This window comes from Salvia hispanica, chromosome 1 (assembly GCF_023119035.1).
Source record: "Salvia hispanica cultivar TCC Black 2014 chromosome 1, UniMelb_Shisp_WGS_1.0, whole genome shotgun sequence".
NCBI classification, from domain to species: Eukaryota; Viridiplantae; Streptophyta; class Magnoliopsida; order Lamiales; family Lamiaceae; genus Salvia; species Salvia hispanica.
The window spans coordinates 39,901,480-40,045,658 of record NC_062965.1 but is presented as its reverse complement, the minus strand read 5'-3'; the positions used below and the strand labels follow the sequence as shown (position 1 = coordinate 40,045,658).

The 144,179-nt window shown below is 36.3% G+C and overlaps 9 protein-coding genes and 1 long non-coding RNA gene across 11 annotated transcripts; 3 read left to right on the top strand and 7 right to left on the bottom strand.

Annotated features, from left to right (window-relative positions):
• The first annotated feature begins 46,500 nt into the window (after window positions 1-46,500).
• On the top strand, window positions 46,501-49,369 carry LOC125196494 (benzyl alcohol O-benzoyltransferase-like). The gene is made up of 3 exons (XM_048095030.1): window positions 46,501-46,944; window positions 48,040-48,453; window positions 48,839-49,369. The coding sequence occupies exons 1-3, from the start codon at window positions 46,501-46,503 to the stop codon at window positions 49,367-49,369; spliced, it is 1,389 nt and encodes a 462-aa protein (XP_047950987.1).
• A 21,771-nt stretch (window positions 49,370-71,140) lies between these two features.
• Window positions 71,141-77,549, bottom strand: LOC125196484 (protein FAR1-RELATED SEQUENCE 5-like). The gene is made up of 6 exons (XM_048095019.1): window positions 77,327-77,549; window positions 77,065-77,186; window positions 74,751-74,949; window positions 73,355-74,087; window positions 71,235-72,733; window positions 71,141-71,148 (listed from the first exon to the last, which is right to left on the bottom strand). The coding sequence occupies exons 1-6, from the start codon at window positions 77,547-77,549 to the stop codon at window positions 71,141-71,143; spliced, it is 2,784 nt and encodes a 927-aa protein (XP_047950976.1).
• Window positions 77,550-83,108: 5,559 nt separating this feature from the next.
• LOC125202070 lies at window positions 83,109-91,583 on the bottom strand. The gene is made up of 3 exons (XM_048100390.1): window positions 91,575-91,583; window positions 83,719-83,786; window positions 83,109-83,622 (listed from the first exon to the last, which is right to left on the bottom strand). The coding sequence occupies exon 3, from the start codon at window positions 83,543-83,545 to the stop codon at window positions 83,234-83,236; it is 312 nt and encodes a 103-aa protein (XP_047956347.1). The 5' UTR covers window positions 83,546-83,622; window positions 83,719-83,786; window positions 91,575-91,583; the 3' UTR covers window positions 83,109-83,233.
• A 7,730-nt stretch (window positions 91,584-99,313) lies between these two features.
• On the bottom strand, window positions 99,314-101,382 carry LOC125220182 (benzyl alcohol O-benzoyltransferase-like). Its single transcript, XM_048122334.1, has 2 exons — window positions 100,912-101,382; window positions 99,314-100,362 (listed from the first exon to the last, which is right to left on the bottom strand). Exons 1-2 carry the CDS (start codon window positions 101,353-101,355, stop codon window positions 99,460-99,462), a joined length of 1,347 nt encoding a protein of 448 aa, XP_047978291.1. The 5' UTR covers window positions 101,356-101,382; the 3' UTR covers window positions 99,314-99,459.
• Window positions 101,383-111,378: 9,996 nt separating this feature from the next.
• Window positions 111,379-114,278, top strand: LOC125215479 (universal stress protein PHOS34). Its single transcript, XM_048116905.1, has 4 exons — window positions 111,379-111,676; window positions 111,788-111,897; window positions 113,184-113,302; window positions 113,978-114,278. The coding sequence occupies exons 1-4, from the start codon at window positions 111,502-111,504 to the stop codon at window positions 114,069-114,071; spliced, it is 498 nt and encodes a 165-aa protein (XP_047972862.1). The 5' UTR covers window positions 111,379-111,501; the 3' UTR covers window positions 114,072-114,278.
• A 1,702-nt stretch (window positions 114,279-115,980) lies between these two features.
• Window positions 115,981-116,927, top strand: LOC125196467. Its single transcript, XM_048094997.1, has 2 exons — window positions 115,981-116,032; window positions 116,278-116,927. Exons 1-2 carry the CDS (start codon window positions 115,981-115,983, stop codon window positions 116,925-116,927), a joined length of 702 nt encoding a protein of 233 aa, XP_047950954.1.
• Window positions 116,928-117,570: 643 nt separating this feature from the next.
• LOC125217632 lies at window positions 117,571-118,448 on the bottom strand. Its single transcript, XR_007175773.1, has 2 exons — window positions 118,189-118,448; window positions 117,571-118,099 (listed from the first exon to the last, which is right to left on the bottom strand). It is a non-coding gene; the product is annotated as an uncharacterized LOC125217632 (long non-coding RNA).
• A 1,804-nt stretch (window positions 118,449-120,252) lies between these two features.
• Window positions 120,253-126,095, bottom strand: LOC125200932 (UTP--glucose-1-phosphate uridylyltransferase). 2 transcript variants are annotated; one of them, XM_048098769.1, is made up of 21 exons: window positions 125,898-126,095; window positions 125,749-125,796; window positions 125,341-125,432; window positions 125,122-125,212; window positions 124,736-124,796; window positions 124,583-124,660; window positions 124,451-124,501; window positions 124,277-124,350; window positions 123,873-123,945; window positions 123,719-123,776; window positions 123,543-123,589; window positions 123,403-123,468; window positions 122,834-122,866; window positions 121,734-121,786; window positions 121,517-121,592; window positions 121,362-121,418; window positions 121,129-121,212; window positions 120,942-121,040; window positions 120,763-120,867; window positions 120,590-120,661; window positions 120,253-120,511 (listed from the first exon to the last, which is right to left on the bottom strand). In XM_048098769.1, the coding sequence occupies exons 1-21, from the start codon at window positions 125,978-125,980 to the stop codon at window positions 120,485-120,487; spliced, it is 1,428 nt and encodes a 475-aa protein (XP_047954726.1). In that variant the 5' UTR covers window positions 125,981-126,095; the 3' UTR covers window positions 120,253-120,484. The 2 variants fall into 2 exon arrangements, with proteins under 2 accessions (XP_047954726.1, XP_047954727.1); XM_048098770.1 differs by lacking the exon at window positions 124,736-124,796 and having other exon boundaries at window positions 124,583-124,670.
• Window positions 126,096-126,677: 582 nt separating this feature from the next.
• On the bottom strand, window positions 126,678-128,241 carry LOC125196460 (zinc finger MYM-type protein 1-like). Its single transcript, XM_048094985.1, has 2 exons — window positions 127,876-128,241; window positions 126,678-127,790 (listed from the first exon to the last, which is right to left on the bottom strand). The coding sequence occupies exons 1-2, from the start codon at window positions 128,239-128,241 to the stop codon at window positions 126,678-126,680; spliced, it is 1,479 nt and encodes a 492-aa protein (XP_047950942.1).
• An 11,489-nt stretch (window positions 128,242-139,730) lies between these two features.
• Window positions 139,731-141,017, bottom strand: LOC125196452 (protein FAR1-RELATED SEQUENCE 5-like). The gene has a single exon (XM_048094974.1). It carries the CDS (start codon window positions 141,015-141,017, stop codon window positions 139,731-139,733), a length of 1,287 nt encoding a protein of 428 aa, XP_047950931.1.
• Between the last annotated feature and the right edge of the window lie 3,162 nt (window positions 141,018-144,179).

Below are 144,179 nucleotides of genomic sequence, written 5' to 3'. Positions count from 1 at the left end.
TACATCACGGTATCGTCTTTAATATTAGAATCTCTTTTAATTTTTAATAATATGAACTTGAATTTTAATATTAAACCAATAGATACATAGGTCACATAAGAATTCTTAAAAAACGTTCTTACTTTTCCTTCTTAATTTTTGGAAAATGTATGCTTTTTTTTTTTTGAGTTAGTTACAAGGATAGCACAAAAATGTCCGACTTTGTATTAAGTTTAAGGAAAATATCTGTATTTTCCTAATAAGGATCTGGATAAACCAAATATTAGAGTAACCTTGAAGTCTATGGATTTCGCCGAAATCAAAATTTTCGAATTAGTCATAACCAAAGGGAGAATATTGATTGATAATCAAGTTAATTATTTAGTTTGCTGTAAATTAACAGTGTTCACCAATTATATTTTCTTCTCTCATGATAAAAAAATAAACAAATAAATAATTCTATGCCCATCTTTTAAAAACATATACTTCTAAAATGATACCGGTTTTAATATATACTCCCTCTGTCCGCGAATAAGAGTCTCGTTTTTCCATTTTAATCCGTCTGCAAATAGGGTCCCACCTTCCACTAACTCATCCCAATCACATTTCCTTTAGAGCATTCACAACAGTTTCCCTAAAATCTCCCTTATTTCTCCCACCATAATTTATCCCCAGTTTTTAGTCAACTTTTAGCCAACTGCTCCAATGGTTTCTCCCTTATTTCTCCCTTATTTTTCCCTAACTCAACATTTCATTTTTACACATCACTAATTTAATTGTTTTATTTTTGTATATAATAAAGCTAGCTAATTTAATTTATAAGAAAAAACAAATAATAGTAATAAAGTTCGTTGTATTAAACACGGGTAATGTGACGCCCCGGAATTTCGTTCCCTTCTTTCGAGATAAATCGGATTTATTAGCTTAATTAATTTCGTTTAGAAGATGTGTAATCGTACTTTCCTCGTTGTATTCGACTTTGGAGTAATTTAAGTATCTTCGTGGAGGAAATAAAATGCAAGGAGAATTTAAGTTTCAAGAATAAAAGTGGAGAAAATACTTTTATTAGAGAAATGTGGATACACCTTGAGGAATAAAATACACGGATGATGGAAATAGTACATGCCTACAAGTGTGATAAAATCAACATGTACCTATTCTACGCTATCTATCATACTTCTTTAATTCTCAAGTTTGGAAGCAAACTAAATTGGGAATAGAACCAAATGAGCTCAAGAGGAGCATCTTCTTTCTTTCCCTTTCTTTCTTAATCTCGATTTTGCTTCCCTCCACAAGCTCCAAGAATGCCTCCATGTACCTCCAAAGTTTACACCAAATTGGGGTTAGAAAGTGACACACAAGTAAAGAGAGAGGGAAGCACAAGCTAAATAAAGAGATGGAGCATTTAGTGGGTAATATAGCTAAGTAAGCTACAAAGTAGAGCATGAGGTAAGAAAATCTTGGTCACCATCTCTTCTAACATCAAAAGGGAGTCGAGACAAAGGGGCATTGGAGAGCGAGCTCCTACACAAGCCCAAAAGTAGAAGATGAGACAAACTCTCATCTCCCCGTCGATCGAGGCCGAGAAATCAGCCAAGAAGATCAGCCACAATCACCAAAACGGCAAGAATCTCACAATCATCAAGCTCGAAAGTGAGAGAGCTAGCAAGCCCAAAATAGGAGGCTTTGGCTCCAAGTCTCAAACCTAGCTTTCAATAGATTAGCACCATATAAGCAGCCTCTCCTCACCTCCTCCACCATCACTTTCATCATCACAATTTCCACACAACACCATAAGGAGAGCAGCGAAGGAGGAGGGAGAGGGGCAGCGAGTGGTGACGGCAAGGACAACCACCACCGAGGAGGATTCAACTACGTTAAGGTAATCCCAACAACCTCAACACCAACACTCTTCGCATCATGTAGAACAACGAATAGTTAGCACAAGAACTTAGAATTTTCATAGGATCCTCACAGCAAGGATGAAAACAATAGCAATCATGTAACACTAACTTGAAGCTCAAGAGCTTAGAGCTATACAAATTAGAGATAGCCGCATGATACCCCCTCCCTAAGAATTCAGTGGCATAGTATCATAAGCAAGAACTTAGCAAGATTTCAATTTGAGCAATATATCACCATAAGCCACACAAAACTCCAATGGAGAATTTCTTTTCCAAAAATAAGCTACTGCCAAAACTCGAAAAAAAGAGTAAGGGGTAGGGGGAGAGGACTTAGCTTTTGTTGGGCGGAGCTGCCCGGCGACGGATGGGCAGCGACGAGCTCCGAGAGGCCCGGCTGAGCGGAGACGCTGCCGGGGCAGCAGAGTAAGGCGGCGGCTGGTGTCGGCGCCGCCAAGTGAAGATGGAGAGAGGGGCGATGGCGTCGCTTCCTTCTGGAGAGAACTCGGCGGAGAGAGAGCCCGACGGAGGGAGTGAGCTTGGAGCCGACGGGCTGCCGTCGGCGAATTCGCCCGGCGACGCAGGCGAGGCGCGATCCCGCCGAGAGGAAAGGAGACGAGGTGCAAACTCGAGAGAGAAGGCGGAGCCAGTGTAGTTCCGGCGACGCAGAGAGGCGGTGATTCGCCGGAGAGACGACGATTTCGCCGGAGAAAGGAGTAGGAGGCGCAGCCTCTGGTTCATTGAATTAGGGATTTTGAGAAATGAAGTGAAATTGGAATTGTGAAGAAGAGAGAGAGAGATGTGTCGATGGGAGAGGGAGCATAGCAATGGGCTGATTTTAATTAAGAATTGGGCCAAGGAATTTATGTTGATTTGGGCCTTAGTAAATAAAAGGAGAAAGGTGGGCCACTGTTTGTTTAATTGTTGGGCTAGAAATATTAAAAGAAAGTGGAGCTTGGACCAATTTTAATTGGCAGTTGGGCCGAGATTAAATATTGGGCCGAGAATTATTATTTAGGTGGAATTAATTTAAGGACTGGAGTTGGAGCTCAATTAATTAATTCCTGAATAATTGCTAAGTTCCCGAAAATGGAAAATATCGAGTTGGAGCCCGAAAGTTGATAAGTTAATTTCCGAATAATTTATTTGGATTCCGAGAAGAAGGAAAGTAGTAAAGTGGGAGACGCGAGAGCCGACCGGCGTCGCCCCGCGACGCCATGGGCGGCCTTAAGAAAAATCCGAAGAAAAAGGATTTAAGAGGAGACTTTCCAAGAATTCTTATTCTATTAAATAAATGCCCGAATATTTAAGTTAGAGAAAATAGAATTTCTCCAAAGTTAGTAAAGAGAATAAATAAACTCTGCAGAGTAGTGAAGCCGAGGTAGGATTAAGAAAAATCCTATAAGCCGAGACTGAGATATAGGTGCTATCCAATAGGATGCATGCATTCTTTCTAAAGAGAAATAATTCAAGTATTAATTAGCGTGCTACGCTATTCATTTTCAAGGGATAAATTGCTCGAGGGCGAGTGAGGCCAAAGCGAGTAATTGAGTTGAGACATAAGCATATCAGGTGGGCTTTCTTTTAATATCCAGCACTATAGTGTGGATATAAAGCAAATACTTTTGAAGTTATAAAAAAAATAATTTTCTCAAAAATGAAGCAGTGATTATTTTAAAGTTGTTGTCATGCCATAAAATGTTTGTTTTGAGGCCTATCTGTTGGGGTAATAGCCCGTGGGTTTTTGGCGATGCCAGCCCGAGTTTAACGAATTCGGTTCCCAATAGGACCGCAAATCCTGTTCGGAATAATGTGCAAGAGAGCCGTGAGCCATCAGCTGTTGGCCGACGATGTGTCCGCTGAAGGTGGTCACCTTCACGGTACACGATTCTCAGATAAGGCGAGGATCCAAAAAAACTTAGACTGCAGTCGGACTTTTAAGATCACAGAGAATTTAGTATGCTCGGGCCTTTTAAGAAAACCCCCCGTGCGATACTGTGGATGGATGACAACTATATATTGTATGTTTTTTTTCGGCATGTGTCCACTGAGTACTCCTGTACTCAGCCCTGCATGTATTTATAAATGTGCAGGTTGAACGTCAAGAGGATGGAGATATGATCGGAGTCGATGCTACTAAATAACTAGTGGATCTTTACACGATTCGTGTCTTCATTCACGAAGTCGTCTAGTATGGACTTATTCCGCTGCTCTTTTGTGAAGTGAGACATCTTAGAATCTCACCATCGAACTCTGATTTATTGATGTAATGTTTATTCTAGTTCTAAAACCATGTAATGGTACATTTGGCTTCTATTCAATGAAATGATCGACTTGGCCTTTGGGCATTTTCATGAGTTCTTTCCCCTTTTCTTTCCCCGTTTCTTTAATCCCTCCCATTAGTCGCGATTTACCCGCTTTCGCTATCCTTAGCAAAGTGCGGTCGTGACAGGTAAACATTACAACGACGAAAATAAATGAAGAGAGAAAAGGGATGAGGATGAGGAGAGAATGAAGAGAGAAAAGGGATAAGGATGGGGAGAGAATGAAGAGAATGTGTGTATTTATAGGGGGGAAATTAAAAAAAAAAAACAAAAAATATATTTATCGCCGAATTATCGCCCACAGTGGTCGGCAATAATTCGGCGATAATCCGGCGATTTTTCGCCGGTTGGCGATAAAACGGGAGGAAAAATCGCCGAATTATCGCCGACCTCTCCCATTGGTCGGTGATAACTCGGCGATAGACGGCGAAAAAACGCCGACTTTTAGCTGGCACCATTGGGAGTGCTCTTAAAACTAATATATACAAGTGCGACGCCTATTCCATTAACTTTATTTCACCCACTTTTTTTAATATTTCTTAAAACTCGTATCGTCCATAAATGGGACTCCTGATGGTGAATGGAGGGAGTAATTAGTAAGTAAGAGATAGATAGATTCATAGAGAGAAAGAAGGAAAAAGACTGAAGTAAGAAAAGCATTTCTTAAAATAAAAATGTATTATTTGAAAGAATTGGACAAATATGAAATTAGTTGCCATTTATAAAGAAGGAAGTTAATACTATCAATTAGGATATATTATCATCCCTACTAACAATTTGATTAAAATTTATATATAGTCAAAAAAGTAAGAGTTTTATAAACATTTTCGTATAACAGGACGAAATTTATGGGCCCACCACTATTAATTATATATTTTAACTTATTTGGAAAACATCTTATATCATTAAATATAATTAACATATCAAAGTCAAAAAATGTTTCACTTAGGCCATGCAGATGAGACGAGGGTGGAATGGAAATATGGAATAAAGGTGGAAATGAAATTGAAGTTGGAATGCAAAATTTCTTTGGATTTTTATTTATTTACTCATTTATTCAATTATACCAAACAAATGAATAGAAAAGAAATAGAAACTAGGACATTCTATTCTATCATTCTATTTCATCATACCAAGCATGACCTTAACATGCGTAATGGAGGTGAGGAGGGGAAGCCGCGACGTGAGCTCCGTATTGCCGAACGTCTCCATCCGTTGTGGACAGACGAGGATGGGCTTTGGTACATAGTAGGGTCGTCGCGACAGGCACCAAGAGAGGCACAGTTGCTCTTGGCGCACGTTGCGTAGGCCAAAGACGTGACAACGAAGTGGGGTGGGAGGGGGGGTGTGAAGAAGAAGAAGAACCGTGCCATTTCAATTATTTATACTCCTTCCGTCCCTGATTAATTGTCACTCTTTTCCATTTCGTTTCGTCCCTCAATAATTGTCACACTTCATTTTTACCATAAATGATAAGTAGGTCTCACATTCCACTAACTCACTTCACGCACATTTTATTATAAACCAATATAAAAAAGTGGATCCCATATTCCACTAACTTTTTCAACCAACCTTTTTTTACATTTCTTAAAACCCGTGCCCGTTCAAAGAGTGACAATTAATCGGGGACAGAGGGAGGAGTATATTTTTAGAAACAATTTATTTAATTAAATCTTTAATTTTGTAATTACTAAAAATTAGTTTCTTAATTAATCCGTTTCTTTAATTAATTCCTTGATTAATGAAGTTTCTAATTTTAAAATCGGTGTCTTTTCATAAATTTTTATTTTTAATTTGGAGGCGTAAAGTTTGGAGCATTTTCCTTTAATAGTCTAAAAATCGGAGGCGTAATTTGAAATTGAAAGTCCTAGACATTTTATATTCGCTTGTCTTTGGTTTTTCTCTTTATTTTTTTCTTTGTCTAGTAACTTACCAATCATAATAAATAATTTAATTTATCGATTTTGATAAGTTAAAATCAATATTGAAAAGAATACAAAAATCGATTCTAGCTAGTCCACCATGTATCTTGTGCCGGAAGATATAATCCTAATCCTAATCCTAACCCTAATCTTAATCATAAATTCATAATCATAATCATAATCATAATCATATCAGATATATCTATAAGGCATAATAACTAATCTAAATAAATCTTATGAATTCTTGTGATTTAAGTATATCTTCCAACTCCAATTTCTCTCTATTTATCACCAAATATCTTCAAAGCCGTCTCTCATCCGTGGCTGTCTTCCCCATCTTTCTCTAATTGTGGAGTTATTTTCGACTAAGTTAATCCCTTTCAAAATCAACAAAATGCATCGCATGATCAAGTTTGTTTTCGTCCTTACTATCATTTGTCTCCTCCTCACGTGCGATGTTGCTCGTGCGAGGGGAGGAGGAGGCAGAGGTGGTGGAGACAGAGGAGGAGGAGGTGGAAGTAGAGGAGGCGGTGGAGGTAGAGAAGGAGGCGGTGAAGAGAGCGGAAGTAGTGGAAGAGGCGGGTGGGGAATGCCGTGGTTGGGACATGGGATGCACCGAAGCAGCGGGCCATCTATTGAATTGGGAGTGTGGCACTACTTCACCCTTGTCTATTTTACTTACGCTGCTTTACGTTTATAGATTAATTTCATTTTTATTTTTTTTTGGTTATGCTTAGTTAATACTCCCTCCGTCCCGCTTTAGCAGTCCCATTAATTTTTCTGTCCCTTTTTTGTAAAAATGATAAAAAATAGTTAAAGAAGAGAAATGGTAAATTAAGAGAGAGAATAATACAGAGAAGAATAATATAGAAACTTTTATGCTTTTTTTGTAAAAATGATAAAAAATAGTTAAAGAAGAGAAATGGTAAATTAAGAGAGAATAATATAGAGAAGAATAATATAGAGAAGAGTTTTATCTACATTATTGTCTCTCTTACTTTACCATTTCTCCACTTTAACTATTTTTTATCATTTTTACAAAAAAATAGACAGAAAAGTCAATAGAACCACTAAAGTGGGACAGAGGGAGTATTAAAGTAGCACACTGATTTTGTTTTCCCACTATATATGTTTATAGATTAATTTCTTAATTTGTTATTTTCGTTATGCCAAGTGGTAAAGTTTACGGTTTCTTGCAGGATTGTAGCAAACTATTTTTGCTATCCCAAGAATATAATTACAGATTTATGACTGATATTATTATGCTATATTTTATACGCCAACATAGTACTAATTCATAGTTTCATATCTATCAAGGGACTTAATATTTTAAATTAATTCATATCATTTATTTACATCGTTAATGTTACGAAAATTTTTCATTAACTTGTATTGGATTCCTCTTTTACTTCTTCCTTATTGTGATTTGTCTCTTCCTCACCTCCGTTGTTGCTACTCTGACTGCCACGAAAGCAGCTCTCCTTCTATTGAATTTGGGATTGTGACACTATTTCACCTTTGCCAATTACTACTACATTAACTTAAGGGGACAATATTTTATTTTCAATTTATAAAATATCTAATTAGTACTCCCTGTGATTTTCCATTAGAAGTTTCTTTTTGCAATTTTTTTCGGCTCATTTCACTTTTATTATTTTTGTCAAGTTGATGTCACATTCCGCGAATTATTTTCTTCCACTTTCATTTATAAAGTTAAACAATTTATTAAAATCCGTGCCAGTTAAAAATGAGACTTCTAATAGTTCCGTAGAGAGTATATTTATACAAAGTGTTCATCCTCCATTTTATGATTTTTCACAATATATAGAAGAAGAATGATTAGTTTAGAGTTACATTATCGATGAATTGTATAATGATGATCATTAGTGTTCAAGAAATTGAGAATTTTATTCCACTCTAACTCAAAAAGGAAAGTAGGATTGAGAATTTTACTACACTCTTAACTAAAAACGGAAAGTAGGAATACCAAATTGGAATTCCAAATGGCATGGTTAGTAGTATAAGTTTTGTTCCTGAAGACAACGTTAATTACGGAACAAAAATTGAAGTAGCTAGTATAACAAAATGTTTCAGAAATTATTGGATGGTAAATTTAGTAAAATTTGAAGCAATTAGTATAAAAAATGTTTCAGAAATTATTGGAAAGTTAATTTAGTGATAAAATCCAAACTCTATATATTGTAGTATAAATTTTAATCCAAGGATCTAAGGGTTGTGATCTGTTTGATGTTTAACACTAAGGAGACAGTAGGACCTTAATTGGGATGAGGATGTTAATAATATGTAACGTAAATATGTCCAAGATTTGCTCTTAGAAATCCAAAATAATATCTAGTACAGATCAACCAAGAAATGAAACAACAAAACATGGTGACAATGAAAAGAAGATGAAATTGTTATGATTTAGATTAATAAATAATGGAGATAACCCCCTAATTGCTACATCCACCAAAAATAATAATCTAATGGCTCCACAAAACAAGCAACACAAGAACTACTAAACAATATCGCAATATTTATTGTTAGCCCGACAAAAGATGATGCAACCACAGATGATTTAGGTAAACTTCAAAGATGAAGATGAGTGATCAAAATAGAGTCCTTGTTCCATTTGGAATGAGTCAAAGTTGTCATAGAATAAACTCTACTAGAAAAGAGTTAAAAAACAAGCTGAAAATTTAAAAGTCGTGCAAAACCGGAGAGTCGGCGGTTTCGTTATGGAACGAATCCGTCCGGTCGCCTAAAATGCGTTTCAAAAAACCGATAAAAATCGATGTCACGTCCGCCCTTTCTAAAGATAGATAGAACGGTTGATTGCAACTGGGGGAAGATATAAGAAGCTGGGAAGAAAGGGGAATTGAAGCAATAATATCATACTTGGGCATTCTCAAATGAAGGAAATGACATATTGTTATCAGAGTGTCACGTGAACATGCAGAGCTCGAGTAATCAGAGTATCAATGAAACATAAATTCAAATGAAACATTTGTCTTATCGGAAGCATTCAAGAGAAAAGAATGACGTCATGTATGAAGACATGATACGGCGGACGTTCTATCTATCTTTAGAAAGGGCGGACGTTACACCTAATGTCAATCACCGTATCAAAATGGTTAGTTAATGCATGGCACTTCAAATACAGATCGACACCACGTTTCGGGAAGGGACATGCAACACCTATATATATGTGTGAGTGCTCTCATTCATTGAAAGATACACAATCCACAATTACACTTATATGCATAGAATAGTGAACTTATGGCGAGTATATATTTAGATATATATAGTAAAGTTCTTGATTCTTTATCCATTAAAAGAATCATTAAAGATTGAGGTCAAAGAGGGGATAACATCAATTAGAGAATCCAGTCGAAAGACAGAACAAACATCAAATGGTGGATTTCAACCTCTACATCAAAATGTTGAAAGCATGGATGGAGGTTGGTGATTTTATCTCCACTTTATAGTATAAATGTCACGGTTGAATTAATTCAAACCTAGAACCAGATTTCATTATCGAAATCATTAAAGCATTGAGAAATGGCTTACAGTTGGTATCAGAGCCATTCTATATTTGGTTAATTCACCATTTATGTGATTTCAAAATCGAAATTTGAATGGTCTTGGATTTTTTGATTATGGTTAATATGCTTCCGCTTGTGTGTTGGCTAATTGTTTTATGAAATGTTAAAACAACATTAGGATATTTTACCCATTAAAAATTTCAATTTATAAATAATATATAACTTGTTTATCACCAAAGAGGTCTTGTTATATTGCATTTATTTATTGATAATGATAAATGTTAATTAATTGATCATGATTATAGAGACGCTATAAATGACATAAGAGTTTGATTGATCAATTATTTTATTATCTATATACTGGGAGATCACCCAAAGGTGGATCATTGCATATAGTTAATAAATACGAAGTGGATTAATCATTTATTCACGTGTCATTTAGTATGTACACCCAAAGGCAACATGCTTATTTGATACTACCTCTGTCCCTGAAAATTTGATACAGTTTACTATTTCGGTCCGTCCCTAAAAATTTGATACACTTCACTTTTACCATTTTTGGTAGTGGACCTCATATTCCACTAACTCATTCCTACTCACATTTTATTATAAAACTAATACTTTAAAAGTAGGACCCACATCCCATCAACTTTTTCAACTCACTTTCCATTACATTTCTTAAAACCCGTGTCGGGTCAAAGTGTAGCAAATTTTAGGGGACGGGGGTAGTATATGTTTAGTTTGATTAATTGTTAAAGTATATATTTAGCATCTCTGAAAGTACATGTGCTTAAGTATTACCCAAAGGTTACTTGAATGCATGTTAGTTAAAAGTTTTAGACTTGTACAAAACAAATAAATCAGATACGGATCTATTTGACCGATTATGCGATTAATCAATTCACATGTTAAACAGATAATTGCATGCTAGAACGCAAATAATTCATGCTCATAGAAAGTAAATCCTAAAACATGAATTCTACGGTTTAGAGTTACCGATTTGATTCTCCAAAGAATCGTCGATTGCTCGCGCCTTCTCCACGTGATGATCTTCAATACTAGACCACGGATCTTCTCTCTGGTTCCCGAACTGTATCTCGATATCAGGGTGGGCTGATCTTATCAAAATACTAGGACTTAAATAAAGAAGACAGAAGAAATCCTTTTGGGAAAAGGAGTGGAATTCGAAAATTCCTACAGCTGGGGAAGCTGAAATTTTCGAAAATTACAAATAATGAAATTGTGATTATTCTGTCTCCTTTATTCTCCTATTTATATTAAGTTCCTTTTGGGCCCAGACAGGGATCTATGGAAGGTTTTGGATATGGGCTCGCCCAATTAGCTTTTTACTAATTAAATTGAACCCACAATTTAATACAAGCTTATATTGGAATATTACGAGCAGCCACTACAGAAGTAATATTGCACTCCCCATCCAAATCCGAAATTACAAGTAATCCGGGTTTCCATTATTTATATTATTTATTTCCCGCGCTTAAGATATAAATGTCCATTAATTAATTAATGTCTGCTATGGACTTAATTAATTAACATCTTATTAATTCCAAGAGTGGACTTAGCAAGAAACACTTATTTATTATTCATAGAGTAATAAAACTCCAACTGGCCAGTTTTCCGAATAATAAAACCTTGTTCAAGCTCCTCTTGAGGACATTATCAAACGAGACTCACCTCGCGCACGATTCAACATAATAGCAATCCTAGCACCGCTAGATATTAATCACCACTACCCAATATATCAGGATTATTGGGTTGCGAAAAACCCGCACCATTTGATAAGTCAAAGTAGTGCATAATCAATACCGTATGCTCAATGCTAACGTATGTAGATTAAGAAATAGTATTTTATCAAGACCTAGTCTTTCAGTAGATAGCATAAAGACACGTCTTGCTGTTAGATCCATTCAGTGCTATACCACACCAACGTCATCTTATTTCAGTAAGGCTTAGAAATAATCGGACTGACATTGCAACCTTTCACGATAGGTAGTCTAAGCCTATCTGGGTTGTGAAATTCTTCTTTTTCTTTTGCAAAGCATTGCATAGAACCGACTGTGTTACCTTAAAGTGGACGACGCCCACAACCAGTCTACTAAGCAAAAGACTTAGACTTTGTTTGCTTCTTATACATTTAAATGTTTATAAAACATCTTATAAATGCACAAGCAAACACAATGTAATAATATACTGATTCTATTCGTGCGAAACTGCTCGAATAATACTGAATCGGGTTAAAAGTGGATTATAGAGTTTTACGTATACAAGCAAGATTCTATTCGAGCGAAACTTGCTCGAAACATGCTTTTCAGTATACCAAACCTAACAATCTCCCACTTATACTCAAAACATGCTTTCGAGTATACCCACTGCCAAAAACTCTCCCACTTATACACAAAGCAGGTATTGGTACTAGATATATCGAACCACCATTCATTTCACATCATGTTTGAACATGTTGCCACAAAGGCATTTTATGTGAAAAATCTGCTTGGTTGTTCTCTGATCATATCTTTTCCACCATAATGTCTTTGCTGCGTACTTGATCTTTAATTAATTTCATCTCTCTATGTGATTGCTTAGCTTTATTAGCTCGTGTGTCCCTTGAGTTAGCCTTCACTAGAGTCATACTCCAAATGTAATACTCATAGGCATACTCAAACTTACGATTAAAGCTATTAGGAAGATACTCCTAAGGTAAACACATATTCAGAGGATGACTTACTCGATCACTGATTAGTCATAAAACTAAGTCAGTGTAACCCCAAGGACATTACATGAATGACTGGTAAACTAGAATATAGCAATTAGTCTTTCTCAAGCACTATGGTATACTCTTTACCTCAATCAAAGTCCTTTGCCATGGTTAATATGATATATACTTGTCATGCATAAGCACAACTAATATCAAACTTAGTACACATTATAGCATACATGAGACAACTATCTCCGAAACTAGTCTCATAATTCTTGATCTCACTAAGCGTCAAACGACACTTGACTAGAGACAAGACAATTCCATCTTGAAAGGTATAAACCTTTTCATGGAATTTCTAATGCTAAAATGTTCCAAGCAATGTGTAGATATAGGATTCCTAAGAGAATCTCAACATTCTTTCTAGCAATCTTAAAAGGACTTAGATGCTAAGAATGTAATTAGTTTCTCTTAAATCCTTTATCTTAAACTGGGCAGACAACCAGTTTCCTACGCCAGATGCCAATCTTAGTTGTTTGCAACTTTTGTAGATTTCATCATCGTAGAGTACCAATAATACCATATGTAATGCACTTTCAACTTCCTTGTGCTTATAGCACTGATAAGGACACAAGTCAAATTCCAAATATTTGACAATTTGATTAAACACATATACTCTGATTTAGATGCTTGCCTAAGACCATGAAGGTCTATATAAGCTTCCAATCATGCGTTTCTTGCCCTTAATTACATATCCATTAGAATGTTCTAGTAGATGATTTCCTCAAGACTTCTATTTATAGAAGGCTGTCTTGACAATCATAATACATACATTCTAATTTATGTAAGTTCTAATAGACAATATGATCGATTAAATCCTGGCACAACGATAGCGAGAAGATAATTCTCTTTGGGCATAACCCATTGTCATTGTCTAGCCATTTGAGATCCACATTTACACTTGCAAAGATACTTGCTCCCACTGACTGACACAGCCTGTAGGTAGTATTGCAAGTCTTGTAAAATATGTTGTCTATCATAGATTGTAATATGGAATCTATCACCTTTTCAAAGATGATTATCCAAATTAACCAATACTACATTGTAGTTAAAGGGATTATGTTCAAGTTAATCTAAGACTGAGTCTTACGACACTCTTAGACCCATGAACTTGTTGTGTTCCAGTGGAACGCTCCCACTACGACATGGTTCTTACAATCTTAGGTACTGAAGTTGATTTTATTAGTGCAAAAGTTTCTAATGGTATGACTTCTTGGTAATGTGGAAAATCTGATATCTCTCTCTTTATTTTGAGAGTTATCACGCTGTTAGGCTTGTAGTTCATCTCTTGATCTTCATACAAGAATTATATCTTTGAAGATTACAGAACTTATAACCTTACATCATTTGGGACAAACCTTAAAACATGCCTCAGTACACAACTCCAATTTCTTGGACACTTTTCCAACACGTGTTGGAACAACATTACACCTTGAGATGTGCTAGACTAGAGACGCTCTAGTCCACAACTCGTGTTTTGTAGAAGGTACTGATGTTGGTAGTTTCTTTAATGTTTATCCCATCAATGATAAGATTTTAATGAGTACAACTCATCACTTAATCAAACTTGTCTTAGAAAGACTTCGATTCCTTCTTACATAACTATCCCATTCATTAGATGAATGCTTGGATTCGTTAATGGAGATTAGACTCCCACTACTGATCATAACCCTTTGCTCGTCTCCTTATGGTGTAAACCATTGAGACTTGCTAGTCTTTCTATGTTGCACTTCTATAAGTATTCTGAATCTCTTGAAAAATCAAATGATTCTAACTCATAGTGCATCAAATAGACTTTCTCAACTCTCAAGCTATTTAACGAAATGTTAAAATCTTGATAGTCTAGATCAGTTCGAACAATTGCTAAGTATTTTCTTGGCCTTAAGACTAAGAGCCATAAATACCTTATCATTCAATGATTAAGAAGTTGATGTGTTGTTGAATACTCAACCTTGTCGCACTTATATTATTTTAATACTATGATGCCTTAAGCATCAACCATAAAACAATAGTTGAGCATTAATAGCTCCCACTGCAACAAAAACCTAACTGGATCAAGATCTCTTACTTAGAAGTTGCATTGTCATGTAAGTCATTGTCCTTCTATAAAATAGGTCAATCCAACTCACAAAGCATCTTTTCTCGCTTTAAACAAACTTTGACGACAATTCAGGCTCTCCCATTTCCATATCTAGTCTTTTGTTCAAATGAACTAGGACTTAAGAAAATGCAGCCTTTATGAATTCGTCATCTATCATGTTACTTTCCTCTAACAGTAATATAACGACTATTATTCTGAAGATTTTCTACTTTTCAGTTAAACCTTCTTGTAGTCATTTCTTATTACTTTAGGCGATGACTTGTGTGTCAGAAACTATTTGAGTGATCAAAAGATCCTCAAAACATTCTGTCACTCTAGGATATTCCAATCGAATCATCTTGACAGATTCTATTTATATCCATCTTTCATCGTCATTAACCAAGACTTGTCGAGCTACTTAAAAGGAAAATAGCTTGACCTTATTCCTCAAAGAGCTTGTCAAGTACATGCATAATGCATTCTCGAACATTCTTCGTGGAATTATGTCGAGGAAATGGAGGACATGAATCATTGAGTATAAACTCCAAGCTTTCAGCGATGAGAATCTTATCCATTTTCGTTTCCGGTCTACATAATTTAGGCATTCGAGTTTACTTTCTTTAAGGATCGCAGACAAATATTAAATGACATAATGAAGATTTGGCAAATAAACTTATTATCACATACTCATGCTCAATACATAATCGCAAATAACCACAAAACAATTATGTATCTTGCAACTGTAAAATTAAAATTTTGTACCCTCAAGCAGAGGTCAATACGCATTAAAATTTTAGCAATTTTACTGGTCACAACACCGACGAATAGTCCAGAGACCGCAGCACGGCATGGCCGCCAAATGTTGCCTAAGCACGACCATCAGATTTAGCATTACAGAATCTTGTTTCTACAACACACTCCCATAACAATGCTCATGTGCTGATAACAAAACCAAGCTATCTCATAAATTCTGTTTGAACTTCTGAAACTTGTAATTTCTTAGGATTATTGTCCCCACAGCATGGGTGGCGATAATATTAGAAACTACTTTCTAGTTCATACTATTTATATTTGAGAAGTCTGCCCTTATGAACTTGCTATTTCTTAGGATTATTGTCCCCACAGCATGGGTGGCGATAATATTAGAAACTAGCTTCATAAATTTGCAAACCAACCGATGGAGACCGTATACAACGCACTTGTTGTAATCATCACTTAGATATTTTTATATGGTTTTTGCATAATTATCACATAAGCAGATAAAGCAGATAATCCACTTAAAATAGATAAACACCAAATAAACAGATAAATCCATTTAATGCATGGCATTTAAACACACATGATAATTATCGAAAATTATTTAATCTAGTCAAGGGAGAATCAATTAAATAATTAAGTTTTATCTTGGATAATAATTATCCAAATTCATTTAGGATTTATCAAGATAGAGTCAACTATCTAAATCCACTTAGGATTATTCTAGATTTTATTTCGATAAAATCAAATCCTACAATTCAAGATAACGTTGATCTAGGATTATCATTATTTAAATCGTACTAGGATATTACTAGATAGAAACAATTCCATCATAATCCATAAGATAAAAATAAAATCCTATCAACCAAGATTTATACAAATCTTAATTCTATTTAGAATAGACATCTAGAATATATCAAACATTACTTAGGATTTCTTAGATAAATAAATTTATCTAAATCCAATTAAATAAGGATTTTCTTATATATCATTAACATCCTAATCTATCTAGGATATAAATCCAAAAGATAAGGATAACTTGGATTAATACTTATTTTAATCCATCTAGGATTTGTCTTAATAGAATTAAATCTATTCAAATCCATAGGATAAAATAAATTAATATTAATATTATTCCTAATCCATCTAGGATTTAATCTTGGAGTAAATCCATATAAATCCATAGAATTAGATAATATTATATTATCATTATTCAAATCTATCCAAGATTTATCTATGAACAAATCCATATAAATCTATAAGATAAGAATAAAATTCTATATTATTACTCTCCAAATCCATCTAGAATTTATCTATGAATAAATTCATATAAATTCATAGGATAAGAATAAAATAATATTTTCATTATCTAAATCCAACTAAGATTCATCTAGGAATAAATCCACATAAATCTATAGGATATAGATAAAAACTTAGATTATTATTTTCCAAATATAACTAGGATTCATCTAGGAATAAAATCCATATAAATCCATTTAAATAAGGAAAGAATCTAATTAATCCATGATTTAATTCATAATTAAATCTCATATAATATATAAAATCCACAAAAGATATATTCAAATCTTATTTCCAAATTAATCTTGATTTCTTTCCAAAACCGCTGCTGCACTGCAGTCGCCTCACGAGTCCAGGAAGCCACCGACGACAGGCTCCCACTCTAACGGCAACCGCTGCTGCAGCGTCACCGCAGCCGCCTGTGCTAATTTCCGAATCGTTGACCACGTGATTCAATTCACCAACAAACATTACGAATTGTAAAAACAAATCACGTAATGGTTACTTGTTTTGTGTGTACAAAATCACGACTCCCAATTATGCCAAATACCATAATTCACGTGTGATCAAAAGGAACAGAATCATGAAATCATGTAATGATTACAAGTTATTAAACCATATTTGGAGTTCTTCCCGACATTGAGCCTGCGCATTCAGAGACGTGCGGTCCTGGTGCAAAACCGACTGCACGTCCTCGCCGTGCGTGCCCTCATTGTCGTTGACCGTTCTTCGTTCTTACATTATGTTAAACTTAATTCGAAAAAATAACAACCACGCAACGAAGAAAAGCAAGCATTCAAGCAATTCACATAACATGAAATTAATCCACATAATCAGAGCCAAAAATTGGCTCTGATACCAATTGTTGGGGTTTGGAGCCCCTTGCACAGCAGAAGACTTGTACAAAACAAATCAATCAGACGAGGATCTATTTGACTGATTATGCGATTAATCTATTCACATGTTAAACAGATAATTGCATGTTAGAACGCAAATAATTCATGCTCATAGAAAGTAAATCCTAAACATGAATATTACGGTTTAGAGTTACCGATTTGATTCTCCAAAGAATCAATGATTGCTTGCGCCTTCTCCACGATGATCTTCAATACTAGACTACGGATCTTCTTTGCGGTTCCCGAACTGTATTCCGATATCAGTGTGGGCTGATCTCACCAGAATACTAGGACTCGAATAAAGAAGACAGAAGAAATCCTTTTGGGAATAGGAGTGGAATTCGAAATTCTCTTCAGCTGGAGGAACTGAAATTTTCGAAAATTTCAAATAATGAAATTGTGTTGTTTCTGTCTCCTTTATTCTCCTATTTATATTAAGTTCCTTTTGGGCCCAGACAGGGATCTATGGAAGGTTTTGGATATGGGCTCATCCAATTTACTTTTTACTAATTAAATTGAACCCACAATTTAATATAAGTTATTATTGGAATATTACGAGCAGCCACTACAGAAGTAATATTGCACTCCTCATCCAAATCTGAAATTACAAGTAATCCGGGTTTCCATTATTTATATTATTTATTTCCCGCGCTTAAGATATAAATGTCCATTAATTAATTAATGTCTGCTATGGACTTAATTAATTAACATCTTATTAATTCCAAGAGTGGACTCAGCAAGAAACACTTATTTATTATTCATAGAGTAATAAAACTCCAACTAGTCAGTTTTCCGAATAATAAAACCTTGTTCAAGCTCCTATTTAGGACATTATCAAACGAGACTCACCTCGTGCACGATTCAACATAATAGCAATCCTAGCACCGCTAGATATTAATCACCACTACCCAATATATCGGGATTATTGGGTTGCGAAAAACCCGCACCATTTGATAAGTCAAAGTAGTGCATAATCAATACCGTATGCTCAATGCTAACGTATGTAGATTAAGAAATAGTATTTTATCAAGAGTTAGTCTTTCAGTGGATAGCATAAAGGCACGTCTTACTGTTAGATCTATTCAGTGCTATACCACACCAACGTCATCTTATTTCAGAAAGGCTTAGAAATAAGCGGACTGACATTGCAACCTTTCACGATAGGTAGTCTAAGCCTATCTGGGTTGTGAAATTCTTCTTTTCTTTTGCAAAGCATTGCATAGAACCGATTGTGTTACCTTAAAGTGGACGACGCCCACAACCAGTCTACTAAGCAAAAGACTTAGACTTTGTTTGCTTCTTATACATTTAAATGTTTATAAAACATCTTATAAATGCACAAGCAAACACAATGTAATAATATATTGATTCTATTCGTGCGAAACTGCTCGAATAATACTGAATCGGGTTACAAGTGGATTATAGAGTTTTACGTATACAAGCAAGATTCTATTCGAACGAAACTTGCTCGAAACATGCTTTTCAGTATACCAAACCTAACAGGTTCATGATTGGGTTTGGCTGATAAGTCAAATGTAGAAGCATAATGAATGGGATTGCTACAAAGTAATTTGACTGGTCTCAGCTGATTCATGATCATGTTACAAACATGTCAAACTTGATAGACAGTAAAGTTAACGACCTTGAGAATGGAGGTTCATGAGCAATTGTCGGCTAAAATTTATCATAAACTCGCTACATGTTGAATTTAGCCAGTTCCAGGTGAATTATAACACCATTAAAGATAAATGAGACATTTAAAGATTAAAAGGCTATGTTTGTTTAAAAGGAAGGGAGATTAAAGAAGATAAATTATCTAGTTGCGAATCTCATAGTCTTGGAGGTGTAGGCACCAGTAAAGGAAAACTAAGTTAGTAGGACAAAAATGAAGGATAAATCTATTCTGAAAGGTCCGGAAAAACATATCCATAAGGTAAAGAAGTGTTTCATTTGCAAGAAAATAGAACACTTAAGAAAAGATTGTCCTAAAAGGAAGGCTTGGTTCGATAAGAAAGTTGAACATAACGGTTTTGTTTACTTTACATTAAATCTTATCGAAGAGCCTAATAATACTTAGTGGTTAGTTTTGGTGCTACTACTCATATGTCTCATATTAAACATGGATTCAGTTCGATTCAATCAAAAGGAGTTGAACATTATTTGTTCATGGAAAACATGATGAAAGGATTGAACGAAGGCATTGAGAATTACGGATTAATCTTAGACATCGGATTTCATGTAGATCTTGAAGAATATCTGTATGTGCCTGAATGTGCTATAATTCTTGTTTCCGTAAATGGATTGGATAACTTAAGTTTTCAATATCAAGATTGGATATGGTGTATCCACATCGTACCGAAATGATTACTATTATGGTAATTGTACATTATTTGATTAAATTAATAGATACAATCTTGACGCAAAGTTTCCTGAATCCTTATTTAATATTGAAAGACGAGGCGTTAAGCGTTGTTCGTCAAGTAAAGGTTTGGCATTCTTGTGGCATTAAAAAGTAGGTCATATTTCTAAAGAAATTATTATGAGGTTGGTAAAGTATGAAAGTCTTCCTCAAAATTGGAAATTAGTGTCCTAAATATGTGTGTAGATTGCATTAAAGGGAAGCAAACTAAACACGTTATATTGAAATCAGCCACGAGACGCAGTCAGCTTATTAAGTTAATACATACTGATATTATATGGTCATTTTTTGATACTCCTTGGATTAATAAGAATTACTTTATCATCTTTAATGACGATTACTCACATTGTGGAATAAGTATCTATTGCATAAAATATCCAAGCCAGTGAAAGCCATAAAGGTATTCATTGACGTGGTGGATGCTGGGGTTTGGAGCCCCTTGCACAACGGAAGACTTGTACAAAACAAATAAATCAGATAAGGATCTATTTGACCGATTAGCGATTAATCAATTCACATGTTAAACAGATAATTGCATGCTAGAACGCAAATAATTTATGCTTAGAAAATATAAATCCTAAACATGATTTCTACGGTTTAGAGTTACCGATTTGATTCTCCAAAGAATCGTCGATTGCTCGCGCCTTCTCCACGTGATGATCTTCAATACTAGACCACGGATCTTCTAACTGGTTCCCGAACTGTATCTCAATATCAGGGTGGGCTGATCTTATCAAAATACTAGGACTCGAATAAAGAAGACAGAAAAATCTCACGGAGGAGAGCTGAGAGAATTTTCGAGCTCCTCTAAAATTAGAGGGGAACGAAAATTTCTACTAATAAAATTGTAATTCTGTCTCTCCTTTATTCTCCTATTTATATTAAATTCATATTGGGCCCAATCAGGAATCTATGGAAGGTTTTGGATATGGGCTCCTCCAATTAGCTTTTTACTAATAAAATTGAAGCCCAATTTAATATAAGCTTTTAATTGGAATATTACGAGCATTAATTACACTACAGAAGTAATATTGCACTACCCATCCAAATCCGAAATTACAAGTAATCTGGGTTTTCGTTATTTATATTATTTATTTCCCGCGCTTAAGATATAAATATCCATTAATTAATTAATGCCTGCTATGGACTTAATTAATTAATATCTTTTTAATTCCAAGAGTGGACTTAGCAAGAAACCCTTATTTATTATTCATAGAGTAGTAAAACTCCAACTGGCCAGTTTTCCCGAATAATAAAACCTTGTTCGAGCTCCTCTTGAGGACATTATCAAACGAGACTCACCTCGTGCACGATTCAACATAATAGCAATCCTAGCACCGCTAGATATTAATCGCCACTACCCAATATATCAGGATTATTGGGTTGCGAAAAACCCGCACCATTTGATAAGTCAAAGTAGTGCATAATCAATACCGTATGCTCAATGCTAACGTATGTAGATTAAGAAATAGTATTTTATCAAGACCTAGTCTTTCAGTGGATAGCATAAAGACACGTCTTGCTGTTAGATCCATTCAGTGCTATACCACACCAACGTCATCTTATTTCAGAAAGGCTTAGAAATAATCGGACCGACATTGCAACCTTTCACGATAGGTAGTCTAAGCCTATCTGGGTTGTGAAATTCTTCTTTTTCTTTTGCAAAGCATTGCATAGAACCGACTGTGTTACCTTAAAGTGGACGACACCCACAACCAGTCTACTAAGCAAAAGACTTAGACTTTGTTTGCTTCTTATATTTTTAAATGTTTATAAAACATCTTATAAATGCACAAGCAAACATCTTACATCTTATAAATGCACAAGCAAACATCTTATAAATGCACAAGCAAACACAATGTAATAATATATTGATTCTATTCGTGCGAAACTGCTCGAATAATACTGAATCGGGTTAAAAGTGGATTATAGAGTTTTACGTATACAAGCAAGATTCTTTTCGAGCGAAACTTGCTCGAAACATGCTTTTCAGTATACCAAACCTAACAGTGGATGACAGTTAGATAAAAAAGTTACAGCTGTGAGATCGGATAGAGTTGTTGAGTTTTTTTATTATAGATATTATCCATGTCCATTTGTAAAGTTTCTCAAAGTAGAGGCATTTGTTCACGGTATACAATGCTTAATATTCTGCTAGAATGGTGTAATGGAAATGTGGAATCGTACATTAATGGAATTGGTTAGAAGTATATCATGTTGTTATACGTTACCCTATTTTTTGTGGATTTATGCTTTAAAGACTACAATGTATATGCTTAATGAGGTTCCTAATAAAACAGTTCCTAAAACTCTTTTAGAACTGTGGACGGTGAGGAAATCTAGCTTAAGACATATTCGTATTTTGGGGCTATCGAGCATAAGTAATGTTATACCACATAAAAAGATTTTGATTTAAGGATTGTCAGTAAATTTTTATTGGCTATCTAGAAAAATCGAAGGGGTACATTTTATAATTCTAACCATAGTACGAAAATAGTTTAAAACGGGAAATGCTAGGTTCATTGAAAATGGTGAAAACTAGTGGGAGTGGTGAAAGGTGGATGTTCAAGATGTCCACGATAAGGTTCATCCACATGTTGTTTGCACCTAAGACTGTTGTTCCTATTGTAACACAATCAAAAGACACAATAGAACAACATGATAATGTGTAAAACCCACTAGCCGAAAATGAAGTAGATGAGTGTGTCACAATTCTAGAAGAGAATAGTGAACCACAATAAATATTGAAACGATCAGTAAGAAAAAGAAAATATGTCGTTTCAAATTACTGTGTTTTACACTATTAAAAGTGAATGTGACATAACCCGTGACAAATATTTACTCATTCCAACGAGCCATGAAAAGTGACTATTCTTTAAGAATTACTTTGGCTTTAGTGGCTCATTATGATCATGAGCTTCACCAAATGGATGTAAAAACCACCTTTCTGAATGGAGAAATGGTAGTGAAAGTGTATATGGACCAACCTGAAGGATTCTTGACCACATAACAAGAAAAATTAGTATGTAAGCTGAGTAAGTCAATATATGGACTCAACCAAGCTTCCTGGGAATGGTATTTTAAAATTTTAATGATATTATTGTGCCATATGATTTTGTAGAGATCATTATTGATCGATGTATCTATGTAAAAATTAGTGGGAGCAAGTTTATAAAGTAAGTCTTATATGTTGATGATATTTTGTTTGTTGCAAATGACATGGGTATGTTACATGATCTTAACAAATAGTATCTCTCTTTAAGAATTGCTCCAATTCAGAAGGGAGACAAGTTCAGTAAAATGAATGTCCTAAAAGTGAATTGGAGCATAAGGATTTTGAAATGAAGATATAAGTGAGACATCTTACGTGATCGAAATAGAAATATTTTGAGTTTATCACAAGGATTATTGAATTTCTCTCATAAAGGATATATCAATAAAATTTTGGAGAGATATGGAAAATTGCTCTTTAAAGATAGCTCCAATTTAGAAAGGGGACAATATCCTAAAAGTGAATTGGAGCGTAGGGAAATGGAAAGAATTCCATATGCATCAGTGTTTGGGAGATTGAACTATGTTCAAACATGTAGGCGACCAAATATTACATTATTGTTGGTATATTGTGTCGGTATTAAAGTAATCCCAAAATGGATCACTGGAAAGCTGGAATGAAAGTCCTCAGGTATTTGCAAGGCACCAAAGAGAACATGCTTATGTAATGGGGATCCGATGACTTAGAAGTCAATGGATATTCAGATTCAGACTATGTCGGATGTGTCAATAGTAGAAAATTGACGTTTGGCTATTTATTCCTTAAAGTCGTGGGAGCAATATTATGGAATAGTGGAAAATAGTTTGTCATTGCAATTTCCACTATGAAAGTTGAATTTTGACATGCTTCGAGGCCAAAGTTCATGAAAAGTGATTGCGAAATTTAATCTCGGGATTGGAACTGTTAACATTATAGCCAAGCCACTGAGATTTTATTGTGATAATTTCGCATAAATCTTCTTCTAAAGGAAAGATAAGTACTTGAAAGGTAATATGCATGACACTGAAGTATTTGTAGGTAAATGAATGATGCAGTTTTTATTGGTACTAAATAAACCTGCAAGTATACAGAGTATATATAGTATAGCCAATGGTCAGTACCGGATATCGAACATGGGGAAGGAAAACACAAAGTGTCTATCCTCTATTAAGACTCAATTACTATCTGGAAAAACGAAAAGGTTTTGGATAACTTTTGAAAACTGAAAACAATAAAAAGCATATAACATCTAGTTGCAAATAAAACACGGAGATAAGCGATAGAGATAAGGGAATCCCAGGGATGTGCGTTCACAGTTATGGTTACACAAAATTCCAACTACAATACCCTAGCACAGTTTATACTTTGAAAGGACGAGTCACCTTGCTTATGCTCATGCGATACAAACGTTGATTACAAAGTTAGGGTTGTCAATCCTAACACGTAACTCTAAAAAGCTTCTAAGACCCTTGAAAAGTCCTCACTCTCAATTAACAGTGCCGTTTTAAGGGAAGCTAACTGTAGTGTCTACTAAGTGAATCTAACTCGCTAGAACTCTGTCACGGTTATGAAGCAAGTTATATTAAATCATACAAGATTGTGTCACTCAATCATGCAGCATCAGAACTACTTAGGGAAGAAACAAAGTAAAAACAAAACGGATATTAAATAGAAAAAGGAATTTGTATAACCAAAGTCGTTACTAACACATCCCTAGAATGCTATGAGTTTAGTTACACATAATTGAATAAGCTAAAAACATAGATTGAAGGGCAGAAAATTTGAACTTAAAACTAAAGCAAATAAAACCCGTAGGTTGAATCCTTGTCGTTCTTGATGTTCTTGAAATCCTTCTCCAACTCCTTGCACAAGTGAAGTACTCTAGCTCTTGATCTCTATAAAGTAGTATTTTGCAAGTAGAAGCTCTCTCTTTTGATGAAGCTTGAGGTCTTATTTATAGGGGAAAGCCAATCCTTGTTGTAGAAGGAAAAGATCTCCAAAATATGGTAAATCTGGGTGCAAATCTAGGGCTTCCCGGATTCGCCGCCTTTCTCCGGCGGGCCGCCGCACCTTGGTCGGCGGTCGTCGCGTTGGATTCCAGAGAGTTTGTTCCCTCGGCGGCGTACCGCCGCACGACTTCCGGCGGTCACCGGATGAGATTTCTCTTCCAAGCGTATTTTCCGAGGCGGACCGCTGCATTGATCTGCCCGCCGGGCGCCGGCGGTCGCCGCACACGTCCGCAGCGGTCGTCGGTCGCCGTCTGACTCCAGATATCCAGACTTTGCGCTTTGGCTCCCTTTTTTGGCTCAGTTATGCACGTTTCTCACAAAACACGTCAAAATACCAAAATTAGACAAAATATGCAAATAATGGACGTGTAGAGTGACTTTGACATAAAAAACGGACCAAATAATGGCCTTAAAATAGTGCAAAATCCGAGCGTATCAATGAAGAAGTACAAAAACATAAAGTGTCCATTGAGCATATTAGGAGAAATATAATTAGAGCAGATCCGTTAAATAAAGGATTATCACCCAAATGTTTATTGGCCATGAAAAACATATAGGTATTATAGAGAAAGTCTTGCTATGCAATTATATTGTGCTCATAAGGTGTAAGACACTTGGAATTCAATTAAAGTTGTGTTTCTGTTTTATTAAATATGTTATCATTATAGTATTTGTACATTATGGTTTTGGATAACATATGATATATTGTGAATAAAGGATCATTTCAATGAAAAGACAATATAAAATTAGAATTGATTTTTGATACATGGAAATGATCATGTCGCTTAATGATATGTGACCTCCATGATTCGATTAATTTTAATTTTATATGATATTTAAAGGATTTAGGAACTTGATATAAAAGTGCGCATAATATAATATATTGTGTATATATAATGCATATATGAAAGTCATCATTACAATTTAAAATATAGTAATGATCATATGTATACATATATATAAATATATTGTGCATATAAATTACGTGTGGAATTATATCAGCATGTATGATGCGGTGGAATTATGAGTAAGTGTTAATTGGATTATTAGTAATCTGATTCATAATTCCCAACCGATGCATCTGTTTGTGGAATCAGTTGACGGGCATGTAATTGTGCCATACAGCAAGTTAGACATTATGGCGGTTAATTATGGTTATGGATTATATAAATTAATTATTTATTATTCCAAGTAGTTACACCTAATGTATGGCACTTCAAATGCAAATCTGACACCACATTTCGGGAAGGGACATGCAACACCTAAGTTTTATGTCTTACATATGTGACATGTGATAGAATTTTAAATAGAATTGGATTTTAGTATAATAAATATATTTGGTATAAGACACATTTTATCCTAATTAATTGACTATCAATTAATTATTGTCACATCAATTAATTAAATAATCATATTATATTTCTCCAAAGAGAATATATGTTCATATATATATATATATGACGATTGATTGCCAATAAATGGAAAAGATTGATTGCAAAATCTTTTTATGGAATGCATTTTCATTCTCTTGGCCTATCAAGTAAAAGAAACGTGCATATATATTATTAAAGATTTGATTAGAATTGATTGTGATCAATTAGTAATATTAATAGACGGAACATTATATTCTTGGTCAATAAGAAATGTACTTACTAATTATTTTGGCTCTTTGATGGAAATGGCTTTTAGGGTTTGATACTTAGGGTTTGTCCTCTTTCTGCCTATAAATACAAGTGTGGTGATCCCATCAAATCACACACATTAAGAGAACACATAAACGAGGGAAAGAGAGAGAAACAAATCCTTGGAGTTGCGCCACTACGCCGGAAAAGGTTCAAGGAAATCGTCTCCTCCTTCCTCAATCGCTTCCGCTATGGATCGCCAAGGTATGTTTCGATCCTATTATGTTTATGGTTGTACGTGAAATACATGTTGTTCGAAGATCTTGCTTTATTTATATTCAATTATGTATTCTTGAATATATGATGATAAATAATGTCCAACATTTGGTATCAGAGCATGGTTGAGAACTCATGTATTTTCATACGATTGAAAACCATACTTTTTGAATTTATTTTTGATATATTACAGTGAATGAATAGACTGTTGTTAAAACATGTTTCAAGCAATTTATGACTTCAAATTTGATGAATCGTGAACACGTGAAGTTGGGATGATTAGTGGATTGAATTAATTCACGTTGGTTTTGAATATGGTGAATTCACGTGAATTCGTATATAATACAACCGTCGTTCTTTTGCTTAAGGAATTGATGAATTGATTGTGTATGAATATGAAATATTTAATTCTATTATCATTGTATCTGTATAGAACGAAATTAATTGATACGTATTTTATTGAGATTTGGTTTTGATTATGCTATATTTCCATAAACCGTAATCATGTTTCCATAGTTTTGATTATGGATATATTTAATTAATGAATTGTCAATTCATATCTGTACGTTCTCTACCGAGAATTAATGATTTCCATGTTTGAAATATATTATTTCCATATTGATTTGATTTATTATATGGAATAGATTTGGGTATATTAACTGTGTATACATTGTATATAAATTGCGTTTGAATATATGCATCAGTGAATTGAGATCTCAATTAAATGTTTCATGATTATGAATCTACTGAGACGGTGGAATGAATGATTACATAATTCAATTCTCGTTTTAACATGTATTTTGATTATATTATGTTTATTTTGCAATCACCAAAGTGAGACAAAATAAGGAGAGTCTATAATCAAACTCATATTAAAATTTGTTTAAGCAATTAATCTCTATATGTTCTTGATTATATTATGTTTATTTTACAATCACCAAAGTGAGGTAAAATACTAGTTTATAATCAAATTAAGTGAAAATATGCTTAAGCAATTAATCACTATACATTCTTGATTATATTATGTTTATTTTGCAATCACCAAAGTGAAGTAAAATAAGAAGAGTTTATAATCAAGTTGATATGAAAATCCATTTATGCAATTAATCATCATGCTTGTTGTGGCTATTCATTATCTAAATAGTTTGTTTGTCATAAAAGGTCTAGATTCCCAAAGGAAATAGTCTTTGCGACATAATAAACACTAATGGAGTTAATAATATAAATTGGTGTCGATTACCCAAAGGTAACGCCAATTTATTATTACTCAATTATTGAACTAAGATATGGATAGTAAAAGCATGATTTTTATTATTGTATGAAGACTACCCAAAGGAGTTTTCATAATTGCCTCATGATATGGGTTTTCAAATTAATGTTCGTGTTATTGTTCAAAGCTTCTATATGTGAGCATTCATTTCTTAATTACTCCTATAATGTAAAAACATATATTTTTTGCTACTAGTATGTTTACCTCAAACGTTCCCCAACTTAATGGAACCAACTTCTTTGCATGGAAAGAGAAACTTAAGTTCACTCTGGAAATAATGGACTTAGACCTAACACTGTTGAATGATAAGTCAATTATTTTATGATCAAAGTAGTTGGCTGATTACCATAATGCTAGGGAAAAATCTAACAGAACTAAGTTTACAGTTCATTAGAATGTTCGTTGCACATAAAACCTCTCAACGACTGCAAAAGAATGTTTGTAGAATGTTGAGGATCGCTTCACAACTGCATATAACTCTCTTGCAGAAAAACTTATGAAGGATCTCATAAGAATGCAATACGATGACTATGTACGAGCATGTGATGAACATAAATAAAATCTCTTCTAAGCTGGAAAAGTTAGGATTATAGGTGGATGAAGATTTCTTTGTCCAATTCATCCTAACTTCCTTACCTCCTTAATATAAACCATTCCAAATTGATTCACTGTACAAGATTAGTGGACTCTTAAAGAATTGGGAAACGTATTGGTCTAGGAGAAGCATAAGATGAAGAAGTATGGAATGGGTGTATCCCATGCTCACATTGCAACCGAAGGAGCGTCTAAATGATAATATTCATTCGAATTTATCATTCTATGGCATAAAGGAACTGGATCATACTTCTAGTGAAAGAATTAAGAGGCTTACAAAGGATAATATTCATTCGAATTTAGACTTTACAAAGCATTACCGTTTGTGTGGATTGTATTAAGTGTAAACAAACCAAACACAATAGTAAAAATGCCACAAGAAGCAATGAGCTCCATAAAATTATACATACAAATATTTGCGGACCTTTTGATGTCTTGAATTTTGGTGGAGAAAAATATTTTATCACCTTTATTGATTATTTTTTTCGCGTTATGAATTTATTTATTGCAAGAAAAATCTCAGGCACAGTTGAACATTTTATGACTGAGGTTGAAAGGCAATTAAATAGAAAGGTGAAAATTATTCGATCTAGATGTGGTGAATTTTATGGTCGTACCACTAAAATAAGTCAATTACATGGACCTTTTGCCAAATACTTAGAAAAGCATGGCATTTATGCTTAATATATTATGCCAAGTACGCCTCAGCAGAATGATGTTGCTGAGAGACGAAACCGAATTCTCATGGAAATGGTTAGAAGAATGTTAATTCTACCTTACCTATATCGTTGTGAATTTATGCTCTTAGAACCGCTATTTATGTATTAAACCGGGTTTCTAGTAAGGTTGTACCAAAGACTCTCTTATGAACTTTGGACAGGTAGAAAACTTAGTTTGCAGCACCTTCATGTTTGGGGCTGTCCAACGGAAACTAGAGTATACTCTTCGCAAGAAATGAAATTGGATTTTAGGCAGTTAGTGGTTACTTTATGGGTTACCAGAAAAATCCAAAGGGTATAGGTTTTATTGTCCTAATGATAGCATGAGAATTGTGGAAACTGGAAATATATGATTCCTTGAGAATGGTGAGATCAGTAGGAGTTTTAACACTCATAATGCGGTCATTAATGAAATAAGGGTATAACCTTTTTCCCTCATTTCCTCAAGAATTAAGTGTGCCAAATATTGTTGAACAGCCTAACAATATTTGAATGACCAACCACTTAATGATGATGCCAAAGTCATTGAACATGGGTGTGGAAGAAGCATCTACAGAAGTGCCATTTCTGATGACTATGTGGCATATCTCCAAGAATCCGAATGTGATATAGGAATACGTAATGATCCAGTTTCATATTCACTAGTCATTAAGTGTAATAATTCTAATAAATGGATTGATGCATGATAGATGAGTTAAAATCTATGGATTAAAGTCTGGGACCTTGTCGAATTACCCGATAAACAAAAGTGTATTGGGTGTAATTGGGTCTTCAAGACCAAATTCGACATAAATGGTTTAATCAAACGATTTAAAGTCAGACTTGTTGCCAAAGGTTATACTCAGAAAAGATAGCATTGATTGTAAATAGACTTTCTCTCAAGTATCAAAGAAGGGCTCACTTAGAATCATTTTGGCACTTGTAGCCCATTTTGACTTGGAACTACATTAAATGGATGTGAAAATTACTTTTCTAAATGATGATTTGGAAGAAGAAGTCTACATGAAACAACTTGAAGACTTCATTAAGAAAGAAAATTTAGTCTGCAAACTTAAGACATCAATTTATGGATTGAAACAGGCTTCTCGACAATGGTATTTTAAATACCATGACTCTATTACTGCTTTTGGTTTTAAAGAGAACACCGTTGATCGGTGCATATACCTCAAGGTTAGTGGGAGCAAGTTCATATTTTTGGTTTTGTATGTTGATGATATATTGCTTGCTAGTAGTGACATTGGATTACTACATGACACTAAAATTATCTCTCTAAAAATTTCAACATAAAAGATATGTATGAGACATCCTATGTCATATGATAGAAATATCTTGTGATCAATCACGTGGACTCTTGGATTGTCTCATAAAAGCTACATAGATCGAATCTTTTAAAGAGATATGGCATGAGTGCATGTTCTCTAAGTGTTGTTCCAATTCATAAAGGTGACAAATTGAGTTTGAATCAATGTCCAAAAACTGAATTAGAACATAACGAGATGAAAAATATTTTTTATGCATCTATCGTGGGAAGTTTGATGCATGCTCAAGTCTGTAAGCTTTGCACTCCAAATTGTTAGGTCGTTACCAAAGTAACCCTGACATTGAACATTGGAGAGCTGCAAAGATAATAATGAGATACTTAAAGGGAACAAAAGATTTTATGCTCACATTAAGGAAATCTGATCAACTAGAAATGATTGGATTTCCATTAAAGCTAAATTTATGGCTTGCTTTGAAGCATTAATGATTGCAAAATTTTATTTCAGGCCTTGGTATTGTCTCCTTAATATCCAAGCCCTTGAAATGTATTGTGATAATAGTGCAATCGTATCTTTCTCTAAGAATGACAAGTATTCAAAGGAGCTAAACACATGGAATTAAAGTTTCTTGTCATGAAAGATGAAGTTCAGGAACAAATAATATCTATAGAATGTATAAGCACACAGCTTATAGTTGCTGACCCGTTGACTAAGGCGTTACCGCCTAAGACATTTATGGAATAAGTTAACAAGATGGGTCTTGGGTATGGAAACGTCTAATCTTTATGTTTCCATGTTGGTTCAGACACCTAAGTTATGGATATTTTGAATTCAATAAAGTTGTTTCTATTTTTCCTGCATATACTTATTATTTCATATGCATATGTACGTTTTTAGTATTAATGCAGGAAGTCTTGAAATAAGACAATTATGGACATTGTGTCACTTATAGATTATATTAGTGGGGTTATTGGTGATGTGGTACATGGAAGGAACTATGTCGATTGAATGATATACGCCCGCCATGACCCGCATTAGTAGTCTCTCTAATATAATACTTATGTTTACCAATGATGAAAGTATTTATAAAGTCCAATATTATGCGCGCCTTATGTTTATTATGTCTATTTTACTGTGGCTCTGTCAAGTGTGACAAGTGGGAGAATCGAAAGCTTTGTGTCCCACATGTTCGCCAAGTGGGAGAATGTAAGTTTTATGTCTCACATATGTGACATGTGATAGAATCTTAAATAGAATTGGATTTTAGTATAATAAATATATTTGGTATAAGACGCATTTTACCCTAATTAATTGACTATCAATTAATTATTGTCACATCAATTAATTAAATAATCATATTATATTTCTCCAAAGAGAATATATGTTCATATATATATATATATGGCGATTGATTGCCAATAAATGGAAAAGATTGATTGCATAATCTTTTTATGGAATGAATATTCATTCTCTTGGCCATCAAGTAAAAGAAACGTGCATATATATTATTAAAGATTTGATTAGAATTGATTGTGATCAATTAGTAATATTAATAGACGAAAGATTATATTCTTGGTCAATAAGAAATGTATTTACTAATCATTTTGGGCCTCTTTGATGGAAAGGGCTTTTAGGGTTTGATACTTAGGGTTTGTCCTCTCTCTGCCTATAAATACAAGTGTGGTGATCCCATCAAATCACACACATTAAGAGAACACATAAACGAGGGAAAGAGAGAGAAACAAATCCTTGGAGTTGCGCCACTACGCCGGAAAAGGTTCAAGGAAATCGTCTCCTCCTTCCTCAATCGCTGAAATCGTCTCCTCCTTCCTCAATCTCTTCCGCTATGGATCGCCAAGGTATGTTTCGATCCTATTATGTTTATGGTTGTACGTGAAATACATGTTGTTCGAAGATCTTGCTTTATTTATATTCAATTATGTATTCTTGAATATATGATGATAAATAATGTCCAACACTATATATATGTGTGCTCTCATTAATTGAAAGATACACAGTGCACAATTACGGTTATATGCATAGAATAGTGAACTTATGGCGAGTATATATTTAGATATATACATTAAAGTTCTTGATTCTTTATCCATTAAAAGAATCATTAAAGATTGAGGTCAAAGAGGGGATAACATCAATTAGAGACTCCAGTCAAAAGACATAATAGACATCAAATGGTGGATTTGAACCTCTACATCAAAATGAAGAAAGCATGGATGGAGGTTGGTGATTTTATCTCCACTTTATAGCATAGATGTCATGGTTGAATTAATTCAAATCTAGAATCAGATTTCATTATCTCCACGTTTTTTATTTTTATCTTTTCGAGTTGCGATAAAAAGCAAATTAAAATAACAAGATCGAAATCGAAGTAATTTAGATTGGTCGGACTCAAAATAATCTTGTTGAGAAAAGAATCATACGCATATATTGATAGATAAAGAAAAACGTTGTAGATTTGCATGACCAACTTGATGGATATGAACAATGTTTAGGTTTGCTGATATATATTGATAGATAAAGAAAAACCTGCGTAACAGTGTACTCCAAACCGCACACGTCGGCCAACAAGATTCGATGTTTGTGTTTGAAGATTAATTCCATAATTTTGATGATAGTATTTATTTTGTCGTTTTATTTATATGTAAAATTGTAAGGCCATGCTTGGTAAGGTGGAATGGAATGGAGGTTGGAATGAAATGTCAATTTCTATGGATTTCCTTTGTATTTTCATCCATTCACTCATTCATTCCATCACACCAAGCAAATGAATATAATAGAAGTAGGAATCACATTCCATTCCATCATACCAAGATGCCACTAAAGAGTATATTATGAGCTCATTTTCAAATTTCGGGTTTTCTACCACATTTTTGCACTTCTTATAGAAATACTTGAACAGCAGGGTCTCTTGTATTATACATGGAGTTAAGTGTTCACGGTACATAAACCGCCGGTTCCGAACCGGTATTATACATGGAGTTATAAGTGTTCACGGTTCATAAACCGCCGGTTCCAAACTCGGTTCTGAACTGGCGGATCATGGTTCACAAAAACATTGAACCTGAATAAGCCTTGTATGGTGTTCGGCGGTTCCGGTTCACGGTACAAAACCACCGGTTTAGGTGGCGGATCGGAACCACCGGTTTTTGGGCTGAAACCGACAGTTCCGGGCCAGTTCGGCGGTTCTTTTTTTTTCCTTTTTAATCTTTATTTATCTATAAAAGGTGCATAAATTAAATTCAAACAATAATGATGAAAATTGCAATATTATTTATATAGATTTCAAAAAGACTACAAGTTACAACTTGTAACGATTACAATATACAAATAACTTGAAGTCCTAAAAAATAAATAAAGGAAAAAAAAGACTTGAGCTCTACTTAAATTTAAAATTTAAATTGAGATGCTTATGTCCTCAATGTTCAATTGCATTGGGAATCGAAGCCCACGTAATTCTATTATCTGACTTACCTAGTAGTTGGCGGTAGGGGCATGCCCATAATCAATTGGATGAATTGTCTTCATATGACGGATAAGAGTACGATATCCTCCACCATCATTAAAATTGTAAATATTGTTGCAGTAGTTACTACATGCATTAAACTTTGATGTCATCTCTTGAGATAGCGGATCCGCGCTGTTAAACACTATTGAGACCTTCTTGTAATGCTTAAGAAATACTCCCTCCGTCCACGATTAAAAGTCCCATTTCTAAATGGCACGGGTTTTAAGAAATGTTAAGAAAAGTGGGTGGAAGAAAGTTAGTGGAATAGGGGTCCCACTTGTATATATTAATTTTAAATGATATGTGAGTGGAATGAGTTAGTGGAATGTGGGGTCTCTTTACCATTTATGGTAATTATGAACCGGGACTCCTATTCGTGGACGGACAAAAATGGAAAAACGGGACTCTTATTCGTGGACGGAGGGCGTATGGAAATAGTTGATGATAACTTAGAATTTTTCCTACATTGTGGTCCGAGTGGAGGGGGATGCATGTCCTCATCACAAGAAGAACACATATTGAAATTAATGTATGAGAAATAGAGTAGAAAATAGAGATTCAGAAGGGAAATCTTAGTTAACACAAGAGTGAGGCAGGGACGAAAATAGAAATACAAATTAGCCAGTGTTGTTTAATAAAATAATAATAATAATATTATTATTAAAATTTAGTATATGTGTATGTATATTAAATTTATTTAACTCTATTTGTTATTCCGATAGATTTATAATAAAACCAAACAAAAAATTAATAATATACAATCAAATTTGAGAAATAAAAAATTATGTTCAATATTAGATCGAAATACATTTATGAAAAGAAGTATTAAAAAAACTTATTTAGTTGTAATTTTGTTATTTGGACTTTAGTTTGATGTTATTCATCGAATAACTGTTTTAAATTTGATGTCATGTATATTCTAGCAGTAGCATAATTTAGGTGAAGACTAAAGGCCAAAATTGGTCCTAAATATATGACCATTTTATCTTTTTGATCCTAAATTTTATCTTGTGGATTTTTTGATCCTGCACATGTGAAAATTTGATCATTTTGGTTCTCCGCCAAAAATTCCATTAAAAACTTAACGGTCAACGGATTTAATCCGATTTTGACCAAATTAGTCTTTTAATCCTGATTTTTAATTCACTAATTATTTTCTAATTATTTCAACAAATATTCTTTTATAATTAGAATTAAATAAATAATTTAAATATTCTACGGTTTAGTTCATCTAGCGCGATTCCACTTGCATTTCATCTTCTTTCTTCTTCTTCTTCCTTCCTCTAATATGTCATCTTCTTCCTTCCGCTTCAATCTCTCAAAATCACAAACTCTTTGGCTATTTGTTTGCGAAATTTGATTCAATTAGATTTGGCGAACTTTTACCCTTAAGCATTCGCCCTAAATCTGCAATCGTTTTCCCTCAACCCTAATTCCAGCTAATATGGCCGGCGATTCGATTGAAGCGACGCGCCGCAAGCACCACCGATCCTTCGCCGACGACGCGGAGGAGCTATAAAAGCGCCGCAAACATCGCCACCACCATCGGCATCGCCATCACCACCGCCACCGGAGCAGTAAGGAGAAGGAAGAAACGACCGAGCTGGAATCATTGGAAGGTGATAGAATCGATGAGATGCTGAGGTTGAAGAAATCAAATTAGAAAGTACTGCGGAGGACGGTGGAGCTTCTTTGGTGAAGCATGAATCTGATCTCGTCAGATTGGATTATGAGATGGAGGAGGGAGAGATAGTGGAGGATGATGGTTTAGCAGATTTGGTTAACAAGGATTCTGATAAATTGGAGAAGAATTTGCTATTGGGCTGAAATTGGGGGAATTAAGAAGAATTCTCAATCGGATGTTGAATTTGAGGGGAATAAGAAGAATTCGCAATCGGATGTTGAATTTGGGGAAATTAAGACGAACGGATGTCATCTTTTATAATTCTAATTATAAAAGAATATTTGTTAAAATAATTAAGAAATAATTAGTGAATTAAAAATAAGAATTAAAAGACTAATTTGGTCAAAATCAGATTAAATCTGTTGACCGTTAAGTTTTTAACGGAACTTTTGACGGAGGACCAAAATGATATTTTCATATGTGCAGGACCAAAAAATCCATAAGATAAAGTTTAGGACAAAAAGATAAAATGGCCATATGTTCAGAACCAGGCCTTTACTCTTTAGGTGAATCCAATTAAATATAAATAAAGTTATTTAATTATTTTAATAAAAAAGTAATTAGTCTTAAAACCAAACTCGTTAATCAACTTTTCAAATCATTTAATCCATTTAAATTACGGACATTTAACCAAATAATCCAAAGTCAAAACCCATTTAAGAAAGGCCCAATTGATCAAAACCTAAAATTGTGCGCCATATCCTTTCTTCCTCCACATCTGCATTTCAGCCTTTGTTTTCTTTCTTCGCCGATGCAGTTTTGTTCTTTCTCTAACTCTAAAATTGTGCGCCCTATCCTCTTCTTCCTCCGCTGGAGCGGCAGCTTGGCCAAGGCTGTCTCCGTCTCTAGAGTGAGGTGAGTACAAATCATGGGGAAGGGGGTATTTATACTAGAATCCGGATATTTATAGGAAAAATATTTGGAGAAATTAAATTTAAAAAAATAAATTGAACCGTAATAATACGCCGTTTTTTGGCTGAATTGGCGGTTCAGTCCACGATTTCTGAGCACTTTTCTGCAAACGAATAGTCAAAATCAATAAGACTGTTTCCAATTCTTGTGAAGATTGGTTCCGTGGCTTATCGCCCTCAACTTCCGGAAGGTTTCTGGATTCACAATGTCTTTCATGCTAGTCTTTACTTGACATTTGTTGAAGGCAATGCTAACATGGCTCATGCTACATTGATGCACTATTTTTTAGCACTACAACTACTTGCAAGTATACAAGGCAGAAATAGTATAGCTAAAGGTCAGTATCACAATATCGAACACAGAAAATATATGTGCAATTGACTATCATGTACTAAGCGTCAATTACTATTTAGAGAAACAAGAGTTTTGGGATTAGGAATTCGGTTATAGGGTATATATAGGCTTGAAAAAGATTTAAACTTGGTAAAAAAGTGTCCTCCAAGTTGGAAATTTCGTGCTCCATAGGTTAAGGAGAAGTTTTGGCTTCACAAAGTAATACTTTCTTTCCTTCTTCGAATTTCCGCCCTAAATTAAGCACTTTGACAGCATTGCGCGACGTTCGTAGAATGGCCATAACTTTGTCCATAGGACACCGATTGAGATTTTCAAGGTACCATCGCAAAGAAGAGAATGATATACATCACGCCTTGATCGGACATCAGAATAGCCGGCAAAATGAGTTTGAACTCGGACTGCCGCGCGCGAACAGGCCCAGCGGCTGCTAGAGAGAGTCAGAACGCTCTAGACTGGTTTTTAGCGACCGCTTGCGTGCGCCAGCGGCCCGCTAGGTTGCCTTCTTCTCCAGCTTTTGAATTTTGACCTTTTTATGCCTTTTTTTAGCTCTATTTCACACATTTCTCACAAAACAGTGTAATGGAACTATAATGCAACTTTGAGACTCAAAATGGACCTAATAATGACCTTAAAACAGTGCAAAATTTGAACGTATCATACACTGCCACCAGACTTCTCCATGGTCACCCGATTATGACACCAATTTTCGTGCTAGACCAAAGAATAACTATGCAAAATGGTCTACCTATTAAACAAGGACTAGTTAAATGGTCTGATGTGGATGAGTCACCCGCAACTTGGGAGCCACTCGAGGGAATAATATCACGTTTTTCAATCTATTCTCATTGAGGACAAAGAGCTTCCTAATAGGAGGGAACTTATTACGGGCATACCTTCACCCGAGCATGATGAGACTCAGCAACAACTAGGGATGTCAATCCAACTCGTAACCCATGGGTTGGCCCAAATAGCCTGATAAATTTAGTGGGTTAGGACCATAATTTTGTATCCAGAATACACAACGGGCAAAACTGGTTAGCTCGAACTGGTTGGCGAGTTAAATGGGTTGGCCCGAACAGGTTGCTGGTCGGCCCGACGGGTTGCAAATTTTAACTAAAAATTGTGATGTTTTAGGGGTTTTTTGTATTTTTAAATTTCATGTGGCACAATCAATAGTGTTATTCTATCATTCTACACTTTTTCACTTGATCTCACACAATCAACTTTCAAATTTCATCTCGACTCATTATTTCATTGTCCCATCATCTGTCACTACTGTCTTACCACCACCAAAGCTAATCAAGAAAAAATAAGAACCAACCCATCCAAAAACTCAATATATTTATCATTTTAATATGATACATGTAAAAGATATTATTTTATTTTTCATAAAGAATTAATTTTGAACAATTGCAAAATAATGACATGAACACAAGCTTTAATTCAAACTGATTGATTTAATTTTGATTTATCTTTGTTTATGTTGTATCGAGATGAGAAAGACTTCTCTCCAACTATTATTTAAGAATACTATGAAAATTTGAAGGTTTTATATGATTCTAAAACTAAGAAGAAAAAATTAACTAAAAGTTAAAATCATTTTATTGGGGAAAATTTTGATACAAGAGATTATTTTCGAAAGTTTTCGGCCCGAATAGCCCGATGGGTTAGCCTGAAATTCGGCGGGTTGGGGCTAGGGCTGAAAATTTAAAACCCGAAATATTCAAAACCCGAATAGCCAGCATCCAAATAGCCCAACAACCCGAGGAGGTTGGCTCGAACCAGAATGGATTAGCCCGATTGACAACCCTAGCGGCAATAGCCTGACGTATGAGGATGAAACGGCACTGCAGCGCCGTTTCAAGAAGAACTGTTGGTGCTCAGCGTGACTGGCGTACACCGGAGAGATTGGAGGACTACGTCTTTGGATAGTCAAGTTACTTAATAGTGTCTATTTTTTATTTTATTTATGCTTTAGCTAGTTTATTTTCCTGTTATTTTAATGTTGAGAGTTTAGCGATTCGTAAGCTCTGTTAAGATTTTCTGTCGGTATTAGGATTTGGTTTTTTGTATTGTAAATAGTATACTAGTCATTAAGAATTACTACCTATGTCCACCGACAGGAGCCCAGTTTTCCATTTTGGTTCGTACGCGAATAGGAGTCCCGGTTCATTATCACCATAAATGGTAAATATGCATCATATTCCATTCACTCAATACACTCACATATCATTTAAAATTAATATACAAAAGTGAGATCATATTCCACTAATTTTCTTTCACCCAATTTTTTTAATATTTCTTAAAACTCGTGCAGAAAATAAATGGGACTTCTAATCTCGGACGGAAGGAGCATTCAATCAAGAAATACATTAATATTTTTCATGCAAAATTTTTCTCCATGCTTCTCAATAACACTATGGTTTGGTCAAGAACCCTAATTTTCATCACACATTTCACCTTACTTATTCTCTCGCCAAGAATCGGCTTTGCCCGCGCCCGCCCCTGACGAGCCTCCACTAACCTATAGGACTTGATTCCTGTTAGGTTTGGTATACTGAAAAGCATATTTCGAGCAAGTTTCGCGCGAATAGAATCTTGCTTGTATACGTAAAACTCTATAATCCACTTTTAACCCGATTCAGTATTATTCGAGCAATTTTGCATGAATAGAATCAGTATATTATTTCATTGTGTTTGTTTGTGCATTTATAAGATGTTTTATAAACATTTAAATGTATAAGAAGCAAACAAAGTCTAAGTCTTTTGCTTAGTAGAGCGGTTGTGGGCGGCGTCCACTTTAAGGTAACACGGTCAGATCTATGCAATGCTTAGCAAAAGAAAAAGAAGAATTTCACAACCTAGATAGGATTTGACTACCTATCGTGAAAGGTTGCAATGTCAGTCCGCATATTTCTAAGCCTTACTGAAATAAGATGACATTGGTGTGGTATAGCACTGAACGGATCTAACAGCAAGACGTGTCTTTATGCTATCTACCGAAAGACTAGGTCTTGATAAAATACTATTTCTTAATCTACATATGTTAGTATTGAGCATACGGTATTGATTATGCACTACTATCAAATGGTGTGGGTTTTTCGCAACCCAATAATCTTGATATATTGGGTAGTGGTGGTTAATATCTAGCGGTGCTAGGATTGCTATTATGTTGAACTCGAACAAGATTTTATTATTCGGAAAACTGGCCAGTTGGAGTTTTATTACTCTATGAATAATAAATAAATGTTTCTTGCTAAGTCCACTCTTGGAATTAATAAGATGTTAATTAATTAAGTCCATAGCAGACATTAATTAATTAATGGACATTTATATCTTAAGCGCGGGAAATAAATAATAAACAAAGTGGAAACCCGGATTACTTGTAATTTCGGATTTGGATGGGGAGAGTTCAATATTACTTCTGTAGTGGCTGCTCGTAATATTCCAATATAAGCTTGTATTAAATTGTGGGTTCAATTTAATTAGTAAAAAGCTAATTGGGGGAGCCCATATCCAAAACCTTCTATAGATCCCTGTCTGGGCCCAAAAGGAACTTAATATAAATATGAGAATAAAGGAGACAAAAATCATTCATTATTATTACTCATAATTTTCGTCCTCTCTACCTAGAGGAGTTCGAATTTCTTTCCTAATTGGAGAAGGATTTCTTCTGTCTTCTTTATTCGAGTCCTAGTATTTTGATAAGATCAGCCCACCCTGATATCGAAATACAGTTCGGGAACCAGAGAGAAGATCCGTGGTCTAGTATCGAAGATCATCAAGTGGAGAAGGCGCGAGCAATCATCGATTCTTTGGAGAATCTGTAACACCCGTCTTTTTAGTACCTTTCACGATTAGTTTTGTTTTGAGAACGAGCGAGTGATAGACCTTGATTAAAATACCGTCTTCGTTTTGTTTAGTTGCGAATGGAATTTTCGAATGCTTGTTTTGTTGTTGATTAATTGTGTGGTGAAAATAGTCGACGAGATTATTGTGAGAATCGTCGATGGAAAAGTTGGGTGTTCGTCTAAGTACTTTGAATAACACCAAAGTACTAAAATAATAAAACACCACAATTAAATCTAAGCACTAAATTTCATATATTTTTGGGCCTATCACTTTTGTCTACTATTATTATTCTCTCCTACGCCATACATCCTAATTCAATTGGGATACTTTAATATAGCCATTTATTCATAATCCCTATATAATTCCTGCAGTCAAATCTTAGTCAAATAAATCTCTTCCAATCCCATAACCATACGGTTTCTTCCATATACCTATCTCCCTTAAAAATCTCCAACCAAAATCCATTCCCTTTCATATATATATTTCTCCCCAACGCAACTTCATCATCTTTTTATGAAGCTGCCGTTATCTTATTCCTTTCAGCAAAGAGGTATTTTCTTTTCTCCTCACGTTCATGTATATGAAAATCTCCCTATTTGTTGATTTCAAATTTTCGATATCACAGTTTGAAAGAGAAATCAAGAATTGTGATCTTTTGTTTCAATACCTTCTCTTCTGCAAGTTTGGTTTCTTCCTGAAGGTACGCCCCCAAATTCTGAAAGTCTCTGCATTCAATTCCATGACATAGTTCACATGTTCACGGTAGCTATTTCGATTAAAAACTCCTGAAAGATTAGTGATTCATAGTTCTTGATAAAGCCTCGATCTTTACTGCAAATAGATATTGCCATTTTGTTTTCTCTATACTTTGGTCTGCCCATTAATATTTGAAACAGAATAATTAGAGAAGTTAATAAAAGTTTAGATTTGGAAAAAGGGGAGACGGGGACAGCAGCAGCGTAGCTTTGACGGCGGCTGTGGGTATAGCAGCGAACGAAAGGAAGAGATTTGAATGTTGAGGGAGAAAGAATCTGTTTTGAGGATTTTGTGTTAACATGGAAATAGAGGCGAGAATTTGAGGGAAAGTATAGTGCTGGGTGTTCTTTCTGTCATTTTTGAATTAAGCAGTAGGGAGAGAAAGAGTTTGCTAATTGAAATTTGAGGAAGACGAATTGGGCTGGGAGTATTTATGTAGTACAATTCCTTTTAATTGTTATATTAATTCTTACTACCTCTGTCCCCAAAATTTGCTACACTTTGATCCGACACGGGTTTTAAGAAATTTAATGGAAGTGAGTTGAAAAAATTGGTGGGATGTGGGTCCTACTTTTAAAGTATTAGTTTTATAATAAAATGTGAGTAGGAATGAGTTAGTGTAATATGGGGTCCACTACCAAAAATGGTAAAAGTGAAGTGTATCAAATTTTCAGGGACGAACCAAAATGGTAATATGTATCAAATTTTCAGGGACAGAGATATTATTATTCATTCTGTGATGAATGGGAATATATATTCTTTTTCTTATTATTTACAGCACACATAGACGTGCGTTGTGTGGGAGTATATATGTGTACTGATTTGGGAATAGGCTACTGTTTATTTTGATTTCTTTATTTATTTTGTTGGGTACTTAAATACTTTTATGGACCACTACTATCCAATTAATTTAATAGGGTGATATATATAATTAGTTGTGAGTTTCGGTAGATATATATAATGTGTACGTGAGTTTGGCGTGAGTTTGGCTGGGAGTAATATATTAAATGACCATGCTATTCTTTTCCTTAGTTCTTGTTTAATAGAGTTGACCGATTAGTGTTGGGTTAATTATTTTATTAAGTAATTGAAATTTATGTAATTTAGAATTTAGTCGCTTGGTCTATTTTTTTTAGTAATAACCGAGAGTTCAAGTATGTTGGCCACCATAGGGTTTTGTGTTTGATTGATGAGTCTGTTTTATTATTTGTGAACGAGGAATAAATTTTTCACACACACATAGGATGCATGCATTGTCTCTAATTAAATTATTTAGCAAAGGCTGAATCTTTTTGCATATCATGTTTTTAAAAAAAGGGTGAACTTGTGCACGTTGTTTGCGGTGGAAACGGAAAGTGAATTGAGGAGCTAAGCGTGTGAGGTGGACTTTCGTTTTAAATAAGGACTATGTCCTAAATACTATTTTTATGTGAAAGGAGGTGAAAATTGTTTGTCTTGCCATGTTTTGTGTTTGAATGAACCTATCTGAAGTGGCTATGCCATGTATGTTTAATCGAATTCGGGTCCCAGTAGGGCCGCAAACCCTGCTCGGACTAGTGTACACCCAGTAGATCGTGCGCTATCTCTTTGGAGTTGGCCGGTCTATTGACTTGGTTCGTGGCCACGTTCCTTGTCATGTATGTTCAGATATGGTTAAGGGTGAGCAAAATAACCGAAAACCGAATGTCCGAACCGAACCAAACCGAAATTTTGAAATTCGGTTCGGTTTTTTCGGTTTTTCTGTTCGGTTCGGTTTTAAAAATACAAAAATTTCGGTTTTTTGGTTCGGTTCGGTTTGGGCGAAAAAAAAATCGAAAAACCGAATTATGTTTTAAATATATTATTATATATTTTTATCTTATTAATTTAGTATATTATATCACATATATAATATATATTCTTCTAATATATTTTTATATAATAAATATTATATATATTATATTAATTTTATATTATATATATTTATATTCTATTAGTATATAAAATAAAATAAATTAGACATATTAAAATATACTATTTTTTTCGATTTTTCGGTTTTGTTTTGAAATTTCGGTTTTTTCGGTTTGGTTCAGTTTTTTAAGTTCGGTTTTCGATTTTTCGATTTTCAGTTTTTCGATTTTTCGGTTCGGTTCGGTTTTAATTTTAGCCTAAATTCGGTTTTTCGGGTTCGGTTCGGTTTGGGCGAAAAACCGAACCGAAACCCGAATGCACACCCCTAGATATGGTGATGGTGCTGTGGATGGAAAATGGTTGCAACCGAAATTTATGTGAAAATGCTTTTAGTGACTTGGGTTCTTTTCTTTTAAAACCCCCGAGATCACTCGGTATGGCTTGACAAACTGATTTGGCATGTGTCCACTGAGTGCATCAAGTACTCAGCCCTGCATATTTGTTTTTCTTAATGTGCAGATTGAGCGACGACGGGCGTGGAGGATGTTGAGCAGAATTCATGGATTATTTATGTTTGGCTTAGTATTGTTGGATATGTCGTGTCTTCATACTTGGCATTTTCCATGTCTTGAACGCTTCCGCTAGGTGTCTTTTCTTTAAAATTGTTTTAGTATTGAGAACCTAACTCTTTTCAAAATTGTTACTTTCTAGTCTTTATTTCTTTAGAAGTTGATACTTTGTTGAAATGATACTATGTTGTTTTCTAAGTTATTTTAATTATTTAAATATTTTGGTTAAAGATGTGTGTTTCCCCCTTTCTTCCCCGCTTCTTTAATCATCCCCTAGTCGCGATCAACCGTGTTTTCTATCTTAGAAAATACGGGCGTGACAGAATCAAATCGGTAACCCTAAACCATAGAATTCATGTTTTAGGATTTACTTTCTTTGAGCATGAATTATTTGCGTTCTAGTATGCAATTATCTGTTTAACATGTTAATTGATTAATCACATAATCGGTTAAATAGATCCTTATCTGATTTATTTATTTTGTACAAGTCTTTCGCTATGCAAGGGGCACCAAACTTCAACAATTCCTATCACATACCCGATAGACTAGAGAAGCGAAAGAATGAAACTCGGTCGATTACCATATCAAGAGACTAGTAAAGTGTAAGATAAGGACTTGGTTGTTTGTATAGCATGTTAAAAAGTTTAGAAATCACATAAAAGTACAGTAAAAGAAGATAAAAATGCTTTATTATCTCAAACCAACTTAAAACAAAAAGTCAAAAACTAAAAAAGAAAGTAATTTATTATCTCTAGCTCGTTTTTTCCTTTGATTATTTTTGGCAAATGTTAGAAAGTTATTTTGGGAAATGATAGTAGAGTATAAGAACATAAAAAAGCTCACTATATATGTTTATAGTTTCATCTTATAACAACTCAAAACAGAAACTTTTATAAAAATAATTTTTATCTCCCGTTCTTTTCTTTTAGTAGTAGTAGTATTATTTTGGCAAATACTAATCCTTCCGACCCTAATTAATTGTCACTCTTTTCCATTTTGGTCAGTTTCTCAATAATTGTCACACTTCATTTTTATCATAAACGATAAGTAGGACTCACATTTCAACTCACTTCCCACATCATTTTATTATAAAACTAATATAAAAAGTGGGTTCCACATTCCACTAATTTTTTCAACCAACTTTTTTTTACATTTCTTAAATCCCGTGTCCGGTCAAAGAGTAACAATTAATCAAGGACGGATGGAGTATTATTTTCTTCTTCGATAAACTCAATGACCAAGATAATGCAACTGTACATAATTTTTGCATTGAATTCAATGCCTTTTTGGCTTTTTGCAATGTATGCTCGAACAAACGTTTGGTCACTTGAAGTCTCTTTATGCTTGTAGTAATCTAGTTCTCGTACTTTACTTTTTTGGATTGGATCATAAACAATATAATTTGTTTGACTTCATTATGATGACAAAATACTAACGCAGTGTAAATTAAATTTTGAGATCCAGTTCAAACAACAGTCAAATAGATGATAATATCAACAACATGACAAATTATGATGACTGATTAAATATATATGTAAATAGGAATTCTGATATTGGAACATACCCACGCGACCAGTAGTGAAAATGTAAAAGAAAAGGATTAATTTCTTGTATCCATTAAATTAAATAAATAAATATATATAGTTAGTTTTCATTTAATATTTTACCAGTTTCATTTACATTTTATTTTATAGGGAAATTCTATTCAAAATTGCCAATTTCTTCTTAAAACAGGTGACATCTATAAATGAGACTATTTTTTTGGACAAATGAGTATTTCTTTATGCACGATTCACAATAAATATATTTTTTTTACTATTTTTAATATGTAGATTTAACGTTCCAATAACACGTTCAACTCATAATTAAAAACTAATAATATAACTCACAATCAACTATTTTTCTACCTACTTTTATTTTACAAAAGTCACACAGTTTTCTTGACACCAAAAGAGTACTCCCTCCTCCCATTAAATATGCAACATTTGCTTTTCGGCACGAGAATTTTTGTAGTGTTGTTTTGTAAGTTAATAAAGAGAGAAGAAAAAGTAGAGATAATATTATTTCCATTTTTGGAAACATTTCATTTTTAATGAGACAAACAAAAACATAAAACGTTTCATTTCTAATGGGACAGATGGACTATATTTTATAAAATGGAAATGTGTTTATACCATTACTAATTCTCATCCCAAAAGAAAAGTTCCCGTTTTAAACAGGATAAGAATACAATATTCTATAAATAGCCACACATTACAAAATTATCACTCACAAAACATAGAGAGAATGCAGTCCACGAAGAGTTTAACCTTCAAGGTGTCGAGAAAAAACCCCGAGCTGATCGCGCCGGCAAAGGCGACGCCTCACGAATTCAAGCTCCTCTCCGACATCGACGATCAAGATGGCCTCCGCTTCCAAATTCCGGTGATTCAGTTCTACCGCTCCCAGGAAGGCAAGGGCATCATGGATCCCGTGAAGGCGATCCGTGACGCCGTTGCCAAGGCTTTGGTTTCGTACTACCCTTTCGCCGGGCGACTGAGGGAACGCGCGGCCCGGAAGCTGGTGGTGGAGTGCACCGGAGAGGGCGTCATGTTCATCGAGGCCGACGCGGACGTGACGCTCAAGCAGTTTGGAGAGGCTCTTCATCCGCCGTTCCCATGTTTGAAAGAGCTGCTTTATGATGTTCCTGGATCAACCCAACTCCTCAATTGCCCCCTCTTGCTGATTCAGGTCACCATCCCTATTTAATTACTGCAAAACTTTCAATCTACGTATACACATCTTTTTTCCAGACATTACCTTTTGGATAACCAAGTATATGGCTCTCGCACTGTACTATTTACACTTAATACACAAAATAAAATTGTATAAAATCTCGTTAGCACAAAAGAAATCTTAATAATATCAATTGTTTTTGTTTCAGTGTACAATAGAAGACAAATAAGCACTCTCAAAAAAATCGACTTCAATTTTTTTTTTAACCAATTAAACATGTTAATTTGTATTTCTAAATGCATCACACTCATTTTTACAAATATATCCGTTGTTGGTGTTCTAACTGAAATCAAGAGACGTATATAAAAAAATTGTTTCAGGAAAGCAAAAAATTAAGAGTGTAGCAGATAATTGTGTCTTTATCTTAAGGACGCTTTACTTTATCCTTATAAGATGAATTTATTGTAGTAAAAGGCTTAAGTTCCTTATCATGTTAAAAATATATATATTTTTTTCATATAGTATTGTTAAATTTTGTATTATTTGCGTAAATCATTGTCCTAAATTTATGAATTTTAAATTAAAATATATAGCCCTTGTTGAAACATTTAAAGAAGCATATTGTCGATTCTACTTGAAACTCATGGGTTGATCCCAATAACTCGACAATTTGATTGTATTAGAGTAAGGATATTTTGTAATCCAAAAAAAATTCCAATCTAATTACACCCCTAAATCATAACCAAAGTCTCATAGGGTTGCCCCGAATTGAGCGAGATCTCATGATATAATTTTCTAATTTCATTAACCCTTTTCCAACTTTTACTGGTAAAATAAATTATTTTTTCATAACCTTATACTCGTTACTTCATTTTAAAACTCTTCCCGATATTGGGATAAGAAGATAAAAAAATTTCTCCCTCAGTCTCATAATAGATGGCACGCTTGGGGAATGACACGGAACTAAAGGAGATGTTATTTTGTGTGTTAGGTGAGAGAAAAAATAGTATATTTATATTAATGTAAGAGTAAAGTGTAACATCTAATATGGAGTGAAGGATTACACAATTATTAACTTCATGATTTTGATATTTTCGTTATCTTTTATAGGTTACTCGACTGAAATGCGGAGGATTCATCTTCGCAATCCGCCTGAATCACACAATGAGCGACGCGTTCGGACTCGTCCAATTTATGTCAGCGGTCGGCGTACTCGCCTGCGGCGCCGAGGCCCCTTCCATCCCACCGGTCTGGGAGCGACACCTCCTCACCGCACGCGACCCGCCGACTGTGACGCACATGCACCGCGAGTACGACGACGTCATTCCAGACGCCAAAAAAGGAGCTCCCACCCCACCCCAAGACATGGCGCACCGCTCCTTCTTTTTCGGCCCAGCCGAGCTCTCTGCTCTTCGCAGCCTCCTGCCTCCCCACACGCGCCGCAACAGCTCTACCTTCGAGCTCCTCGCAGCCTCCCTCTGGCGCTGTCGCACAATCGCCATCTCGCCAGACCCCAAGGATGAGGTCAGGGAGGACACATGTGGAGAGTGAAGAGGGCTTTAGCCCCTAACTATAGAGATATGATCAGTTGGAAAACTATCTTAAATTGGTAACTGACAACTATGTCAACAACGTATGCTGTAGATGTCTATACAAAGATATTTGTATGTCAACTAAATGCATTTGACATTCATGTGTCTTCTAGTTGACATGTAAATAATGATGTCAATTACGTAGTTCACATACAAATGTCTTCTTGTTGACATCTGTAACGTAGATCGTTGACATAGTTGTCAAATATCAATTTAAGATAGTTGTCAACCTAACATGACGTATAATTATATAAAATCCCCAATCACAATATTTTGAAAATTAAGTCCTTACTAAACTCGTTTCTGCGTCCATCCAGGTCAGATTCATGTGCATCGTGAACACTCGGCGCCGATTCAGTCAGCCACTCCCAGCCGGCTACTACGGCAACGCCTTCGCTTTCTCAGTCGCGATAGCAACTGCAGGAGACTTATCGACGAGACCGCTGGATTTCGTGGTGGGGCTGGTGAAGAAGGCCAAGGACGAGGTGACGGAGGAGTACATGAGGTCGCTGGCGGATGTGATGGTGATTAGGAACCGCCCGCATTTCTCTGTGGCGCGGACCTACCTGGTGTCGGATGTGAGGCACGCGGGCTTCAGAAAGGTGGATTTCGGGTGGGGAAAACCGGTTTACGGTGGACCGGCGGAGGGCGGGGTCGATGAGATTCCTGGAGTGGTGAACTTTTACATTCCTTTTATGAATAACAAGGGCGAGGACGGAGTGTTGGTTCCAATGTGCTTGGCGGCGAATGCCATGGAAGTGTTCGTCAAAGAGCTCGAGGGGATGTTACAAGGTGTCGATGCGGTGGCTGGCCGGAAAAAGGGGGTGTTCATAGGGTCGGCTATGTGAATTAGTCAAAACTAAGTTCCAGCTTTCTTCTCAAATAAAAACCGAATAAGACTTCTTCCAGTATTAGGACTTAATTTTATTTAATAAGAGTGATTGATTAATGCATACATATGAACTGGTTATTTTATTTAAATTGAAACAAGTAAATTGGGCACATACCAATTAACTCTATTGTTTATGCAGCTAAGTCGGGAGAAGAAGGTAATCAATTGCTAACTAATTAACAATTCCACATTAAGACCAAATATTAGTCATTCAAATTAAGACTAAATATTAGCCATTAGATTATGAGATCTAGTGGTTGAAATTATGCCAAATAGATTATATTTTAAACTAAAAAATAATTAAATAAACTTAAAGGATATATAATGTCAATTCCTATATATGGTGGTTGAAACTAATCACTTTCTCTCTCCTCAAAATCATCTTAAAACTCTAAATTTATGTAACTTTCTCGATTTAAAATATTTTTCTGTAAAAAATAGTACTACCTCCATGTGATTAAAGAGGATCCGTGACAGTCTTGCACTGGATCTGAAAATTTAGAGGGACCTATGAGTCCAATATTACAGAGGGACCTTCGAGTCAAATACAGAGGGACCTATGAGTCCAATATTACAGAGGGACCTATGAGTCCAATATAGAGAGACCTATGAGTCCAATATTACAGAGGGACCTTCGGGTCAAATACAGAGGAACCTATGAGTCCAATATTAAAGAGGGACCTATGAGTCCAATTAAAGAGGGACCTTCGGGTCATAGAGGAATCTTAGACAGATACTAGGCTTGAACTGTCAGAATAATAAACTGAACAGAGAGGCATATGCATATAAATATGAAATTGCTATGATATTATTTTTTATTATATGTGTTGGTTAAAGAATATGTTTGATATTTGTGTAATGGAGAATTAAAGGGACTATCTGTTTATTAGCAATATATACGTCAAAAAAGGTTGGGATGTGACATTTAGATGGTATCTGTAACAGCCCGCCCTCCTATGGTACAATAAATGCAGCGATTGCTATCAAAACTGACTTAAAAGAGTTTAACATAGGCTAGGGTTCCATTTAAAGAGGCTTGACCTAAGTATAAAACGGACTATCAGAGTCGCAAGTCAAAGGTTTAATCAAGAGAAATAAATGAAGGATAAGTACTATAAAGTATGATCAAAACTGAAGGGTTCAATAAATCCCAATGATATCACAAGATGTCTCAAGATTCTAAAACGAAAGGAACAAGTGCAAAATATCCAAATAATACTAAAGTGTTTCAAAGAAGATTCAGCGGAAACGACCAAGAGAAAGTGCAACTATGTATGGAGACACAACAACGCTTGAAGTTCAAAACACCCATCTTAATTAGTTAATATGCTCAACACCCGCCACCGCTCGTCGTCGTTCAACCTGCACATAAGGAAAACACATGCAGGGCTGAGTATTTTGAAATACTCAGTGAACTCGTTGCCAAAACATTTTATAAGTTATGCCACCCTTACCATAGTGGACTCGAGGTTTTACACTTTTCAAGATAAATATTCAACGAGTATCACAAAAATATTTTCATAGATTGGCCAATCAAACAACTCCCCAATTTCCTCACCACTTTCCACAATCTCATCATTTCCATAGTGCGGCGAAAGTGTGGCCACACTTTTCGCCCACGAGACCGGCCGACTAGCAAGGACGGCTCCCGATCCCACCGTGTACACAGCCTGGTAGGATTTGCGGCCCGTACTCAGACCCGAATTCGTTTAAATATATCCATAGCCATTGTAGCCTAATGGAGCGTACTCACAAACTAGGCATCAGGCACACAATATCATCACAAAACAAACATAGGCATGGCATAACAGTTAAACCACCCTTATCTCTCCACTTTCATAAATTTGCAACATAAAAGAGTTTAGGAATAAAGCCCACCTCGACTACTTAGATTTCAAGTATGTTCTTTCCTTTGTTATCCTGCTTCGCAACCGAGGTTTCACCTTTTAATCACATAGGCATATATATCACAAATCAGATTCAACACAAACTCCCAACTCATGCATGTCTCAACGCTTTTCCCTTTTCCCATCGATTTATCTTAACGTCATCAATCAAGGCCATGTTCATCACATAAGTTCCATTCGCATCTCAACTCTAGATCTAACATCAACATATGTCACACAAGAATATTTTGCCAACATACACACAACACACACACGCACACACACTCGCCACACCCACACGCACACACGCCACACACATGCATACATCTTTCCAAATCCCCTTTATCCCACTTTCACTCAACAAGATGCACGAGGGTTCAAGAATACCGATTAATCAGTTAGAAAGAAGAGGAGTCGAGTAGAAAGAAGAAGATTTATATGAGAATACCTTTTTGAGAATAACGAACGGTAGAAATGAAGTAAGACTTCGTTCTTCAAAAATTTTGAGGCTCAAACACTAATTCTTCTCAAAGGATGAAGGATTATTGGAGTAAAGTGGAAGAAAATTGAGAGAGAAGGAAAAGAGGGAGGGGGCAAAAATTGTGATGGCTAGGGTTAGGGGTTTCTCTTATTTATAGTGCTCAATAAGTTCTTTAGGTAAATAATATAGAATATTTGGTAAGATTTGATTTTCCATAATTAATTAAAAACAAATATTGTGGAGTAGGGAGGAAGAAAAAGATCTAGGGTTCAAGCATGGGGATTTTCGAAATATATGGCTTTTAATTAGCCAAGATTTTGTTTTGTATATTTTACGGAGTAGAATAAAATATCACGGAGCAAAATAAAAATAAAAATCCTCCCCATTGGGAAAAGAAATTGGAGTGTATTTGCTCCTTTAAATAAGGAATGGATCTTTAATATTAACTAAAATAAGATATGGCAAGATCTCCTTGAGGTATGGAAAGATTTGGTAGAATATTTAAATTCTAGGTATGGAAGGAAATCAATAAGGGATCAATTAAAAATAAAATAATTCTTCCTTCCCAAATATAGGTGATTTTCGAAAATCACCTTAAAACAATAGGGTTCGATTTTTCTTATTAGGAAATAGAGAATAATTGGGTTTTGGATTTAATTTGAATAAATATCCCAATAATTAAATTAAATCCGGAAAAAATGGGATTTTCTCCACTAAGGCTATGATTTTCGAAAATTCCAAGGAAAAGGTTATGGAATAGTATCCTAAAAATCTTACTCACCCTTAAACAATTAAATCATCACAAAATTTCACCTTTAATTCAAATATTCGCATGCCACGTCATTGACAAGACGAGGTTTTTATTAGGGCGGCGACTCTTGTGTGTGCGTGTGCGTGTCAACTAGCCAGGAGGGTGCCTAGACCTAGATGTGTCGTTGGGTCTGTGCCTAAAACCTCTTGTCAACAAAAATACCTCAACCCACTTCTACTGGCTAGTATAGTGGAGTAAGGGTCGATCCCACAGAGATGGATGTAGGCGAAGTGCAATTGCAAAGACATTTTGGAAGGGTTGGTTAGCTACCACGCTTTTGGGGTTGAGTTCTACCTAGGCATAAAATTAAAATGAGACTCTACCTATACTGACCAGTAGATAACTAAATGCTTAATGCTATTGGATGTGTACGTGAATGTGAATGTTGGACACCTAGTTATGCATATGACAAGCTACTAGACGAAACTTACTAAAAATGGCTAAACAAAAGGTAAAGGGAATCAAAGGACATGCTGGCAGACTGGCTGCTGGGTTTGCAGAAAAGCTGAAAAAAGTGCAAGTACAAAAGCAAAAAGTAACAAAAGCAACATATCTTTGATTGTGACATTTTCTTCTTCACCAAGCTAAACTAACCAGATCTAACAAACTCCATTGATGAATGCTCAAGCTCAAAAATTCGTAAATGCAATATTTAACTTGAAATCAAGAACGAAAGCAAGAAAAACTGAAATTTACGCATACTGGTCAACAGGACAGGGTGACAGACACAAGCAGAAACGAATTCCATGCATTTTTGTGAAACTTAAACCGATTAAAACTTGTAAACACTTGAGGAAAGACTAGATCTAACTAAGCTAGGCAGATTCAAGCACTTAAACAACATAAATCAACATAAAACTATCAGATCTATCTAACTAGAGAAATTTAAAGCAATAACAAAGTTGAAACTCAAATAAAACCATAAAAACTTAACTTCATTCAAACATTCAAACCAAAAGATGCTTCAAACAAATTAACTACTGAAATCCGAGACAAATGCAAGTAAAACAAGTTCTTAAACTAAGAAAGCATTAAAAGAAAGCATGTAAATGGCTGATGGCTTCTTCTGAAACTGGAACTGGACTATGGCGGCTGGAATGAATCAGGCATGATGACTCCCCGCCGGCTGGTGGCCGGAATCTTCATGGCAGGCTGCTGGATTTAGAGAGTGGAACTTAGAGCTAATGGAGCTATTCTCCCAAAAAGTGTTCTCAAAGTGATAAGTGATAAGTCAAAAGTGATTCCTCCTTATGTTCAGCTCCTATTTATAGGGTGGCTTGCCCTAATTTCTAGGGCTGCCTCTTCATGCGAAATGACAATTTTGCCCCTCTTTAGTAGGTGATTGTTCCAAGAAAGTCCTTCCTTCTCGTGTCCAGTTCCGTAGCATCCATCCTGGCCAGTTTGCACCTTTTCTGCTCATACTGACCAGTTGCACACTCTTTTACTACTTTTTCGCGCCAATTCTTCTGATCCTTTCCTCCTGATTTAGTACCTCAACTTGCACACTTTAGCAACTATATTGCAGATATTATCCAATGAAGCACGTTATACTGACCAATAACCAAAGCTTAGAACGAGACTCATCAAACTGCTCACACTTAACACACTACAAAAAACTGCCGGTTTACTAGCGGAAAATTTTGTTGCTAATTCGCATAATTCCGCTAGTAAAATGGATTAGCAGCGGATTAGCAACAGATCAACACTGCTAGTAAATTCCTTGCTGCTAAAATTTAGCAACTACCAAAATTGTGCTACTAATGGTTTAGTAACAAATTAGTAGCAGAATGTGTCTGTTGATAATTGTTGGCATCAAAAGGGAATCGAAAAATTTAGCAACAAACTTAGTATGTTGCAAATTGTTAGCAACGAATTAGCAATGCACCAAATTTGCTCCTAAATTGTTGGAATCAAAAAGGGATCGAAAATATTAGCAACAAACTTAGTCCGTTACAAATTATTAGCAACGAATTAGCAGTGCACCAAATTTGCTCCTAAATTGTCAGAATCAAAAAGGGATCGAAAATATTAGCAACAAACTTAGTCCGTTATAAATTATTAGCAACGAATTAGCAGTGCACCAAATTTGCTCCTAAATTGTCGGAATCAAAAAGGGATCGAAAATATTAGCAACAAACTTAGTCCGTTACAAATTGTTAGCAACGAAATTAGCAGCGCACCAAATTTGCACCTAAATTATCGGCATCAAAAAGGGATCGAAAAAATTAGCAAAACTTAGTCCGTTACAAACTGTTAGCAACACACTTAATTCATCCTAAAATTATCAACGAATTAGCAACAAGCTCAATTGGGCCCAAATTTAATATTTAAAAAAAATCATTGGTTGGTATTTTGCTACTAAGTTTAAGTTACACATTATTGTTTCAATTATTTGTTTGCTTATCCAATTACAACAAATTGTTTATAGCAAACCAACAAAATATCAAACAAACAACATCAATTTGTAGACAAGTAATATAGATTGATAAAGTAATAGTAATGTACTTTTCAAAAAAAAAAAAAAAACATGAAATCTGGTACCGTTATAAGTTTAAACTATAATAGTTTATAAATACAAAAACAAATGTCAATCTACTAATTCCGCAGATCATCACGACTAGACTGACAGTAGAGTGACTACAGTGCTGGGACTGCTGGGGCATGTACTGGTTGATACTCTCTTTTATAGTCTTCACTTCTTCTATCATACCATGAACGGTTCATACACATAGTCATTGATTTGAACAACTTTTTCCGCCGTCTATTTATCAAAATAAAATAAGACTAACATTACTACAAATAATAAATCTACTATAAGAATTTTTATATATTACACACTTACCAAACCCAGTATGTGTATCCCTTTGAAATTGCTTCCTTCCATCCAGAAGTATGTGCCCATCATCACCCATGAGATTGACATCCACAAGTGCTGCATTCATATCTCGTTCTAATAATAAAAGAAATTTGACATTGAAAATGTACTCCCTTTGTTCCATAGTAATGGAGGCGTTTCTTTTCGGCACAGAGATTAAGAAAAATTGTGTTAGTTGAGTTAAATAAAGGGAGAATAAAGTGGAAAATGAAAAAAGGTGGAGAGATGAAAAGAGAAAAAAGTAATAGAGAGTAAAAGTAGGTGTGGAAAAATGCATTGACTTTTTACTTAAAAGGGAAATGACTCTATTAATATGGAACGTACCAAAATGATAAAATGACTCTATTACTATGGAACGGAGGGAGTACTTAATAAACATGATATGAAGCATCTATTAACAATTAATATATAAAAAATAAATAAAGAAACAACTAGAATTAAAATAAAGACAGAAAAATGAAAGTTATTAACTAACATTAACAAGCAAAAATGATCAATTAAGAGCAATTTGCAGATGGAACTATATTATATCTGCAATTGCGAATTCACAAATACATGTGCACGAAATTCATATAAAGCAATCAAAATTCACAAGAACATTTGTATATATAATGCTTTAGTAAAATCAGAAGCAACATTGGAGAGAGAACCGTGAGAGGAAGGTTCAGGATGGTGCAAGCCGGTGAGAGAGGCGGCGGTAGCAGCGGCGGCGGAGAGGAAATGTCGGCGGCAGGATTGATTAGAATTTCTGTATAATGAAGAATTGTGTGCTATTAAACTTAACCTATTGTGGGATTTTGACCTAATTTAATAGTAAGATTTTAGTTAATGCCTAAGGGTTTGTTTCAATAAATAATTACTATTAGGCTTTGTTTCGTAGGTTTCAAGAAATTTCCTAAAGACAAAGTTAATTATTTCTCCTTTTAATTATGGTTTTAATTAAATATTTTAGTTTATTATGTTATTATGTTATATTTAATTTTTATTTACTCGATGACTTTATGAAATAGTTTGAAGAAATGTTATATATTGAATGATTTAAGTATTGCTATATATACTGAACAATAATCAATATAATTTAATTTACATTAACATAGATAATTGAGCTGGAGTAAGACTTTTACATTTAGCAAAAATATTTATAATATAAATTGGACACTATGAATTAAGATAATATGTACAAATTTTACCTTACTAGTTTTATTCAAGAATATTCAATAATGAGAAAGAATGAAAAAATTATATTGAATCAAATGATAGAGAATAAAGTATGAGAGATTAAGAGAGACTAAAACAATTAATAGACTGTAATGTACTCCCTCCGTCCAAAAAAAAAATAGACAAATTTGTATACAGCATGGGTTTTAGTGTGCAATTCGTAAAGTAAGAGAGAGATGGTAAAAAGTAAGAAAAAGAGAGTGAAAACATAGTGTAATTGGTAAAAAAAACTTCCATATTTAGACTTGGTCTAATGTTAGAGGACGACAAAAAATGGTAAAATAGTCTATCTTTTGAGGCGGAGAGAGCATTATTTTTTTGCTTAAAAATGAAAATTACTCACTTGCAGTGGGACGAACTTAAAAGAGAAATCAATCACTTGTATAAAAAAATTATAATTGAAAATGTTTTCTTATTATTAATATTTTGTAATATATATTAAAATTAACAAACATAATACTAATTAAAGTCAAATTATTATAAATAAATATTTTTCAACTATTTTTTTAAATAATTATCAACAATGGGCTCCAAATTTGATATTTGATTTTTACGTATTTATTTATTTCTTCATTGAAGAGAAAATATCACAAATGAAACTTCTCCGCTAGTACATTAGGCAACCAAGATCCACTACAATTCCGTTGGTAATTTATTACCAGCAGCATTTTTTCTGTTGATAATTACTCGTGGACCATATTTTGTTGCTAATGTATTTTATTGCCAGCGGCATTTGTTCGTTGATAATTACTTATGAACCATTTTCCGTTGCAAATTTGTTGGTAACATATTACTAGCAACATTATTCGTTGTTAATTAGTCGCTCACTGATCGTCGTTGCTAATTTGTTGGTAATTTATTACCAACGACATTTGTTTGTTGCTACTTAGCAATGGACATTAGTCTGCTATAATTCTGTTGGTAATTTATTACCAGTGACATTTGTTTCTTGCTACTTACTAGTGAAAATTAGACCGTTGTAATTTCGTTGGTAATATATTACCAACGCCATTTGTCTGTTTCTACTTACTAGTGAATATCAATTCGTTGCAATATTGTTGGTAATTTATTGCCAACGACATTTGTTTGTTGCTACTTAGCAGTTCAAATTAGTCTGTTGTAATTCCGTTGGTAATTTATTACCAACAACATTTGTATGTTGCTACTTACTAGTGAATATCAATCCGCTGCAATATTGTTGGTAATTTATTACCAACGAAATTTGTTTGTTGTTACTTAGCAATGCAAATGAGTCCGTTGTAATTCCGTTGGTAATTGTTTACCAACAACATTTGTCTGTTGCTACTTACTAGTGAATATCAATCCACTGCAATATTGTTAGTAATTTATTACTAGCAACATTTGTTCGTTGCTACTTACTAGTGAATATCAATCTGTTGCTATATACGCTACTAACTATGACATGTGATTGAGGAATCAAAATCCATCATAAATTTGCTACTAATTTCGCTAGTATAATTACTAGCGGATATTCCGCCCCCAATCCGCTACTAACAGCAACATACTATATCTGCTACTAATTTTCGCTGGTAAATTGACAGTTTTTTGTAGTGACACATACTTGTTCTCAAGTATGAAGAAACAAGACAAATAAAAATAATGAGTTGAGTTCGCAAGCCTGGTTACCTCCCCTGACCGACCTAAACTAAAAAGAACAAAAGACACAACACTCTAAAAACCTTGACACAAATAGAAAAAACACTAAAAGAAAAATTACACATAAACGAAAACACATTAAAACACATTGAATAGGCTATATTTTCAACCATTCTTCCCTTCAAGTTTGAGTTCAATCCGGATGTAAGCAGCCTCGAACTTCCGCCGCCCCCCTTTTCCTTCCTAGCCAGTACATCCGCTCGTCAAGATTACCCAAACCCTCGGCCAAACACTAGATTCGCTCAGTCACTCATTCCTCACCAGGGATGTTAGGACTGTTTCCCTCAAAATGCTGAACCACAGATGATTCGGACTTAGATCTCACGTGCAGCTCCTAAGGGTCTTTATTGGCTTGTAACGGGGCTTTGGGCTTGTAATGTTTGGGGTGGATGTTCCTAAGGCTCTAAGGTTCAAAATAACACTACTTTATTCTGATGCGGAGGAGCTGTGTGTATTCGGGCGCTTGGCATCTCTTCTTGTTTGGCTTGATGTTTTTCACGATTTGGCCTCCAACTAGTCAGTAGACATCCTTTGTGGCTTCGCCACCCTTATTCGTTCTTCTCTTTTTTTTTTGTGTGGTCCGGATACTTTTTCCAGGCCATTTTCTCCATTTTTTTCTTCTTTTTTTTTTCTTTTTCGTGGCTTTGCCACCCTTATTCCTTTTTTTTGGGACCAAGTATTTCCTCCTGGTCAGTTTTCTTCATTTTTTTCTGCTCCTTTCACCGGCTGGTTTTTCTGCCCTTGTTCTTGATCAGTAGCTCTTTGCCATGCCTTTCATACACACAGTCCCGGTGGCCAGTGGGTTATATCGGGGGTTTAAAGGAGATGGGCTAGAAAAAAGGGTTCTAAGGGAAGATTACTTATTTTTTTATTTTTATTCTTTTTCAGGGGGGTTTTCCTATTGCCCTTAGGATTTTGCTACACGTGGTCACTTCACCCTAGACATCATGTGGTAGCCACTCTTCTTTTTTTTATATGTTTAGCGGAAAGTAGTTCCACTTTAGGCTTCCAACTCACCATTTAAGAGGGCTTTCGTATCTGGCCTTAAGTTTGGGCTTTTCTCTCATACTCGCATCATCTGTACTGACTAGGATCTACTGGGAGGGGTAGTTTCCATTTTTTAGCATGCTTTATTTCCATCAATTCCCCTCACCGTCAGTTTAAAACAATTTAGTTTTAAGCCCGTTAATTCAACACATATCCTAAAAAAAACGTAACCTAAACTGACTTACTAGGGACTGACTCGACACGCGACAACACATATATACAGTTATACTGGCCATTAGGTTCCCCCCTCCCACTTCATCCTTTCTTGCCCTCAAGTAGCTCAGTGAAGTGGAAAACATGATGGCTAGTATCAAACACATAGAAACACAGAAAACATAGAAAAACACATAACACATGGAAAACATACTACATATGAAATCTTCTCACACTTAGACTATGCATAGGCTAAGTGGGGCAAGAGTAACTAACATAGAGAACCTATAGACAAAGTAGAACAAAAACAAGATATGCAAAACATACTATATATCAAAACTTCTCATACTTAGACTATGCAACAGGCTAAGTGAGAGAAGATATAATACTTACCAAACAAAATCACATAACATAATGAAAATTTCTAAACAACCTAAACACATATATGGTGTAAACCCCAGCCTTCTCACACTTAGACTATGAAATAGGCTAAGTGTTATGAAAAGGGGTATACGCATGATATCACAAACATATTAACACATAAACATAAAACTGACACACATAGAAAAGAAACTAAAAATTACGAAAATCTAAAGAAAAACTAACTGATCAGTGTGGGGTGTGTCATTGCTTCCTTCGGCTCCTCCTTGGGGTGGTGCATTGTGTAGCTGCTGTGCTGGGTATTTCAGGTGGTACATCATCGGAGGTGTCACTCTCTTTTTCTTATGATTCTTGAAAGTCCCCATGATTTTCCTCTTTTCCATGGGCCGCAGACGATGGTTAGAGGGGTCCTTGCTCCTGATCAGTTTGGGCCATCGTTCCAGTTTCCTGATGATAACGGCCGTTAGGACCTCCCTGGAATTCTTGGTCTCCTCCTTTTTCCTTGTTGCCCCCATGCCTTTCCTCTTTCTTTCTTGGTTGTATCTTTCCTCTTTGTCTTGCTTTTCATGTATGTCGGTTTCTGGTGCTGGTATCTCTTCCTGGGCAGTAGACAGGCGCTCTCGGGCTTCAACGACCGACTCCTCTTTTGGCCCTTCAGATAGGTTCTCCCCAGGTTTTGTAGGAGTCCCTTCTTCCTGGCTAGTAGCGGTAGGCGATTCTGATTCTGTAATTGGGTGGCTTTCCTTCTGGGCAGTAGTCAAGTCGGGATTCTCCCCATGTTTTGTAGGATCCTCCTGATCTTCATCGCTCGAAATCTCCAATGCCTTAAATACAGTGGTTGCCCCTCTCTTCTTTGCCAACCCATGCCCGAGGTATCTTTACGATACACGCGCCGGCCTCTGCTTCTCCTTCGGCTCATCACTTAATACCAACTTCCCCTTTACCGGTTCGGGTTTTGTCAAGGTTGACTTTTCTGCCACAGACTGGGCAGTAGGGACTTGTGGTTCCGTTTCCATCACTTTCTCGGACTCCCCCTTCTCTATTGACTTGGCGGGTTCCTCCTCTGGTTCTCTTATCGGCTCTGCTGGGCTCTTATCTCCTACTGCCTCAGATGCGAGGTCTGGACCCTCAGCCATCTCGGCAGCATTCTCCTCTTCAGCTGTGGATATTGATTCTGATTCACTCTTGATGGTTGTGCAGCAATCTTCCTCAATGCTCGCATCCAAGTCAACAGGCAAGGCAGTGGTTAATCCTAAATGAGTGGTGACTGGATCTACCCCTTCTCTCCTTAGCCAGTTGGACTCAGTGTCTTTAAACTGCGGAACACAAAAAATAAAAAAAAGTTTATTTACAATATTTACACCAAAATTCTTAACAAAAGCACATGATACGCCATCTATCCCCGGCAACGGCGCCATTTGACAAGACAAGGTTTTTATTAGGGCAGCGACTCTTATGTGTGCGTGTCAACTGGCCAGGAGGATGCCTAGACCTAGATGTGTCGTTGGGTCTGTGCCTAAAACCTCTTGTCAACAAAAATACCTCAACCCACTTCTACTGGCTAGTATAGTGGAGTAAGGGTCGATCCCACAGAGATGGATATAGGCGAAGTGCAATTGCAAAGACATTTTGGAAGGGTTGGTTAGCTACCACGCTTTTGGGGTTGAGTTCTACCTAGGCGTAAAATTAAAATGAGACTCTACCTATACTGACCAGTAGGTAACTAAATGCTTAATGCTATTGGATGTGTACGTGAATGTGAAAGTTGGACACCTAGTTATGCATATGAGAAGCTACTAGACGAAACTTACTAAAAATGGCTAGACAAAAGGTAAAGGGAATCAAAGGACATGCTGGCAGACTGGCTGCTGGGTTTGCAGAAAAGCTGAAAAAAGTGCAAGTACAAAAGCAAAAAGTAACAAAAGCAACATATCTTTGATTGTGACATTTTCTTCTTCACCAAGCTAAACTAACCAGATCTAACAAACTCCATTGATGAATGCTCAAGCTCAAAAATTCGTAAATGCAATATTTAACTTGAAATCAAGAACGAAAGCAAGAAAAACTAAAATTTACGCATACTGGTCAACAGGACAGGGTGACAGACACAAGCAGAAACGAATTCCATGCATTTTTGTGAAACTTAAACCGATTAAAACTTGTAAACACTTGAGGAAAGACTAGATCTAACTAAGCTATGAAGATTCAAGCACTTAAACAACATAAATCAACATAAAACTATCAGATCTATCTAACTAGAGAAATTTAAAGCAATAACAAAGTTGAAACTCAAATAAAACCATAAAAACTTAACTTCATTCAAACATTCAAACCAAAAGATGCTTCAAACAGATTAACTACTGAAATCCGAGACAAATTCAAGTAAAACAAGTTCTCAAACTAAGAAAGCATTAAAAGAAAGCATGTAAATGGCTGATGGCTTCTTCTGAAATTGGAACTGGACTATGGCGGCTGGAATGAATCAGGCATGATGACTCCCCGCCGGCTGGTGGCCGGAATCTTCATGGCAGGCTGCTGGATTTAGAGAGTGGAACTTAGAGCTAATGGAGCTATTCTCCCAAAAAGTGTTCTCAAAGTGATAAGTGATAAGTCAAAAGTGATTCCTCCTTATGTTCAGCTCCTATTTATAGGGTGGCTTGCCCTAGTTTCTAGGGTTGCCTCTTCATGCGAAATGACAATTTTTCCCCTCTTTAGTAGGTGATTGTTCCAAGCAAGTCCTTCCTTCTCGTGTCCAGTTCCGTAGCATCCATCCTGGCCAGTTTGCACCTTTTATGCTCATACTGACCAGCTGCACACTCTTTTACTACTTTTTCACGCCAATTCCTTCTGATCATTTCCTCCTGATTTAGTACCTCAACCTGCACACTTTAGCAACTATTTTGCAGATATTATCCAATAAAGCACGTTATACTGACCAGTAACCAAGGCTTAGAACGAGACTCATCAGTCATATAATCAACAAGTTTGACTTTTCAAACTTCCAACGCAACCCTAAACCCGACTCGGTCATAACTTCGTTCCTCTATTAATTCACGTCTCCCAAGTCATAAATTAGGAAATTAAATTTTTGGCTCTAAAATTAGGGTTCGAAAAAGTGGGATGTTACATTCTACCACTCTTAAAAGAAATTTCGTCCTGAAATTTGGTACCTTCATGGGTATAGTTCCATCATCTTGTCGTCAAGCTCCCACGTGGCTTCTTCGTGCCCGTGATTTCTCCAAAGTATTTTCACTGAGGCGACAGATTTGTTTCTCATGGTTTGAACCTTTCGGTCCAGGATCATCTGGGTCGCTCCTCGTAGCTCAAGTCTGGATTCAACGCAACTTCCTCGTAGTGAATCACGTGCATCGGGTCGAACACGTACTTCCGCAACTGCAACACATGGAAACGTTGTGCACGTTTCCAAGGCTTGGGGGTAGCGCCAATCGATACGCAACGGGTCCTATCCTTTCTAAGATTTCATAAGGTCCGATAAATCGCGGCTTCAACTTTCCCTTAACACCTAAACGTATTATCCCCTTCGACGGGGATACCTTGAGAAAAACTTTATCAGCGGTTTGAAATTGTATGTCGGTCCGTCGGACGTCAGCGTAAGACTTTTGTCTGTCTTGGGCTTCCTTCATTCTCGCGCGGAATTGTCGAACGATTTCGACCATCTCCTCAATGGCCTCGGGTCCAAGTGCCCCATGGTGAAACACTAGGCCTAACGAAACCTAAATCCATGAGCTCTTGCAGTTGGATACGGGTGTGGCTCCAGGTTTGAGGTCGATCGTGAATTCTAATTGTTGATCTGGCGGCGATCCAGGTAACACCTCGGGAAAAACGTCTGGAAAATCTTGTACGACAGCGACGTCTTCTATCTTTCTTTCCTCCTTCTCCTCTCTGTGGTGATAGACAAGGCAGGCAGGGCGTCCTTTCTTCATCATCGCGGTGGCTTGCAGCGCAGAGATTATAGCGGTTCGCCGGTTCATCGAGATTCCATAGTATACGATGGGTTCTTTAACCGGAGCGTGTAGGGATATCTGTCTCTCCTTACAACGAATCGTCGCAAAGTTCGCGGTCAACCAATCCATTCCTATGATTACGTCGATATCTCCCATCGCCATAACTTGCAGGTCGTGAGCGACTAACTTAAGTTCTCCTAGTATGATTTTTACGTTCGAGTACGTTTGAGAGATTTCTACTATTCCTCCTACTGGTGAGGACACCATCATTCTACGTTCAGATGTTCTAACAGGCTAGCTCAAAGTACGCACACATAACTCAGATATGAAAGAATGCGATGCGCCCGTGTCAAACAACATAACAAGATGAAAGGTACTTGGAAGAAAATAGAACGGACAAGTAGGTTCACGCAATAAGGTAGAAAAGAGTAGAAGTAGTTAATTGCAAAATAAAAGGTGCGAATTCCCCATAGAATCTCAAAATGTGGTCTCAAAGGGGTCTTAGTTTAACGAACGAAAAGGGGTGACGCAAATGCGAAAGTTAAATGGTAAGGTGAATAAAAGCTTTAGAAATCCCAAGTTTCATACCAGACTGCCCGATCAAAATTTGCAAAAATTTCGGACAACGGTTATTGATCAAACATGTCAAGGCTTAAAACAATCAGTCGTGTCAGAATTTAGAAATATAGACAAATGTCATGGAGTAGCACTGATAATGGTTCAACGATTTTGTTGAGGGCAACTCAAAGTGATTGGAACTTTTCAGAACCGTTAAGGAAGAAGAGAACATGATAGCCTTAACTTGGTGCTGAGGAAAGAAAAATCATTGGGTGTGAAACAATATATGTAGTGAAACCGAGCTAAAAAGAATTTCACTTCTGCCAGAAAGAGCTTGCCACAAACATGGTTACAAAATAAAGGGGTGAACCAAAGTTCCCAGAAGAATATTCCATCCTTTGAAGAAAAACAGGTCTGGAGATGTGATCATACTGAAGGTCATAACTACAAACAATTTTAGGAATGAAGTTCAATGACAGAAGCTCATAAAATCAAATATCGTCTTTATGAATGACGAATTAAAGAAGTCTACTCAAGCAAGAGGTCCAAAGTTACAAGGGCAAACACAATTTCAAGCCAAGTGAGTCATGACTCGATATAGGAAAAGAAATAATGGGTATTACTTGCAAATTGCGAGTCCAACAAGGTCTTAGATAACAAGGGCTCACTGTTAATCGAGAGGTTCCGAAAAAAAAAAAAATTCTTAGGATCCAAGTAAGTACTGTTGACTAAAAGAATCGTTCATTCTAGCTACGAAGGTCGCACTCCCTCGCACATTTTTTCCGAGCCTGATCATGGCAACGTCGTTCTACGAAATCGTGGATTCCAAGTTGAGATTCATCGTATCATCAAAAATAACTATTTTTTATGGTCGCATCTTCAAAGTCTTCTTCTCGCCATGTCACATAGTCTTTTTCGATTGCCATTATACACGTGGTCTTAATGTCGTCGTATTTGTGTCGCGTCGCCATTTTGGCCTGGTATGCAAGATTGCATAGTTTTATTAGATCTTAGGTATGATCTCGCCATTGTAAGGATACACCAAAGTTCGGAATATACTTATTTTTGTTGGTCTATCACTCAGGAAAGTGATACTGCAGTTGTCAACCTACAACTAAGTTTTAGCACGTTCAGTCTGGCCTACTCCTTAGGCACTCTATAATTTCAAGCATAGCTTGAAGTCTCATACTAGTCATTCCGCGTTTCTACTGTTGATATAAGCGTTGTGGTCGTACAGCTAAGGCATGCTAGGTTCCAAGAAGTCCAGGTCTAAGCATCGCAAACATTGCAACATAATCTCACGTAATCACATTCCGCATTTCACAATTTTCACAAGTTCTCATACAACATTCAACGGATCACCATTCGGGAAGCATCGCTTCACATTCACAATATTTCCAACACTTAAAGCATGCTTTCTATTTTCACAAAAATAACATTTCCCACCGAAATTTTCAAGAGCAATATATTTCAATCATAAGTCATGGTAATATTTTGTACCTCTTTCTTCATGGTTGAACGGGACGAGTTGCGGTGTTGAGCCTTCCGTATTTAGTGCGTTAGTAAACGATTACAAGGATAGGTTTGAAATTTTGAAAAGACTCTTGGGTCCAGAGCGGAAAGAAACTGAGGCTCTGATACCAACTGTAACAGCCCGCCCTCCTAGGGTACAATAAATGCGGCGACTGCTACCAAAACTGACTTAAAAGAGTTTAACATAGGCTAGGGTTCCATTTAAAGAGGCTTGACCTAAGTATAAAACGGACTATCAGAGTCGCAAGTCAAAGGTTTAATCAAGAGAAATAAATGAAGGATAAGTACTATAAAGTATGATCAAAACTGAAGGGTTCAATAAATCCCAATGATATCACAAGATGTCTCAAGATTCTAAAACGAAAGGAACAAGTGCAAAATATCCAAATAATACTAAAGTGTTTCAAAGAAAATTCAGCGGAAACGACCAAGAGAAAGTGCAGCTATGTATGGAGACACAACTACGCTTGAAGTTCAAAACACCCATCTTAATTAGTTAATATGCTCAACACCCGCCACCGCTCGTCGTCGTTCAACCTGCACATAAGGAAAACACATGCAGGGCTGAGTATTTTGAAATACTCAGTGAACTCGTTGCCAAAACATTTTATAAGTTATGCCACCCTTACCATAGTGAACTCGAGGTTTTACACTTTTCAAGATAAATATTCAACGAGTATCACAAAAATATTTCCATAGATTGGCCAATCAAACAACTCCCCAATTTCCTCACCACTTTCCACAATCTCATCATTTCCATAGTGCGACGAAAGTGTGGCCACACTTTTCGCCCACGAGACCGGCCGACTAGCAAGGACGGCTCCCGATCCCACCGTGTACACAGCCTGGTAGGGTTTGCGGCCCGTACTCAGACCCGAATTTGTTTAAACATATCCATAGCCACTGTAGCCTAATGGAGCGTACTCACAAACTAGGCATCAGACACACAATATCATCACAAAATAAACATAGGCATGGCATAACAGTTAAACCACCCTTATCTCTCCACTTTCATAAATTTGCAACATAAAAGAGTTTAGGAATAAAGCCCACCTCGACTACTTAGATTTCAAGTATGTTATTTCCTTTGTTATCCTGCTTCGCAACCGAGGTTTCACCTTTTAATCACATAGGCATATATCACAAATCAGATTCAACACAAACTCCCAACTCATGCATGTCTCAACGCTTTTTCCTTTTCCCATCGATTTATCTTAACGTCATCAATCAAGGCCATGTTCATCACATAAGTTCCATTCGCATCTCAACTCTAGATCTAACATCAACATATGTCACACAAGAATATTTTGCCAACATACACACAACACACACACGCACACACACTCGCCACACCCACACGCACACACGCCACACACATGCATACATATTTCCATATCCCCTTTATCCCACTTTTACTCAACAAGATGCATGAGGGTTCAAGAATACCGATTAATCAGTTAGAAAGAAGAGGAGTCGAGTAGAAAGAAGAATATTTATATGAGAATACCTTTTTGAGAATAACGAACGGTAGAAACGAAGTAAAGACTTGGTTCTTCAAAAATCTTGAGGCTCAAACTCTAATTCTTCTCAAAGGATGAAGGATTATTGGAGTAAAGTAGAAGAAAATTGAGAGAGAAGGAAAAGAGGGAGGGGGCGAAAATTGTGATGGCTAGGGTTAGGGGTTTCTCTTATTTATAGTGCTCAATAAGATCTTTAGGTAAATAATATAGAATATTTGGTAAGATTTGATTCTCCATAATTAATTAAAAACAAATATTGTGGAGTAGGGAGGAAGAAAAAGATCTAGGGTTCAAGCATGGGGATTTTCGAAATATATGGCTTTTAATTAGCCAAGATTTTGTTTTGTATATTTTATGGAGTAGAATAAAATATCACGGAGCAAAATAAAAATAAAAATTCTCCCCATTGGGAAAAGAAATAGGAGTGTATTTGCTCCTTTAAATAAGGAATGGATCTTTAATATTAACTAAAATAAGATATGGCAAGATCTCCTTGAGGTATGGAAAGATTTGGTAGAATATTTAAATTCTAGGTATGGAAGGAAATCAATAAGGGATCAATTTAAAATAAAATAATTCTTCCTTCCCAAATATAGGTGATTTTCGAAAATCACCTTTAAACAATAGGGTTCGATTTTTCTTATTAGGAAATAGAGAATAATTGGGTTTTGGATTTAATTTGGATAAATATCCCAAGAATTAAATTAAATCCGGAAAAAATGAGATTTTCTCCACTAAGGCTATGATTTTCGAAAATTCCAAGGAAAAGGTTATGGAATAGTATCCTAAAAATCTTACTCACCCTTAAACAATTAAATCATCACATAATTTCACCTTTAATTTAAATATTCGCATGCCACGTCATATAATCAACAAGTTTGATTTTTCAAACTTCCAACGCAACCCTAAACCCGACTCGGTCATAACTTCGTTCCTCAATTAATTGACGTCTCCTAAGTCATAAATTAAGAAATTAAATTTTTGGCTCTAAAATTAGGGTTCGAAAAAGTGGAGTGTTACAGTATCAGAGCAGGGATATGATCTCATTGGAATAACTTGTCTTTGTGCATATTATATAAACATGTTGGCTGTAAGTTGCATTTGCATATGGGCATTCCATAGAATGTGCACAATGAGGAAAGAAACTCAGTCGTTCGGCATCATTGTTTAATTATGTGAGTATTTATTTTATTATTGAAAATAAATAGTATGTTATAATTATAGAAAAGTCAAACAGTTAGCTTTGTTAGCTGAACACCCTTGACAAAGATTTTCTTTTTATGTGATGCCATAAGAAATCTTGTGTAGAAGTATATTGAGTGTTAAAATTATTTTTTTTCAGTTTCTTAGTGGCAAAGGGTTATCAAACTATGGGACAGTTTTTCGTGCAAATAGGTAAGATAGTTGTGTGCAATTGATCACTATACATAGTCCAAATATATGTAGCGTCAATAAGTTTTCCCTTTTAAGTCTTATGAATTTTGGAAAATGTGTTTAGTTATATCTAAACGTTCAGAATGTTGTTTCAAATTTGAAATAGTAGACATAATCTTATTTATGATTCTTTTGTGAGAAGATAAAATGGTAAGAATATTTCAAAAGAGAAAATATGGAGACTTGAATAGCAAGAAAGATTGAAACACGTGGTAAAAGTAAATGTCAAAAAGATAATGAATTTTGCGGACAAAATTCTTAAAGGGAGGGAAAATTGTAACATCCCTAATCTAAAACTTATATAGTATATGAGTATTATAAAAGTAATAGAGTAATAGTCAATATAATTAATTATTCGAGATTTACACACTTTAAAGTATTTACAAATAAATACTATATTATACATTATATGTATATGTGCTATCTTAAATATTATAGTAGTCATATGTGCATGTGTAATAATCGAGATAGTATGCATGGAAGTATTATTTTTGTGCATGCAAATATGTAGTAAGATAGAATTGATTTAATATAATAAAAAAAATGTTATATGCTCAATGTAGATCAGTCTACACACGTGTAATTTCATGGAATAGGTTAGTCACCCAATTTGCATGTATGTTTTGTAATATATCTATACGTGTACACTACAAAATTACTACGTGTACACAATGTACATATTTCATTTAAATTATTTAAAGTACATGGCAACTATAAAAATGGGATATATATGTTGGATAGAAGGGGCTCTCAGAGGGAGGAGGAGAGGAACAGCAGCAAAATAAAAGAAAAAAAAAAGAAAGAGGAAAGAGATAAGATTAGGAATCAGAGTTGTAAATTAGGAGAGGGAGAGTCAAACGGTTAAAAACCGAGCGGAACTTTTAGAGATAAATACAAGAAGATTGAGATTTAAGAGAGAATTTTGACCCATATTTTTACGTTTTAAACTGAGAGCTATAGAACAGGAGACATAATCAAGAATCCAACTAGATATCAATCGTAATCTGGTGAGCATAGATCACACTTTTAATTTTATAAGTGTTGTGTTGTTGATTTTTGATGTGATAAAGTGCAATGAATATTTGGTTTATATGCTGGTGGAATATAACATGAATATATAATTTGTGTAATGAATATGTTTATATATTGTATTGAAATTATTTGATAGAATTTAATATGGATATGCAGTTGATAGAATTGATATGTTCATACATGGTATTGGAAGTACATGAATCATGTGATTAAAGAGGATCTGTGACAGTCTTGCACTGGATCTGAAAATTTAGAAGGACCTATGAGTCCAATAGTACAGAGGGATCTTCGGGTCAAATACAGAGGGACCTATGAGTCCAATATTACAGAGGGATCTATGAGTCCAATATTACAGAGGGACCTATGGGTCCAATACAGAGGGACCTATGAGTCCAATATTAAAGAGGGACCTATGAGTCCAATTAAAGAGGGACCTTCGGGTCATAGAGGAATCCCGGGCAGATACTAGGCTTGAACTGTCACAGAATAATAAACTGAACAGAGAGGTATATGCATATAAATATGAAATTGCTATGATATTATTTCTGATTATATGTGTTGGTTAAAGAATATGTTTGATATTTGTGTAATGGAGAATTAAAATGACTATCTGTTTATTAGCAATATATACATCAAAGAAGGTTGGGGTGTGACATTAATAATCTACTCCTACTATATATTTTGTCTATTCTCTTTAAGATTAATAAGACATTATAAAAAAAATTCTGTCTATTCTCTTTAAGCTTGCAAAAAGTCTAAACAAGTTCAAATTCAAAAATGTAAATAAAGTAAGAAACTACATGATTGAAATACAGAAGTAAGGGAATGAAGAACAGAAATATCCGAATAAAGTAACATTTGGAACAGAGCTATTGGAACAGAATAGAACAACAAGCCTAAACATTGGTTTTTTCTCTTTAAATGTTGTTCAGTGTTAGCCTGAAATACTGCATTGGGTACCATATTTAGTTCATTTCTGAGATCTATTGATTATTGATAAGTGATTGACAAATGTAAAATATATCAAAGTAAGATTAAGATAAATGTCATAATAAAGAACAAATAAGCCATTATAAAAACACTTCAGTATATTCTATTTAAGCTTGCAAAAAGTTTAAACAAATTCAAATTCAAATTCAATATGTAAATGAAGAAACTATAAGACTGAAGTACAGAACTAAAGGAATGAAGAACAGAAATATCCGAATGAAGTAATAAATTTTGGAACAGAACTATTGGAACAAAACAACCAGCTTCAACATTGGTTTCTACTCTTTTTCTTGTTCTTCTCCTCCTAAAACTAGAGTGAACTATTTCTTTCCAAATCCTCACTGCCTTTGTCTTCTCATTCACCTTTTTGCAGTTCCTCGAATCATGGTGTCCTATCACATGATAGTTTCCACACTTTCGGCCTGGTTTCTTTGCTAACTTGATTGCTGCCTCCTTCTTTGATTTCCTCCTACTTCCACTTCCCTTTGTACTGACAACATTAGGAGGATGAACTTCAATAAAGTTTGGAACTTGTGAGCCATAGAAGTTTTCAATCAATGCTCTCTTCTCTATTGAAGACAGAACAACACCTTCTCCAAGAAGCTGCTTCTTACCTTCTTCAATAATTGCAGTAAATGCATTGATTTGGTCAATGTTCCCTTCAATACTTTGTGCTATTTCAAAGAATAATGCATACATGTTTTTAAATGCAATCTTCTTCTCGTCTACAGCAGAGAATACTTCATGATCATCACAAAAACCTCCATGTATTGGCTTCACAAACTGTGACTTCAACCATCTCCATCCACGCAACTTCTCGGGTATCAACTTAACAAACTTATATTTCAACACACAAAATATATGGCTGCACGATAGACCAAGTCTCTCAAACTTTTTACATCCACACAAATAGGTGTCATCACCAATGGAGTAAGTCACTGTCCATGAGTTTGAATCCTTGTCATTTATGTTATATACTTCATTCTCTCTATTGGTAGACACTCCTAGAGTTGCACAAGACAAAGAGAAACATGCATAAACTATCTCCTCTTGAATTGCATTAAAAGCACTACCACTATATATTGTTGATGCATGTTTCTCGATTTCCAATTCTGTTCGCAAAATAGGCACTTTTGTTGAATCATAGTATTCAAGCTTTGCACTATTACTTCTTTGAGCCTCCAAAGCATGGTTATAGTTCATATAAAATAGCATAAGGTTAGCCCGACACTTTGAGTACCTTTTAAAGAAGCTATTCTGTGATTCGGACAAAGATGTTGTCTTTATCAACGAGCTCATCGGAAAATCACGGAAAAAGGCTGGAACCCAAAACTTTCTAGATGCAAACATTGATAAAAACCAGTCATTATTGGCCAGCCCATATCTTTCCATTATAGCATGCCAAGATTCTTCAAATGCATCAGGCTCTATCAACTCCGACCAAACACATGCATTCAATTCCTTCTTTAGTTCTTCACTACCAAGCATGTTCTTTGGCAATTTGTCAGCAACTTTATTCATTATATGCCACATGCACCACCTGTGTCTTGTATTAAGAAGAACCTCTGCAATAGCAACTTTCATTCCTAAGTCTTGGTCGGTTACGATTAGCTTGGGAGCCACACCCATACATTTCACAAATTGTTTAAATAACCATGAAAAGGAGTCGGCATTTTCCTTGGACAAAAGGCCAGCAGCAAATGTCACAGGGCGACCATGATTATCCTTGCCCGTAAAAGGAGCAAATATCATGCAGTACCTACATGTTAAAATCACTATAAGACATGCAGAATATACTTTAATCACAAACACTTCACTTTAAGCACGAAATACTTCATTCTAAGCATGTTTTACTTCACTGAAATGGAAAAACAAAGCACTTTAAGCATGGATCACAAACACTTCACTCTAACTCTATAATACTTCAGTCTAAGCATATTTTACTTCACTGAAATGATAAAATAGTGCACATAAGCATGGATCACAAACACTTCACTCTAATCAAGGAATACTTCACTCTAAGCACATTTTACTTCACTGAAACGAAAAATCAGAGCAATATAAAAATACTCAATACACTTCACTGTAAGCATATTGTAGTTCACTAAATGCTCAATATACTTCACTAAATGAATAAAAACAGTACAATATGAGCCATGCTCAATATACTTCATTGTAAGCTTATTGTAGTTCACTAAATGCTCAATATACTTCACTGAATTGAAAAACAACACTATAAGCATGCAGAAATAAACAATACACTATAATCATATACTAGTTCACTATATGAACAATATATATCATTATACGCTCAATATACTTCATTGAATTGAAAGACAGTAAACTATGAGGCATATGAATATAATTAGTGTGCACGTACCTATTTGTTGAGTATGTCGTATCAAAAGAAACAATATCACCATACAAATGATAATTTCTCTTGGCAGTTGGATCACACCAAAACAAACGTGTCAGTCTATCCTTTGAGTTGACCTCAAATTCATAGGTAAATGCTGCACAAAGTTCCTTCTTCCTGCGCATCTCATTTAATAGCATTTGTGCATCAGCTCCTTCCACGTATGCTCTAAGGTCGCGTCTGTAGTTGCGCACTTCTAAAACAGTACACCCTACATAATCTAATCCACCAAGAACTTCCTTGAGTAAGCTAAAACTTAAAGTTGGACCGATATTTGCGTTAGCGCAATCAAGTATGAATTTCTGATGGACTAAATCCAAATTGCGGTTCAACTTCATAAAACGCTTATGGCGTTCCTCAACCATCTCGTGATTATGTTCTTCAACAAAACTTTGTATAACATAACCAATACCCATAAAAAACTTCCAAGACACTTTAGCATTACAAAAGCACTTAATAGAAGAACGCTTGCGTTTCACCTCATGTTGTTCATTTTTTCTTTGCTTTGTACCTTCTCGGCTACACACCACATAAATCCAAGTAATGACATCTTTTTCCTTTTTCGATCCCTTCTTACGGGTGTCAAACCCAACATATCGAGCATAATTGTTGTAGAAGTCCAATGCACGATCAAGGGTCATGAAACTTTGTCCAATTTTTGGTTTCAAATCATCGGGACATTTTGGTACGTAAACCACTGTAAGAAATATATACTTCATTGTGAGCATAAAATACTTCACTGTAATCATGTTTTACTTCACTAAAACGAAAAAATAGAGCACTTTAAGCATGAACCACTGTGAGCATAAAATAGTTCACTTAATGCATAATATACTTCCCTAAAATGATAAAACAGAGCACTAAAAGCATGGATCACAAACAATTCACTCTAACACTCGAATACTACACTTTAATCATATTTTACTTCACTAAAATGAAAAAAATAGAACACTTAAAGCATGAATCACAGACACTTCACTCTAACCATGGAATACTTCACTTAAATCATGTTTTACTTCACTCTAACCATGAATCACAAATATTTCACTCTAGCAATGGAATACTTCACTTTAATGATGTTTTACTTCATTCTAATGCATAATATACTTCACAAAAATGAAAACAGTTCACTAAATGCATAATATACTTCACTACATACAATATTTACTTCACTATAAAGTATATTTAATAGACGATAGTACATATTTACTCACTAAAAAGCATATTTCTACACTAAAACACATATAGAGCATATTTACTTCACTGTTCGTCACATATAGTTCATTTTAACGTTTTTCACATCATACACAATCTAATCATGTTGAGCAACAACACTTAATTGATAATAATTGATAATTACCTTTAGATTCAGTTTCTCCTTCCTCTCCCGATGAAGAGGAATCGGAATCGAAATAATCTTCCGATGAATGTATCAGAATTGAATCCATGGGATAAGGAATCCAGACGTCGCGATGAAGGAATGAACGTGAAGAATGAGTAAAATCATTGCGAATTTGATACCTTCGGTTTGCCACGCTGATCGATCCTGAACGATCACGCTGATCACAGAAGAATGAATTCAATCAGAATCAAATCACGCTGATCGATCCTGAACGAATTCATGATGAATAAAACGTAGCTGCGAATTGGATCGGGAAGCTGAATTTGGTTCAGATTTGAGAAATCACGCATGAATTTGGTTCAGAAATCTCACAGTAATTCATGCTTGATTATCGTGAATGAATTCGATTGGGAATCTCATATTTTGGAAGAAATCCTAAGCTAAATTTGGTTGAGATTTGCGCATGATTTGGGAAGATTGAATTCGGAAGATTGAATTCACGATGATATTCTATGTTATTCATTAAGTCATGTTGAGATATTGAATTCCCAAAATGCCCTTGGACAAGTATTTTTTCATAAAAATCTGAAAGTTTGTTTAAACCATAGGATTAGTCTAGATTAACAAGATGTATGGTTGAGATTTGTTCTCTAGTTATACACTTAAAAATAGTTAGACCTTGATCATTCCTCTATATATATATATATAGAGAGAGTCCCATTATTCACAAATCCACTCTTAAAGATCGAACCACCGAACCCTACCAAATTAGGGCTTTTAGATCTAGTTTTTTATGGATAAGATACAGAAATTTATAAATTATTTTCGCCTTCATCACGAGCCTATTTTAATTCATCCGAAGGTAAATAAGTCATACTAACATGTTACGAAGATTTAACTCCGTTCCAGAATATATTACTTCATTCTAGTAGGTTTTTACTTCATTCTAGTAGGTTTTTACTTCATTCCAGTAGGTTTTACTTCATTCCAGTACGTAAATGTGGTTTCGCCGTCGCATGCCCTTCTTTCTCTCTACAATATCTATCACCACCGCCATGGCGCTAATATTGGTTTAATAAACACATGGAATAATGTAATAAATTATTGGAATGAAGTATGTGTAGAAGCATTTGAAATCCTACTGGAATGAAGTAAAAATCTTATCCAATGAAGTAATAACGTTGCTGAATGAAGTAATAAACTCACTTGAATAAATTGCATTTTGAAATGTTAATCAAGCAAAAACCCACGTCAATGAATTTGAATGAAACATATGTTGAATCATTTCAAAACCTACTTGAAGCAAGTAAAAATATGTTGTAGTTTCAAGGTATTAGGTACAGAATGAAGTAATAAACCTATACAATGAAGTAAAATGGGCTAGTAATGAAGCAGAAAAAATTTTCACAGCAGCACATCTCATCAAAAAAACTAGATCTAATGGCCCAGATTTGGTCTCTAGTTCGGTCTTTAAAATTGGTTCGACATTGATCACAACTCTATATATATATATATTTATTTATTTATTTGAAAATTTTCTTTTATAGTACACATTTAATATATCTAGTAAAAATGACAATATAATGTCCAACGATTATAAAAGAAATGCATATTTTAGATTAGGGATGTCACAATTCTTCCCCTCTTTAAGAATTTTGTCCGCAAAATTCATTTCTTTCTAATTTGACATGCTCAATGCAACTGCTAACCTGTAAAGAGATACGAATAGTTCTTTCTCACCTTTTTCTCTGTTTCACCAGTCACTTTTTTGACTCTGTAATTTTCCCAGTAATGGCCTCAGTTGGTCTAGACGCCTCATCCTGAGTTATAGCAATGCATGTCCCTGAAGTGTAGATCCATGTGCCTCTGACCGTCCTCGTCCTCTACCCATAGGAACATTCATAGTGTGTCCTCTGCCACGACCTTGATCAAAGCCAGTACTCGATGCTGCTGGTCGCACATTATGTACTGTTGGTTCCATCATTGATGCGCTGCTTAATATTCTGCCAGGCTGAAATGTGCATTCTTTATAATAATGTCCTTGTTGTCCGCAGTGATAGCAAGCCCCTGTAACTGTTCGACACTTTCCTGTATGTGATCGTCCACAATGTATGCATAAAGGTCGTGCATGTGCTGTCATACTAGATCCACTTCCCCACTCAGGACTAAAAGATAGCACACGTCCACCTCTCTGAGGAGATGAACTCCCTCTACTAAAATTAGATGTTGAAGAAAATGAACCTTCTCATCTTGGAATTTTGGAATTCGGCTCATCAACATATTGTGGTGATCCTCTTTTTTGTCTTAGAAGATAAACTTGTCTTTCTTTCACCAGTCTTTCAGCTCGAATAACAGCTGCCCGTAAATCACTATAAGTATGAAGATCTGAAGGTGTGATCTTGCTCCTTATCTTGTATATCAATCCCTCTTCAAAATGTATGCACTTATCTTGTTCTGTAGGCAACATGCGGACACATAACGAGAAAGTTGAGTAAACTTCACCTCATAGTCAGCGACAGACATAGCTCCCTATTTGAGTGACAAAAAATCTTTTTGCTTCTCATCACAATACATTGCTGGCATATATTTATCACTGGATTTTCTGAGAAAGTCATCCCAACTGAGCACTGGAGGTAGTATCATAGCTTGTGGGACTGTCTCCCACCAATTGTAAGCATCACCTTGAAGAAGAGACACTGCATAATCAAAACGTTCTTCCCGAATACAACCCATCTCATTGAACACACGTTCTACCCTCTTCAGCCATATCTCAGCCTCAGCGGGATCAATGGTCACATAAAAGTCAACAACTCCCATTTTTCGGAGTTCTCTAAAATTTCTACCTTTTTGTCTCATCATCGATCCATGTACTTCTTGTTCAACCATTCTAGGTACATGTTGGTTATCCCCAGATGATGCATCAGGTATATGAGATCCTTGAGCAGTTAATGAATGATGCAAGGCGGTTGTCTCTTATCTCCTCAGTGATACATGTTCAGGAATATCCATGTTCCTAATAATCAAATGCAATGCAACTTATAACAAATATGTATCATATGCTATGCATGAATGTTATGTCCCAGCGGGATTCTATCCCCGCTCTGATACTACCTAAACTGTCACACCCTAACCCTTATGACTTATGCACTTACTATAAATAAATTCAAAATTCAAAATTCATTACCCACACGTCAAGTACATAAACCACACATATTACATATAATATCAAAAACCAACATTTATCAGGTACATACTTCAAAACATTCTAAACAGTAGTGGGACCCTCTCACCACTATATATACTATACATTTATCTACATGCAAAAATGATGAGGAGGAGAAGCTTGCCAAAACACGTCAGCAATAGAACCTAAAAACACGTGGAGTTCCTATGACTCACGTCATCCAAAACGTTACTGATATCTTACTCCTGAAAATATTAGTAGTTTAAGTGAGCAACAACTCAGTATATAAACCATCTCTTTAATTTCACATCGCATATTCTTTAATAAATACATATAACCAGAAACAATAAATAGTAACAATAATTTCTTATTCATATGCATATGCCTCTCTGTTCCATTTATTATTCTGTAACAAGTCAAGCCTGGTATCTGCCCGGGATTCCTCTATGACCCGAAGGTCCCTCTGTATTGACCCGTAGGTCCCTCTATGACCCGTAGGTTTCTCTATGACCCGAAGGTCCCTCTGGCAAAAAAAAATCTGGAAAAAGATGCGCAGCAATGTGCTGGTCTTTATACAACAATTTTTCTTGAACAGCAATATCCGACACACTATACAGCAATCTATAGATTGTTGTGTAGTGTTTGTAATATTGCGGTGTGGCGTTTATAATATTGTTGTATAAGCGGTGTCACGGTGTCATTTTAAGAGGGGTTGTCAATTTAACACAAACCTATAACTAAATCTCAATTATAATGATAACCCCAATTTGTGTGATAACCCTATAACTAAATCTCCACCACACATTTTTAAAATATGTGGTCTAGATTTAATCTAACAAAACTATCATTTTATCAAATAAAACTATCATTTTCGGATATATTGAGGGTACAATTGTCATTTCATTTTAAAATTTGGTGGGAAAGAAGGAAACTTGACTCAAACGCTCCATTCAAATATTGCAGTCATTAGGATAGCAACTTTGGCAGGAAGAAGGAATACTGACTTCTTCGTTGACATGCTTGAATCTCTAAACGAGAATCAAAGAAGAGCTGTTAGAGAGATTGGGTTTGGCGCACTCCTAAACTTCAATATAAGAAGTTTCCCAAGAGCATTAGCGTATTATCTAATCAACAACTTTAACAGTAAAACTTCATCAATTGAGTTGAACAGTGGGGAATCACTGTTTTTAGATGATGAAGATGTTCACATAACTCTTGGGTTCCCGATTGGATCTTTACCTATCAATAAAAGCAAATTTCAGAAAAATACCCACATCAAAACTAAATGGTGCCAAAGTATGTTGTAGAGCAGATGGAGAGAGACAAAGAAGGTGGTGAGTTCTTTAAATGGACTTTTATGGTTCTCATGGAGTATGCCTTGATTAACACTCCTGCTGATGGAAATTTGAGGCCAAAAATTTTAGATTACATAGCTGATGTTGAGAAGATCAAAGAATACAATTGGTGTGGCTATGTCATATCCAGATTGCATGAAACACAAAAGAGGTGGAAAAAAGACACAGCAAAGATATTTACCGGGCCAGTTATCTTTGTAGTGGTAAGAATATATTTGTTTTCCATTGTCTATGAATCTATTTACAGAAAAACTAATATTTAGTTTTTGTTTAATGTAGGCTTGTTACGTGGACAGGATTCTCTTTGAAAAAAAAATGGTGCCAAGATGTTACCCAACAGTGAAAGGATGGACTGCAGAACTGTTGAAAGATAGACAAAGAGCAGAAATGGAGAATTCAACATTTGGTCTGGGTCATATGTATGACCGATATAAAAAGCAGCCACATGAAGAAAATGATAAAGATGACGAAGAAGATGAATCTCAAGATGTAGAAGTTTTGAAGACAAATGATCATCATGATCATGATGAAGTGGGGACAACCAATGAATGGGAGAATTTCATAAATGAATGGAAGGGAGCTGCAAAGGATGTTAAAGCCTCAATGTTGAAGATGGTTGATGTCCTTGAAGCAGCGCCGGATAAACTCAGGAATCTCAATAGCTTTAAGATAATCTGTGATACAACGAGAAATGCAATGGGATTGAGAGAGGAAGGTGTGAAGCATGTTATAGAAAGTCAGAATACAATGACACAGGCTATAAACAATGATGAAACTGATGATCCTGAATGGATTGATATCATGATTGAGTTAACTAAAGCTGCTGAGAGGACATATATATTGAAAAATAAGAATGAGTTCCCTACCTTCACTCTGATACCTGAATGTGATGACAGTCCTAATGAGAATCAAGAATTTAATCGGGAAAAGGATGTGGAGAAGGAAAAAGATGATGAGGTGGAAAACGAGCAAGAGAAACAGAATGAAAGCGAAAAGGAAAAGGCTAATAAAGCAGCTGTAAAAGAAAAGGAAAAAGTTTCAGAGAAAGAAGTTCAGAATGAAGAATATGAGGTAACTTTTAAAAATGATAGTTTAAGTACATAAAATGATTGTTTATATGTTTAAAATGATATATGTTTGATGATGTTTTTTGGTAGTTCTGTTTTATTTGAAAACTGATACTTTTGAATCATAAAATGATAGTTTAAGCGGATAAAATGATACTTTTGCATGATAAAATGATAAAATGATACTTTTGCCTGATAAAATGATAGAAATTGTGCTTTTGCATGATAAAATGATAAAATGATACTTTTGCCTGAAAAAAATAATAGAAATTGTGCTTTTGCATAATAAAATGATAAAATGATACTTTTGCATCATAAAATGATACTTTTGCATCATAAAATAGTATCCCTTCTGTCAATAACAATTTATATTTTTTTTAAATGAAAGCATGACAGAGTTGATAACATAATATCCACTGTCATCAAGGATATAAATGTTGAAAAAGGAGATGATGAAGTTTTAAAACAGAGAGAAGAAAATTTGAATAAGGACAAAGGGAAGAAGATGGTTTCTCAAGATCAAGATCCTCCAGTCGAAAAGGAGAAGGAGAAAGTGGTCAGAACAACAAAGAAAATTGTTGAAGCAATGTGCTCTCCCTACAATGTCAGAGCAGTAAATCTGAAAGGAAAGCTGAATAAAGAAGAGAGAGAAATAATGTACTGGTTGATGAAAGATGAAGAAAGTGAACAGTAAGTTTTGAATTACATAATTATATTCTTATTCAGTTCTTTTAACTAACATTAAATATGAATTTGAAATCAGTTATGAGGTAGTTTATGAGAACGACAAGATCACATTGTTCAAGATTGACTTCCACAGCCTTGCTCCACGTTCATACGTCAGGATCAACATCATAGATGCATGGGCTGTGTTCCTCAACTACAATGAAAAATTCAAATCAAAGGCATCACCGAGTCGTCTTTTCATCAACACCACACCTACGGTACAGTAAACGAGTAAATAAATAATAGTATTACATTAAAAGTTAAAATATATTTACAAAAATGTAAACATGACAGATTTACAACATTACTGCAAGGAGATCTGGTTGGACTGAAGCAGAGAGTCGAGAAAGATTTTGCTCAAACTTGAATGAATTTGTGTCACAGATTGAAAATTTCAAATGGGAAAATTATGACCTGGTAAGTCATAATTAGATATACATTACAGAACAAGGGTGCGTTATAATGGTAACCCATATTTATGTGATAAGCTAATAACCCTATCATTTTATGGGTCAAAAGTATCATTTTTACTAAAAATGATATTTTTCGTCCATAAAATGATATTCTGTTCTACAAAATGATACTTTTCATCCATAAAATGAGGGTTATTAGGTTATCACAATAAATATGGGTTATGATATGATCACATCCCTTACAGAACAACATACCTATATTTTTGAAAATGACATTTATATATAATGTTTTGAAAATTAGATATTCTTTCCAATCTGGGCGTACGAACATTATTATATCATCTGCTTCAATCTCAAAATGCAAATGATGGATGTGATTGACAATTCTCTGGTTAGTCAAGATTTACTTGAGAAGAAATATGAAGATGCACCAAGTACTCTGGTATGTTTAGTTAAATGCATTCAGTATTTATTAGTTAAAATGCATTGACTATAATTCAGTATGGAACATAATATAATTTTTAATCAACCTCATGTATGTTTTGTGTTATTTGAATAGAGAAATTTCTTCCGAACTTATCTTGGAAATGGACTCAATCCATCAATGGGAAGAACTGTCAAACTGTCAAAAACCAGATACATGAATATGCCATGGCAGAACGATACAAATAAAGTTGACTGTGGAATTTATGTGATGCGCCATTTGGAGACTTACATGGGTGGTCCTGTTCGTAACTGGAATTCGGGTTTAACGAAGAAGGGAACAGAGTCTTTCATAAAACTCCGTGCCAGATATACTGAAGCATTGCTTATTGGAGATACTAACAAGAAGGCTTTTGAGACACTTACAATGATAAAGAAGAAGTTTGAGAATGACAGCAAAAAAGAAGAAATTGATGTTGAAAAGATGATTAGAGAATTTAAACCCCCTGTATACTAACTTCTATGACTTGATAATAGCGTTTTGTAATAGTGGTTTCGAATATAATCACCCAAATTATCATTTTATCTGCTACAACTATGATTTTGTCATTATATCGTTTTATCAGTCAGAAGTATCATTTTATCATTTTATCTGCTGAAAGTATCATTTTATCAACTGCGAGTATCATTTTATAATTTTATAAGTCAGAAGTATCATTTTATCAGCTTATATATCATTTTGTGAGATTAAAACATCATTTTATCCGTTGATAGTATCATTTTATCAGCTTATATGTCATTTTTTCCAGCTTATACATCATTTTATAAGGTTATTGTCATTTTATTTGCTGCGAGTATCATTTTTTCAGGTTAAAGTATCATTTTATCAGTTTATAAACAAAAGAATGATGTTATCAGCCAAAGTATCATTTTATCAGTCAGAAGTATCATTTTATCATTTTATCTGCTGAAAGTATCATTTTATCAACTGCGAGTATCATTTTATAATTTTATAAGCCAAAAGTATCATTTTATCAGCTTATATATCATTTTTTATGTCATTTTTTCAGGTTAAAGTATCATTTTATCAGTTTATAAACAAAAGAATGATGTTATCAGCTAAAGTATCATTTTATCAGTCAGAAGTATCATTTTATCAACTGCGAGTATCATTTTATCAACTGCGAGTATCATTTTATCAGCTTATATATCATTTTTGATGTCATTTTTTCAGGTTAAAGTATCATTTTATCAGTTTATAAACAAAAGAATGAGTTTATCAGCCAAAATGTCATTTTATACACCTAAAATACCTAAACTATATCAAATGGCTTCAATCTGACTTCTCATTGACTCTACCACAATTTCTTGAATCATGACGACCCATCTCATGACATTTACCACACCGTCGTAGAGGCTTATTTGCTTTCCTTATTGCACTCTGCCTCTTTGCTACTTTGCCACTAGCTGATCCTTTAGTACTAACAACGTCTGGAGGATGTACATCAATTACATCAGGTACTGCCATTCCATAAAAATCCTCAACCATCTTCTTCTTTTCAATGACTGAAGGTGCTGCACAATTTCCAAACATATGCTGTTCCAAATCATCAAGACCAGCACTTAACAAAGACAAATGATCCATACTTCCTTCAGACTTTTGGACTAATCGATAAAAGTTGGAGAACAACTTTTTCTTAACTTCCTGCTTTTCATCCAAATCTGCAAGATAAAAGATAACATTATTACAATAAGTACTATCATTTCTCTGACTGAAAAATAGAATTTTTACAAATAAAGGTTAAAAATGGAACACACGTTCAAATGGTTGTTGTTCCTCAGATGGTAGACCATGTGCTGCCTTTAGTAAAGAGCTCTTCAACCACCTTCGACCAAAATATTTCTCAGGAATGAGATTAGCAGACTTATTCTTCAACAAACAAAATATATGACAACATAACAAACCAATTCTGGAAAACTTCTTGCAACTACAGTCGAATGTGTCTTGCTTACAATCATACATAACATCCAATGTTCTACCATATTGGTCCTTGACCTGATGCTTCTTGATGTTATCCTCAACAGTAGTTATAGAAACAATCTCACATACAATACTTATCCCTAAATTTGCAGCAAACGCTGCCACAATTTTCCCGAGATGATTACGCAGCACCCCTCCACCACCAGACGACCTAGTTGCAAGATGGAAGGCTCCATCTGAATTCACCTTAATCCAATCACGATCAGGCGGTCTCCACTGGACCCTCTCTATTCTCCTCATCCGCCTCCTACATGAAGAAACCAAACCCCAGGCCTCCCCTAGACTGCATGCTTCCCATTGATCTGGTCCTAGGAGTTTTGCCAGCATCAGATTTCTCAAGTAGCGTTCCACCTTCCTAATCACATTCTCCACCATATATTTCTTCTCACGGTGCACACATTCATTTCTTTCCGTCCAAATAAACAAGAGAATGAGACAAGGCACAATAATACTTACATGGTTTCTCCGGCGTGGAGGTAAATGCCTCTGCCACCATCGAAGCCGAACATCAACGTTTATTCCTTCCTCTACAACCACCGGGACTTGTGGAAACCATCTTGTGAAATGTCCCCACACCATTCTCGCTGCATCACCATTCACAAATAAGTGCAATCTCGTTTCAACATTCGGTTTAGCACAACATCTACATTTCGATGCCAGCTCTATTCCCCTCCATTGAAGTTTCGCATCAATAGGGATCCTGTTAGCCAATAATCTCCACAGAAAAAGGAAATCGATGGCCTAACGCATTTGTTCCAAATAGACTTATGTATCCCTCTTTTCTCTGCTCTGTTTCTGATTAACTCCCATGCTGAAGTAACTGAAAAATTCCAATTGGGAGTTAAAGCCCATCTTCCTCTATCCTTTTCCCCTCTATCAAAAGGCACCTGAAGAATCTGATTTATTACTTCCAGAGGTACACCCCACTCCTCGTTTAGATTCAACAATTCCACTTCATCCCATTGGTCTCCATTCCAGAACTCACTCACCTTTCTTGGTTGTACAGCCACCCGACCTCCCACAATGCTTGCTATAGGGACATCAGCTAACCAAGTATCATACCAGAAACATATTTTCCCCTCTCCCAGGATCCATCTAATCTGCCCACGGCACTTCTGTCCCGCCTTAAACATTCTTCTCCACATCGGACTAAACCGACTAGATTTAGTTAGAATCGGAGGGAAAGAGATAGAACAATATTTATGAAGCATGTACCTTGCCCAAAGGGACTCTTGTTCTTGAAACCTCCACCACATCTTGATGCTAAACGCCTCCACTGTATCTGCTATGCGTCTTAAACCAAGGCCTCCCTCTTCAATTGGTAAGCACACTCTCTCCCATTTGATCCAATGCGTCTTATTTGTCGTGTTACACGAGCCCCAAAGAAACCTTGCTAGAACCTGTTCTATCTTTCTCATAGCCCCCTTTGTTGGCTCCAAAGCCTGAAAAATATGAACCGGGATGGCTCCAAGTACACTCTTTATCAAGGTCAATCGTCCCCCAAAAGATAAATGTCTATGACCCCAACTATGAATTTTCTCCGAAATTCTATCACGGATGAACATAAACAGGTTAGTACGTTTCCTTCCACGAAAGATAGGCACTCCTAAGTAGGTGAAAGGGAAACTTCCTTGTTGAAATCCACTGACTCCCATGATCTCTGCAGCCCAAGAGTCAAATTTCTTGTCAACGAAGAAGCAGATTTTCCCCACATTCACTTTTTGTCCTGACACATCCATGTAATGATGAAGACACTCTGAAAGCTTTAAAATAGCCGAACTCTGAGCCTGCGAGAAGATAATAATATCATCCGCATAAGCTAGATGCGAGACTCCAAAAGAATACCTAGCCGATCGGTACATCATGTCCTTTTTTCCCAGAATAGTTCGATCAAGTAACCTTGATAGGTATTCTGCCGTCAAGATAAACAAGGAGGGGGAGATGGGATCCCCTTGTCTTAAGCCTCGGGTAGACTTAAAAAAACCAGTTGGACAGCCATTAATCAGAACAGAAAACCAGCACGGGGAGACACAACGTTCAATGAAAGATAGCCACTTATCAGAAAAACCCATCCTCTTCATGATCTTGATGAGAAACGGCCATTGGACTCTGTCATAGGCTTTCTCCATGTCTAGTTTAAGTACCATGTTTGGAGACGAGATCCCTTTCCAGATTTCACGAAAAAGTTCTTTGGCCAGGAGCACATTATCACTGATCGTTCGACCTTTTATAAAGCCACTCTGGTTTGGCACTGTGATCATTGGCAATAAAGGAGCCATTCTTGTAGCAAGGAGCTTAGAGATAATCTTATTCATCATATTGCATAAGCTTATTGGCCTAAACTCAGCCCACCTAGAAGGATTCTTCTTTTTTGGGATAAGCACGATCATTGTAGCTGCTATCCCTCTAGGTATAATTGCCCTAGCAAAAAAATCAGCCACTGCCTCAACTATATCTTTCCTCACAATCTCCCAACAAACCTGGAAAAAGAGAGCAGAATATCCATCCGGACCCGAGACACTTTCTGCATTTATACTAAAAACAATCTTCTTGATCTCCTCCTCATCAGGAGTCCTCTCTAGGGCCCCCATATCCACATCTATTGGGAGAGACTTAATGATTTCCAGATCAGGTTCACCCAGCGTTCCGGCATCTGCTGTTAATAAATCCTCATAATATTTGACTGCTGAGGCTCTAATATCAGACTCCTCAGTAAGAGAGTGGCTGCCTACCTCAATTTGGTGAATTCTAACCTTTGTTCTTCTATGTCTCACCCAACCTTGAAAGAATTTAGTGTTTCTTTCACCTTCTACCACCCATTTTACCGCTGCCTTTTGTCGCCAGAAGTCCTCCTCCATTTCTAATATCAACAAATACTCAGCCGCAGTTCTGTTCATCTCCATTCTCGACACCGGGGAGGGCTCTTCTTCGAAATTTAGAATAGCTTCCTGAGCATCCAATTCCGCCTTTTTAAGTTTCTCCAGAACATTCCCAAACACAACTTTATTCCAGATTCTCAGACATTTCTTCAATCTACTTAACTTTATTTGGACATTAATCATTCCGAACGTCCCAGTGCATTCCCTCCAACTCCTGTTCACCTCTTCCAAAAAGGTATGATGCCTAACCCACATATTTTTGAACCGGAACGGAGGCCTCGGTCTTGACCCCGACAGCCTGCAAGAGATAAGAACAGGGCAATGATCCGATAGAATTCTCGGCAAGTTAGAAACTCTAGTAGCTTCAAATAGATTCGTCCACCCTTCTCCCAAAAGAACTCAGTCCAGCCTCTCGAAGATCTCCCCACGTGACCAGGTAAACTTAGGTCCATCCGCACCCACATCCATCAACTGACAGTCACAAATTGCTTCAACAAAGTCCAGCATTTCCCTCGTTCTATTATTACTACTCCCCTTCCTTTCATCTTCCGAAACAAAAGTGTTAAAATCTCCTCCTACCAGCCAAGGTAAACCATCTATTATCGCAGCCAAACACCTCAGCTTGTTCCACATTGGGATTCTTCCAACTCTAGTACACTTCCCATACGCCACAGAAATAAAGAAAGGGGTTGGGAGCAATGAAGAAACACAACGGGCATGCAGAATTTGCTCCGAGTCATCCCAGCTATCCACCTCAATCCCCATTTCCGCGAATAACCAAATTTGACCATTATTATTACAACCTTTATATTGTAGACCAAACTTCCTGCTGAAAAAATCTGCTCTCGGGCTAATCAGAGGCTCAATGATAACCAACACCGAGATCTTATGTTCCTTTATCAACCGTTTAATAACATTCTGGGTGTTCGCATTCGCTACACCCCTAGCGTTCCAAATCAAAAGATTAAATGACATATCAAACATTATGTGATTGAACCAAGGGAATAACCTTTACCTTTTTTGCTTTGCCAACATTTTCCTGTTATTTTCCTCTTTCCAATGCAAGATTTCTTTTCTCCAAGATACATTTCCTAGGCTCCCCCAGGTCCCCATCAGGCTCCTCATCATCCATATCTCAATCTTTCTCATCCTCGTAGGCCTCAATATCAAAATCACCATTGGGCAGAGACCGATAGTACCGAGCGCCAGCTGGGGGATTACTCATTGATATCATCGCCAAAGACACCTCTTCACCAGCTAAAGGAGAAAACCTATTCTCCAGATATCTAGGAGAACAACCCCTGCCACTTCCCCTCTTGGGGTAACCCTCCGAACGCCCTTGTTCCCTTTCTAAAGACAAAGCTCTCCTACCCCCATTCCTGACACCCTTTCTCCCACGCCCTCTCCTTTGGTAAGAAAACTTACCCCCCTCTTCTCTACCACCCTCCCCAACACCTAAACTACCTGCTGACAGACTAACTTCCGACACCAGAACTCCCTGGGCTCCCTGTACACCAACCTGAACCTCCTCAAAACCACCAAACTTACTGCTCTCTTCCTCAACACCCCCCCCCCCAACCTGACAACTCAGACCCTCCTTAACACCTTTAGAACCTGAATCAACCTGAGCATCCATTGCATTAAAGGGCTTATAATCTTTTTTCATCGGCCTTACTCTCTGCCCATTAGCGTAGCACGTATCACTTGAATGCCCAACATGCCTACATTCCTGACAGTAAAGGGGGATCCGGTCCCATTTCACCGCCTGCCTAATCTCTCTCCCTTGCAAATTCAGAATAATCTCTTGTGTTGGGGTCATGGAAATGTCAATCTCAATGCACAATCTAGCAAAGGACAATCTAGATCGTGTAATAGTCGCATGGTCCACTTGAAGTGGCACACCAAGTAATTCACCAATTGAAAATAAATGAACTGGGAGCCCAATCAGATTACACCAAACTGCCACAATAGGAGATTCAAAGAAGGGATCGAAGTCGGGAGTCCACTTAAAAACTCTCATAGGATGACGATCCACAAACCAAACCGGCATACCATTAAGGCCACTTAATAATTTTGCATAATCATCAATCAAGTGAAACTAAACTAAAACATGTTTCGCATTAATATACTTCCATGAGTACTCCCCCAGAAACTTCATGCCTTGAAATGCTCTTTGCAAATGGAAGGAGGACGGAATGGAGTGAGAGAATTTACCTACCACAGCATAGCCCAACTGCTCAGCAAGATAGGCAGTTTCTTCTCCTGAAAATTGGATTGAAGGAAGCCCATTACTCTCACCCTGCACCCCCAGCTTCTTGATCTTCCCCGGCTCAAAGCTGATCGGAGAATTGGCCCTTAACTTACCCCCATCCACCAGAGATTCTCTGTAATTTTTACCACCAGCCCACCTGTTGCTTTCCCCCTTAGAATTTAGATTTCCGGTCAGACCCTCTTTGTATTTGTCCATCTTTCTTTTTGGTTGTTGTTCCAAAGTACCCCCAGCTTCTCTTCCCCCACCCCCTCTATTTCTTTCCTTTTCCTTGGCATCCCTCAGCCCTTCCTTACTCAGAGGAGGGAATTCCTCATCAAGTTCCGATGGAAGAACCCCCGGTGGAGTGTTGTCCCCAGTCCGAGCCTGCTGAATGATTTCCTCCATCAGACAATCCTTCCCAGAAGTTGTACCCATCTCCAAATTCGACACCACCCGCTCCCCAACAAGCTCCATCTCCTGTAAAGGCTGAGCAGATATTAAGTCCAAGGCCAAATCAGAGGTGTCCCAGCCGGAATGAATTCCAAGTGTGTAGAACCACCTTCTACAGAGCTATCTCTGGAAAACGAGGCAGCCCCAGTGACCTCAATTCCACCCTCCCCTTCCATTTCCTCCACCACAACCACTTTACTGACATTGCAATCCAGAATCGGAGCCAAAGCCTGAGGATATCGACCCCTTTTTCCTTTCGTCCCCTTAACAGATTTTAGATCGGACCCTTCCAAAATCTTAATCCCCGATTGTCTCAGAGCTCTACCCCGAAGGCCACCCCTTCTCATCTCCGCCATCCTCATCAAGGGGGATTTCAGCATCGATTTTGAAAGACGCCCTCGAGATTTGAATGAACGCAAGGATTTCTTTCTCGCCAATCGTTTAGGATCAGGCGAATCAGACCCTCCATCTCTCAACACAAGAACACCCCTAGCCTCCTGCACAGGGGAAAGCTCCCCCTCTACCTCGAAGTTCTCCGGTAAACCCTCCGAAGTTTCGGATTCCGCCATGAAAATCACCGCAGCAAAACACCCAGCCTCCCTTTACCACCACCAGAAAAGCAATCGGAGACGAACACCAAGAGAACGACGCCACCGAAGAGCAAACGAAGAAACAAACAAGAAAAAAACGTAGCAAAACCAGAAATCCCTCACTGTGTGAAAATCGCACACACTGAGGGTGAAAATCGCACCATCCCTCTGTAGTACTAAACAGTGCTAAATTTGAGATATAGAATTCTCTACCTTCACTTGATAACAAGCCAGCTCCAAATGTAACTGGTCTAGAATGGTTATCTTTTCCAGTGAATGGAGCAAAAATCATGCAATACCTTCAGAATATAACATAAAAATGAATTATATTTATCAGGTATGACTATCATTTTATCAGCCAAAAGTATCATTTTATCAGCTATGAGTATCATTTTGTCATTATATAATTCAGAAGTATCATTTTATCACCTATGACTATCATTTTATCAGCTATGACACGTCTGAAAAGTATCATTTTATCAGCTATGACTATCATTTTATCAGCCAAAAGTATCATTTTATCAGCTATGACTATCATTTTATCAGCTATGACTATCATTTTATCAGCCAAAAGTATCATTTTATCAGCTATGGGTATCATTTTATCAGCCAAAAGTATCATTTTATCTGCTGCAAGTATCATTTTGTCATTATATAATTCAGAAGTATCATTTTATAACATAAAAGTAATTTAATCAACAAAAAGTATAATTTTATGTCTATTAGCAACAAAAGTAATATATACCTGTTAGTGTTGTATGTTGAGTCAAATGAAATTACATCTCCAAACATATGATAATTTCGTCTTAAAATAGCATCAGCCCAGAAGAGTCTAGTTAACTTTCCATGAGATCCTATCTCAATTTCATAATAGAAGGCATCAGATGATTTCTTTTGAGAACGCATATAATCAAAAATCATTTGAGCATCTGAATCATCAATATTGGACATAATATCACGATAACCATTTCTAATATCAATAATATCACATCTAACATTTCCAGGTCCACCCATTATCTCCTTCAAAAGTTTGAATGTGAGAGTGGGACCAATATTACACCTGCCACAATCCTCCATAAACCTCCGATGGATAGGATCCAGATTGCGATTGGCCATCATAAAATGCCTATGCTCATCCGCAACCATTAAGTGATTATGATACTCAACAAACTGATAAACCTCATATCCTCTGCTCTTGCCATCTGAATAATATCTCAAATTGAGCTTAGCAAGACATTCACACCTAAATGACCGACACCTACGCTTCTTAAAAGACACTTCAGTTGATTGGGATGCATGACCAGGTATAAAATTCTTAGAGCCTTGTCTGCTGCAAGCCAAATACTGCCACTTAGTAATACCTTGAACTGATTTGTTACCCATTTTACGAATGCCAAAACCAACTGAACGAGCATAATGTTCATAGAAACCAACTGCTTCTACTAATGTATTGAATTTCATACCAATCATTGGCTTCAAAGCATCATCACAAACAGGAATGCACATACCTACAAATCAGTAAAAGTATCATTTTATCATAGTATCATTTTATCATAGTCTCATTTTATCATAATATCATTTTATCCGACAAAACTATCATGTTATGCAGTAAACCTAACATTTATAAGCCAAGCGTATCATTTTAACACATAATCGACAATACATAATATAATCAAATAAGAATTTCAATACATCAGAAACATAAACCAATCGACAACTAATATTAATCTAAAATCAAATTCAATACATGAATATGAACACAATCAATAAGCTAAATAATAGATAATGATTGTTACCTTCGTTATTTGCTACAGATTCCATCGAAGCAAATTTTCACAGCAATTGAAGAGGTAATCAATGAAAATAAGAACGCAAAATTGAAAACATCTTCCCGATCACAATTATGGAAACAAAATATGGAGACTACGGAATAATGAACAAATCGAAGAAAATCTGGAGATGTTGAAATAAAATAGGCGAGAAATATGGAAGATGAAGATGAGAGAATCGATCTGTTAATTGTGAAGATGAAGATGAAGGTGAGAGAATTGAGTTCAAACAGAAATAAAACAGTGAATCGCGCGTTTGGAGTAAAATTCAGAAATTAAATGAAGAAATTACATTTTTACCCCTCTGCGCCTTTTTTATGAAGTAAATCTAAGTTTGAATCTCAACCACAAAATTATCAAATATATGTGGTCCAGATTTGGTTATAGAGTTATTATATGATTTGGGGGTTATGATATGATCACATCTCTCTCTCTCTCTCTCTCTCTATATATATATATAGGGATGTACTAGTATAACAACAAATTTTAAAGTTACAACGTACATCCAATTTGGTGCTGCCATGTGGCACAATAAATGCAATATTGTAAACACTAAAATGCAATATATATTTATAGAAGCTATAAACGAATTTCGCCAGATTGCATTTTTGTTATATGCAGATTTCATTTTTTATTGTTGAGTTTTGTATTTTCACATAAATTGCATTTTATATAAAGACGGATTGCATTTATATATGTAAAAATGCAAAACTTAACAATATAAAATGCAATTTATGTGAAAATGCAAAACTCAACACTATAAAATGCAATTTACCTACAACTAAAATGCAATCTGCGGAAATGCATATACAACTAGATTGCATTTTTGTGTTTAAAATATTGCATGTTTTGTGCCACATGGCAACACCAGATTGGATGTACGTTGTGACTCTAAATAAGGGGGCACCCTAGTGCTCCCCTATATATATATATATATATATATATATATATAGAGAGAGAGAGAGAGAGAGTCCCATTATCCACAAATCCACTCTTAAAGACCGAACCACCGAACCCTACCAAATTAGGGCTTTTAGATCTAGTTTTTTATGGATAAGATACATAAATTAATAAATTATTTTCGCCTTCATCACGAGCCTATTTTAATTCATCCGATGGTAAATAAGTCATACTAACATGCTACGAAGATTTATCTTCGTTCCAGAATATATTACTTCATTCTAGTAGGTTTTTACTTCATTCCAGTAGGTTTTTACTTCATTCCAGTACGTAAATGTGGTTTCGCCGTCGCGTGTCGTTCTTTCTCTCTACAATATCTATCACCACCGCCATAGCGCTAATATGGTTTAATAATCACATGGAATAATGTAATAAATTATTGGAATGAAGTATGTGTAGAAGCATTTGAAGTTCTACTGGAATAAAGTAAAAATCTTATCCGATGAAGTAATAATGTTTCTGAATGAAGTAATAAACTCACTTGAATAAATTGCATTTTTAAATGTTAATTAAGCAAAAACCCACGTCAATGAATTTGAATGAAGCATATGTTGAATCATTTCAAAGCCTACTAGAAGCAAGTAAAAACATGTTGTAGTTTCAAGGTATTACGAACAGATATATATATATATATATATATATATATATATATTATTTATTTATTTATTTGAAAAAATTCTTTTATAGTACACATTTAATATATTTAGTAAAAATGACAATATAATGTCCAACGATTATAAAAGAAATGCATACTTTAGATTAGGGATGTCACAAATATTCCCTCCGTCCCGGATAATTCGTCTCAGTTTTCCATTTCGGTCCGTCCCACATAATTTGTCTCATTTCACTTTTACCATTTTTGGTAGTGGGCCCCATATTCCACTAACTCATTCCAACTCACATTTTATTATAAAACTAATATATAATGGTAGGACCCACATTCCACTAACTTTTTCAACCCACTTTTCATTAGAATTCTTAAAACCCGTGCCCGGGCAAAGTGACCCGAATTATCCGGGACGGAGGGGTATCATCGAGTCATTTTTCTAATATAATTGAGTCATTTCAATGTTCTATTGAGTCATTTTTCTATTTTAGAAAGATTTAATATAATTGAGTCATTTCTGTTTTTACTCTCTATCTCTTAATTATTCTCTCGTCATTTCTCTTACTTTATTCACAGTATTCTTAATATCATGTCAATAAGAAACTCTTCTATTTGTTTTTGTTGGAAAGAAATAATTAGAATTAAGATGATTGATTCTAAATTGATTGTATACCATAACTAGAATAGGATCTCCGGAGATCTCGTTTACCATATGTACATTACCTCTTGCCTATAAAAGAATGTAACCCTAGCACATATAGTATCAAGAAATAAAATACATATTTTTCCATCCCCAATTCTTTCTTCATGGCGTCAGAGCAGGAAGAATTCTGGCTCAGAAAATTATCATCATAGCCCTTCTATACCCAGTTCTCGGCCAAAAAAGCTAAAACCAACAAAGAAATCAATTCCCAAACACAAAAATGTCAGATACTGAAACCAACACAGATGAAGAAAAACCAACAACTGAATCCTCAAAGTTGAGGACAAACAAGAACGTTACCGTGGCGTTCAAATTGAACGGGAAGAACTACCCGTTATGGTCGCGGCTTATGAAAGTCGCGATAGGAAGCAGGAGGGGATACTCTCATATCCACGACGAACCACCCGAACCGGGCAGCAAGGGGTATCGAGATTGGGAAGAAACTGATCTGACAGTTTTTTCTTGGATCGTCGATAACATCGAAAACGATATTATCGCCGATTTTGCTCACCACCAAACATCCAAAGCTTTGTGGGACAATCTCGCAATCACATTCGAGAGCAAGGCTGATCCGTATTTGATTTACGACCTGGAGGACAAAGTAATATATATTAGACAAGGAAACCTTGACCTTGAGACGTATTACCGTCGAATCCACGGGTTGTGGGTGAACATCGATCGAAGTCAACAACAACCGGTAACATGCTGTGATAAGGGGATCGGGCAATATCGGCAGCACGCGAGTGAGAAACGGCTCATCAAATTTCTCACAGGATTGAATCAAGAGTATGACCACATCCGTCGGGAGATCCTCAAACAACAACCATACCCCTCAGTCGAATAAGCCTACGGATGGGTGAAGAAGGAGGCGGCTCGACAGAAAATCATGCCACCGGCATCCGCTCCACCCACCGGAGACTCCACTGGCGTAGGAAGCGCCGATGCATCATCGGGGGAAATCGGCTACGGATTCGGGGCACAGAGGGATCGACCGAACAACCGAGGAGGCCCGCAACGACCGCCACCTGCCGGAGCCACGTACCAACCCGCCGGAGGAAGACCAGACAAGAGTAAGCTGTGGTGCTCCCACTGTGGGAAAAACAAGCACACGAGGGAGACCTGCTTTCTCCGAGTAGGATACCCGGAATGGTGGGATGAAAAGCAGAAGGCACGAGCCCAAGGGAAGCTCGCCGCCGTCGGTATCGGTGAAATCGGGCAGCGGCAGAATGCCCCAAATCAAAACAGAGGAGTGGCGAACGGAGGAGGGAACCAGCCGAACAATCCTCCCCAGCCAGAAACCGGCGGCGGTAGTGGCGGCGGCGGCGGTGGGGGCGGAATCCGGGTCGGAAATTTTGTGGAACGGACCGGAGCGATGGAGGATCAGAACTGGGGAGGCGGTGCGATTTCAGGAGGTAAAGGGTTTGATTTTCAATCAAACCCTAACAACTTTACCCTCTTCAATTATTGGTCCTCAAGTTATAATAAATATCATAATGCACCCCACTCTCTAAAATATAAACCCCCCAGTTTACCCTATTATGATAAGCAGCCCAGAAGTTTCAAATATTCCGAAATAAACCCAAACTTTGACCAAATCGACACCCAAAACCGTTTTGCACCTTTGATGAATATTTCCGCTGCATTTAACGTGCAAAACAGTGATAGAATTGATAAAAAGGGATGGATTTTTGATTGTGGGGCCACAGATACTATGACTCCAGAGAGAACGGACTTTAGTGACTTTAGTGAGATCACTAAGACTTATATTAGAACTGCAAATGGGGAACTAATTAAAGTAGCCGGAGCCGGAACCATAGAAATTTCTCCAAATCTTCGTTTGTCAAAATGTTTATTTGTGCCAAGCTTATCTCAAAGATTGATGTCAGTGAGTCATGTCACAAGAGAACTGAATTGCACTCTTCTGATGCACCCAAGTTGTTGTATTTTACAGGATATTCGGACGAGGAAGATCATTGGGCGTGGCACTGAGAACCAAGGACTCTACTACGTGGATGGGGTAGCTCAACATGGTAGTGCAATGCTGGCTCACGGATCCACGAAAGAGGAGGTTTGGCTGTGGCACAGAAGACTAGGACATCCTTCCCATGGTTATTTTCAGCTTTTGTTTCCAAATTTTACAATTCCTAGAGATTTTTCTTGCGAGACATGTGTTTTGGCCAAGAGCCACAGACAATCTTTCAAACCTTCAGATACTCGTATGAAATTTATGTTTGAACTTGTGCATGCTGATGTTTGGGGTCCTGCACCCGTTATTGGGGGAAAGGGTTTTAGATATTTTGTTACCTTCATTGATGATTGCACTAGAATGACTTGGATTTACTTTTTGAAACATAAATCTGAAGTGGCCGAAAAATTTGTTCTCTTTTTTCATATGATCCAAACCCAGTTTCAAACCACCATAAAAATCCTTCGATCTGATAATGGGAGGGAATTTGTTAATAGTGGCATGTCTGAATTTTTTAAAGAGAAAGGCCTTGTTCACCAAACTTCTTGTGCATACACACCCGAACAAAATGGGGTAGCCGAAAGAAAAAACAGAATAATTCTAGAAGTCACCCGTGCCCTTATGATTGAATCCAAAGTTCCAGCCTTTCTTTGGCCAGAAGCCGTGGCAACCTCCATCTACCTCATAAACAGACTACCCACCAAAATCCTCAACAAAAAAACCCCCCTTGATATCCTCTCCCAACAAGCCAAAATACCCGAATCCCTTAGCATGCCGCCTAAAGTTTTTGGGTGCACAGTCTATGTCCATATTTCCAAACATGAAAGAACCAAATTCTCACCTTGTGCTACTAAATGTGTTTTTGTGGGATACGGGGTAAACCAAAAGGGTTATCGATGTTTTGACCCAAGTACTAAGAAAATCATCACCACTATAAATTGCAACTTCTTGGAAACCGAGTTCTTCTACCCTCACCACCTTAGCAGTCAGGGGGAGCAAAATCCTGAAATTAATCATGGGGACTGTCTAAGTTAGTTTGTGTCACCTCCAACCCCTTTAATTGAGGAACCAACAGAGACCATTGCGGTCACTGCCGCCGAGCACGCCTCTCCACCAGAGTCGTCTCAACCACCTCCTGATCATCCTCAACCGATATCCCAGGTATGCCCCGTACCAATTCCCGAAGAGAATATTGTAGTTGATACTAACACTGCAGAAGAGAAGGAGGACAACACTATCGATAGTGACACTGGGAAGTACGTTCTTCCGTATCGGATTACTCGTGGTATTCCCCCAAAACGGTATTCTCCCGAAAAGATTGGTACAAAGAGCAGATATGGAGTTGCAAACTTTGTGCAAGGAAATCTGAGTAAAATGGCACGTGCATTTGAAGCGGCACTCTATGAGGAAGAGGAAATTCCACAGACTGCCGAGGAAGCAATGAAGCACAAACACTGGAGGGAGGCTATGTTTACAGAAATGAAGGCATTGATGAAAAACAATACCTGGGTGAAGGGAAAACTGCCAGAAGGGGTCAAAGCCGTGGGATGTAGATGGGTGTTCACTATCAAACGGAGACCAGATGGCTCAGTTGAGAGATATAAGGCGCGACTTGTAGCAAAGGGGTACACTCAGACATACGGAGTTGACTATGCTGAGACCTTCTCCCCAGTAGCAAAGATCAACACCGTCAGAGTATTGTTCTCAGTCGCAGCAAACAAGGATTGGCCACTTCACCAGTTCGATGTGACAAATGCATTTCTACATGGAGAACTGCCTAAACCAATCTTTATGGTTCCTCCCCCTGGATTTACCGATGAATTTCAGTCTGGAGAAGTGTGTAAACTCCAGAAGACACTATATGGACTAAAGCAGTCTCCTAGAGCTTGGTTCAGCCGATTTACTGAAGTGATGAAGAAATATGACTACAAACAGAGTAACTCAGATCACACATTGTTCATCAAGAAGAAGAATGGGAAAATCACATGTCTTATCGTCTATGTGGACGACATGATCATCACAGGGGATGATGAAGAAGAGATTGGCGAATTAAGGAAGAATTTATTCAAGGAGTTTGAAATGAAAGATCTAGGTCTTCTCAAGTACTTCTTAGGAATTGAAGTTCTGAGATCAAATAGGGGAATCTTCATCAATCAGAGGAAGTATATTCTTGATCTTCTAGCAGAAGTTGGCATGATAGATTGCAAGCCAGCAGATACCCCAATGATACAGAATCATGGGCTGCAGATAATTGAAGGAGCGAAACTCATAGACAGGGGAAGATATCAAAGACTGGTAGGAAAGCTCATTTATTTGTCTCATACTAGACCTGACATTGCATATGCTGTGGGAGTAGTAAGTCAGTTTATGCACTCACCACAAGAAGACCATTGGGAAGCCGTACTGCGAATTGTCCGGTATTTGAAGGGCACTGCTGAGCATGGAGTATTGTTCGAAAAACATGGGCACTTAGATATTAATGGTTTCACTGATGCAGATTGGGCAGGAAACCCAAATGACCGAAAATCCACTGCAGGATACTTTACATTGGTGGGGGGGAACCTTGTTACTTGGAGGAGCAAGAAGCAGAAGGTAGTAGCGCTTTCAAGTGCAGAAGCCGAGTTTCGTGGAATCAAGAGTGGTCTCACTGAGATCTTGTGGCTGAAGAGGCTCATGACAGAACTTGACCTTTACGTGCCAAAACCGTGTAGATTGTTCTGTGATAACAAAGCTGCTATTAGCATCTCTGAGAATCCAGTCCAGCACGATAGAACCAAACATGTGGAAGTCGACAGACATTTCATCAAGGAGAAGATTGAGTCCAAGAATGTTGAGTTTCCATATGTGAAATCAGAGGATCAGTTGGCAGACATTCTAACCAAGGCTGTGAACGCGAAGTCCTTCAGGGAAGTATTAAGCAAGTTAAGTATCGGAAACCCCATTACTTAGCTTGAGGGGGAGTGTTGGAAAGAAATAATTAGAATTAAGATGATTGATTCTAAATTGATTGTATACCATAACTAGAATAGGATCTCCGGAGATCTCGTTTACCATATGTACATTACCTCTTGCCTATAAAAGAATGTAACCCTAGAACATATAGTATCAAGAAATAAAATACATATTTTTCCATCCCCAATTCTTTCTTCAGTTTTGTTTATTTAATTAGTGATACACAGGTAACATGCAGGATTTGAACAAAAGCTTCAAAATAAATACTAGTAATACACAATAAATAATTTCTTTTCTTCTACTATATGTTTTGTGTTTTTAATCCGTAAGATCACAGCGCCGAGGTTATAAGAGGTAAGCTTTTCCGGTTACCCGCCACAGCCCTCTCAAGCTCATACGCAAACTTGTCCATGGCGTTTGGCGGTAAGCACATGGTGACAACCACCCCTTTCTTATGCGGTAGAACATAGCTCACAACTCCAGGAACCAGATCTCTGCACTGTGCCGGCCCACCATACGTCGCCGCGCCCCACCCGAAGTCCGTTTCTCCAAAACCCGCCCGCGTAAAATCTGACACTATAAAAGTCCCCCTCGCTTCGAAACCGGGCCGCCCTCTCATCTCCATCAGATCCGCAGCTGATCTCACGTACTCCTCCGTCGCCTGTGCTTTCGAGTGTCTCACCAGCTCCACCGCCTCCCGCAGCGACAGCCTCTCCCTCGTCGAGACGGCGGCAGGGTAGACGATAGCGTTGCCGTAGTACCCCTCCGGGAGCGGTGGATTGAGCCTCTTCCGGCAGTTCACCATGCATGAGATTCTTATCACTTCGTTGGGCTCTAGAGAGAGCGAGATTGTCCGGCAGCGCCACGTGCAAGCTGCCGCTATCTCGAAGGTGGAGCAGCCGCGGAGGTGCGGGGGTAGGCTGCTGCGGAGGGCGGAGATGTCGGTGGCGCTGAGGTAGAAACTGCGGTCCACCATATCGTTATCAGGTGGAGTAGTAGTAGTAGCAGTAGCTGTAGTAGTAGTATCGCCATATTCGTGGTGTGTGCATGACACGCGCGGGGGGTTACGAGCGCTGAGGAGGTGTCTTTCCCAAACGGGCCTGATCGAAGAGGCATCGGCTCCACGGGCAAACTGGCCGACAGCCGACAAGAACTGGGCCAACCCTCCAGCGTCGGTCATGGTGTGATTCAAGCGGATGGCGAACACGAACCCGCCACATGTAAGCCGTGTTACCTGCCCCGTTAAACACGTTTAATTCATTAAGAAAAATATACTATAAGACAAAACATGACAACAACTCACGTTTAGGTAACATAGCTCTAATATAGAACAACTAACCACCCTTATGCATTTAGAATTGAGAGTAATTAGTATTTCCTCCGTCCGATGGAAGATAACCTCTTTGCTTTCTTGAAAGACGCAAGATTTTATGCAGTGTTATTTTGTGTTTTAAGTGATGAAATAAACTAGAGTAAAAGTGTTTAACACTCTCTATGTTAACCATTTAAATAACAATTTTGACTCGGCACAAATTTTTAAATATTCCTTGTGTTTCTTGTTAACAGATGCATTTTTTTCAGCTCAGAATTTAAAAATATTGTATTAAATGGATGGAGAATAAAGTAAAAAGAGTAAAGTAAGATAGATGAATAGAGAATAAATTAAAATAGCCAATTACTCTTTAAAAAAAATAGAAAAGACTCAATTAACTTGAATTATCTTAACTAAAAAAACTTAAAAGGAAAGTGGGAGCATTAGAAAGCAATTAATTTTAATAGCTACCTGAATAAGCAACAATGGGCAATTGATGACACCAGCAGTGGATGGGAGATGGTGAAGAAGCTTATGCAAGTATGGGAAGGGAGGATAAAGGGCATCACCCAAGTGGTGCAGTGCCACGTCAGCATCGGCTTCGATGAACACCACCCCCTCTCCGGTGCACTCCACTACCAGCTTACGGTTGGGCCCCTCCCTCAGGCGTCCCGCCAAAGGGTAGTAGAAAACCAAGGCCTTGGCAATGGCTTCACGAATCACTTTGACCGGGTCCTTTCCTTCGTTCGAGGGGTTTCTCCGATAAAATTGAATCACCGGAGTTTGGGCACGGAGGGCCCCTTGGTCGTCGATGTCCGAGAGGAGTTTAAATTCTTTAGGCGTTGGCGTTTCCGGGGTGATCAGCTCTGGGTTTTTCTTCACCACTTTGAACGTTAAAATTTTGAGTGAATCCATGTGTATGTGAGTTGAAAATTTAGGACCTTTTATGTGTGGAGGTGGTGAGCTTACATTACGTATGTGTATTTATAGAAAATTAACTATAGTTGTTAAAAATGGATAGTTTTGATACGTCCCTGTAAATGGTTAGAGATTCGGTACCAGTAATTAGATCAAGATTATTAATCTAGTACTCCGGTCGGTGGGGAAAGTTAGGGTTCATTAATTCAATATTTCGGGTTTTATTATAATTCTTATTGTATTTAATTTGTAATTTTTATTGTTTAAAAAACTTAATTTGAAATATTGATTCAGATTCCACAAATAACAAGTTTATATATTTATATTAAATATGTATAAAAATAATAAAACTGTTGGGATCGTCGATTGCACATTAGTTTGATATTGTCCGCTTTAGGTGGAGCCAAACCCGTAGCGGGTTTCTTTTTGGTCATCTGAAAGGGCCTCGAATTAATTAGGGGTGGATAGCATTTGTATACTAATCCAACATCATATTGTCCGCTTTGAGTGGAGTCAAGATCACACGGATTTGTTTTTGGTCACCCCAATGTGTCTCTAATAAATTTGGGGTGGATATCATTTGTATACTAATCCAACATTTGTTACTCATCCGATCCGATGTAAAATAGGTTTATAACCCGTCTAAAATTATATCAGAACATGTTGGAACACAGAAAAAACATCACCTTCCACATGTTAAATTAACTGTGGATTGTAGATGGCATGTTAAAAAGGTTATATGTTAGTACCGAAAGAAATAGAGAAACCCATAAATGAAGAAGAAAACTTTTACTGGAATTTGCTCAATATGGAAAGCCAGAAAGGAAAATGTTACTGCCACGTAACCTTTAATTTGGTGGTCCTGTATTTAATATATTGATCGATTTTATGAAAGATTCCTCTCATTGAACATGTGTATTGGAGCAGTGGTCCATGATGGCGTATCTTATCGCCTAATTCGTGGTGATGTTTAACGTTAATCACGTTGCAAAATGAATAAAATGTTGTTTGCCCTGTTGAATAAGATACGACTCAATTCTGTCATGCATATTTTGGACCAATTTGAATAAACTACAAATGCACTTGTGAAGGGATAAAGAAATAACTGCCTACAATCGAATTTAGATGCAAGCATATACTCCCTCCCTCCACAAAAAATAGATAACATTGTCAATGACATGAGTTTTAATGTATAATTGGTAAAGTAAGAGAGAGATATGGAAGTAAGACAGGGGAAAAAGATAGTGAAATGAGTATTAATGGATTGTGGGGTCCACATTTAGAATGATGTGTAGGGTTAGCATTGGTTGAAAACTTTCCTTTTTAAACTTAATCTATTTTTTTTGGACGGACCAAAATGGCAAAACTTGTCTATTTTTCGTGGATGGAGGGAGTATATTATAATGACATAGCCATATTTCAACGTGATGCGGAAAAAAGTTGTTTACATTTTTATTACACCCTCCGTCCCTAATAATTTGTCATCATTTGATCAAGCACGAATTTTAGGAAATGTGGAAATATAATAGAAAGTGAGTTGAAAAAGTTAGTGGCAGTGTGAATCTATTTTTATATATGAGTTTTATAATAAAATGTGAATGAGAATAAATTAGTGAAATGTGAAATCCACTACCTAAAATGATAAAATTGAAAAGTGATAAATTTTTAAAGCAGCAAAAATGAAAATAAGTGACAAATTTTCTGGGATGGATGGAGTATAACTTTTAAGTAATCATTTCATTCACTCTTACTTAGTTAACTTAGGTACTTGAATTGCAATTAAGACTTAAGGTCATGTTTTGTTGTCAGGATTTTGTTTGGAAAAGTAATCTGATTCCTTAAATTTTAAATTCTTGTGTTTGTTTTGATTTTTAATCAAACTGAGAAAGTAATCATAATCTCAAGTACAAGGAAAGTTCCCGGTCACTTTTACACACCCGTTTTGTAAAAATCATACTCTCTCCATTTCAGTTTAATAGTCACATTTTGCCGTTTAAGTCGGTCCCGGTTTAAGAGTCACAATTAGAATCTACCATATTTTGACATAAAATTTAACCTCATTATTCATCAAATTTACACTCAAATGTCATTAATTTCATAACAATAAAACAAAATCAAAATTATAACATACAAAAAGTTAAAAGGGTCCAACTTTCCACCACATCACTTCAGTTATTACACACTCCAACAACCACTACCTCATTTCATTTATTACACACTCCACCAATTTTTTAAAATTTGTGTCATAACTAAATCTTAATCTTAAATTGTGACGGATGGAGTAATAAATAGTTAAAGTAGAAAAATGGTAAGATAAGAGAGATAATAATGTTGAGAAGAGTCTTAATAACATTATTCACTACCTTACTTAACTATTTCTCCACTTTTACTATTTATTATGATTTTTATAAAATGAGTGTGCAAAAGTGATTGGGACTCCTAGAGTGGGACGGGAGGGAGTACAACTTTTCAGGATTCTAAATCCTTAACTTTTCTTAGTTATATTTTTCCCAGCTTTAGGATTCTCCGATAAAATTGAATCACCGGAGTTTGGGCACGGAGGGACCCTTGGTCGTCGATGTCTGAGAGGAGTTTAAATTCTTTAGGCGTTGGCGTTTCCGGGGTGATCAGCTTTGGGGATTTTTTTCACCACATTGAACGTTAAAATTTTGGTTGACTCCATGTGTGTGTGAGAGTGAATGAAATGAGGTTAGTAGTATGTTCTATATGTGGAAGAGGTTAAGAATATGTATTTATAGAAAAATTGGTACGTAAGAATGGTTAGTTATCATATGTCCTTGTAAAAGGTTAGAGACTCAAGATCAGCAAATAGATCAAGATTATTAATCTAGTACTCTGGTCGCGCGGTGGGGAAAATTAGGGTGCATTAATTCAGTATTTCTGGTTTAATTATAATTCTTATTGTATTTAATTTGTAATTTTTATTGTTTAAAAAATTTAATTTGAAATATTGAGTCAGATTCCACAAATAACAAGTTTATATATTTATAATAAATATGTATAAAAATATTAAAACTGCTGGGATAGTCGATTGCACATTAGTTTTGTGATATTGTCCGCTTTAGGTGGAGCCAAACCTGCACGAAATTGTTTTTAGCGGGTTTCTTTTTGGTCATCTGAAAGGGCCTCGAGTTAATTAGGGGTGGATAGCATTTGTATACTAATCCAACATCATGTTGTCCGCTTTGAGTGGAGTCAAGCTTGCACGGATTTGTTTTTTATCATCTCAATGGATCTCTAATTAATTAGGGGTGGATATCATTTGTATACTAATCCAACATTTGTTACTCATCCGATCTGATGTGAAATAGGTCTGTAACCCGTCAAAAATTATATCAGAACATGTTGGAACACAGAAAAAAACATCACGTTCCACATGTTAAATTAACTGTGGATTGTAGATGGCATGTTAAAAGGTTATATGTTAGTACCGAAAGAAATAGAGAAATCCATAAATGAAGAAGAAAACTTGTACTAGAATTTACTCAATATGGAAAGCCAGAAAGGAAAATGTTACTGTGTCATTAATTGTAAAACTGACGCACATTGGAAAATGTTACTACAATCTTTCAGAGCATCCGCAGCGGGGGCGTCTCCGTCCTTGCCAGCGGCACGCTCCACCACCGTCTGCCGCTGCAGCTCGTCCGTCCATGCCATCAGCACGGCGCTGCTCTTAAATAAGAGCATGTCTGTGCCGCTGAGCAGGCTTACGTGGCGGGCTGCGATTGGCCAACAGCATAGCTGTGGGCAAATTTGATTTTTTCTTTTTTTTAAAAAAAAAAAATTGAAATTAATTAAACGTTTTTAAATAAAAAAAATACTTTCCCACTTCCCAATACATTATATCCGTTTTCTGCACACTTTTAATGTATTTTTTCACTTTTTTTATTTTCAAGGATTTAATTATGTATTTTTATTTTTTAGGATTTTAATTATGTAATTTTTATTTTTTAGGATTTAATTATGTATTTTTTATATTTTAATATATTTTTATATTTAGAAATATTTTTAGTAATTGAAGTATTTAAATTGAATAATAGAATGATGGGACCCTTGAACTTGTCCTTACGTAAGATTATGGATGTGGGTGTTATGCTCTTGCCTAAGAACAAGAAATAAAAGTGGATCTGGACCCACTTTCATATTGTTATTAAAAACATGGATGGAGATGCTCTCTAGAAAGGATCTAGAATCACTTCTTAATCTTGTGATCACATTATCAAATCACTAAATTAGCAACATAAGCAGAACTGAATGGAGATGTTCACTGCCACGTGGCCTTTAATTTTGTGGTCCTGCATTTAATATATTGACTGATTAGACATTGAACTTGAGTAGTGGTCCATGATGGTATATCTTATCGCCTAATTCGTGGTGATGAAATGACTGAATTAACTAGAGACGCAAGCTATGATTAACGTTAATCACGTTGGAAATGAATAAAATGTTGTTTGGCTGTTGTATAAGATACGACTCAATTCTGTCATGTATATTTTGGAATAATTTGAATAAACTACAAATGCATTGTAAAGGTATGAAGAAATAATTGCCTACAATCGATTTTAGATGCAAGCATATACTCCCTTCGATCCACTTTAGGAGTCTCAGTTGAGTCGGACACATATTTTAAGAAAAAAGTGTTTAAGTAGGTAATAAATAAATATTATAGTGGATGTTGGGACCCACTTTTAATTGAGTGTCCAATAAATAAATGTTATAATGGATCTTGAAACCCACTTTTAACACTTTTTTATTAGTTGTAGTGGATGTTGGGACCCACTTTTAACACTTTGTAGGTATTTTTTATTAATTTATTTTAACCAGGACTCCTAAAGCGAGACGCCTAAAATTGATCAACCGGGACTCCTAAAGCGGGACGGAGGGAGTATATTATAATGACATTTATTAGAAATGGGTTACTCACCCCTTAAAAAGTCTCAAAAGGGGAAGGGTTATCCACACTTATATAGATTAGATTGGATCATCACCAAGTCGATGTGGGATAGAATTTAGAGAATTTAACACGCCCCCTCATGTGTGGGCCGGAAAAGGACATCGGTCTTCCATCACGTGGGTAGGCAATGCTAGAGATAAGAGAGAACCATCATCGATGTGGGCCGGAAAGGACATCGGTCTTCCACTCGTGAGGTAGATAAAAGATAAAGAGAAAACCATCATCGACTTGAGCCCTCTCTGATACCATATTAGAAATGTATTAGAAATGGGTCACTCACCCCTTAAAAGGCCTCATAAGAGGGAGGGTTATCCACACTTATATAGATTAGATTGGATCATCACCAAGTCGATGTGAGACAGAATTTAGAGAATTTAACAACATTAGCCATATTTCAATGTGATGCGAAAAAAAAGACAATTTACATTTTTATTAGAGTTAAGGCCAAAATTGGTCATAAACATATGATCATTTTACCTTTTTGTTCCTATACTTTATCTTTTGGATTTTTTGGTCCTGCATATATGGAAATTTGATCATTTTAGTCATCCGTCAATAGTTCCGTTAATTTTTTAACAGTCAACACGTTTTTGCCCAATTTTGACCAGATTAGAATCATTTTAAGCACTAATTATTTCATAATTAAAGTGGACAAAATCACATATTCTCATTCCCATCAAACCCATCGGTCTCTTTCTTCATCATTTCACATTTCCCCCAAATTAGGACTCCTAATTGAATCTGGAGAGCAGCGGCGCTGATTCCTCCCTTCGCCTCCTCCGGCGAGTTTGCGACCGACGTCGGATCGTCCTCCACTACCGGTGTTTCTCGACGAGCTGGAGCATGGCGGAAGTTCGACGATGACGACGAGCGAAACCCTTTTGCGACCCGACGGTGTACATTTGAGATAAATTCTAAAAAGCTGTACATCTGAGATAAACTCCAACCGAAACCCTTTTGCCACACTTTTTTGAAGTCTTATCTACTTCAGTCGCAATCGTTTCAAAACTTGCAATTTCGGTAGCTGAATATCGAAATCTACAAAATGGCGGTGTCTTCGGGCGTCTTCTCGAGTTTCTTCGTGGTGCAACCGGCGTCGTTCGTTAAGGCGTCTCCCGGCGCTGTCGTCATGCGCGCGCCGGCTAAGCTTCCTCTGCGCGCGCTGTCTATCACCTTGGCGTCGAAACAGGCGACGGAGGTCGCAAACTCGCCGGAGGAAGCGAGGGGAGGAATCACCGCCGCCGCTCTCCAGATTCAATTAGGAGTCCTAATTTGGGGAAAATGTGAAATGATGAAGAAAGAGGCCGATGAGTTTGATAGGAATGAGAATATGTGATTTTGGCCACTTTAATTATGAAATAATTAGTGGTTAAAATGATTCTAATCTGGTCAAAATTGGGCAAAACGCGTTGACTGTTAAAAAATTAACGGAACTATTAACGACCAAAATGATCAAATTTCTATATGTGCAGGACCAAAAAATCCAAAAAATAAAATTTAAGACCAAAAAGATAAAATGATCATATGTTTAGGACCAATTTTGGCCTTTTTAACTCTTTTATTATAACTCTTACTTAATTAACTTAGGTACTTGAACAGCAATTAAGACTTAAATGTTGTTTAAAGTGTTTCTGAAAATTTCGAAAGTAAACATGTCAACACGGCTGACCGTTATTTAGCTCAATTTATACATAAATAAATGTATCTTTATGCTATTTATATTTTATATTTTTAAGTTTGGATTGTTTGAATATTCTACTATTGTTATATGGAGTACTAGTATTTGTTTTTAAACAAAAACAAATTCGTCCACACTCTACCAATTTTAGACCGCCTATTTCGTGCTACCCCTGACTAAAAGAAAAACAATATACATATCCAACAAGTGTAAATTATCTTAATTAAATGTGATAAATAATCTACTAAGATGTTTGGTAGATTCTAGAAAAACGTCAATTTTATTTTTATGATTGTTTGATAGGATTTCCTTAAGAATAGGTTAGTCACATTTAATAGTTGATGCGGAAAAGTAATTAGACCATGTAGTCAAGAAAATTTATCTGTAAAACTGGAGTTTATTGTCTTGGGTCAGTCCTGGGTTAGCCCTTAATCATGGGCTTAGGAGATAAAAAACTATATCACCAAATGATTTAAAAAATATAAATTAAATAAGCTAATAAAATATAACATAGCCACCAAAATATGCACTAGTATAGTATTTTCGTAGAAAAATTACACGATATTTCCAATTGTTGACAATCATGTATTGTAGTAGGTATGATCGCATCGACTGTCTTCAATAGTTGGACCATCATTATCTAATACTCCCTCCCACAAAAACATTGTCATATGATATGGCACGAGAATTAAAAAAAAAAATTGGTAAAATAAGATAGAGGAGGAGAAAGGTAGTTAAAATAGTATTAGTGGATAGTGAGATCCTCATCATTATTAGTGTTGTAATAGTGGTATAAATTGTAAATAACTTGATGTATAAGGGTAATAAATTCAGATAACTATCTATAAATGGAATGCCCATAATTTTATAGGACAAGCGAGAATGAAAAGTACACATATTTTTGTGGGACGGAGGGTGTATGTATCTCCGTCCATTACGAATAGTCTTAATCGTCCATAACCAATAGCCGTGCTGGCAGGATTGCACTTTTCTATGGATGCAATAACCGATAAATTGTGACTATAGGTAAAAAATAAGAAGAGGGTGACAGAAAAGGAAATGAATCATTAACATAACATTCACTTTGTCAAAAATATACTCCCTCCGTCCCATTGAAGATGACTCACTTTACTTTTTAGTTTGTCCCATCTAAGATGACTCATTATTTAAAATGAAAACACTTTTATCTCTACTTTATTCCCTCTCTTTTATTCTACTCTCTTCTCTCAATACACAAAATAAATTTGTATAAAATCTCGTGCCGCCCAAAAAAAGGGTCATCTTCCTTGGGACGGAGGGAGTACTAGTTTTCATTAAATATTTACTATGTTATATAAACCTGAATACGAGTTTAACAACGACACTTCAAGTCTTACAAGAGTTTTAAGAGATAGGACTGTTACAAAATACTAAAAGTAGTGCACTTCGAAAGAAGGTTTCAATACGCCAATATGTATGGAGAAATATGCCTTCGAATTATTTAGTGAGTTTGGCTAGCGATTTAAAGAGATTTGGATTTCTACCATCCTAAGACTTCAATCTAATTAAATCAACCCAATTTAATTAAGGTCTTTAAGGAATATTAAATAGTGTCACTATCGTCATTAATATTAAATCGGCATTTCAAATCCAAATTACTATATAATTTGGGTTCTTTATTTTTTAGTGTTAAGATATTTTATATCTATTAATTATTTAAGCTTTTTGACATTGCTTATTATAATTTTTTTTTTAAAGAGTTCTAAGAGTTCTGATGACATTTATTTATTGTACTAGAATAAGCTAAATTTATGTATAATAAAAATTTGATCGGAACATATCTTTAATATAATATCAATTCTGGCGAATCGATATATGGTTCTATATAGCAATGTTACTGCTACTCAAGATGACATGATATTGGGTTATGAAAAATCCGCACGCATTGACAAATCAAAGTAGCGTGTGACCAATGCCGTATGCTCTCACATATTTAAAATTAAATAATTTCGAGATCTTGTACTAGGTTTACATTAGCATGAAGTATGTGTCTCAACGTGATCTTTTAAGTGTTATATCATATTCCAATATATTATGTCATTATTCATCCAGGATAGGAAATGACTTTGGGTTGACACTAGCAACCTTCCATAGTACATTGTCAACTACAAAATAGATTGAGAATTATAATTATTTAGAAAGGTACCAGTTGAAAGCATACTCTAACCATGACTCTACTTATCAGTGTATAATGAATGCAGTAGAATGATTGTTTGTTCAATTTCCATTACTTTCCTAGAATTCAATTAATATAATGATTATGAGAAATCATGTGATAAATTAGTTTCTTCCCATAAATAAAGAAAATTAGACACTAGAAAGTGGCATAAATACACATTTTTCAGTATATATACTATAGCATCATTTACGTCGTGTTTATTAATAATTGTTTCTGCTTTCATATCTAAAGGTAACTAAAACAATGTATCCAGTTCATATGTTTTGTAATTATTTAATACTAATATAAAGACCTCGGTATATTTTATTTGTTATTGTGGGATAATGCATTTGTTATTGTGGGATAATGCGTCTGATTTTCGGACAATATATTAATCGATTTAGAATGCTATCAAATCAAAAGATGAGTTGTATGCTAGATGGTTTAGATAACATAATAAATCAATAAAAACGAAATATTTGAGACTAATTTGTGAGTATGCTGTATGCATGAGATCCTAAGATCGTTTGAGAGTTGACAACATATAATGCTTTAATACCCTCCTTGAGCGCAATCCACAATCTAAAATTGTCCGAAATGGTATTTAGTACTCCCTCCGTCCCAGAGAAGTTGGCACACTTTCCTTTTTAGTTTGTCCCACAAAAGATGTCACATTTCCCTTTTTGGAAAAAGTTCTCTCTCACATGAATATAAAAATTATATTTTCTCTCTCCATTTAACACACAAAACAAAACCTCCTAAAATCCCGTGCCATTTTCAAAGTATGCCAACTTCTCTGAGACGAAGGGAGTACATATAAATGATTTCTTTAGATATTTTTAAGAAATAAAGGATGTAAATATGCATATAACAGAGTATGAGGACTAATTTCAGATGTCTCCTCTTACTTTAAAATATCAATACTAATAAATTAAATATTAAAATACTACAGTGAATTGGAGATGCTCTTTACTCGAAATATGCCATTCCATAAAATTCCACCTTTGGTCATCAAATGATTTGATCTTTTTCAAAACTATGTGCTGTCAGACTGAATACTTTGGTTAGGAAAGCTACGTGCTAAAATTCCATGTCATCATTGAAGAATAAAGTGTGATTGAAAAGCCAAATGTTCCTATATTATTAAAAGCCAAATGTTCCTACATTATTAAAGGCAAAGGCCATCACTCTAGTTCCTTCAAGAAACTCCTCTGTATCTGATAATAAAAGAGACCGGGTTTATGTGAGTGTGTACATTTTATCAAAAAAAAGAAACAAAATATCAAGAGAAAAATGGCGAAACCACGGATTGTAGGGATTGGAATGGACTATTCAGCAACAAGCAAATTAGCTTTGAATTGGGCAATTCATAACCTGGTTGGAGAAGGAGATCAGATCATCATTATTCATGTTTCTTCTCCAAAAGCTGATACCACTAATAAACAGCTTTTTGAAGATACTGGATCACGTACGATTTAATTACTTCTTTCTTTTTTTAATTTTTGTAGCTTGTAATATTTGATTTCATGAATCATGAATGTTTTTATGCACTAATAAAAAATTTGGTTTGAGTTTGCAGCGTTGATCCCTCTATTAGAATTTAGGGATATTAATGTAGCCAAACGCTATGGGCTCACCCCTGATCCTGAGGTTCTTGATATGCTTGATACACTCTCCCACACAAAACAGGTGTCTCTCTCTCTCAACTACTCCCTCCGTCCGCCAATGGCACCGATTAACTTAGCACAAGTTATAGTAGAAAGTGAGTATAAAAGTTAATGGATTGTGAATCTCAATTTAATACTCTCCCCGTCTCTGAAAATTTGTCACATATTTCCTTTTTCGTATGTCCCTAAAAATTTGTCACCTTTCACTTTTACCATTTTTGGCAGTGGACCCTACATTCCATTAACTCATTCACACTCACATTTTATTACTCCCTCCGTCCCGGAGTATTAGACTCACTTCTTTTGGGCACATGATTTAAGGAATTGATATTTAAATAGTTAAGTGGAGAGAGTAAAGTATGAGAGAGGGAAAAAGTAGGGAGAGAAGAGAGAAAAAAGTAGGTGGAGAATAAAATAAGATAGATGCTTTTTGCTAAAAAAAGGAAATGAGTCTAATATGTTGGGACATCCCAAAAAGGAAAGTTGGTCTAATACCTTGGGACGGAGGGAGTATAAAACTAATATATAAAAGTATGACCCGCATGCCACCAATTTTTTCAACCAACTTTCTACTACATTTCTTAAAATCCATGCCGGATCAAATAGTGACGAATTATTAGGGACAAAGGGAGTAATAAAATGTGAGTAGAATAATATAGTAAAATGTGAGGTTCATTCTGAAAAATAGTAAAGTAAGGTGACAATTAATTTGGAACGGACGAAAAAAGAAATTGGTGCAAATTAATTGGGGGATGGAGGGAGTATCTGAAAAGTATGAATTATTTTTTTATTAGTTCGTCTTGAAAAGAATGAACTTTCTAATTTTGGAATAGTTAAATAACACATTACCCCTACACATCATTTTATTTACAATTTATTAGTATATCATTACACTACTAATGATGTGGATCATACTTTCCACTAACACTGTTTACACTACCATTTATCTCTTTCTTACTTTATTAATTATACATTAAAATATGTGTCGAACCAAATGTTCATACTTTTCACGGATGGAGTGAGTATTATGTTTTCATTAGTATTGGGAATTGGAATTGGTTTATTTAAGTATTCTCTCCGTCCCACTCAAAATATTCACATTTCCTTTTTATTTTATTCCACTCAAGATGTCCATTTTCTATATTTAAAAATAAATTCTTCTTTCTTTTCTCCTTATTAAAATATTTAATCACTTTTTCTATTATACTTTATCAGACACAACTATTCCACCTAAAATTACGTGTTATTAAAAAATGTGGACATCTTGAATGGGAGAAATTACATAATTGTGTGTGTTTGTTTGAATAGGTGAAGGTGGTGGCGAAGGTGTATTGGGGTGATCCAAGAGAGAAATTGTGTGATGCTGTGGAACAACTCAAAATTGATACACTTGTAGTTGGAAGCAGGGGTTTAGGAGTTCTCAAGAGGTCATTTATTAATCCTATTCTATTTTCATCATTTTATCCTGCATAGTTAGGTAAATCATTGAAAATTTGAAATATATCTCTTAACTTGTTCTATTTCAGTCCTTACTGTTTATTGTTAAAAATCAACCCTCCACCATCTAGCCTTTCTTATAAATTTGATATATCTTCGTAGTCAAACTCCTATCTATACTTTTTACAGATTTTACTTTATTAAGATTTTTACCTCTATTTAAATACTACTCCATGTTCAATGAGCAAAATGGAACGTACTTTAAAATAATGATTTATGAAATGACCACATAAATCCATATACTCACTTTATCCCACTTTAGTAGTCCTGATTTTCCATTTTAGTTCGTTCCATTTTAAGAGTCCTAATTAGAGTCTTCCTAAATGGTAATAGGTCACACATTCTATTAACTTCATTCCACTCACTATCTTTTTACACGAACTATCATTTACATTTCTTAAAACCAGTGCACAACTCAACTGAGACGGATAAAGTGGGACATAAGGAATATCAAATTATTCATGGTTGGGATGATCTTGAGAACGCCTTTGATAAATTTAGTGGGGAAGATGCCCCAAATATATAAACGGTCCAAATATTGGTTAGATGAATTCTAATTTGAAATATTTTATTTTGTTTTTAACAATTTTCATTACTGTGAACAGAGTGTTACTTGGTAGTGTGAGCAACTACGTGGTCCAAAATGCAAGTTGTCCGGTCACGGTCGTGAAGGGGACAACACCAAGAAATAAGGTTTAAGATTGTACCAAGTTGTCCACAATGCATGTATAATTTGTTTTTGAATCTTATTTTTCAAGCTCAGATGTTGGAATATGCTTGTTCTTGTTTGTTTTTCTTTATTGGTGAGTTGAGCTTCTTGTTGTATGAATAAGTGATTGTAACGCACAATTCGTTGAGGTTCGATGTGGTGCTTATTAAAACTAAAAATTCACGTTGGTGTTTCTATTATACAACTAAAATTTCTATCAAAGTTACAGTAGAAGAGATGTCTTCATACAGATTCCGTAAATCCAGCCACCGTGAATGAAAATTGTGACGACTGATGCCCCGCCTTTTTCTCACTTTCCTATTAAATAGTCATGTCTTTGAAACGTTCGAGCAGTTTATCTTATGTCGTTATTTTCGTACTTTCGTTAATCAACAGAATGAATTAGCGTCGAGCACCCGTGTTCTATTTTATGATTTCTTTGAGCAAACCTCATAAGTGTGAGCAAATAATCGAATATGAATGAATGTATTGTGAGGATATAAGATATGTTCAAATATGTTCGATTAATTGAATATTCCAAGGGGATATAAGATAGAAATGCATTTCAGATTATGTACAGATTTCTTTGATTCTGAATTTTCATGCTTCATGCTTCATGCTTCATGCTTTTCTATGCTCTAGCTTTGATTTTATTTATTTATGTAGTTTATGCAAACTAATAGTATCATTTTAGTAGATCATTTCAATATTTATTTTGTTGCAACTTCACATATCCATATGCCACATTCTTCTCTTAGTTTTCGGAGATAAAATTGAACAATTTTGCAAGAAAAGTTGGGGCCTATTCAGTTCACCGATAACCAAAAATATTATCCAAGATACCGATGTTTCTCAACTGTTATTGTTAGAAATTATTGACTGTTACTGAGCAGATTCGACATTGCATAACAAAATATTTAGGTAATCCGCAATTATTGTAACGCCTCCTTTTTGAACCGTATTTTTTTTAATTTAATGTTTTTAATGCCGTGAACTCCGTGGATTAAATGACGATTGAAATGGTTATTTAATTATTTTTGTGACCTAATTTTGATTTGCAGTCTTGATTGTGTGTTGACTGAGTCAACTTCCTTAATTACGTGGTATTATTGTTTAAATAATTGATGCTTGTGGAATTTATTTATAATTCGAATAATTGGATTTATTGTCAAGGTAAAATAACTTATTTTATGAGTTTGAATTGGTGATGGTGAAATCACAAGTCGAATATTACTAATTCCTTTTCTTGAGGATATTTAAGGAACTCAATTCCGTGATGTGGCCGATAAATTAAATAAAAAATACAAATCCAATTAGGCCTGTCAAATCGGGTATCCGCGGATATCCGATCCGAAAATTTCGGGTACCCGATCCCAAAATTCATAAAATCCAATACCCGATACCCGACCCGAATTTGATTTCGGGTATCCGGATACCTGACTCGGGTATCCAGTCCCGATTGTGATTTTGATTTTTGGTTTTTTTTTAAAAAAATTAACTATAATCACTGAACATGTTTAATGATTAAATAATTATTCCGACCAATAATTTCCCATAACGACTTAATTGAATATGTAACAATTGATTCATTACTCCTCAATAATGATACGTCAGGATTGGTAAGATTTTACATATTTAATTTGATAGTCGCAAATTTTGTTCTACGATACTATTTGAATCTTTATTTGAATCTTGATTATTAATATATGCAAATGGAGTAGTATTATTGAACTATAGTAATTACTGAATACACCGTATTTTGTTTTAAGAAATAAAACTTGACTTCACTATAGATTCAAATTAATTCAAATATAAAAAAACTTGAAAACCATAACCGTGCCATATATAAAAAGTATCTTGAATCATTGAATCATATCATGACTAGTGTTGTAGAACTATATGGCATCTCAAACATCAATCATTGAGTCTTTTAGTCACGACTTTCTTTCGAGTTAGTTGGCGATTTCTGTGTGGGAGTATTTCGATGCCTGGTTCCCCCCCTCGCACACACCTATTCACACGCGCACTGATATTGCACATAAACTAGGTCACTGGCGGATGACTTCTTTCTCTAGGGCTCCCACTATGCATATTAGTTTTATTGTTCCGTGTTTGATCGTTTGGTTTCTTTGGACGGAGAGGAATGGTTGCAAGCACCGTGGTCGTCCTTTCCGTCATACTCATGTTATTTGGCAGGTCACTCATCATCTTCATACGTTCGTGTTGGCCGGCAAGATTACCCCGTTACACTGGAGAGGGGTTGCTCGACGTCGGTGGACTTCATGCCTTCTTCTCCCAGACAGCGTGTTCTGCGATCACTCATGGTCCTTTGGCATCCCCCCGATGCCCCATGGGTGAAGCTGAATACAGATGGTGCCTTCTCATCAGCAACTTTGGAGGCGGGAGAGGGAGGATTGGTTCGTGGTACTGATGGAGGACTTCTACGGGCCTTCTGTTCTCCGTTGGATGCATCTTCGAGCTTTAAGGCGGAGCTTATGGCTCTCATTCGAGGTTTGGAGATGGCCATGGAGTTTTCTACACACATTTGGATAGAACTTGATTCAGCGGCTCTGGTTACTTTACTCACATCTGGACAGCCTGGTTCTGCCGTTTTTAGACATCATATGGCTTTGATCCGGAGGATGAAATCTCAACGGCAGGTTCGATTCTCACACATCTACAGAGAAGGAAACCGTGCTGCCGACTTTCTTGCAAGTAGGGGGGTTCAGACTCCTACTATGACATATTATGATTCTGTCTCTGCGCCTCGATACCTGAAGGCGCTTGTTAGGATGGACCAGCTGGGATATCCTAACTTCCGTTTCCGATGCAGAGATGTGGACTGATTATGACTGTTTGATAGTTCTTTGTTTATTTCTTCCTTTTGTTCATTTGCTACTAGTTTAGTGTTGATAGCTTGGAGCATCCCGACTTGTGGGAGCTCCAATTTATTTCTCCTTCATGTTCTTGTTTTTGATACTAGTCACTTTTGGGCTAGGATCTTGTTTTGGAACGTTATATTTTGATTTATTTACGGGTTGGGGGTCTGCCTAAACATCCCCGCCTACTATGGACGTTTTCGATAAAAAAAAAAAAACATCAAAACTCTTAAACTAATTTGAAATGGCTTAATTTTTCATAATTGAACTTGAAGCGCATATGCATTAGTTTTAAAAATATATAAATGGCCTACACATTTATCTAATTATCATATGTAGAAAAGGCAAGCACTAAACTGGTCAAAGGGTATACAACCTCAGAATAAACTTATAATTTGTGATTTTTTTTTAAAAAATCGGATAATTCGGGTATACCCGATCGGGTATCGGGTAATCTGATACCCGAAAATTCAAAATTCTCAATACCCGATCCCGATCCGAAATTCGATTTTTTGGGTTTCGGATATCTAATTACCCGATATTTTCAGGTCCGGATATCGGATATCTAATACCCGATATCCATTTTGACAGACCTAAATCCAATCACGTGGAAAATAAATTATGGCTACACAATTTAATTTAAATAAATTACAAGGGGTGTTGAGGTCAAACTAATTTTAATTTAAATACTATCATCTCTATCCCAAATATAATCTTTTCTTAATTTAAATACTATCTCTATCCCAAATCTAATCTTTTCTTGAGCCCAAAGATCCCTCACAATCTAATTTTTCCTCTTTCACGCGTTACTCCATAATCTGCAAATCTCCTTCCAAAATTAATTCAGTCAAATACAGCAATGAAATATACCAAATTTTCAACCTCACTCATCCCCAATCTGCAAGAGAAATCTTTCCAAATCACCAAAAATTGGTCACTCTCAACACACGGCTATATAATTCCTCTACCCTAACTCTCTGAAAAATTAACGCCAGAGTTAATCTTCCTCGTTCATCTTTCAAGCCACCACGGTATTTATCCTTCCATGTTCTTTCTCACAAGATAGATAAATTCACCACGATTCGTTTCGTTTGATATACTATCTGTTGTTCAACTTGAAGGTATACACTTCTGATTTTCTGTAATCAATCTCTTAATCAAATATATCGAAGCAGCCTGAATCAAAGACCCAACTTTTAAAGTATGGCAATCAAATTTAAGAACTTACCTACTGTGTACTCAATTTCGCGACCTTCTGGGCGGGTTCTGTTTAGGGATTTTGTTTTGATTGTTTTAGTGAGAGAAATAGAGGGTGAGAGAGTGAAGAGATTTGGTCTGAGACTGAGTGCTACATTTTTTGAGTAAATTTGGGTGTTCTGTGTAGAGAGAGCTAAGTAGCCGACGGTTTTCTTTTTAAAATGGGAGGATACTCCTTTTTCCTTCCTTCCATTTTGGGTCTGTATAATTTGACCTGGATCGGAGAGTACAATTCAGGGTCTAATGACTAATGCCTTCGGCTTGAGAGTGGTTATTCTATTTTATTGTTATTGGGCTATTCTAGTGTTATTTTTGGAACAATTTTTTTTATTTTTTAAGTTGGGTTGTTATAAGTTACTCCCTCCGTTCACGAAAATTCGTCCCGGTTTGACCGGGCACGAGTTTTAAGAAATGTAATGGAAAGTGAGTTGAAAAAGTTAGTAGATTGTGGGCCCTACTTTTATATATTAGTTTTATAATAAAATGTGAGTAAGAATGAGTTAGTGGAATATGGGGTCCACTACCAAAATTGGTAAAAGTGAAATGGGACAAATTTTGGGGGGACGGACGGAAATGAAAAAATGGGACAAATTTTCGTGGACGGAGGGAGTAATTATTTTGGGTTGGAATGGAGTTAATTAAATCTTTGTGAGCCGAGTTATCCCTTCGCAAAAATGTTGGAGATGTGAGCGGCCGACCTGTGTCGCCGCGACGCCTTGGGAGGCCGAAATTAATCGAAATAACCTAAGTTTCTAATTGGATAATAATAATCGAAGTCATATGAAGCATGCACCTTATTTTATATTGATTCCTTGTATTGGTCTATGTATTATTTTAAATTCTAAAGGTGATATCTCACAAGTGAATCGTGATCGTAAAGAATATAATTAAGGATTAAGCATTCGAGGTGGACTTTCTTTTAAATGTGGATAACGTCCTAATTATTTTATCGATGTCTAATGAAATGCGAATATGTTTATCTTGTCGTATTTTGGTTTTAACGTGTCTATATAAAATGTCTTTGCCATGTATTATTTAAATCAAATTCGGATCATTGTAGAGCCGAAAACCCTATTTGAATCAGCCGAAAACCCAAAAATTAGGTTTCAGAAAAAAAAATTGGGGTTTGAATACGCAGAGCGTTACATTCAAACACTCACGGCCACTAGACTCGACGACGTTTAATTAGTCATGGAAGAGGTTAGAGCATCTCCAATGGCTATAGCACAACAATAGATTAACAATAGTCTAGCCAAAAACTCCTCCTACCACATCATCTAGGACTAGAAACATAATTGCCACATCATCAGATCATCTAGGACTAGAAACATAATTGCCACATCATCAGGACAAGCAACTGGACTAGCACTAGGACTGACCACAATAAACAAAATTATAAAAAACAAATAAATTACAATCACGTAAATACGAAATTAAATTTATGACATAGATACGGGAAAATACAATAATTTTATTTAAATTAAAATAAGTACATCCTAAAAATACATAAAAAAATCCTCCTAATTCCACACACTCGGACCCGGTCGCAGCACGCCAATCACGTATGAGTTTCGAAAAAAATAATAATAATAATTAATTCTAGCAGATAGGCTAGCTGATTTCGAGCCTATAATGGCAGCTAGCGCATCGGCCAGCGGATCGGCTAGCGCTCGCAAATCGGGTAGCCTAAATTGTTCTCGCCGGCCGCAATGGAGGCTAGCCAATCCGCTAGCCTCCATTGGAGATGCTCTTATAACAAATGCCGTTTGGTCATTGTTGGAAGTATTGTTGTCAAGCTGCCAATGTACCTTTTATGCCAAGAATCAGTTCCGGTGCGCTACATGGGGAGGGCGCTTGGTGCGCTGGCTTGCGAGCCAGCTTCCCCCATCAAGTATCTCCATGAGCTGATAAATCTCCATGAGCTGATAAACCCGCAACGCGAGCTCACTACTGGCCCGAGCTGCGTTCTAGTCACGTTGCAGATGTCCTAATGCAGTTTATTTCTATAACATCCCAACATCAACGACATACCGAGTCAGTACCAAACATAATGCGTTTTTATTCTGTAACATACCAATAGCCATTCTTTAGTTGCTGCCATTGCCAAGCAAGTAAGCATAGAAAATCATTACAATACAAACTTCAATCCCTTACCAAAAAAAACAAGAAATCCAACTTATTTTCAGCCATCCATTTCTTTACATAAATACAAACAAAAAATAATATCCGAGAGAACTTGCGAACTCATCGCTAATCATATGTCTTCTTTAGATATCTTCCGGTCCATTGATTTCCTGCAACAAACAAGAAAGCTATAGAATCATATCCCAAACTCCAAAAATTGCAACGTCAAAAGAGCTCTAGAATCTTACCTTGTTCTCGATCACCTTTCCATCAGGAATCTCTAGCTTCGCACCCGACTTGGCAGTAATAGTCACTTTCCCCTGAAATCACAAGCCATATCCAAAAAGATGAATCAACCCTTTAAGTTTAATGACAACGACGTTGCTACTGATGAAGAATGTAAATTCTAATGTCCTGGTACCTTCAAGGTAACACCAGCTCCAAACCAAACGTCACCTGTCACCTTTAAGCTGTCCAGCTCGATGATGCTGGGTATGGACTTGAACCGACTCAAGAAGTTACTAACCTACAGATCAAGTCACTGCTAGATTCAGGAATCAGGCCAATAAAGTGAATGAAATAGTGCAGATGAATCTCAACCTTCTTGAATTCAGGTCCCAAATCAATAGATGGATTAGCTGGATTGGCTCTTGCTGGGTTCCGAGTGACAAAGCCATCGTTCAAGGTGTACAGATCAGACTGTAAAATAAATGGTTCGGATTTACTTTAATCGTCAAACAGCATCGTATGTAGTCCCAAAACAATTTCAACATTAGGCATGACTTACTTGGACCAGAAGCAAATCTGAAGTTGCCTTTACAGGCAGGAACCGAGAACGGGGCACATTGATTCCAATAGCATGATCAAAGAACTGGAGGAAGTTTGAAAGTATAGAGAGACAGACAGACAGATAGAGAAAATAGATCAGTTTCAGAGGCAACCAAACACCAACCAGATCATGACTACAAATTACTGATGAAAAATTTCAAGGAGAACAAGTAAGAACAAGTGATACCATACCCTTATTGCAGCACCAGCAGCAGTCTCAAGTTGGAGAACTTTGATCCCATCCACCTCCTATAAAGTATAAGGGAATCAATCAAAACAAAGAAAGAAAAATAAAATCCCCTATTAGAAATAAAGGAGACACCTTTCAGAGAAAATAAAGGAGATACCTTGGGGTTGGGAATAATTTCCATCTTCAATGAATCTGCTTGAACAAGTCTGTTGATAGCTTGTAAGTTAATCCACCTGCATGGATTTCGTTACATGAATTGACAAACGTAGCTTTACAAATTTTGCATGCATAAATTGACAGAGCTCCCTGCCACAGCATACACAATAGGCAAACGCTGAACAATAAACAAGATCAAGTCTATGTCCATGACTCACAAGTTGTTTGTGTTGAAAATCTTGAACTTCTCTATTGACTTGAATTCGTTGACCTATATCAAAAATAAATTATTGACATCAGCATCCACATCCAAAGAAACAGTATGTATGTAACAAGAATGAGGTACACGAGGGGCCAAAAGTGAGCAAACATGCTGAAATGTAAAATGAGACTTAAGATAGGAGTAACTTTAGAGCAAAAACTATACTTTCATGCTACAATCCATCTTTGTAAACCATATCAGAGTTATTAAGGATACAGATGAAAGATAACCCTTTCATTATGCACTATTTATAGTATGATGCCACAGTTTTGTGCTTATAAATTTCAATCATTTATATTTTATACATCAACACTGATACAAAAGGAGCCTTATTACAAATTTTTGGTTTGCCTATTATATCCCTGCTATATATTTAACTTAGGGAAATAAAGGCATAAGATATTATCTCTATCAATATCTGTTAACTATCTATTACTTCTATCTCTCTTATTTTTATTTTGAGGATAATTTTCTAATATTGTTAACATGTTTGTACAAATGAGAAGTTAAAAACCCATCTTATGTACAAACTATTAGTATCATAAAAAATTCCCATCTTATGTACACACTGCGACAAGTATCATAAAAAACCTTGTTCCATGCTTTACATAATTTGGTTTGTCTATTACATTCATGCCCTTGTTCCTTGCTTTATAAAATTTGGTTTGCCTATCATATCCCTGTTATATAATTCTCATTCTTTTAAGCTAATGTTTTGCAATATACATGTTATATCCCAAGTGTATCTATCTAATCCTGGGACAACCTGAACCAGTATCTCATTGGCATTGATGATTCACATATTACCTAATTACAAGTTCACAAAAGTTCATCAGCCACCCTTTATCTCCTAAGCAAAAAAAGGGCAAGAAATCTAAAACTAAAAACTGGTATGCGATAGCAAGAACTATTTTGCTCAGTTAAGACAAAGTAAGAAAGAAACAACATTGCAAAAGGAGCCAAGTTCACCAAATTGATATGTATTGTTCCTATAATATGAATTGTACTTTCAAGTTTTCAAATGATTTTGAAGCAGAGAGAGAGAATGAAGCTCACATGTTCATCAGGGACTTGAGCTATTTCCAGTAGCTGCACCAATAAAAAGAATTACTACAATTCAACTAACATTTATCACTAAACATTGAAACCCAATAAATAGTGCCACACGAAAAAATGGCATGTAGCATCCAGCACTTATGAGGACAACTCCATACACTCATAATGATAAAATTACATTTTCCTATGATTACCCTATGTCATTACAAACAGGGAGTACTAAATAAGTAAACATCTCATTCAAATGTTAAGATAAATATGCAACGTGTCTCTAAGGTAAAAGATGCAAGGGCAGCCAGCAAACAAAGACACTGCACTTGATTTAGAACAATGTCAAAGATGAAGAGACAACACAAAAATTTTGTTGTACCTTCTCAGTTAATCAATAAGAATCTAGCACTGAATTTTCTTAATGTAAATTAGCTTATCTCCTGTCAACAAACATTGAAATCTAGCAATCAATATAACTATTTCATTATTTCTTAGAAACCAAGGCCATTGTCAAGTCAATTACCATCCAGTTTGATTGACTAATATGCAACAATAACAAACTTGTTTTAAAAAGATACCTGTACTTTCCCTTCGTAAGAAATTAAAGTACCACCTTTCACATCGGCCAATGTTTTAGGTGTGACCTGCAAAGTTGCATTTTTTAAGCTACAAAAATTTGCTACAAAGGAATAGAAACTGGAGGAATGATTTTGGTTACCTCCATGCAGTATTCATTCTTATTATTGATCAAATGATTAAGAATTTCTGCAGCAGTGAATTAAGGGTACATATCTGTGGATCCTTGAAATGCTAAAAATGAACTAGGACAAAAACAGCCAAAAATCCAGTGCATAATGCAATTATGTAGAAACAAGTCCCATCAAGCCAGGATACTCAGATCAACAATAGCTCCCAAGTTATCTGAATTGGCAACAAAGACATATTCTTTGCCCTGGGAAGAAAATACAAGAAAAAAATCATTGGGGTAAGTATAAGTGCACTACAATGCACAGCAAATTGGAAGACAGGGAGCATTTAAGGGCTAGACCTTTGACAGCAATGCATCGAGCTTCCCACTATTCTTCAAAGAAGGAAAGACATCTCCATGGCCAGGAGGGTACCTGCACTAGCAGAAAAGATGAGTACTGCATGTGAAGCCTAAAGAAACGGAATGCACACAGCAGTATACAGTCATGAGTCACGACTATATTTTGTACTGAAAAAATCTAGCTGATGGTGTAAGAATGCACAAAGTTAAAACTTCACGCACATAAATGCTACATAAAGCTGCCAAGGTTCAGGAATGAACAAATTATCCATTACAAAACCAGACTTCGGAAAACCAAAAACTTGCTTTCAGAGAGTCATACACAACCATGACACTACCAATCAACTAATTTTAATGTGGGTTAAATTTAGTTTAAGAAAAGAGAGTAAAATAATATGGTATACCATGCATCCTTTCCAGTATTTCCTTTGGAGGGAAGTGGCTTGAAATCTTCAACAACCAAGCGAGGGTATTGGCTCTGAAAAATGCACAGAGTTGTAAAATAACATTCTTAAACATTGCCACAAATTGAAGTTGGCAATAGTTGAATTAGTGAGAAAGGAGATAACTATACGGACCTGGTTAAATGTATGAATCTCGATGTTTGACTTAGCATACTTTTCAATAATCTAAAGATTTGCAGAAAAGAAAAATGAGCGAATGACTTAAAATGCATGTGAAAAAACCTTCCTTATAATTTCAAATTCCACCTTTGATGTATCATCATGTGTGTTGAATGAATTCATTAAAAGCAGGGGTACACTGCATCCATACTTCTTATTGAGGCTCTGCACATCACTGATAGTTCAGTTGCAGGTTCTTAGACTAGACCACACAAAGAATATCTAGAGGTGACATGATACCTCAATTTGGATGACAATTAGATCAAGAAATGTCAAGCCATTACGAACTTCAATAACAGACCTGATCACAATACCATGTCGTACAATTGAAATTAAGGAGACACAAATACAGTCCTAGAAAACTATCGAATGATTATCCATGTCGAGCTAATAAGGGAAGACAATATGCAAATGGGAAAATTGATAATAAACATTTTTCAGCAACAGATGTGTTATAACGGCCATCTTCAGCCAGTGTCATATTATTCAATGAAACAGCTAACACCGAAACCACCGCAGTGAGATGCAAATGTAAAATTATGTAAATAATCATTACAATGATGACAGATGACTATGTAGTGCCACTCAAGTTGATAAACTGAAAATGTAAAACATTAAACTCATACTTTGGACCAGTGCACCCCATAGTAGTTCCCAAGCCTCCATTGAGCTTTAACACCACAAGTTTGTCCAGAAGTTTTTTCGTCTCAGCAGCATCTGCAATAACAAACTAAACTAATCACACAAAGGAAATGATAAAATTATTTTGTCCTTAACCTAAAAACAGCCAATCAACACCCAGTTTGGTTTATCCATACTAAAAACACAGTAAAACTTGCAACCACCTTCAGGCACAGGGGATAAAGTATCATAAGGCACCACCACCTCATCAGTCGGTGTCTGGATCTTACTCCACTCAACATGTTGAGCTTCGCCACTTCACAGAAACAAACGGCCAGAAAAAATTAGCTTCATAGAAACCATATTTTCAATTATAATTGCGTAGTTCAGCTCGCGCCATGGAAATCGATAGAACAATTCCACGAAAAATCCGCAGATTTTACACTGAATATTAAGATGCACATCTTACAACCGCAGATTTGGAGCTCAAGTTGGCAACTCAAGCAAATTTCGTATGAATACAATAAACTCTGAAGAAATACTTCCTCCTTTTGCACTACGCAGCATCTATTTTATGAGGAGGAAAAAAAAAAGAAAAAGCAGGTACATAATAATCCAGGAAGACAGCGTACCTGAGATAGCGAGCTACCAGGTTGATGAATCCAGATTTCTCGTTTTCACTTCACGGAAATAAAATCCAAAAATTAATTAACAGGAGTGATCAATTAGATTTACGGAAATGCGAATACGTGAAGCAACCGAGAGAGGAAAAGGAAGGTACCTGATCTGAGTGAGAGAGGCAACATCAGATTTGAGGTTATTGATCTTTTCGGCATCGGCAGAGTTGAGAGTAGCAGTAGCCATTTCCTTGAATAAACGATCAGAGTAGAAGATCTGTGGAGAGAGAAGTTGTTGGAGGAAACGATGAGTGAAAGGGGCTCCGGAGTAATTTTCGGGAATCTACACACACGTGGCTTTTCCTTTCTTATATCTTTTCTTTTGTTCAAAAGTGATTAAAAAGACGACGCATAATTAGTAGTAATGCATTTCTAGAAAGAACATGCCACGTGGCATTATAGATACTTCAAAAAGTCGGTTAAATTCAGGCATCTATACTTACTATGTTCCACATTAAAGTAGAAGCATATCTTAAGTACGAAATTTTATATAGATGTTAAATTCAGGCATCAATACACCCTATAATATGTTCCACATTAAAGTAAAAGCATATATGAACTACGAAATGTAGATGTTAAATTCACGCATTTTATATAGATATATTAAAGTAAAAGCATGTTCTTTCTAGAAATGCATTCAGGCATCTATATAGATGTGAAATTCAGGCATCTATACACCCCATAGAGATGTTAAATTCAGGCATCTATACACCGTATATGTTAGTGGCGGATCCAGGAATTTATATTCGGGGGTATGAGTCATATGATAAATCATTATATAACATACCAAAAATAAAAACTAATAGTACCAAAAGAAATATATTTTGAAATATTATAACATTTTAGAGTCATACATTTCCAAATACAAAATAACTACATTATATCTAATTTATTTTTCGACGAGTCTTCATTGCTTCAAAACGATTCACTACATCGTCATCGGATACTTGTAGAAACACATCTTTCTCAATGAAAGTGACCAAACAATCATTCAAAGGTTGATAACCCATACTATTTCGCAACTTATTCTTCACAAACGTCATTCCAGAAAACACTCTCTCTACACTTGCAGTGGCAACCGGAAGAATCAAAATCAACTTGATAAGCAAAGCCACACGCGAATAAGCCACGTCCTTTTTTTTTGTTTCAACAAGCTTCACCAAAAGAGAACTAATATCTCGCAAATTCCGAAAGTCTTCATCACTTCTCATATCTCCAATGAATAAATCAAGTTGGCACTCAAGGTCCATCAAATCAATGTTTGAAAAATCGGAAGGATAAAAAGTGGCAAGTTTGAGTACTTTTTCCTTGTCAAAAGAAGAGAAGTCATCTTTAGGATTGAAGCAAGCCATACATCTGATCAACTCCATATTAACTTCATCGAATCGATTATCAAGTTCTTGAAGTAATAAGTCAATCACTTTGATAAACACATCAACACGAAAATGATGAAGATATGAAACTTGTTGAACAAAACGTTTTGATCTTCCATGAGGGCTGTAGTGAGCTTTCATATCTGGAACAACAATGTCATGCTTATTGGAAATTGAGATTACCTTGTTCAAGTGAATCTCCCATCCATCCTCCCTCATTTTCTGTAGTTGATCTTTGGTTAAAGTGACAAGCCTCATAGCATCAATGATGTCTTGATCTCTTCTTTGCAAAGCAAGACACAAATTGTTAGTGTACCTAAATATAGTAGTCATTAGTTGTGCCATAAACATGAAATCAAATGACTCTAGTAAGTACAAAATGCCTTGAGCTTTTCCCTTATCATCGTAAGCGGAATCTTTCTTTCCAATCATCATAAGAACTTCAAAAATTGTAGAAAATAAGTTAATGATATTCAAAAGAGTCTTGTAGTGAGAACTCCAACGAGTGTCTCTAGGCCTCTTCAAACTAAGTTCTTGATTCAACTCTGATCCTGATTCAAGTTCACCAATTTCCAAGGCTTGAGCAACTTTTTGTGCTTGAACTTCGCGAAGCAATTCATTTCTCTTACAAGACACTCCAACCACATTCAACAAAATTCCAACAGTTTCAAAAAGCCAACTACAATCATCGTTCTTTTTTGATGGCTACCAATGTTAGTTGAAGCTGGTGGGCAAAGCAATGCACATAGTAAGCGCTTGGAGAATCTTTCATGATCAAAGTCTTGAGTCCATGTATCTCACCCTTCATGTTACTAGCCCCATCATATCCTTGCCCTCGAATCTTGGATGGGCTTAATGAATGTTCAACAAGTAAAGCCATAATTGCACTTCTAAGAGACAAAGATGTAGTATCACCAACATGAACAATACCAATGAATCGTTCAACTACCTTTCCACTTTTTTTTTCAGCATAGTGCAAACAAAGAGCCAATTGTTCCTTTTGGGACACATCACTAGATTCATCGGCTAATATAGCAAAGTAGTCATCACCAAGATCATCCACAATTCTCTTCATTGTTTCTTTAGCACAACAATTGATTATGTCTTTTTGAATAGTTGGACATATCAATTGACTATTTCCAGCGGCATTTTCCAAAGTCACTTTTGAAATAACTTCATTATGTGCCTTCAACCATTTTAAAAGTTCAAGAAAATTTCCCCTATTAAGGGAATCTTCACCTTCCCTTTGACCACGAAATGCCAAGCCTTGTTCCAATAGGTAACGTAAACAAGAAATTGAAGCCTTCAAGCGAACATTATATTCTTTGTTAATCACATCACTGAATTATCTAAAGAAACGAGAATCGATTTCTTTTTGCCATCCCTCAAGTTCACATATTTCTCATAAGCAAGATAATGAGCACTTCTAACTCCACCAATATGTATTATAAATCGCTCTGGCTTATTCCACGACTTAAATCCTTTATTCATAAATGCATCCCCCCTACATTAAGTCCATCTTCATTCTTGAACAAGTAGCAAACAAAACAAAATGCAACATCTTCATCCATGCTATATTCAAGCCAATCCCATTTATCAAACCATGAAACCATAAACCGACGACGCGAACCTCCAACTGTTTTTTGAGGAAAAGAAAAAGTTCTTGGCTGACAAGGTTTTCTAAGAATATATGCCCTCCTAATTGTATCTCGATCATTTGGAGGATATTTCATTATACTGGTTCTTCTAAAAGGATCATGATGAAGTTTTTCGATATCATAAATCAATTCTTCCTCATGTAATGACACACTAGCATCTGAAGGAGATACAATACCAATTGAAGCCGGAGAGCTTGAAGGTGGAGAGCTTGAAACCGGAGAGCTTGAAGGTGGAGCTGAAGCCGGAGAGCTTGAACTATCATGAGTTTTTATTCTTTTGGACATAAACTGTCGAAGATCAGATTGTTTTCTCATCACTTTTTATTTTATTTCCTGCACACGTGTCATTACAAAATTTGCCAAAATCATTATTGACTTCACAACAGTTATAAATAGACATAAAAAACAACTTATCATAGAAGTTAGTAAATCAAATTTTTAAAATTGAAGCATAATAATTTACAATCTAAAACAACAATTAAGAGGAAAATAATACGAGTACATAATATTAGAATTTCTCATCCACAAAAAATCAGGGGCAGTGGGGCACGACTGTTTTCACTTTTCAATTCACCCCAATTCCAAGAAAATAAAGATATACTCTCTCTGTCCGCGAATATGAATCTCGTTTTTCCAATTTGGTTCGTCCACGAATAGGAGTTCCGGTTCATTATCACTATAAATGGTAAAGAGACCCCACATTCCACCAACTCATTCCCCTCACATATCATTTAAAACTAATATATACAAGTGGGACCCATATTCCACTAACTTTCTTACACCTACTTTTCTTAACATTTCTTAAAACTCGTGCCAGAATGAAATGAGAGTCTTATTCATGGACGGAGGGAGTAGTTAACAAGTGTAAAGCATTATTCTATTTTGCACAATCTGCCAAAATCCCTAAATTATTTAATGAACTAACCTTTTACACCTAATCAATTTATTTACCTTTTCAACAAAGAACAAAGTGTGAGAGGAAAATTGAAGCGGCTAGTCGGCGACTGTGTCTTTCCGTAATTCCGTCACTCGGCAGTCGACGGAAGAAGGCAAGAAACTGGAGGTGGAGAGCAGCAGTCGGCGTCCGGCGGAAGAAGGCAAGAATGAAGAAACATAAGCAGTTGGTGGCACATTTTAAATTGGGGCTGCAGTAGGTTTGTATATTTTTTTCCAGTCCGTAAATAAGGTTTGAATTAAAATTGTGTGTTTACACTCTTTGATTTATTAAATGTAATTTGTTTTGTTCCCAATATTTATCGGAGGAATAGAATAGGGGAACATTTTATATATATAATTAATATAAAATCAGAATTTGTATATAAATATATAATACTACTAAAAAAAATTTTGGGGGTACACTCGTACCCCTGATATGCTGGGATTTTGTACTGTTCAAGGCCATTATTTTGGTCCGTTTTTAATGTAAAAGTTGCATTACATGTCCATTATTTGCATATTTTATACATTTTGGTATTTTGACGTGTTTTGTGAGAAATGTGCATATTTGATCTAAAAAAGGGAGTCAAAACGCAAAGTCTGGAAATCTGGAGTTCAGACGGTGACCAGCGACCGCCGGCGCCCAGCAGCCAGTGAAGTGTAGCGGCCCGCCTCGGAAGTTCGTGCTTGAAAAGGAGTCTCGTCCGGTGACCTCCGGAGGAAGCGCGGCGGCTCGCCGCCAAAGAGGCAGAGATTCTGGACTACCGCGCGGCGATCGCCGGAGAAGGTGCGGCGGCCCGCCAGAGAAAGGCGGCGAATCCGATTACCCTAGATTCTGCTCCAAGATTTGCCATATTTTGAAGATTTTTTCCTTCTATGATGAGGAGTGACTTTCCCCTATAAATAGACCTCAAGCTTTATCAAATTAGAGCTTTATTTTTGCAAAATAATTCCCAGAGATTAAAAGCTAGAGTACTTCATTGTGCAAGGAGTTGAAGAAGGATTCAAGAACATCATGAACGACAAAGATTCAACCTACGGGTTTTATTTGCTTTAGTTTTATGTTCCAATTGATTTCCCTTCAATCTATGTGTTTAGATTATTCCATTATGTGTAACTAAACACATAGAATTCTAGGGATGTGTTAGTAATGACTTTGGTTATACAATTTCTTTTTCTACCGTTTTGTTTTTACTTTGTTTTTTCCCTAAGTTATTCTTGACGCTTCACGTCTGAGTGACACATTCTGTGTTTATCCAACATAATTTGCTTCATAACTGTGAGAGAGTTCTAGCGAATTAGGTCCACTTAGTAGACACTACAAATAGCTTCCTTTAAAACGGCACTGTTAATTGAGAGTGGGGACGTTTCAAGGGTCTTAGGAGCTTTTTGGAGTTACGTGTTAGGATTGACAACTCTAATGTTAGTAATCAACGTTTGCATCGCATGAGCATAAGCTAGGTGACTCGTCCTATCAAAGTAATAACTGTGCTAGGGTATTGTAGTTTGGAATTTGTATAACCATAACTGTGAATGCACATCCCTGGAATTCTCTTATCTCTATCGTTTATCCCTGTGTTTTATCTGCAACTAGTTTTTATTTGCTTTCTATTGCTTTCAGTTTTCAATAGTTTTCAAAATCTTTCGGTTTCCAAATAGTAATTGAGTTTTAGTAGAAAATAGACACTTTATGTTTGTTTTCCCCGTGTTCGATATCCGGTACTGACCTTTAGCTATACTGTTGCTACTCTGTATACTTGCAGGTATTAATAGTGCTAAAAAATAGTGCATCAAGTTTTTGGCGCCGTTGCCGGGGAAGACAATTCACTTTGAAGTGATATCTTCAAATAGACAATTTTACTAATAAGGATTTTAATTACTTTCTGTTTTTGTTTTTAGTTTTAATTTGTTTTTGTTTTTGATTCTTCAGGTTTTGTATGCGAACCCGTTCTGGGAAGGACAACCTAGAACCGCTTGATCTAGAACTTGAAAGAACTCGTAGAAAAATAAGAAGTGAAAAAGGATCGGGTTCAATGGGTGACAAAACAGACCTCAAGAAGCTTCAGGAGATGGTGCAGCTGTTGATGGATGAGAGAGATGCGGAAAGGGCAGCCCGCGAGGCACTGAAGAAGAAGAACAGAGAGATAGTACCTGTGATGAACATGTTCAATCACGGGAATATTGTTGCTTTTCACGAAGGGCCTCGTATAGATGCTAACAATTTTGAGTTACGCATGACCCTTGTCCAAAGGGTCGAGCAAACTCCTTTTGCAGGTAGGGCCGCAGAAGATTCCAACCGTCATCTCTCCAAGTTTGTGGAAATTGTCAACACTCTGAAATTGAATGGTGTCGACGACGATGCCATAAGGGTAAGACTCTTTCCCTTTTCTTTAATTGATTCTGCTAAAGAGTGGTTTGAGTGCATGCCCACAGAGAAGGTCTCCACATGGAAGGACATTGTAGTTGTCTTCCTTGATAAGTAATAACCGCCGGACACTATCTTTCAATTTATTCAAGGCCCTGACGAGCCCCTCTATGAGGCTTTTGCTCGTTTTAAAGCTCTTCTCCTAAAATGCCCCAACCACGGTTTCACCGTGGACCATCAGGTAGGAATCCTTTATAATGGATTTAATGAAAAAATTTGTGTTATGTTGGATTCAGGGGCAAATAGAGGGTTTTTGAGGAAGACAGGGACGGATGCCATGGCGGTGATCGAGTAATTTTCCACCAACAGCAGAGGGTGGTCGAAAGAGAGGCACAACTCGAGGAGAGTAGCTGCTATTGGAGAGGCCGAAGAGAGCTCCTTTGCAAAGAAATTGGCCGAGCTCAGAATAAGGGTGGACCAAATGGACACATCGAGGAAGGAGGATCCGATTCGACCAACCTCCATCATTGCGTTCTCTAAACCTGAAAGTCCTGCCGTGATAGTGGAAGAGATCATCTACATGCAAGGAAGCGGTCCCAACAGAAATTACAACAACAATTATCGCCCTAACCAGAGGGGCAGTAATTTCAATAATTATAATGGGAACCATCCTCATCCTAATCTGTCATATTCTAACAATAATTTCTTGCAACCCCCCGCAGAATTTAATGTTAGCAAAGGAGGAGTAGTTGAACCTGTCAAAAAGGAAGAGAAGTATGACCAAGGAATCATGAAGATCTTGGAGGTAATTGCACAAGACAAGAAAATCAATGATACCAAGATCGGAGTTGTGGAAACTAGAATCAACAAGCTCGAGCAAGGGATAAACACAATCTCGACTGCCATCTCGAACATCAATACTCAAATGGAACAGGTCCAAAAGAAACTTGATGAGGACAAGGCGAAGGCAACAGCACGAGTGGACGATATAAACATGAAGTGGGAGGCAAAGCAAAAATCTGGTGACTGCCCAACCGCAGGCGGACGGCCGCAACCATAACAACGGGCCGCCGCTGACCCACCGACTGCAATCTGCCCTAATGCCGCGGACCGCCGCACACCCCGCGGTGGGCCGCCACTGAGACGGCAGAATCATCCACAAAGCAGGAGCTCATGCGGCACAACGGAATTGTTCTCCCTTTTCAGCCAAAGAGGAAGTTCAAGCTTGAAGAACAGTTCAAGCAATTCCTTAACATGTTTTGTAAGGTTCATACTAACATCCCTCTTGTTAAATCGTTGCAGGAGATACCAAAGTATGCAAAGCTACTAAGGGAGGGGGTAATGAGGAAGAAGAAGCCGACTAAAGCCGACCTTAAGCTACCGCATCATTGCAGCGAGATCATCCAAAAGGAAAGGGCAGTGGAGCAGAGAGATATGGGCCAGTTCATTGTTAGGTGCCGAATTGGAGAAGAGAAAGTTGACAAGGCCCTATGTGATTTAAGGTCTAGCATCAATCTAATGCCGCTGAAGTACTACGAGAAGCTCAACATCGGGCCTCTCAAAACTTCAGACGTGACTCTAAGGTTGACCGATAACTCGGCCATCAAAATAGTAGACATGATTGAAGATGTTTTGGTGAAGGTAGACGATTTCATCTTTCCTGCCGATTTTATTGTTCTTGATATGAAAGTAGACAAAAATGTCCCTCTAATCTTAGACAAAGATTTTCTAGCCACTTGCAAAGCTTTAATTGATGTAAGTCGAGGCAAGATCACAATTCATGACAACTACAGTCGCTCCACCTACAAGATTGAGAGCGAAATTCTTAAGTTTGAGGAGACAAAGCAGACAGAGATGGAACAACAGTGCATGGCGGTCATGATGACCGATATGACTAGACCTCGTGATCCAATTGAAGTGGAGGATTCGTCTACCTCTACTATCTTTATCGTCAACAAGGTAAGTTGTTTTCCTAAAAAGAACGAACCTAACTGCTCTAACTCTGATTCGCAGAAAAAGGTAAAAAACAAGAGGAAAAAGAAAAAGAATCCACCCAAGGAAGACCCCGAGATTTATGTGGTCAAAACTAAGAAGGGGAAGTACAAATGGTGGAAGAAGATATGAACAAAAATGATCCAAATGCCGATTTTCAGCATTAGGGTCGTTGATCCGCCCAAATAATGGGCCACTTCAAGTCGAGCTGACGACTTAAAACAAAGGCGCTTGTTGGGAGGCAACCCAATTTTATTTTCTTTATTTTTCTTTCATTTTTCGTTTTTCTTTGTAATAATATATATATATATATATAGGGGTGCACTAGGGTGCCACTATAGTTAAAATAACATCATACCACCAATATCCACCCTTAGATCCGGAAATCCAACGCTCAAGATTTAATTTCGTGAACAGAATTGAGATTGTTGTCTAGTGTATACCGAATTGCTGTCGGGGGCATCTTAGTCATTTCAAACCGATTCAAATTAGGGTTACCCCCAAAAATACCGTCATTCTCCAAATTCGCCTCTCTCTCTCCCCGACTCTCCAAAATCTCCGATTCTCCAAAATCTCGCCGATCCTCCACCTCTAGATCCCGCCGTCTCCAACTCTAAATCCCGTCGCCTCCGCCTCTACACCATGTAACTTTAATTTCCAGCCACAACTACACCGTGAATCTCGTGATTTAGGGCTGATTTCTGAAATTCCGAACGCCTACAACAAGTAATCGGTGAAAACAGTTCACAAGGTATGTTAATTGGATTCCGTTTAGGGTTGAACGAAATAGGTTTCCAGAATGTTACTTTGTTGTGAATGCAGATTTATGTATGTGTATTATTCATTCAATTGATGCCTTGTTTAATGTTTCGATCTGAGGTTTTAGTCTGTTTTTGTTGATTTTCGAAATTTTATAGCTATTTGCTCCATGTATGAGGGTTTTTTGACACATTGTGACAGACTATTTTGATTTTTAGTCTATTGGATTAAGTATTGTTGTACTCGAAGTGAATTGCTGATTTGGTGATTTGCTTGTATTAATGTATAAAAGGGGTTATGTTACTGCATGATTCATTTTGTGGATGATTTGGATGTTATTGGTTTAATGCAGTGTAAAGACAAATTTAAATGGCAAGAAAAAGAACAAGATCACAGGTAGAAGAGGAAGAAGTGGAAGCTGAAACAAGCACAAGAATAAACACGAATGAAGAAATAAGAGGACCGGGAGGTGAAGGTATTGAGAAAAACTTGCAGTATTACTTGTTATATATTGCAGTGGGTCATTTATAACAATGTAGTCTTATTTGTTATATATTGAAGTGGTCCATTTAGAATAATGCATCATGATCTTGCAGTTTTGCATATTTACAATAGGGTTTTTGGCTTTTTAAACCAAAATCTTTTCCCGAATTCCGGTTTTTCCCATGAACTATGAGATTTGTTTTTAAAACCACAAACTTTCATTTCGTTAGGATTTTCCCAACCCAACCCTAATAGCACATTTCTGACCCGAATAGCATAATTCAAAATGTTAAAGTTGAGTTTTGTTTATTCAAAAGTTGTCATTTGTTATGTAATAATTGTGATTGTATGTATTATTGTGCCAAATAGGATCCCAGTAATCAATTTAGTGACAAATAAGATTAAAATTGATATGTAGACAACCCGGGTTTCGTTGTTGACCCGTCGGGGGAAAATCCTAACGAAGTGAAAGTTCGTGGTTTTAAAAATAAATCTCATAGTTCATGGGAAAAACCGGAATTCGGGGAAAGGTTTTGGTTTAAAAAGCCAAAAACCCTTTACAATATTGATTTGGATTATATGACAGATCTTTGTCTGACAAAATTAGTCTATATATGAGTTAATGCAAGTAACAAAATAGATAACAGTGTTCAAAATCTAAGCATTACTATATAGATTAAATGAACTTTTGCTAATTTTGAATTCTGTTTCAAGTGATATTAGTTATAGCAATTATTGATAATTCATACCTAAATCATGACATGATTAGATACTTATCATTCTACTAGTTAAAATGAGGGACCAACAAATAAGATAATTTATGTCATATTGTTGTGTTACTTCTTATACATTGCAGTGCAACATTTAAAATAATGCAGTCTTGTTTGTTATAGATTGCAGTGCACCATTTAGGATAATGCATCATCTTGTTGTTTTGCATGCTATATTGCTTTATTTAATGTTATATATTGTTGTATTGCTTGTTATACATTGCATTACATCATTTAGAATAATGCATCATCATCTTGCAGTATTTATTGTTCTATATTGCAGTCCATCATTTATGATAATGTAGTATTGAAATATTTTTTTTTTTTGTAGTTTTGATAAGATTAAACAAGGGTGTGAATGCCCTGCTATTCAGATTAAAGCCAGAAATATTTGGAAATACCATGGAGTATCTAAATGGAAAGCAAAAAAGGGATATAATTGACCTGGGGTTTGGGGCACTTCTGAATTTCAAGTTAAATTTCATACCTCCAAAACTGGGATTCTGGGTTGCATCATACTTCAATCCCATTGCTTGTGGGTTACCTATAGGAGGGCCAGGGACAGAATGCAGGCACATCGACGAAGTTGATGTGCATCTGACGCTTGGCCTTCCTAAAGGAAGAAATCGTATTGAACGGAAACTCCGGAAGCATGATTTGTCGTGGATGGAAGCCGTTGCAAAGTCTCTTAAAAAACCAAGGAAAAATATATATGTTGATGACATTGCCATCCTGATGTTGAATGAGGTAGATGGTGGTGACCAATTCAAGAGACTGTTCTTGGTACTCATGGAATACTGTTTTATAGAGACCCCAGCAGATGGACCTGTTATCCCAAAGATCCTACATATCTTGGATGATTTGTCAATCATCCATGAATACAATTGGTGTGAATACGTCATCAATGTTCTGTTAGATGTGCATAACAGATGGCTGAACTCCTCTAGCAGATACTACACTGGTCCAATAGTTTTCCTTATTGTAAGTGTAACTTTCTTAAAAAAAATTTAAAAAATGCATATACTAAAGTTTTTTTTGCTTCTGTATGTCAGGGATGTTATGTGGACAGGATGATAGTAGGAAGAAGAACAGTTGAACGACGTTTCCCATCAATTAACATGTGGGAGTTGGAGGCGTTAAAAGCAAGAGAAGCCATAGAGATCAATGCTGGTGGATTTGGGCTGGGTTATTATGATGACCGAATGCCACAACAACTTGTTGATGATGACAAAGCATTAATCCGAGCGCAAGAGCAACAAATCTTGGATGAGGTGAATGATATGGCTGGTCCTTCAACTTCAGCAGAAACAAAGCAGCAACACAACGAGGAAAGAGAAGCAAGGAAATTTACTGCTGATGTCTATCGTGCTGGAAATCTTTTGGCTGATGGAATATTCAATTTTGCTGCTACGTTACATGCACCACCAGAGCACATACTTGAAATGAATAGTTTTAAGGTAGCATCTGCAGCGGGGTTGATAATGCTGACTAATGGAAAGAGAGAGAAGAGACGGATGAAAACAAAAGATCAAGTTGAAACACTTGCTCAAAATTTGGATGACGAGGATCTGCAGAATCCTGACTGGCTGGCAGCAATCGAAAAAATGATGAGTGCTCTAGATAAAAAAATTGAATTGGAAAATTATATGCCTAATTGGAATCTGTTTGATGGTGATGACAGTCAAGTAAGTTTTTCTTATTGATAACAATATGTGGTTTATTTATATTGTATTTGAAATTTCACTACACTTTTGCAATTGGATATTGTTCGTAATGATGGTTTTATGGATATGCAGAATGTGCAAGCACAAGGTGGCCAGTCGAGAGGTGAGAAATCACCTGCTGCAGATCAAAGTCGTGGAAAGGAAAAGATGGGTGATGCAACTGAAGCAAGGAAGGAGCCTTCACAGGCTACGTGCTCATCGAGCCCAGCTGCAGCTACTGGAATGAATGAGCCTTCAAAGGATAAAAATGATAGTACATCAGCTCCTGCAGAGGTATGATATACATTGCATAACACAGTTTGAATTTTTGCAGATTACTATATTATATATTTCACATTATAATACATTTGTGTTTGTGGCTATTGTAGAATGTCTGTGAAGAACCTTCGAAGCCTCCACAAGGAGTGAAAACTGCAGCTTCAAAGGACACGCAAAAGGCTGATGCTGCATCGAATGTGAATGATCCTTCCAAAGAAAAGGAGGAACATGTATATAATGCATCTTGCCAAATTATACTATGCATTCTTAAGTTTAATAATTGTAATATTGTTTGTTGTAATTTCCAACAGGGACAAAAAACAATCTCCACCCGTGACAAGACAAAACATAAAGTAAGTGATGCGATCAAATCTCCTTATGCTGTGCGTGCAGTTACAATGTCAAACAAACTGACGGGGGATGAGAGGGAACTGTATTTTTGGATGATGAGTACTGAAATCAATGCCACGTACGTTTTCGTATAAAATTGTTTTTAATACCAAGTATTTATTCAATAATTGTACAGAATGATAACATCCTACATTTTGTAACAGGGAGCTGATTGTATTCAACATCAACAACTTCAAAATTACTCATGCTCAACTAATGTCAATGCTGCCATATGCAAGGATCCATGTTGCAGTCATAGATGGATGGAGTTGTTACTTAAATTTGAATGAGAATTTCAAGTCCCGTACATCACCCAACAGATTGTTTCTGTCTACTTTCACCTCCGTATGTCTCAAACACTTAATGCATATTAGACTTTTCATATGGTTGTCCTAATTCTTATTTTCTTTGGCTGCAGAGTGGTACAGTTGTGGACCCAAAGACTGATTGGAGCAATGATCAGACAAAGGAGGTCTTTCATGAAAGAATCATTGATGAGCTGAAGTATATCCAAAACTTCAAATGGGAAAATTACAGTCTGGTAATAAACTATCAATACATTGAACTACAATATGTTTCTTAGTGGAATGCAATTAAATATGCTCATTATTATGCACCAGGTTTTTTTCCCTATATATGCAAACGACCACTACTATGTGGTTTGTTTTGATTTCTTGAAAGCAACAATCTGCGTGATAGATAATGTTAGATCAGAAGAAGCTGATGTTGGGGTTAGATATGGCGACCAAGTCTATAGGCTGGTAAGCAAGCAATGTTATATATGTTATTCTGCAATATACAGTATATAAATATGCAAATATCATCAGCTTGACAATTCTTATTTAATAAATTGCAGATAGATTTCTTTGTCTACACTCTGGACAAGTATGGTTGTGCTAGCTACGGTCGCATGCTCCAAAAAGCAAATGTGAAGGTTCTAGAAATGAAATGGAGTGCTAAAGAAGACACTACAGATTGTGGCCTGTATGCAATGCGCCATATGGAGACTTATATGGGCATGAAGGTCACTGACTGGAAATGTGATCTGACAAACAAACAATCAAGGCCTCTGCAGCTTCAATAGTATAAAATTAATAGTAATGAAGGAATAGAAAGAAGAAAATAGTGTGTCTGCACTCGTTTCATTAGACTGCAATATATCTACCCTAATACTGCAATATCTTCTGTATAAGACTGCAACCTGATAATGTAAAAATGAACTAACAATTTTATTTTCCCTTTTGTCGACCACAGTTCCTAGAGTCATGGTGACCAAATTCGCCACATTTTTTACACTGACGCAATGGTTTGCTGTTCAACTTTATAGCCTTTTCCTTCGCGGACACCAAACGGCTTTTGGAATCACTTTTCGAACCTTTGGTGGACACAACTGATGGTGGTTGTACTCTAACCACAGCTGGCTTTTCAGCAAAATAGAAATCTTTAACTGGCTTATCCTTGTCTGCTAAAGATGGTTCATGGATTCTTGTCATAAGACTCTTCCCAAGCTCATCAATTCCAACTGAAAACAAATCAATGATGGCACTATCAGCATCAAATTTTTTCATGTAACTGAAAAATATGTCAGCAACTTTATTCTTTGACAGTTGGTTTGGATCTGATAAAAGTTCAGGATCTGTCAAACATCGAGCTGGTCCACGAATAACATCAGCTAAGGCAGTCTTCAACCACCTCACATGGAAGTACTTATCAGGTATAACCTTCAAAAACCTGTTCTTGAAAACCAAAAATATATGACTACAAAGAATTCCCTCTCTCCCAAACAATTTGCAAGAACAGGAATACGAATCCTCACTGGTCGTGTAGGTAACAACCCAAGATTTACTATACTTGTCCTTTATTGTGGAGATCTCTAACACATCATCTTTCAACAAACCATCAGTGCTACAATGGTGCAATGCGTCCACTATCTCACGTTGCACTCTCTTGAACATGTGATCAGTGTACTTTGTTGCAGCATGTTTTTCTAATACCAACTGACTGGAGAACGGTGGTATAATAGTTGAATCCATATAATCTAACTTCGAGCTAGAATTTCTCTGTGCAGCCAAGGCATGATCAAAATTCATGATGAACTCAACTAGATTGGAGCGAGGTCTGGTGAATGTTTTATAAAAGCTATTCTCAGACTCGGAAACAGACGTCGTCCTAATAAGAGACCCCATGGGAAAGTCTCTAAAATAGGCAGGGACCCACATCTCTCTATCGTCAAACATTGTTACAAACCACTCGACATGAAGAAGCTCATAACGCTCCATTATCCCCATCCATGAATCTTCAAACTCTTCCGGCTCTAGTACCTCAGACCACACACAAGCACTGATCTCTTTTTTCAACTCTTCATTTTCTAGACATCTCCTTGGAATTTTGTCGGTAAGTTTAAGCATAATGTGCCACATGCACCATCTATGCTTTGTATCCACCAAAACATCACGAATAGCTGCTCTCATACCTCTATCTTGGTCGGTAACAATCATCTTAGGAGCTTGACCCATGGATTCCAAAAAATGCTTGAAGAGCCAAGAATAAGATTTTGTGGTCTCATTGGATAAGAGTGCAGCTCCAAATGTGACTGGCTTTCCATGGTTGTGTTGGGGTTTGTATACTAAAAGATGCTTCGAGTATACATGCCTTTGTACAGTCAGCTTGTGCATGTATACGAGAAACGCCACATCCACTTGTTTACCTATTTATGAGAATAAATAATATAATATAAATGGTTTATTATTGAAATATGATAAACAAGTCTAAGGCTTTTTACTAAGAAGGTCAAATAGGGAAATTCGATGAATCTCCTCATGAGTTTTCCAGTAGGGGACTTGGCCAGATCTAGTAAGAAGAAAAACGTATTCACAACCTAGATAGGCTTTGGCTACCTATTGGAACGGTTGCGGTGTTTGTGATAATTCTCTCTTACCTAAGATGAGATTAGTAACACCGGTGTGGTAAAGCACTGAAAGGATCTAATCCGAAATGTATTCTTTATTGCTATCTACTGAAAGAATATATTTCAGAAAGTTTTAGTATTTTCTAGTCTATGATATTAATATCAATATTGTTTATTCAATCAAACGCCACATTGACTTATCAATATGTGAGAGTTTGTACGTAACTCAAGTTCATGATATCTTGGGTGGTAGTAATTGAATAACACGAAGGTATTGGAATTTTATTTCATAGAATTCGCGTGCCCAGTGTGGTATGATTAAATCCCTAAAAGGGTGATCTCCAATGAGGTGTTTGAAAGAGGAATTTATTATTCAGAAATCTGCGCAGTTGGAATTTATTCCATGAATAATAAATAAAGTTTCAAACTAGAAAAACTCTTTGGAGAATTAATTTAATTCTAGTCACATAGCAGACAAAAGAATTAAATTGATGGATCAAGATAATCTTAAACGCGGGAAATATTATAAAATAAAATGGACCCAAGTTATTTGTAATTTGGTGATTTAAGTGGGAGTGCAATATTATTCTTTTGTGGAATAAAATAATATTCCATTGATAATATATTAAATCATGGGTCATTTGATTTAATTTGTAATTTATCTAATGGGTGAGCCCAACACTTAAGTCATTCCATGGATCCCCTTACTAGCCCAATAAGGTCCACTATAAATAATGAATGAAAGGTAAACCCTAGCACACAATCCAAGACAACACAAAACCCTAACCCTAGTGCCTAGAAATCGGTGCCTCCTTCCTCTTCCTCTTGGTCTCGATTTTCGAGCCATAGTAGTGGGAGAATTAGGGTTTTGATTATTGTTCTTGATCTATCCTAATTCATAGGATTAGATCTAGACAATTTGGTGTTTGTATTGGGTTTCCCTAGATTCATTCAAAGTTATTTAATTGGTTTTCTAAGATCCGCCCACACGGATGGAGAATCAAGGACGAGGGAATAGTACGGAAGATTCGTGGTCGATAAACCAAGGATCTCCGGGTGGTGCAACTAGCAACGTCAATCCAATGATGGATTATGAGGTAACAATCGTAACTACATCAAATTGCATGATTATGTGTTTATTTGATGTTATATCTATAAATCTATGAATATTGCATGAAATTGGAGTCGAATGCATAATCAACTAAATAGATCCGGTCAAGGACCTGTTTGGTTTCCGTGTCTTCCGCTGCGATAGTCCCAACAACTGGTATCAGAGCCAATTTTTTAGGCTCTGATTATGTATTTGATTAATTGAATTTTTCGAAAATTATAGTGTGGAAACTTGGGATTTTCGAAAATAATGCAATATGTGTTGGATCTATGTTTTTCTTGATTTATTTTTGGATCTATGATATGATGTTCTAGATCGATGAAAGAATATTATGAATCTTGAATTTTATTCAAGTTTTTCACAAAAATATTCTAGATCTATGATGAACATCATTAGATCTATATATTCTAATTAATATATACTAGATTATATGTTTGTTGATTACATATATGTATGTGTTTAAGTGAATATATGTTTTTGAATCAAGAAATAAAGTGGTCCATGATTTAATACTTGGATCGATGAAAGAATATTATGAATCTTGGATTTTATTCAAGTTTTTCACAAGAATATTCTAGATCTAGCAAGTATTCATAGATCTATAGTTTTTATGTTCTTAATATGCAAGAATAATTTAAATTGCTAAATGCTAGATGTTTAAATATGCATATTTGATATGAACATAAAAGATTGTTACAAATTAAGAAACGATTAATTAAGATTTAAGATCGTGGTCAAGCGAAGCGACCACGATGAATCAAGTTAATTAAAATCGAAAAAAAAAAAAAAGGAAACTAGGGTTTCGAAAAACCCTAGCTTCACGCCGACCGGGAATCGCGACGGAGAAGGAGCTCGGGGCGGCGGCCGGCGATGGTCGTCGACCAGAGGGAGCTCCAGTCCAGTGGGAGAGGCGGCAGACGGCGAGCAGGCGGCGGAGCTGTCGGAGGCGCGTCGGATCGATCTCGATCCGACGGCGTGGGCCTCCGGCGGCTGCTGCAGCGGCTGTCTGACGACGACGGCGCTGGAGGCGACGAATCGGCGAGGCGGCGGCGCTGGAGGCGCGTCGGGTCTGCCCAGATCCGGCGACGTGGGCCTCCTTCGTCGCTGCAGCGGCTGATCGACGCTTGCGGTGGCCAAACTCGGCGTTTCCAGGCGACGGCGGCGGTGGCGTGCGGTGGTTCCAGTTGGCGGTCGACGCCGGAGCAGTTCCCGACGGGCCAGAGGCGGCGGCGGTGGCCAGACGCGGCAGCGGCGGCTGCTGCGAGGCAGTGGCGGCCCAAACCCTAATTAGGATTTGGGTTGCGTCGTCTCGTCATCTCGTTTTTTTTTTGTTTTTCGTGTTTTCGTTTCTTAACACGCAAGTAATTTATAATTGTGGTTTAAAATCCTAAACCTAGAATAATTAAAATATCTTGTGTCAATTAGAATGATTTTGTCATTAAATCAAGATTCTAATTTAAAAAGAGAATATTTACCTTCTTTAAAATTGAATAATTAGTCAAATAATTGATTAAATTTGTTAATTAGTTGATTTTGGTGGATTATTTCCATCTAGATAATATCATGATAATTAACATAAGGAAATTCAATATTTGTTTGATCTAATTTTTGGCTTTTCCTTAATTGGATGGAATTTTAAAGAATATTCTCTTAATATGC

Excerpts from the sequence above, each read along its gene's own strand:
- LOC125196494 (XM_048095030.1), top strand. The coding sequence starts at position 46,501 with ATGCAGTCCACGAAGAGTTTAACCTTCAAGGTGTCGAGAAAAAACCCC. Across the intron at positions 46,945-48,039 it reads GCCCCCTCTTGCTGATTCAG|GTTACTCGACTGAAATGCGG; the intron begins GTCACCATCCCT and ends TATCTTTTATAG. Across the intron at positions 48,454-48,838 it reads CGCCAGACCCCAAGGATGAG|GTCAGATTCATGTGCATCGT; the intron begins GTCAGGGAGGAC and ends GCGTCCATCCAG.
- LOC125196484 (XM_048095019.1), bottom strand. The coding sequence starts at position 77,549 with ATGGGAGTTGTTGACTTTTATGTGACCATTGATCCCGCTGAGGCTGAG. Across the intron at positions 74,950-77,064 it reads TTATTCGAGCTGAAAGACTG|CGTGATCGTTCAGGATCGAT; the intron begins GTGAAAGAAAGA and ends TTCTGTGATCAG. Across the intron at positions 72,734-73,354 it reads ACGACATACTCAACAAATAG|GTACTGCATGATATTTGCTC; the intron begins GTACGTGCACAC and ends TTTAACATGTAG.
- LOC125202070 (XM_048100390.1), bottom strand. The coding sequence starts at position 83,545 with ATGGATCATTTGTCTTTGTTAAGTGCTGGTCTTGATGATTTGGAACAG.
- LOC125220182 (XM_048122334.1), bottom strand. The coding sequence starts at position 101,355 with ATGGATTCACTCAAAATTTTAACGTTCAAAGTGGTGAAGAAAAACCCA. Across the intron at positions 100,363-100,911 it reads GCCCATTGTTGCTTATTCAG|GTAACACGGCTTACATGTGG; the intron begins GTAGCTATTAAA and ends TTAACGGGGCAG.
- LOC125215479 (XM_048116905.1), top strand. The coding sequence starts at position 111,502 with ATGGCGAAACCACGGATTGTAGGGATTGGAATGGACTATTCAGCAACA. Across the intron at positions 111,898-113,183 it reads CACTCTCCCACACAAAACAG|GTGAAGGTGGTGGCGAAGGT; the intron begins GTGTCTCTCTCT and ends TTGTTTGAATAG. Across the intron at positions 113,303-113,977 it reads GGTTTAGGAGTTCTCAAGAG|AGTGTTACTTGGTAGTGTGA; the intron begins GTCATTTATTAA and ends TACTGTGAACAG.
- LOC125196467 (XM_048094997.1), top strand. The coding sequence starts at position 115,981 with ATGGCATCTCAAACATCAATCATTGAGTCTTTTAGTCACGACTTTCTT. Across the intron at positions 116,033-116,277 it reads TAGTCACGACTTTCTTTCGA|GTCACTCATCATCTTCATAC; the intron begins GTTAGTTGGCGA and ends GTTATTTGGCAG.
- LOC125200932 (XM_048098769.1), bottom strand. The coding sequence starts at position 125,980 with ATGGCTACTGCTACTCTCAACTCTGCCGATGCCGAAAAGATCAATAAC. Across the intron at positions 124,797-125,121 it reads ATGGGGTGCACTGGTCCAAA|GTCTGTTATTGAAGTTCGTA; the intron begins GTATGAGTTTAA and ends TATTGTGATCAG. Across the intron at positions 120,868-120,941 it reads TGGGACCTGAATTCAAGAAG|GTTAGTAACTTCTTGAGTCG; the intron begins GTTGAGATTCAT and ends CTTGATCTGTAG.
- LOC125196460 (XM_048094985.1), bottom strand. The coding sequence starts at position 128,241 with ATGAAGAGAATTGTGGATGATCTTGGTGATGACTACTTTGCTATATTA. Across the intron at positions 127,791-127,875 it reads ACCAGCTTCAACTAACATTG|AGAAATGAATTGCTTCGCGA; the intron begins GTAGCCATCAAA and ends GTGTCTTGTAAG.
- LOC125196452 (XM_048094974.1), bottom strand. The coding sequence starts at position 141,017 with ATGGGTCAAGCTCCTAAGATGATTGTTACCGACCAAGATAGAGGTATG.